The sequence below is a fragment of the Tympanuchus pallidicinctus genome, unplaced genomic scaffold (assembly GCF_026119805.1).
Source record: "Tympanuchus pallidicinctus isolate F22 unplaced genomic scaffold, pur_lepc_1.0 scaffold1, whole genome shotgun sequence".
Lineage (NCBI taxonomy): Eukaryota > Metazoa > Chordata > Aves > Galliformes > Phasianidae > Tympanuchus > Tympanuchus pallidicinctus.
The window spans coordinates 92282340-92404235 of NW_026294618.1; the positions used below are offsets into that span (position 1 = coordinate 92282340).

The following is a 121896-nucleotide window of genomic DNA, read 5'->3' on the forward strand; positions in this document are numbered from 1 at the left end:
TCCAAACCACATGGCTCCTTTCCTTCCTTTACCAAAAACTGAAAAATAAATGCAGGACTATGCCACTACTACAGATGCAAGTCAAAGAACAGAAGTTTTCAGGCAGCATAAATATGATCCACTGCTTCTGCAGATACCTAGTCTAACCACAGAGCTCTTCCTTCTTCATTTATTATCTTTAATTTGTGATTCTGAGTACCACAAATGTGGTAGGTGTGCTGAACTTCTGAATGAGCAATTGCAACACACTTACCATTGATCCGGTACTGCAGCTTCCTTCCATTTGAAAGAGGCAGGCCTTCCACCACCTAGGGAGGAGAAAGTACTACAGTTGCAATAAAATACAATCTAAGAGCACTGGAAGGGAAGAAAACTCTGGGATGTCTCCAGCACAAAGACATTCAACCAAGTTAACTAGATGGACACACTGACATCTGAAGACCATACTTGGTTCTCAAAAGCACATCTTGGATATCAAAAGGAAAAGGGTAACAGTTTAAAATAAAAAAACAATTTCTCCTAACCAGCATTAAGGAAACAGAAGCTTTGCTAATGTTAAAAGTGTAAGAATAGAACAGTTTGATTGGCTAAATTTATTATTCTTTCAGCACCTGGCAGTATCCTTCAAGTCACAAAAAGAGAATAATAGGCCATTTTTCCTGATCAGTACAGAGGGAATAAAGAGCAGCAACTCCCCAGAAATGAAAGTTGCATTGGAAAGCAAGGAATATTTTTTCTACTGTTATCAGTAGAACACTGGGTATCAAGGAGTCTTCAGGTTTAGAAGTCAGATATCTGAAATTCTTCTAGATTTCTATTAAGCAGATGCTATCCATACTTTGATTTGAACTCCTATACTCTGTTTTCTGCCTTTTCCACTGTAGGTCTATGAAATGCACTGCCATTAAATTCTTAACAAATTCTGTTATTTTAAGCTCACAACAATCAGCAATAACCAAAGGAATTAATCTACTTTCATCATCACGGCACTGAAAACATAGCCCACCTTTCAGTCTGACCCACAAATTAATGATCCACAAAGACCCAATTGCTACTAACCAGCTTACCTTTCCTATTGGCAGTAAGTAAAACAGAGCTTGAAAGAAAAACCACAGAAGAAAGACGCCAAACACTTTAGTTTCCCAAAGACTTTCGAGTGTTGGGAGAGGAGGAGGGAAGTTCATAAGGCTGGGGTCATCCTGTTTGCACATTAACAGTAAGTACAACACAGTAGCAGGCAGGAGAAATATCAGCATGAAGGTCCCTGTAAAAAGACATGACGCGATATTAGAAGACAAACATGGAAAATAAAACACTCATTTCATTACCAACAACAAATCTGGATCAGTAGGAAGTAAGAGATCATTATCTATCCCTGCAGCAAAACAGCAGCAGTCTCACAGTCACATCATAGGATACAGAGATGTCTCACTCCTACAGAGGGGAATGAAGCAAACTGAAGGACTGAATCAAACACATCCCTTTAAAACTGCCCAAAAAACTGTATAAAGAATACTTCAGTTCTGACTTGGAAGCACCTAGCTCTTGAAAACATAAGTTTTGCTAGTTATTTCCAATTAAAATTTACGCAACATTTAAATCCCACTGTGCAAGACCTCCACTGCATTTCAGAGGAGAACCATAGGCAATTTTTCTTTGACTTCTGCCAGCACCATCACAGGTTACTCTAAGTACCAACATGGTTCTGGAGTCTGCAAGTAGGATCCACAAACAGGAAGAATATTCACACATACCAAATCTTCCACCAAATTCAAGCTCTTTTGTTTTTGATGATGGTTTCTCCATAGTTTTTATTGTCTCAAAAATCTTCTTCTCTGCATAGATCTCTTCTTTTTTCTTTTCTTCTCTCCTTGAACGCAAGCTGTACTGATCGAGCACTCGCTCCATTTCCACATCTGGTTTCAATTTTTGCTGCTAAAAAAAAAAAAAAGCATTTAGAAAAAAAAAACAAAATCCTAGCAATTTTAATTTATTTTGGAATTATTCATATTCAAAAATAAAAATGAACAATAATATGTGTTCTACTTCTACACAGCTCTTAAACTTATACATTTCAATGAAGGCTCTCCAAATACCAGTAGAACACAAGTAACAAGTGGAGGTCTGATGAGAAAACAAGTGAGAAAAATCCACATCATGCAATTCTCATCAGTTCTCTACCTTCCAACAGCTTCCTCTCCCCTGAACTCAAGTCAGCTGAACAGTAAATGTTGCATTCTAATTTCTCCTTGATTACTGTGTTGCCTGTTCCTACTGATTTCTGAGAAAGCTAAGGTGGAACACAACACAAAACTAAGACATACAACAATATTTTCTGTTGTCATACCTCCAAGAGTTTGCTGGATGTGTCATTTCTTTCCGTACTGTCAGGTTCACCATTGTACCTTCTGGTGTTGTTCTCACTTGGTTTCTGGTTAAAAGAGACATAGTTTTATCTTTCTGAGAATACTATCTCCGTTCAGTGTGAGTATATAATGAATAACTAAAAACACTAATTGATCTATTCCTACTGCAGCTGTTCTGACCTTCTCTGCATGAAAACAAGTGCGTTCAAAACCCTAAGTATGTTTCTGCTCAAAAAGAAGAGTGGAAAACCTATTCAAAATGGGGAAAAAACCCTTTTTTTCTTAAATTTAACAGTGAAATTAAGAGGTAACATGGAAACTATTCTGTTTTTAACTCATCAGTAGGAAGTGCCAAGTACAAAGTACACACATATTTAGTAATTCTACTTGTGAAAGCAGAGGAAATTTCAGTGTTCTATATATGACACTCTCTGCAGGACTGTGAAAGTTTGGTTTTCTAAGAAATAAATTCTCTTCAAAAAAAACAATCAAAAAAACCCCACACCCAACAGATGGATCCCACTCCTCATCTAACAGCTAGGAGAACAGCATAAAAAATACGTTAACCTTTTTGTCCAAAGTTAAGTGCAACTGCTGGCTACAAACTACTTAAAATGAGCGTATGGTCCCCAGGCTATTGGTCATGCAGCTAAAAGCAGTTCACTGCAAAACAGAAACCACAGCACTTTCACAGTGCCAAAGGATGCTTTCAGTAGAAGTAATTTACTAAACTAAGCCCAAGTATTTAATCTGAGAACCTCACAGCATCGCCACATTCAAACAGAACACAAAATACATTTCAATAATCTCCTCTCAACCTGGCAAGCTACAAAGCCTATTTCCTAAGGAGTAAGGCATTTCTGTGATGCCTTTCTTGCAGCTAATTACGCTGCTCAGGGAATACGAAGTACACCTGGCTCTTCCAATAACAATCCCAGTATGCATTAAAAAAAAACAACAAAAAGATGCAACCAAGAACAAGCAAAGCAATACCGGTAGAGCTAAAGTGGTTTCCTGAATTATTTTCTTTTTGTCATCTTTATGCTCTCTGCTGTGGGAAGAAGAGCGACGTCTGCCTTTTGCTGGCCGACCAGGAGATCTGGATCGAGACCTGCTTCTACTTCTTCTGGAAGGAGAACTCGAAGAAGACTGGCTTTTCCTTTGCTTGAATGACGATTGTGACTAACAGACAGAGGAGAAAAACAACAATATCTTACCTTCAACATCCAAAACAGCTTTAGAAAATTTGTGGTTTCTTGGGACAATGTCTCCAGCACACTGTTTCACACAACTGCCTCCTATTTCTTTACTGATGCTGTACGAAATTGGTTAACAAACACCCAAATAATCCTGCCCCAAGTTCAACTGAAGACAATTCCTGCCAAAGCTACAGAAATCAGGAAGCTACTAATGTGAGCACCGAGCTCATAAGCCTAACATCCTCTTAAGCATAAGGCTTAAAAGAAAGCCTACCATTTCATTTAGTTGGCTTTATCTGTACATCTGGCATGTCAAGGTGCAATGAGGCAGCATATCTCATATCAACATTAAAATAAAAAAAAGAACTAAATTGTTAAATTAGATGGCATCACAAAACTTCCCTGGAAGCATACGCATTAATTTCTCTGTGCAGTCTGCAATCCTAACCTTCCCCTTCGAAATTTACACAACACGACTTTTATAAGCTGACCTGTGAGCACAAAGTAAACAAGGGAGACAGAAAGCAATGAAATGTCTGTAGTTCAAGGTAGAAACATTTTGTCCCAAAAGAAAAAGCCAGTCATGTACATCGCTGCCAAAAAGGTAAAACATAGTTCCTATTAATTAATACCAAGCCTCCAATTACCAGCTTTATACGCTACTCAAAACCAATTGTTTTTTACAAACAATCAGAGCTTCTGAAAGACAGCACTTCTTTTTCCCCTAATCATATCACTGCTTTTTCAACCTAAAGAACACAATGGGGCCTCTTCATAAATACAGTCAGCATGCTGAATGTCTTATGCGATGTCACACAGGAAAAAGCTTTATTTCATTTAGCACCAACCTTTGAAGACAGCTAATGATACCCATTTGTAAGATGCATTCTTACCCACATCAACAAATAAACATGATTTTCTGTTAGAAATACTGCTATTCACACCGAGGCATACTCACCCTTATATCACTTTCCTTCAAAGCAAGTTCGGTACCATCTTTGTACTTCACAGTATAAAGATGAGAAGCATCATCATAACTAGTCACTTGCACTTCATAGTACAGGACACTTCCTGGCCAACGACCCATCACCACCTCACCATCAGCATACTTCCGGCTTGGCATTTTCCAAAACAATACCTAGAAAATAAATTAAATATCACAGTTAAACATGATGCTTAGATCCTGGAATTTTACCCCAGTCAGCAACAGAAGATTTACTGGATATTTGTAGAATATGCTTTAAGTGACCACCACCCTTGACCCAGGACACTGAGGCACCGAGGAAGTCACAACTGCAACTTAATGTTATGCTTTTAAATGTAAAGCCCTGCACAGCACTTTGACAAGAGCCAGATATTAAGCCACTGCGATCTGAAAACAGGTAACCATAGAAAAAGATATTCACACCACCTCAAGTTTTGATTCAGATCTCAATATATACAGAGTGAGGGTATTTTAAAAGTCTGTGGTAAAATGCACATAAACTTACATGCACATACACTTGTATGATGAACATTGGAACTTGGAATAGGAAAAATCAGCAAGTTTTGTTTCAAAGCATTTTAACTTGTTTGCTGTAAATGTGAAGCCACACAAAAGGAGACTGAAACAAATATTTAACTAGCTATTTACATACTACACATTAACTAACCTGCAGCAAAAAATGAGGGTCTTTGGCAAAAAGAGAAAAACTACTGTTAATATGCATTCAGACCGCCTAGCACAGTAAGGGACAGAGCCAAACCAGGCTGCCCCATCAGCTTTAACTGGCATTTCCTAAGGCTGCTGCTGCTACACGTTACTTGTGTAGTTCTCCAAGACAGAAGGAAGAAAACAAAAACCTCAACAAGATTGCCCTGAGTAGATATTATTGCTAGTGTTACTTCCTGCTTCACAACAGAAGAACCTGGCCATCACCTTTGCTGTATAACATTTGAAGGAGTGAAAAGACTAAGCTTAATCGTTTAATTTCACTGACACTTGCTAATTAGGAAAATGACCACCTACACAATCTAAACAGTTCTCCACTATGCCTTTAGGCACACGCTCTTCCAGCTCATCCATCTTTTACCTACGTTTTCCTGTCCCAGTTTCTTGTTACTTTCTTATTCCTTATGAATTTCAACTCATTCAAGTCTTTGCCCTCCTAGTTTAACCCCCCTCAAATCCAAACTCCGTGTGTGATTTCATGAAACACCACATCCATATTTTCATCCTAAATTCTTCACTCTGTCCTTGCCCCCCTTTAATTCCCTAGGGGTATTCTACCTGTTCTGCCCTTCCTCACTGAACTACTTCCAGTTCCTCCCCACCACCTTTGGGCTCCAGGTCCGATCCCAGTGCCACATCATCTCCTTGTTTGGTTTGTTCACCTTGAAGTCAGCTCGATCAGAGATCCACGCCAACTGCTGCTTGTCCCCTAGACTCTCTCAGCTCCAGCTTCCTCCTCCTCTTCCAAACACAAAGCTCTAGACCTGTATACCAAGCCCAGCCACAGCTTTGACCAGATGTCCTAACCTGACCTATGCCTTCTTTGCTTCTGTAGCTCCTATTGTTTCTGTAGCAGCCTATTGTTTCTTCTTTCCATCATGAACACCTCAGGAATCATCTGTAAACTCAGGAGTCCGACCAGGACTCAGCTATACCAGATGCTAGAGCAAAGCTATAAAGAACGGAACCCTTGGTGTTTAACTCCTTTTTAAAAAAGACAAACACATTTTCACTGTGTTTTGACCAAGGACATGCAATTACTCTTCAACATAGGATGACCTTCACCTCCTCCAGCCTTGCTCTCCAATGGTGCAGAAGCTACAAAACGTGGCTGAAGGAGATGAAACTGACGAAGTGTTACGTTATTCAGCCTGAGGTAGATGTCAGTGATATGGTCTAATAGGCACATAAACATACTATTTTGTGATTTGAAAGCACTTAAGAGTATTAGTAATGGGAAGATCTTGTTTTTCCATTTTTCCTTTAATAATAAAACTTCACAACAAGTCTTAAACACTGAACAAAATGTGTTACAAGTTATCCTGACAAAAAACGACCACCTTCTTCTATGCTGGTGTACCACAGTGAGGGAGATTTGCAATCCTCATTCCATATATCCCACTTCAAAAAACCTACACATTTTAAAGGCAGCCTTCATCTGTTCAGGTAGCAGAAATCACTGGCAGCATAAAAAAAAAACACAACAGCATGACTTAAAAATAATACTACAAAATAAATAAATACATTCATAAAAATGAAAGTCAGGCATCTTAGAAGTTACATCTTTAATTATCATTCCTTCAAGCTCAACACACATTCCTGCTAATTTTCAGCGTGGGTATCAGTCTACCATTCATTGCAGTCCTGTGCAAACTGTTTAACTCAAAAAGGCTTCAAAATACATCTTCATTTTACCTCAAAGTGCAATTATTTCATACAAGGAACGCTGCACTGTACAGACACACAGGTGCAAGTATCCTCAGTTACTCTTGATATGAAATTTGTGGTATTCTGGAGTTATGTATTTCTTTAAGGAACTTGAGATTTAAGGAAATGTCTGAAAAGGATCCGGTCTCCTATGCCAAGCTGGAGACAGTTCACAAAGAACTCTCATGAATCTTCACAGAATCACAGAACGGCCAGGTTTGGAAGGGACTCATGGATCATGAATCTCCAACCCCCCTGCCACATGCAGGGCCACCAACCTCCCCATTTAATACTAGACCAGGCTGCCCAGGGCTCCATCCAACCTGGCCTTGAACACCTCCAGGGACGGGGCATCCACAGCCTCTCTGGGCAGCCTGTTCCATCACCTCACCACTCTCTCTGTAAAGAACTGAATCTTAAGGTTGTTGAGAGGAAAGCACTGACTCAACTGCAAACTAAGCAATCAGAAAAATGCTGCAGACAAAGCCATCACAGAAACACCTCACATCCCCTTTGGAACAGAGCCACAGGAGCCACTGAGTCCAACTCCGGGCTCCACACAGCACCACCCAAACCCTAAGTCTGAGAGTACTGCTCCTCGAACTCACTCCGGGACAGTGTCCACCGCCCAGGGCAGCCATACCATTTCTGCTCCTCCTTAGTGACGCTCTCACTAGCTATAAAGAAAGACATCGTACTCAAAAATAATAAACGAGAAAGTGCGTACTAAGTGCTAAGACAAAAGCAAAACCACAAAGGTAACGAATCGCTTCCCTTCAGGCAACGTTTCAGCGGAAAGAGCGAGACCTCACGGCGGGCTGTTGACAGGAAGGGAGGCGCTGGAGGGGCGGGCGGGCCGCACGCTCCGCCCTCCCACTCTCCGGGCCCGGGCCTGGCGCGGGGCCCCCGCCGCAGGAGAAGGGAGGGGCCGCGGCGGGCCCGGCGGAGGAGGGCCGCACCTCCAAGGCGGCTCAGTCCCGGGGAAGCCGGGCGTTCCGGCGGTCCGAACGAAGCGAGCAGCGCAGGCCTCGGGCCCAGATCGCGCGCGACCGCCCGCCCCCCCGCTGCCCTCCTTAGTAGGGCCTTCGCGAGGCCGCGGCCCGCCGGCGGCGATTGGCCGGAGCGCTCCTCGCCGGGCAGGCCGCGGAGGGGGTGTGTCCCGCTCGGCGCCGGCCCCGGGGCCGCCGATCCCTTACCTGGCGCCCGCCCCCACCGGGCCTGGCAGGAGACGCCTCCGCGGTGCGGCGGGTCCCGGCCCTCAGCTCGGTGCTCCTCAGCCGCGGGAACGACCGCCCTGAGCGACGGTTAGGGCCGCGCGACGGTCCGGCCTCCCGGGCCCGCCCCTTCCCGGCTCTGATTGGCCGAGAGGGGCCGTTTGAATCGCTGCCGGCCCCGAGCCATTGGCTGCCGGGCGATGGCGCGGTCCTCGCGCCCGGCGCCGTGCCGCTGACGGGAAGCCCGCCCCCTTACGGCGGCCGATAACGGGCAGGAAGAGCGGGGGATTCGGGGCCGCGGCCGCCATGGCTGCGCGGGGCGCGCCTCGGCCCGCCTCCTGCGCGCGGAGCCCGGGGCCGTCCGTAAACGAGGAGGACTTGTGCGGGGGGAGCGCCCCGCCGAGGCGGGGATAGTGGGAGTTTAGCTGTGAAACAGCAGCCCCGTAGCCAGCGCTGGGATCTCGGGAAAGTAGCCCGGCCTTAATGATGAACTGCCTGCGCGTTTATTTCCGTACCGACTTTAAGGCCCTCCATGGTGTCTGTGTTGTGACGCAGGCTGACAAGACCTGCAAAAAAAAAAAAAAAAAAGGCATCTAAACGAGGTTAAAGTCTCAGTAAAAGCAGAGCCGGGTAGAAGCACAGAGCGCAGTAAGTGCAGTCCAAATGAATTTGTCCTGCAGCTGTGCGAAGGCATCAGCTTCTATCAGGCAGATATTGAACAGTTTGCTACAGGACAGAACGTAACTGAAGCTTCAAGCTTCATTTCTGGCTGCAAATAATGAATGGTTTTGGCTCCAGCTAACTTTCTGTTGGTTTGTTATTGCACAGTTTACAATTAGAATGTTAAAAACTGTTTTCAGTACACATCTTAATTAGAGCAGCTAATACTTGAAACGAGTCTGCTTTATTCTGTTGGCAGAGACCTGCAATTAATATGCTTAAATATGAAGGTTTTCAGCAGAGATCTCATTTGGAGAATAACCATTCTCTCTGAGTAGTGGTCTTCTTTTGGAATTGTTTATTGAGCCTGGATGAGAGACCTCTTGGGCCGTTAAGAACTGTTTATTATCAACAGGTTTGCTGGCAGGGTTGAAATATGGATATATGGATTGAACCATCTCAGATCAGCTGTTAAATAGAACAAATATGAAACCAGTTGGACCATCATCATCAAAATACCATCTCTGCACTGCTCCAAGACAAGTTTTCCATGCCTCTACAAAGAACTCAGAAGCAGAGAAATTTGCCCATCTACACAAAGCGTCTTGATCTCACAACATAAAACAGACTAAAGGGTTCTCCAGCTTTTCATCTTAACAATAAACATGAAGCACTGCAGTATCACATCTACCTGAAAACACCAAGACAACTCAGTTCCCTTCAGATTTTATTCCCTCAAAATTCCAACTTTTTAATTTCACTAAGAGACATAGGAGAGATCCGAGAGGTTGTTGCTGGAGAATGTCCCATGGAGGGTATTTGCCACCTTATCTTCTCCTGAGTGTCATCCCTAAAACGCTCCACACCTGGAGGTGGGAAGAGGAATGAGGAGTCTGAGATTATTTGCAGGAGTGAAATCTAAATTAACTGTGACTATCAACTATGAGGTCCTCCATATTCTGTGCTTACTCACATGATTTTACTTATGTATGTAGTCCTGGGAAGTTGAGATACACCAGCTGGTTTTGGTCAAACAGGGGAGACCTCTGTCCAGATAATGATTCCAAGACTGGAATTTAGTGTCTCAGCTGTTGTATTTTCTTTAATTCAGTAAATTTAATCTATCAAAAGATTTAAGTCTGGAGATATTAACAGATGTTACAAGACTCACAACTCCAAATTGGTGACTGTTTGAATCCCCTGAATTACTAACCAGATTATTGCTGACTGTAATATTATTAATTATTGATATTACTGCATGTGTTGGTAATCAAGCTTAATACCTCTGGGCTCCTAAATGTATCTATTCTAAATGCTGTATGAAAACTCAGGTCCCACAATAGAGGCATCAAGTTAATCAAGTCTGTGGAACTAAATTCAGGTAGTATCCAAACCTGTCTGCTTTATTTAATGATCTGTAAACACTTCCTGGAACGAAGTTTTGCTACAAATCCTTTGACCTTTATTTTCCATTGCTACATAATAGTGTTTACATATGCAATTCCTATCTTTCTTTTTTTCATCTTGTACACACAAAAAAGTGTGTGGCTTACAAAATAAATGCTACTCCTGAGCATGCTTATCCAAATTCAAAGAGTGGAGAATTAACAAAACGTTTAAAATACAGGTTCTAAAATACAGACCTTCTATCTCGTTGCCAGCCAAAGCAGGCTGAGAAACGTTGCGATAAATGCCTTCAGCAGAGGCTTCAGAAGTGGGTGGGGTAATTTGCCTCTATTTCCTCTCTTGATTCGCTCTTTGCTTCTGTGGAGGAAAACACTCATAACGCTCGTTGTATTATTAAAAAACCCACCTTACTATAAAAACATGCATTTATAGAAAAATACGTATAGAAAAAACACTGTATACATAAGTGTTTATATTCATATATATACATACACACCATATATATATGTGCATATATTATACAGAGTATAGAAGTCATATTCTTGCTATGTTTTTTCTCTTTCTCTAGCAGTGTATATGACCAAAGCATCCCAGCTTGCTTTGTGAGAAGATTTCTGCTGTTTGCAGAAGAAGAAATGTCCCCGATGGCTGCTGCCTTCACAGCATGCATCTGAACATGTGCACCGCATGTTTTGGAAAAATAAAAATAAACAAAAAAGAAAGACTCTGTTCTGTGCATTGCCAAAAAAGTAAACATCTCTGCACCTCAAATTGCTGTTGAAAGACTATGGTTTATCCATCTTCTTAAAGCTTTTGTGAAAATTAAGGGGTTTGTTTTGATCAGCTTTTGTTGACTGTGGAAGAAGTTTCTCATTAAATATTACCTAATAGTACATCAAATTTGAACTTAAAGCCATGCAGAGGAAGTGCACACTAACAAACGGTACAGATGGAAATAAATTAAGCTGAGCATTTGCATTCTGGGAAGTTTTGCAAAACGTTTATCTTCAGAAACAGCTTTTAAAACATGTTCAAAACTATCTACAATGCTATGCTCAGCAGTGAGGAGAGGGATACAGATACATGCATGCCAACAGCAGTTCTCTAAAGAGAAGCAGAAAAAAAGCATATTGAAACTTTGATCTCACAAACTTCCTTTCTGTATTGTCAGTGAATTTATAAATAAGGTTCATTATTGAAGGGAAGTTGATGCAATTCTCAAAGCTGTGAGGTAAGAGTTTTGGCTACTGTGCCTTCTGATGGGCTGCTTACCTTCCCATTTTCACAGCATGACTGTTAAATTACTCCAGCAGTAAGCCCTTGAAACTGTCCATTTCTGAAGGACTGCAGAAAACACATACTACAGTATTTCCCAGTATTTGTAAGGCACGTCAGAGTTGAGTGCATTGAAGAGCTGTAAATGTTTAAGCAGAATGCGGTTTTAATTCTAGAATAAGGTAGAAAACTTAGTTACTTAAAAATATTCTTTAGTACACTCTTGGGTTCCAAGACTCGCAAGCAGAGTCACAGAAGGCTTCTGGCATTTTAATCCACACCCCCTAGTTTTCAGTAAGGCATCACAGAGCAGAAAGCAACTAGGACATGAGTTGATGGCCTCGAGCTGCACCAAGGCAGGTCCTGGTTGGATATTAGGGAACGTTTCTTCTCAGAAAGAGCGGTGACACAGTGGCACAGGATGCCCAGGGAGGTGGTGGAGGCACCGTCCATGGAGGTGCTCAGTAACTGCGGATGTGGCACTGAGAAACGTGGTTTTATGGGCATAGGTTGACAGTTGGACTCAGTGATCCTTAATTATTTTACGACTTCAGTAGATGCTGTAGCGACAGAAGTGACTTTCCTCTGGTTCTTGTGGGACAACCTGCATTGGAGGAAAGGAGAAATTTGGCCTTGGTCCCCAGTTATAGACCTTAACCATGTTACATCCCCAGAACATGAAGGCCGTGCTGGTACCAAGCTAACAAGTAGCGTGACGGTCTGCAAAGCTGCTTGTGCTGAGCTATGCAGGGCTTCACATCAAGTCAGGCCAGGCAACAGAGACACTACACCCAATTATGGTTTTCAAAGTAATGTAAAAAATAGGTTTTTATGTTTTTAACAGAATTTAAAGAGAGAAAGCATTCTACTTCTGAAGAGAAATACTGGAGCAGAATATCTGACCACAGCCACGAAACAACTGGTTCTGTTAAACATGGTGCTGATATTCAGTCTCTTTTCTGTGGTGCTCCTACTTTCTTCATGCCTCTCATCATCTTATTCTAGTAAAACAACCAAACAAAACCCAATCACTAACATGGAGGCCAAGCCAGAGACAATGAGCAAAGAAGTCAGCCTGGCGTATCTCATAGAAGGTGAGCTCACCCACCTTGGCTTTATGAGCTGTTATTGCTGCATATCTGTTCTCAATTAAATTGACTTCTTTGATTTAAACCTGTTCAACTAGTCCTGTGTGCTACTTCTTAAAATACAGTAATTTAATCTTAATTAACTTTAAACTTCAACAGCTATGTTTCTACTAACATGTTGGAATATATACATGTTCATAGGTTTTCTACTCTGTATTTAATCAAGATGAAGTGTTTAAAGAAAAATGCTGGCAAGAAGCAAACAGAAGAAAACGTGGGAGATTCATTCAAACGTGGCCACCCAAACTGTAAACCCCACATATGACATCTGGGCTCAGTTCACATTGTTCTAATGTCTGCCACTGAAACTGCCCTGACCAGCTGGACAAAAACTGTTTCTAAAAACCAAGCTAACATAGCACGCATAGCATCACGCAGCTGTAAGAAGTTATATTTAATAAATATTAGAGCAGAGCTCAATGCATGTAGGTCATCCTTCCCATACTCTTTTTAGTGCTTGACTTCTAAGATCGTTATAAAAATAACCACAGAAAGTTAGTTTCATTAGGAACAATTTCAGTAAATGAATCAGAACCCTTCAGGGCTTGCCTACCCCTCCCTTGTTCTCATAAATCTTTCTTACTTTCCTTCCTTACCCTTTAAAGACTATATCTGTTCTACTGCCATCACTTTCTGTGGGGACATTTATAACACAGAATTTGGATTTCTCAGTTCTGGCTAAACGAGTGTTGAGCAGATATCCCCTGGGACAGAAGTGATGAAATAACATGATAAATTTCAGTGAAACTTGGAAACAAGTAAGAGCTGACGATACTTGCAGATTCCACAGTCTTCTCTTTTTTCCTGTTTATTTTTCTCTCTCTCCCTCCCTATTCTTCCCCAGTTCTCCCAGTTGCAAGGCAAGCTGAGCCAAGCCCAAAACACGACTTACAGAGGCAGAGCTACCGCCACACTTCTCTTTTAAACAAAGAAGAAAGGGTAGTTAGGCTGCTCTCCAGCCCAAGCTATTCTAAACAGCGAATTCATAATTAGCTCTGCCATTTGGTAGACTGCTAAGTTTCAGACTTGTTCTTTATGCTAAACATTAAAAGCAGAACCATCCCTGACTGTTAGTGCCGCAGCCACTTGTACCCACCATGGATGGATATGTAATGTTCGTGTTCCCAAGAGCAGCCCCAGGCATTACCAAGCCCTCCAGTAGAAGATTTCTGTTACTATCCAAACCCACGCAATGCTTATTTGTTCTGGGCTGCTTAACCACATACACACAAAGGGAAACTACACTTTGTTCTCAAAGATAGCACTATGCAGACATCAGCACGCTGGCTCGGTGTCCTGGGGGTGGTTCTGCTCACTGATACTTCCCCCCAGCCCACACTGAACTGTGCAGTCTCAGGGAGCTCTGATGAGGAAACACAGAGGCAAAACCAAACAAATAAACAACAACAACTAACACTTTTTCTGTGTGAAATCCAGACTCTTCTCCAGCCTTAGTGGTGGAGCACAGGCAGGGGCGAGCCGGCATTTTGCTGGTCACAGAGAGTGCAAACCTGACCCGAAGGCATCCTCCTCTGCATGCACACAAAGCTGCTTCCTGCTCGGACATGCTTTGCGTTGTTGCCAGCAGTCAATATGACTCCATCTAGTTTTCTTTCCCTTCAGAATGGCTCTTGTAAGCTGACCTGAACAAACGCTGACCATCCAGCACCTGCCTGGACTGGAGGACCCACAGACCTCAGCAGGGCACCTGATTACCTTCATTCTATCCTCCTTTTCCATCAGCCATTTACAAAAGCATTACCTGAACACTTCTCCCCAAGTTATTTGGCCATCCTCCTCTTGGTGAAGATGCAAAATGGGAGCTTGGACTCTCCAACCTGCCAGATGGAATAGCAGGGCAGCTGCTTGTGGCCAAGAAAAGCCATATAACTGTCGGGCCAGGCTGAACAGACATGAAGAGAACATCACTGAATCCTTCAGCCTTGCTTCAGAGGTGAGGTTTTAAAGCATTTCCTCATTTGGAGTAGAAGTCTTTTTTTTTTTTTTTTTTTTTTTTTTTCTCTGTGCAAACTCAGTGCCCTGACTCAATAACACATCTTTAAACTAGATATTGTTGCTTCACAAACACCTGGGGTGGGGGGGTAGGGTGCAGGTGCAGAGACTTCCCCCTCAGGGCATCCAGAAACACAACATTCAGGGCACAGAAGCTGATATCAAACCACCCTCACTGCAGTCTCACCTTCCTTCCCCCCTCATCTCACAGACATGTATTTCTTGAATGCACGACACATGGAGAGGCTTCTTGTATCACTTCAAAAAGAAAACCTCCAGGAAATCTCTCTCTCAGTGCTTTCTTTTCTACATACCAACTTTTATATCAACAAACTGCATGGGTCATGAGCTGTAAGCTTGGCCAATCCACTGCTGATTTTGTTCCATTTGAAATCAAGTGTTGCTTTCAAGTTCAAGACGAGTTGATTTTCTCTTCCTGCACACAGCTGCCAGCAGCTTTGTGACCTTTCTCAAGTGCTGCAAGTTTCCTGTGAGAATTTCCTCTTCTTGAAGTACTGAGAGCCTCCCAGCACGTCTGTATTCTCATCCAGGTTTTCTATTTAAATTTTTACAAATTTAAGACAAAAAAAAAAAAAAAAAAAAAAAAAAAAAAAAAAAAAGCAAAATCGTCATTTGTTTGGCCTCATTGTATGATGAGGAACAGGGCTTCTGCTTTGGGTTTGCTTTTCTCCTCAGTTCCGGTGCTGAGATGAGAATAAGCAAAAGTGATTTCCAGCAACCTTCATTTGAGAGTCCTTTTTGTCTTTGTGGATTTCAGCATACTTGCCTCATTTCTTCTGTGTGTTTTTATTATTAGCACACATGCAAATGTCAGAGAGAACAGCAGTAGCAAGGTGCATGAAGGTAGACTAGGTAGCATAGCTCCCAAAGGTCCAGAGGAGCTGAGTTATAAACCATAGCAAAGTCCTGCCTGGCTTGATCGTTGGCAAATGGTGCCAAGCAAATTAGTGATTTTGGCAGTAATTATCTATAAACATCTTGAGTTTATAAACATGAGGGTGTTGTGTACACAAGTACCTGAGACATGTATGAATATAGATTTATATATGCCACATATTGCACATCTTTTGAATATATAGTTAGCATAGAATTGGTAATCACATACAGGTATGCACAATTATCATATATTTAATCTATATTTACTGCATTTGCAATACATAAATGCATTATATCTGTAATGTAACAAAACAAATTTTAGAGTTAAATGGTACCTGGTAAAACTAGCAGAGCTTTCACAGGACTTCCGGAAAGCAGCTTTTGCTTGCAGTCTTCACAACACCATTAACATCCATTGTACAGCTTCATCCCATTCAGCAAGTAAGACCTTTGCCTGTGAGAATTTCCAGAAGCAACATGTCCATGCCTTGTTATTTTGCTTCTCCAACAGGAAAACTCCTGTGCTGTGCATCCTCAGCAGCTGCCCCACCTCTGTAGTTCTGGCATACTTCCCTCAGGAGCTCTGCTTATTTCCTAAGCTGCTGCCAATAGAACTGAATTTTGTCCTCTGGGTGTAGGTGCTTGGCTGCACCATGCAGCAAGGGAAACCATGAGAGAATAGCAGCACTCTGCTGTCACCATAGCAGTGTGACAGCAGCAACACCACAAACATGTTTCCAGCCCAAAATATCAAGTGGATTAAACCTGGAATCATTCTCACAGTTCTACTACAGCATAAAGGGCCACATCTGGAAAAGTGGGAAGGAAGAAAGCCTGGGAGATGCCCAAGTTAGAACAGAAGAGATTTTTACTTCACTAAATCACGATCTGTTAGCTCTTAAAAACAAACAAACAAAACAAAACAAAAAAAACATTTTTAGATCCTGTTTCAAGAAAGCCTCCCACAACAACATTGTGCTCATCTGCCTTTGGCCATCACTTTGTTATCTCAGCCATTGGCTGGCTGCAAGGTAACTAGGAAAAAATTGGGAGGATGCAGATAGGAGAAGTTCTGCAGTGAATTATACATCTTTTACACAGCATTCAGCTTGCTTATTCTCAGATGCAGTATCTTTACAGTCTGGCCCACAGAACCAAACCTAGGATGACTTTGCTTTCTGGCATATACAAGGCAGAAGAATAAAAGTATTAGGGGCAAAATTAACAAACACATGGTAATTAAGGAGTAATTAACCAGTATGTGCTAACTAGAGCAAGATCTCCACCTGAACTGATGAAAGCTGGAGACCTCTCATGTGAGAAGAAACAATTTTTGTCCAGTGCTTAAGCAGAATTCCTTCTAAATTCTTATTGTCTGTTGAGATTGTAGCTGCAAATTCAGTCTGTTACAGCTTCAGTGGCACCTGAAGAGCTTTCATTGCTCTTTCATTGCAGGGCAGTGCCCTGGGTGGTTAGAAACACAGCCCAGTGACTGCAGTATTAACCTGTGAGCTGAACCAGAATAAGATGATTGCATGAGGCAATTGCTTTTGGAGCCCCGCATCCAGCACCTTCTCAATACATCTATTTGTTTTTTCTGATCTTTGAGGAAGCCATTTGAAAAGGATCTCAAGCACAACACGTATTTCACGTGGACGGACACACGAGAGGTGATATTTAGCAAATCTATACTTCCATGGTCGATGTGGAAATGAGGATTTGGCACACACATCTGAGATGATGCCTGCAGCACTGGCTTGACTTGAAAAGGCCACCCTGGGTCAGCGTTACTGTTGTATTATATCCTAAAGGGTATGTCCATGTTAAAGGAGCCACTCCGTGTTTAAGGAGCCACTCCATTTCTCCATGTTAAAGGAGTTCGGTCTTAAAAAACCCAAAGCACCACTCTTCCACAGCAACTCTGGACAACAGCAAAGAGAGCAGGCTCAAAACACAGGGGACTACTTACAGGTACCTCTTGTGCAAGCCAGAGCACGTGCTGTGAGCATTTGGCATTTCTTCTGGTTTGATGTGCTACAATTAGACCAGAAAAAAGCAAAGCAATCAATGCTGGGCTCTGGAGAACTGGGGTAAATTTACTCATCACAATCACACTGAAGGAGCAGCTCTCAATCTATATGCAATGCACAAACCAAAAGCTACTAAAAAGATGCTCTCTGTGGAAGCACAGGAGACTCAGATCCCTCACGGAGCACATTACTGGGAACGTGATGCAAAAACCCCTACTCCATCAGTGCCTCAACAGGGTGAATCCTGAGAATGCACTGACCCACATTGCTCTTTCCATAGAGGCACTACCTTTAATTACACTCCGTGGAAGTTAACACGCAGCCGTCGGCTCTCACAGCAGCAGCAGTTGATGCAGCATCATTAGCAGTTCTGGCAGCCCACCGAGAAATAATTACACACATAATAGAACCACAACAGCATTGACAGGCTCAGCACACAGCCACGTAATCAAGGGAACATATAGATAAGAACAATACCAGCATACAGTAACTCAGAAGGAAATAACAAGTGTATTACTGAAATAGGTTTAAAGGAGTAGGAAGAGAACTGGGATGGGAGGGAATCAAACTGGCATTTCTTTTGATTCAAGATCCACATCAGCTATAATCCATATGTTTAGGGTTGGGTCCAATTCAAATGCTGATGGATCTCCCACCCACATACATTTCATTTGCAGAATTGATTTAGTTCAGCTCAGAACTCAACTTCAGGAGAAATACTTTAAAATACAACTTCCATAACACTCAGAAAGTGTTCAAAAAGTGAATGCTTCTCGGGCCATTTTTGTGTTGCAAAGCAAAACATTTAAGAGTGGTTCTGCTTGAGGCTTAGCCTCAAGTGGCAGAATACTAATTTAATTCTTGATCCCTCTCCCACATCCCCAGTTGCCACGAGTCACTGAAACTATGAATTATGGAACACTGAAATTTATATTTTCTAAGAGATTTCAGAAGTAATGGCAGTTTTTGGAAAATGAATGTTTTGAACACTTGGAAGTTCTATATGAACGAACCAGTGTCATCTCTTTAATTTTTACACCTACGGCCTCGTTGGCTGTGCTTGGTAGCACAGGGGCAAGCTTTGGTTTCAGGGCGAGACAGCATTTCATGCTAAAACCTGACAGTTCTTGTTTCATCCCATTTACAGTGGAAACTTCTAGATAAACAGCAGAACAACATCAGCTTTTGCAGTATTTTCCTTCCTTAGAAAAAAGGAACAGAAAATAGTTCTGATTTTTTGGATCCAGGTACACCTGCAGCCCTCTGTAGAAAGCTTTTGGTTTACTGCTGTCTTTCCTAACCCTCTGCCCCTTCCTGCAAGAAAAGTAGCACGCACTTCAGATACACTTGTCATGTATCTGAATTTCTAAACATCTAACTTATGCAAAACAAATACTTCTGTCACTTTTGGAGGCAATTCTTGACAGAATTCTTCAGCTTCTTCATTATCCTCTGTTGCCATGCAGTGTTTCAGGAAAAGCATTACAGAGAAGCCAGTTAGGTTCAATTTGCCTCTAGGAACAGCAAGATTCCAGTTCAGCAAGTCAGGAGAATCCAGATCTCCCACTCTCAGCACGTCTGGAAGCAGGAAGGTGTGTGCAGGCACACCTATCTCTGCATGTGGGCTTCATCAGGTCAGACCTCTGCACAGAGCTCTGTCTGACAGAAGGATTTGTCTACTGATGCAAGCGGTGGACATGGTAACCAGGAGAATTATGGCTTGGGTTCAGTGAAAGTTCATATAAAACACAACTAAAATTTTCACGTGGAGCCAGACACGGTCCACAGTCAAGTCCTTCATAAGGAAATGAATTTGTTTGGGTTCCTGAAGCTGTGCCAAGCAGGCGCACATGCTTATGACACAGTGTGAAGGCTTGCAGCAGTACTTCCAACCCCATTCCGTTCTTGTTTGCCATCAGGACAAGCCAAATGCCTTCTGAAAGGTGGGGAGGAAGCAGCAGGCGGTTGTTCTGTTTTTCATCTTTTTTTTTTTCCACCGTGACAAATGAAAGCCTTCAGCAGCACACACAAATAACTGTCCCAGCAGTGTGGTTTCTGTGCTTCAGATCATTTCCTGCTCGCTGCCTTAGCCCGTTAACTTCTCTGTGCTGTTGCTGAAGTGCTCACAACAAAGTGAGGATTTGGTCAAAACCAAATGGAGCTCCAGTGAGCTGTCAGGAATCAAACACCCAGATAGCACAGCAAAACTTGCTTTCAAATAATATATTGGACTGTTTAGATCAGCGTTAAGTTAATTCAGGGCTTTGGCTGTACTGTTCAAAAACAGATACCATTGTAGTATCCCCAGAGTGGAACACACTGTATCAGAGCATCAGTCTTAGTTTTCCCCAAACCTCAAGCACCACTTAGGATCAAATTATGCTCACTTAAAATCATAGCAGTTTTTCTGGGTTTATGTTGTTGTAGCTCTGAAATGTAATACAGCCCTTCAGAAAGCAGCTTCATTTACATGGCACCAAGACTAAGCTCGAGCAGATCTTTGCTGTACCTAATTTATCCATTGTTTCCTACCATAGAGAATAAGTTGCTTGTACATGTGGTTCTTGCAAACCTACAGAAAAGAGTTAGACAGTATTTCTTTTTATACGCCTTTGATCTATACACCAACAACACGCTTTCTTGATGAGTTACCACATAGTACAGAAGGAGGCCCATGTAGCTTTTTGAGTCTCTCACCACTATACTTATCAGCAATATTTATAGGTTTATATATAATGCCATCATTTTTAAAAATATGTTTTAACTGAACACATCTTCTTGCATTACCTTCAGAAGGTTGAATCCCTTCTGTGCTTTAAAAAAAACAACAGCACTACATTGTGTCTTTTCAGAAGAGTGAAATTGAGGTCTTCTCTGGTGGAGAATGTGGGGAGGAAGAAATGAAAGAGGAAGAAGAAACAATTGCTTGTTTTGTTTGTCTCATTAAATGTTTGTCTAGAAAGTGAACTTTTTAGCACTAAAGTTAGCAAAGACCCAAGTAGAAATGCCTGAGATCCCTGCCCTGCTGAACTGAAAAATAGGCTTTGTATGAAATGTAACCCCCCAGCCTTGTGTGGTATTTGACAGGTCTTCACAGCAACATTAATTCAAGAGTATCTTGTACTGTGTCTGTTCTCTCCTCTACACATCTGTCTCCATGACATACAGTGACCGACAGGCTGCACACGTTGCACTGACAAGCCCAGGGAACTGCTTACAAACAGCCAGCGATGTGCTGTACCCTCCGTAGGCCTCAGGTCCTTTCACTCCTTCTCCTCACTTCCTGAGGCTCTTCCTCCTGCCTGCATTTCCCCTCTGAGGACAAACTGTGCTCTTTGAGAGCACTGCAGTGAAAGACACCAGTATTACCCAGCCTGAGTAGGAAATCACGTGCACACGGGGCATATTTTCCATCTGTGCTGGACTTTGAAAAAAGATGATTTCAAACAGGTCTGAGTAGTTCTACCTCTGACACTGTCTCAGGGAAAGCAAATCCCTCAAAATAAGTAAATAAAACATAGCAAGCATGTTGTATTGCATGATATTTAAAACAAAGGCTTGAACTTGTAAATGCATCACTGGGTTATTCCAGCTGAGCAGAGCTGGGCAGCTCAGCCTAAGCAGCAGCTGACAGCACTGTGAGCTATAAGGTCAGGCCAGGCCTGTTCACTCGGGGCTTTAGATGTCCTTGACACGGCATTTTAAATAGCTCAAGAAAACATTTCTGAATGCCTGTACTAACACATGGATATCCTGTTATCGCTGCAAACCCTGTAGTTGTAGGTCTTACCAGCAGATGCCACTGCAATCAAGTTGTTATAAAATACACAGCAGAGTCCTTAACGAAGACCTCTTATTAACCAGCACATCTTAGACATCTTAGATATAGTATCTACCCAGAAACTTTACAAAATTACCTAAATCACCATTTGGTCAGTAGAATAAAATCCCCCAAATCCTGCAGCATTACCATCCTTCTTGGGGACCAGGGTGTTCTCAAGTGTAGCACAGATCAAAACGACAGCACTGCAAAGAGCGAAGGTATCATCTGATGCCAGCAGAAAGGCTGTGTGTGGCAGATGCCAGGCACTTCCCCTAACCCACCCTGAAGGATGCTCAGTGCACAACACCAGACACTGTACAGCATTGGGAAGCAGGGACGCTGGTGGCATCCCGCTGTGAGGCAGCCTGCTGTGTCTCAGCATCTTTTCCTTTTGGGAAAGGGTGGAAGAACTGATCTTAATGCCTTAGCCTATACTAGAGACAGTTACTGAGCGATAGAGGAAGCTCTGCTGCCAGCTGTGCTCCTGAGGAGTCTGATAAGGCCCAAAACATCGTGCTGAGCCCTGGCAGCTGTGGGCTGTGACTTATCCTAGGAGCAGCTCACCACAGCAGTGAGCCAGGCTTCACCACACCCTGACTTCCTGCACCTCACTTTTGAAAAGAAAAACATTGTTTCAAAGGACGTGTAAAGACACCAGGAGAGATGAGCCGTGGACTCAGCGCTGTAACAAGACAAATTATATGGAATTGGACCTTCAAATCATAGAATTAACACACTGCCACTCTAAAGACAGTTTCGCAAACGTCAAGAGACATTTAAGGAGACTGCAGACCACATCTGTGCCAAAAAGGGTTGATGCTGATGCAACAGGTGCCCAGCACACCCTGCTGTTTAAGCAACTGGTGGATTAGGCCCAGCATTCAGCTGAACAAATAGCACTGCTCCTCTGAGCAACAACTAACTTTACTGACTCCTAAAGCTTTTTACCTTACCAGCATCCAACTAGACTTGAGCCAATATGGTAACACTTAGCATCTTGGCTCTAAATGCATCAATGAGATTAGATGCCCTACGAAATGCATTTTTCTGTGCACTTAGATTAAGTGTAGGTATACAGCAAAGGAACATGTTGCTTCATATCAGGAAATAATGCATACCGCAGAACCAAGATTTCCTTCTCTTTTTTTTTTTTTTTCTTTTTTTTTCTTGCAGTCTTAGTAGCAGTTTTTGGGGTCAGCTGTTAGAAATACAGTGGTGTCAGTCAAGGTCAGGTTTTCATTTTTCTAAATACAGCTTATTGCATCTCATTTCTTTCTCCTAGCACAAGATACTGCTACCACAAGTAAAGCCTGGATACTCAGTATGAACTTGCAAGTTTCCTTCAATATCACCTGTGTTGTTTGCTGGGATAATTTATCCTGAGTATGAAGAACTCCTTTCAAAAAGTCTAAGCCTGCAGACCACACACAGGTAAAGCTTTGGTTTGAGATGAGAACTGAGGGATTAGATCCTCTAATAAAAACCTCTATTGCCTACTTTGTGTTCCTGCATGGAATTTCTACAAGCAAAGTCTCTATAAATGTAACAGAAATGCGGGTATGCATTGGACCTACAGGCATCATCCAGTCAAACCCTACAATGAGGTACCATCATGTAACCGTCGGCCAATATCACTGATATCCTTAAACAAAAGTCTTCAGTGAAGAACACAAGAACGTTGTGAACTATTTCAGACTCATTAATGTGAAATCATCTTCACTGCATCCTGTGAACTAGTTTGAGCCATTACTGTAACAGCAGTGAGCTTGAAACATCATTTGCCATTCCTGTGTGGTCTTGTGGGATGCTCTCAGAGCATCATTAAGGCTGAGATACAATCTTGATGTCTTCATCCTTATCAACCAAGCAGATGACCTCATTCAGAGGAATTGGTTTGGACAGGTTTGCTCTCTTCAAGTGTGTGATAGCGATTTGTTTTAAGCCAAATTACCTACCTTACAGGTGCTTATAATCACATTTTAATAACGTCAGCATCTCCCAAGGATCACAGGTCACAGAACATCCTGAGCTGGAAAAGACCCGCAAGGCTCATTTGGCTCCTGGCTCCTTACAGCTCCACCTAAAAATCAGACCTGAGAATGTTGTCCAGACACTCCTTCTGCCTCAGGGAGTCTGTTCCAGTGCTAATATGTCCATAGATCCTCCAGTCTCCTTTTTCAAGCCTCTTCTTGGTGATGGAGACTGCATTACCAAAATCCAATGATACACACAGAGCACTGAACAATTGTCTGTGCACAAAATCACATATTTCTGAAGCCTACCAAACACGTAATGAGATAAAGAAGCAATGAAGCTACGATCACATTCATATTGTGAGTGTTGAGATGCCTTAGAAAAACTTCTTTAGGGAATGGGGGGAAACAAACGAACTCCAAGAATCTCCTCTAGCCTTAATCATGCTATGGTTCTGCACTTGTTGGCTTCATGGAATATCAGGCACTAAAATGATCCAATGCCAGTAGAGACTTTAGAACTGAAGTGTGGTTCTGTTGTTGCTTACATTGAAGCAGCAGCTAGAATTCTGAACACAGAAGCTAGCGCTCAAAAATCAGGAGCTGCTGTTAAGAAGTTACCTTTTTTAAGTAGAGGCATTAAATAGGTGATTACACACACAACTTATTCCAGAGCATCTGGACACAAGAAGTGGCACAGACCAACCAGGCCTGTGGCACAGCAGGGAGGAGCAGCCACCATCCTGGTAATGGTACACCAGCACAGGGGCAGAGCAGCCCTTTCCAATTCCTCTGGCCCATCCCCAGGTTGGTGCAGCCATTTCTTAACGTTGCTGTCACTGCTGCCTCATTACTGCTCCGCTCTGATTTCTCCTCCCTACAGCACCTTTTCCCTTTCTTGGTCCCGCTTTGCCAGTTACACTTCTATCTTCTATATCCCACAGATCAACATCTCATCAATTCCATTACTGTCCACTGGCAATGTCTTTTTTTTTTTTTTTTTTTTTTATTCTCTCCATTTTAAACAGATTTTTATATACTTAGGAATAGGCAATCATACACGTCTCCCCTAATTGCCTCATTGCAGTTAGCAGAGTGTAACCCCTCCATTGTAAGCAATACCTCTGTTCCCACAGACAGCATTTTTCCTCTTCGTTGACTCCAGCTATTTTACATGTTTCCCATGACACAGCACAATATTGGGCATTGTATTTGCAGTGGAACTGCCCCACGACTTGCTTGGGCAGCCGCCTTTTCTGGGTCATTTCACAGCAAATGGTTACTTGCTCATTAACACACAGCCACACGGCTGAGGCTACAGCCTGAACCAAGCATTCTGTGGAGCACTTCGTACATTTGTATTTTTAAATTCTATTCTACATACCGCAGTAAATGCTTGAGTATTTGTACCACTGCCTCTTGTGGTTTGGCAGGTAGGTATCTTTTACATGTTTAAAGCAAACACATTATGTCAAGCAGCACAAGTTACATCACCTCCCTTTCCCCACATTCTCTACAGCTGCAGACAGATCATTTTTCCTTTAATAATCACATCACTTTTGCAGTGGTTGTTAAGATATAACTGCAGGAATCTTGATATGGTGGAACTCTCAGCTGCAGGGAACCAATGCTACAGCAGCACACAATCACTATTTAACTCACAACAAACTGCAGTGAGGTACAGATCACCTGGAACCTGAACCCAATGAGTGCAACACAAGTCACCTTAGCAGAGATCTTCAAAATAGCTCCTGATTACAGACGTTTGGAGACATTCTTTGACTCAAATGAGGATTGCCAAAAATATATTCCAGACTCTGCCTTGAATAAAGCAGAACATCTCAGCTGCTGCAAGCTCACTAACACTGAAATTCTATTGTTTGGTCCAGAATGCAGCTTTTACATATATATTTATATATCTCTATATAGATTTATCTAAGAGACAGACTCTAGAGTTCATATCTACGATCTGAAGCATAGAAGTGCTACTAAGCACTGAGTCAAAATCCTTCTCTTTGTACAAAGCCACATGAATCTCTTTATCCCTGCAAACATGTAACTGTAACACACAACACACAAAGGAAATACCCTGCTATGGAAGAAGAGCAATTGAGGTGCCAGCAGAAAAGCATGAAACTCCACACTAAGTACAGAGGCACTTAATATAACTGGGAATTAGGTACGTAAAGCTATCTAAGCATCACTGTGAACCCAGGTGTAAGCTCATTTACTTTTTTCTTTTTTTAAAGCTCATAAGGCATCTTCAACATGCATGAAACTCATGACCACCAGCCATCAAAGAGAATCCCTATTATGGGCATAAGGGACAGGAATACTGCAGGCTCACTGCATGCTGCCCTGGGCTTGGATCACACACCAAATGAATGCAGAGCCTGTACTTGCCCTGCTCTCATTTCAAGCGAGAGTGTCTGAGAGACAGATCATAATTCGTAAGTAACAAAATTACTTGGAGATTATTTTTATTGCAAATATTTGATTTGCAGTATGAATCAGTACTTATTAATAACAGCACTGAAAAGAACTCAACAGTAGGGTTCTTTCATAGAAATTCTTGGAGAAAATTACCAGAATTCATATACTGAGCTTTGTCAATATAATAAGAAAAAGTTGCCCATCATTTTAATTTCTCAGGCTTCAGAATCTCTTTAGAAGAAAAATGAAGTATTTTGAGATCATTACTAAAAAGAATGTATTTCATCTATTTTATAACCATAAATTTGCAAACCGTGATTTGGAAAGCATGGATCTCCTGCAACTCTTCCACGATGCCATTCCAACAGGTTTCATAGATTACTTATCTTCGCGTTGATCATTTGGACTTGGTCCAGTTGTACTTCCTTTTGGCTCTCCTATATTTCACTTGTAGGGTTAGTGATATTCTATAGAGCATTTCAATCATTCTCTTAAAGCAATATTGAGGCCCAATCAGAAACAAAGCCAATAATTCCCTGAACCTTCCTCCTTGCACCTCTCACCCAAACAGAGTCCCACTGAAACGCTCCAGCATTCTTTAGAAGAGCAAAACTTCAAGCAGCAAATTCAGCCATCTAAAAATAACTTAAAAACCTTAAAAAGGTCAGTGACATCTTTAAATCCCTTCCTTAGTTTTGTACAGCTGATTCTTAAGGCAGCAGGTACAAGAACTCACGACAGCTGCAACAAAGCAGGCTGGCAAGCGGAGGAGCTGCCTGCTGCACATGGATTATCCAGCGTGCTCCCCAGACAGCAACTGGGGAACGCTTACCTGGCAGGAAGGGAAAATCAAGAAAGATTTGTCCTGCTGGGGCAAGAGCTGAGAGATGCACATTTCACATCACTGTACTCGAGTTGAGAACCACTGAAGTACACAAATACAAATTAATTCAAATTGCCATCAAATGGCATCGCAATAAAACTAAAAAAAGAGAATGGCTGAACAGCCATCCTCTGCCTTTTTTCTGAAGCTACTCAAGACTACAAACATCCTCCAGGGAACAGGTCCGTGCCACTGAAGTGCCATGTGGAATACCCCTCATCTGAATCAGGGACGGCTTTAAGACAAACCTCTTGGCTTCCCTTCCTGCTCTACATGATGAGCATCTAAAGACTTTTTGTGAAAGCAACCCATCACACAGGAGACGTTCTCCTGGTGCCTGCCCTGCCAGCCACAGGGTGTGTGTGTGATGTGGAATGGCCTCTCAATGGCGTGCACACACAAAACCAGCACCCAGTGACAAGAAAAAAAAAATACACATCCTCAGATTCATCTCTCATTATCAGTGTTTATTTTAAAAAGTGATACTGAACTGTATACCGAACCTTTTATAAGCAGGAAAGCATGGGTGTGAAGAGGGAAAAAAGCTAATTAGTTATCACTGAGTCTTAATAGGAGCTTCTGTCTCCAAATGAATGTTTTCAAGAGAACGTGAAATCTACTCCCAGCTCCTAACAACTACATGCACCACGTGGCTGTCTCGTGCATCTCAGCACAGCTCCAATCCGTCCCTGAAGCACTGCACCAAGTTCTCCTCTGTGAGCACCAGCTTGGGCGATGGTAGCACATCAGAAAAGACGGCTGACAGAACTCCGCCCTTGGAGCATTCTCACTCTTACTCACTCTAAAGCAAACACTGAGTCCTTTCTGAATTACTACTGAGGAACTTCTCCACACAAAGCCTTATCTTCCTTACCTCCATCAAACTCTGTATGACTAAAATCAGTAGCAGACAGAGCCCAAAGACTCCCATACACTCCCTGATGTGTCATCTCTCCTTGTCCTGTAACTCCTGCTCCAAGCTGCACCAGTCGTACAGGCTACCAAGCTCCTTATTCAAAAAGGATCTATCACTGGTGAGAAATTGCTACTTATTTATTCAGTATCTGTGTTTGAGTTAATTAGCAAATCAATTTTGGTTGAAGAAATGCTGTCAAATATCTTTTATTGGTTATTCACAGCATACTACAGGTGCTACGTTGCAGTCATGTTAATAGCATTTGAAGATACTGGAATATCCATCACATGCAACACTGTACAGATGAGACATGCAAGTCCAGAGCATAGAGATTTTAAGTATGCAGTTGAAAATAGCATGAGCTGTTCTGTTGCCCACTGTGGGTATGAGCAGCAGCATTCCTAGCCTCCAGTTTAAAGAAAAACAGCCACCTCCTGCAATTCATATTGTGTTTTATTGCTTGCAATTCTTTTTTTATAGATGCATAAAAAAGATGGACAGCATTTACTAGGCTGTAAAAATACAGGACCACTAATATTCAAAGACAGAATTACATCTGATGTCTGGAAACATGGAGACTTAAAACCAAACTGTGTAACACAATGTATATCTACTTCAGAGAAGCTAAGACTCAGGGCTTGAACACGCACAGTATTTTATCATAGCTGAGAGCATACACAGAAATTTCTGCAATTTGGGTCCATTGAAAGCATGAAATTACTGCACTTATGACAACATAGAGGATAAATACGTGATGATCCTTTTACTCTAGAAGTTGCAGACTGATGTCACTTCTTTCCCTCCAGAGGACCAATGACTTCACGGCAAATGAAGCTGACCTTCAGCTCACACAAAACATAGTCAACAAATCTCTTACACGCTGCAAAACCCAGACCTTCACTGCAGGAGCAGGCCCTGATTGTGGTCAGGTATGCACAGATGAACTGTTTGGAGTCTGTCTGCCCGATGTTCAGCTGTAATGCTGAAAGGCTCTGCACCTTGGCTTCACAACTGAACTCCTTCCCCATTACATTAGTCAAATACTGGAAACACATGATTCAAATTACGTTTCACCTTATATTTCTATGGTAATGAAAAGTAAAAGCATAAGTGCAAAGTAATACAGCAAGAAACGGAGTGTCTTATGAGGTATTCATTCCTTGCTTGAGAAGGCCTAGAAAGTCTTAACAGGGAATTAGCCCTACCACAGGCAATACTCCACTTCTGACTTTCCCTCCTTTTTCATTTCTCCTCCTCTCCTCTGTATGCTAAGCATCATCCTTCTCTGCTTTCCTTAACAATGCATGGTTACTCACCAAACCCAGACACTCCACTCCACAATCATTATTTTGAACATACTAAGCACACCGCCATGTTCACAGCCTTCTGAAGTTCTCTTCCTTTTCAAAACACCACATTTTTGACTGACAGAAACTTGAAGTCCTCAAGTTTTTCTACCACTTCTCTGTGCTTCTGATTTACTCTTCAGATCTCCTTTCCCTGAAGGCACACCACTCAATGCCATCCCTCACTCACATGCACAGATCTGCACCTTCAGGTTACTTGCAGAGGCACTTGGTTATGACAACTGTGATGCAGTGGCACAGGCTGCCCACGGAAGTGGTGGAGTCACTGTCCCTGGAGGTGTTTAAGAACCATGGAGACGAGGCACTGAGGGATGTGGTCAGTGGGCACAGTGGGATGGGTTGGGGCTGGACATGATGATCTTAAAGGTCTTTTCCAACATGAATGATTCTATGACCAAGCAGCTCCTGTATTTTTCTTCCCAGGAAGCCTGCAGAGCTAACTGCAGACGCTTAGCAAACCCAGTTGTTTCACTCAACCTGAGGACAACCATTTGTCCTTGAATGCAAGCACAGAGCATCTTCCTGATTCTACTACAATTACAATTAGTAACTCATGAACATTTACACAAGTGAAACAACAGCTGAAAATACATTGGAAAACTAATGTAGACTAACAGACTATGTAAAAACAAAGTGAACACCTGTATCTCAGGGGCTGGGGTTCTATCAGAAAATAATGCAGCAGCACTGTCAAGATACAACAGAAGTTAGAGTCTGGATGTTTTCCACCTGCAAATTATTTTGTACAAAAGTCTTGTCTGAAGAATGCTTTATTATTACACAAAGAGAACCTGAAAGTTGTCAGTCACTGGTATGCAATCTGTACGTTCACCCCTTGTGCAGTTTGAGATCTGTGTAGGAATGTGATCTTGCGAAGATGTGACACTGTCACACCACAGTGTGGACAAGAAGGAACACAACCAAAGTAGATTAAAAATAAAGATTAAAAAAAGGAAAAAGGCAATGAGTATTTCTTTGTACTGCTGGAATAAGAACATCTGATAATCAGACAATGGCCGTGCACCCTATGCTAACTCCAATCCCCTTCCAGCTACACAGTCTTCATCAGGCACTGCACTTCTCCCGCCATTTAATTCCTTGTGTCTGTCAGGACTGTCCTCCCCCCAGCTGCTTCTGGGTGCTGTGATCATCCCTTTGTATACACTCAAGTCGTTCAACAGCATTAACTTCCACTTTGTGACTAATTCCTATTTTAAAAAAGATAGTTTCAAGAGGAGGAACTTGTGAAATGGCATCTGCTTCACCTTCTGTAACTGAGACAGACACTTCCATGCAACTAATGGTAAACAGCATAACAAAAAGACAGTTTCATCTCAGATGATCCAAAATTTAAAAATTAATAATAATAATAAAGAAGATGTTTAAGCCTTCTTGAAAACAAACCTATGCAGTCCTTTTCCCCCTCCCCACAACCAGCTCAAACACAAACTGTAGGAGCCTGACTTCACACATATAGCTTCAGACTCACAGAGCAGGTCCATCGTTAAAGAACTGAATGCACGGTGATGGTTTGCACGTAGCCTGAAAGCCTTAGCAAGCAAATATTCCATTACCAAAGGGCAGAATGAACTGGAAGATGTCCTTCTCTCATTTGTCACTTTCAATTCTTGAAGACCTCCTGATAAAGTCAGTGTAGGTGACAACAGCCCTTTAAGACTGCCAATGACTTTCCAGCACTGCAATTAGTGAGGACTCTTCTTCTGTCACCTGTCACCATACGAAGGGAAAGATTTTTCACTTACCCTGCGAAATCCCATGATGGAGCAACTCTATTGAGACTGGAATCCTCATGAGCCCCTCTCCATTTCTGACCCTTTAGCATGTTATCAGCCTGCAGGACTGAAAGCAGTGGAGAGCTTTTTCCATTAGAAACACAAAGATTATTCAGTAGAGACTGTAAGGCACATTATTGGCCATATTTTTTCCTCAGATATGAGCACCATACCCTGGCAGAGACAAAGTTCTCAAGTTTCTCATCTGCTGCAGCCTCAAAGCTTTGTGGCAGTGACAAACTGCCATAGACCATCCACAGACCCATAGTCCTAGCAAAGTGAGGGAAGCAGTCTCCTCCCAAAAAGGTCTTCCCAAAAGAAGGCCCTCAATCATCCATTAACAATACGACTCAATCCTTTAAAAAGGTGATGTAAATCTTCCTACCTTTGAGACAGAGGTTTGGAATACTTATCCCTAACTGAGGGTAAGAGGCTCAGTCATATATATGTAAGTCATCTGCTCTCCTTCTTTTCCTGGTGAGTCACCTCAGCTTGTGGTATAACTGGCAACAATAACTTTACTGCCGAGTTGAAAGCTGTCCAGAGTCAGGACTCAAGTGGCTCCAGCAGGCACACGATACTGATAAAAGAAATACACTTAAGAATCTAAGCATGGGATGATCATGGGAGAGCACTTCCAACTCTACTGTGCTTAAGCAAATGCAGAACAGAAATGCTGTCACAATGGTAAGTGAAAATGTCTGACCAGGAACAGCTCTAATACAGCTGGGAAGGGAGGAGATGGTCCCTGTAGCTGAACAATTACTGTAGTAATCACTCGTCATCTTTCCTACTTCAGAGTTTACCAAGGTAGGACAGAAGGTAAAAAAAATACTCACTGAGTAAAATCTGGGACACCAAAGCTTCTAAAAGTTAGAAAAGGCATTTATGTAACACCTGGGATCCACTTACAAAATGGAGGCAATTCCACAAAGCTCCTTGATTTCTGACATCGCTGTGCCGACCTACTACCTGAAGGTGCTGATTACCAGCTAACAAGCAGGCACTACTCCTGGGCCTAAGCTTTTGCTGAGCTTTCAAAGAATTTAGGAACTAAGCCCTATTTCCCTATCTCAGACAATTACAACAAGCTATACTAACTTTTTTTTTTTAATTAAGATTATAAATCAACTTTAACATATTGCCAGTCATATACCAATTTCAACATTCTTAGGTGACCATCCCCCAAAACTGAAGTAAATAGTTACGTTGAAATCAGCCCATATGAATGTCTGACAAAAGAAACACTCTTTCAAATGTGTAAAAGCAGTAATATATGCAATAGTCAGACTTCCCCCCCCCTCCATTAAGACCTTCTTAAATAGCATGTGATTTAGGTCATTTAATCCTCAGTGTCTCCATATTCCAAACACAGTTCTTAAACAATTTCAGTGAATGTTTGAAGTAATATGCTCTGGCCCCACTTCCACTGAAATAACTTCTCTTTTTCATCTGCTCTTTACCAAAAACCCAACAGTAAGAACTTATGAGGTCAGGAAAATATAGAACTGTTAAGCCTGTGTACAGGCTACAGGGATAGCTTTGGAAGCTTTTTCCTTGCTCCCAACAGCTTAGTTATGTCCACCTACTAGAAAAAGAGGGCATCTTCTCATTCTGCAAGCTTTATATGATTGTTATTGAGATATCCTGGCAAGAATTCTAAAAATGCTATAGTGTCACGACCAGCAGTATAAAATGTCATAATCATCAGTTTGATTCAGACCACTTTCTCTATTTCTACAGTATGCAACATTAAAGAACAAACATCATACATCTCTAGACATTGACGGACGGATTTCACAATAGCATTCAGAAATTTAAATGAGGAATTGTATGAGTGTTGCCAAAAGGCCACCGTGGTTCTATCAGACTGCTTTATCATCCAGTGACAATTTTACTAAAACAAAGAAAAAACCACAAACAAAAAACAGCTCAACCCTTTAACAGCTGTTACAGTTGGTGTCAAATATGGCACTGGTGTCAACGTTTGCCAAAGTTGAATTACCCCATTTATTTATAAAATATCTTGTACCTTGCTGCAGCCAAAACCACTTTACGGGACTTGTTTTACCAGTACTGCACTGAAACTGCATTTTGACTTCAAATCCTGGTGAACGAGGATGACCTAAAACCAAGCTGAAGGACTGAATAATGAATATAACCACCAAAACAAATGTGTTAACACTCCAGAAATTATCATCAGCCTTCCCTTTCTCTTCCCTCCAAATTCTCTGCGGATACGGAGACCAAACTGTACCATGTTAGAACAAAAATAAAATCCCATGGAAAATGAATTGGAATTTATGTACATTATCATTCATGAACGTTACAGTCCCTGCAGTTACACACTCCATGTAAGGCATTTCATTTTCTTTACCAAATCGTCCAAAGGAAAGGCAAAAATGAGTGGTGAAACCAAGGATTACGGAATTAGCAGTCAGTAAAGTGTTTGAGAATTTTAGTATTGAACATAGGAGATTCTTCCATGAAGTTCCATAAAGAAATGTGGCAACGTGTATATATTGCAATTTTATTTCATTCGCTCAAACAAAACGTTAGCATGTAAGAAATTTAAAATGACACAATATGGTAAAAATAGCAGAGAATGAACTGAGAAACTAAAAAGAAGGTAAACCTAAATGCATGAAAATTCAACATTCATTAGTGATCGTCTTCAGTTTTCGATTGACACTTGATGCTTGATAACTTTTTAAAACAATGAACTGGAAATTATGACTGTCTGAAGAGATTTCAGCACCAGCACTAAGATTTTTACATTCAGTTTGTTTGTGGTTGACTTGTTAGCCACTTGTATATAGTACAGGTTTATCACAGATTAGATCACAGTGTTGAGGAAAGCAACGCTTTCCTGGAATCAGAAAGGATCCCCTAAACTGTCCTCAGTTTAAGACATCCATTATACAAAAGCACAGAACCACCACAATATGGTTATCAAAGAACTTAGTTACCAGTAGGCAAAATAACCTTAGCTTCTGTAGCTCATTTTCAATACTGAAATCTCTGGAAATGGTGCAACTGTCAGTATGACAGGAAATGTTTACAGTAATCTTCAATTCAATCAGATTTTTTGGAAAGAACCAATTCAGCAACTTGGGATCATAGAAAGTATGTATGTAGAAGCAGCACGAAAGAAGACATCTGTTCCTTTTCTTTTGAACAGAAATCATGTTAATTTTAGACCAAGGCACAAAACGTTTAGTGCATAAGCCAGTTCCTTGCACAACCTAGTCGCTTCTCGTTTAATTTTGGACCACTTATATCCATTCACACTATCCCACTAAGCTACTCCTCAACTCTCCTAAAAACAAACCCAACATGATTTCTGACAAGGGTAAACTTCCCTAATGCTGAAAATGTCCGTGTAAAACAAAGTTACAATAACAAAGATGAAAATGCCTCCTCTTATTTTGAGAAAAACAGTACTTTACAAGGTTACTACGGGTTTGCTTTTTTTTTTTTTAACGCCTCCAAGAAATGCATGCAGAAAAACAGTTTTTTCTTCTTTTAAAAAATGGTTTCATGAATTGAATTAGGCAATATTTCCACTGTAGTCTTCTCTCAGGATTTGAAAAAAAGAAATGTTTGGAGAAAAAAAAAAATCCAACTTAAGCTTTTCTAAACCAGTAAGCGCTGTTTTGCTTTGGTGTTCAGCACTTAAGACAGTATGTCATCAAAAGCATTTGCCCATGGGATGGAGCTGCGCATACTTTTATGCTGAAACATTATTCTCTCCAAAAGTCACAAGTAAACTTTTGTTTCAGATTAGCACAGATCACAAAGCAAACATGGCACTGTTATGGCTCAGAAAAACTGACAGTGCAAAGGAAAGGGGAAGATTTCGATCCGCATTACTCTTCCAAAACACTACAGGTCCAAGTCACAGGAATTCTATGCCACCAAAGTGCACAGAGTAAAAAAAAAACAACCTGAAAACCTGGGGAAACAGAAGGGTGGCATCCTCCCTGGAAATGATTCTCAAACTACTGACTGAAACCAATGGTACAGCACTGCTGTTTTTCAGTTTGGATTGTGTGGAGCAGCTGTTTTTGTTGGTGGTGGTTTTGGTAGGGTTTTTCTTTTCCCTTCTTTTTTTCTTTTGGAAGGAAGGTGGCAGATAAATTAGAAGGGGAGATCTACTGTGATCTGATGCTCCATATTTCTAATGTAACTAACTGCTGTCTTGTTTCATTAACCAATCAGAAAAGGAGTCTCAGAAAACAGTGAAGCAGAGAGTCATGGTAAAAAGGTAAAGAATCACGCACTTGTACAGGTGCATCCTCAGTAATTTAGATGTCTAAATGTTTGTTCTCTCATAAAAAAATGAGTTACATTCTCATGGGAGTTTCAGAACCATTATGGAAGTGTTACTGAATTTCAAATACAAAACTGGAAAAAAAAAAAGATAGAAAAAAGGACTAAGTACCTGGTTCCATTAACATGGTTACTGATAAAGTCACATTTTCCTCATTATTACACATGCATGTAAGATGAAGAAAAAGTGTAGAAAGTAATAAAAAATGTGTCACCTTCCCCCTCCCTCATCCCACATTTTTCTGGGCATAAATTAAGCCTTAAAAATGAAAAGGCTACTTAATATCTGTGACATGCAATTTTTTTTTTTTTAATTAAAAAGCTGTGTTGTGTTACATTACAAAAATGTCCACATGCATAAATCTAAAAAAAGCCCAAAAATCTACTGTAAATCTACAACATACTAATGATTTACATTTGACTGCTGATTTGCTTTATGTAGAAGTCTTAGATTTGGTAAAGCATTGTAACAATGTAGGAAGGCATCTACATCTTTAAACTCTGGACTGCAATTGCTTTTTCTTTTTTTCCTATAAAATTGCATGAAGGCTAACTAGAGAGGCTTCCTATCATAAAATTCCAAAATCTTCACAAGTGAACACTGTCTAGGTCATTCACTTACAAATATTGCCCTTTAAAAGTACATATTTCTAATTGTTCCATATTTGTGAACTGAACTTACACACATCTGATCTTTTTAATTATTCATGAAAACATCAGATATGATAGGAAGACAAACCTGAGATACATTTGAAGTACAACAGTATAACTTGCTAAATCCTTCATTAATAAAGAAAACCTCTCTGAAAAGCCTTCCCCAGCTTTTCCCTGTTTTTTTTTTTTTTCTTTAACAACAAATTCTGAAACATGTGCAATTTTATTTTGACATGAGTATACTTCAAAGCACTGTGATCTTGTCTGAAAGGTGTAGGAATTTCTGCACAATCATTACAGTAACCTTAAGACTCTTTTCCACCCTGCTGTAAAGGTCAGAAAAAAGCTGCAAACCAGGAGGGAAATAGCATATCACCAGAGTGATGCGTCTGAAGCTTTTCAGAATATGATGTTTCTCCCTCCTTCCAAGTGTCTGTTTCCATTTTCTTCTAACAGCTCACAAACGTAGTCAGTTTTATACCAAGTTAAAGAGTCACATCGGCTTAGTACTAGTCTTTCTATGCAGTATTCGACTTGCTCAGTTCCTGCCTGATCGCTACAGAGAAAGAGAAATGAACAAATCATACATTTTAAAACAAGGAAGAAAGTCAGCATACATAACTAGCTTCTTAAAGAAGGCTCAGCCTTCTAAAACAGTCACAGAAAGTGAATAATCATATGTAATGGAGCTTCACATGATGTGAACTCTCAGCTAGGGCAGTGCCCTTCTCCCCTCTGCAGTCTTCATTAACACTGTATTTTTCCATCCCGTGTCTCAATGGTAGACTTGCTGGAGATATCAAGAAGCACGAGTGTGGGCTTATTTGGTTTTAGTTTAATGAGAGCCTCTCTCATACTCAGGTTTCGTGCATTCCACAAGGAAAAAGAAATCTACACTAATGTGTTAAAAAGCACCGCTACAACTGACGTAGTTTTATTTACTACTCAACTCATGGATATATGGAATATTCTTTCTGAATGATTTCCCATGACTACAGAAGACCACTTAGTATCTTCTTCTAAAAATTAAAAATCGTGAACATTCTTTTGTCTGAATCTTACGTTGAAGACTAAGCATGACAAGTGTAGAAGGTGGAAACACAGCCATTGTCTGCACGTTATCAGTTTTGAAATACACATTCCAGCAGCTGTGAAGTATTTTGATGATAGAAATAGCCAATCTACAATCACACGATACTAATGATAACTGCAAAGTATTCAAATACAGCACATACACAGAACACTTGGTGCCAATGCATTCTGCTTTTGCACAGCCTTTGCCTTTTTTCCCCTTCTTTTAGTAAACTGTCTTGTCTAGAACTGTGAGCCCTTTTTTCCTCCCATATTTCCTCTCCCTGTTCCTTTGAGATGGTGGAGTGAGAGTGGTGCTGTGGAGTTCAACTAACTTCCACAGTGAAACCACCACAGGCACAATTGAAAGAATATCAACAGATAGCAAACTTACATTTACCAATACTTAATTCTCAGAACAGAAACCAGAAACAAATTAAGACTGCATTTTTATTTGCTCTGAGACTCAATGATAACAAACTGATACTTACCATCAATGAGTTCTTCCTTTAATTTTGTTAACTCCTTCCTCATTTCATCTAAAATATCCTGTGGCAGAAGAGTAAGAGGTTAGCTTTCTAACCTTTAGTTTTCTACTAAGAGAAATCCAAAATAATTTCAGCCTTCTATAAGCCTTTAACCATTCTGAAATTTATATTCCACAATCTTACAAGTTCATCTCCCAAACCTGAAACATGCCTTCTTACTGCAGGTAAATTGAAAAGTAGATATATGTGTAGAAGTCCTACACATTGATTCCAGTAGTGCTCACCAAGAAAGAGAAGTAGTTAAGATAGAATATTGTACTAGCATAATTGCTAAATAGAATTTTAAAAAAACACGCAGAAGCAAAATGTTCAAAGAAGAACAGGCATCAAGTTAGCCCCAGCCACAAACTGGAATTTGACATAATGAAATTGATTGCCAAACGCTATCATACCTGCTTCAATCTGTCATAATCTAGACCTTCTGACTGTACTCCATTGGCACTGGGTTGCCCCGCTGTTGTAGATTTTGGTCTGCAGTACAAAAATAAATCAGTGAATTACTGGTCATTTATTACTGAGGCATATATAATTCTTCATCAAGCTTACTAATATTCATCCATCAAAGCAATATTAAATAATCAGAATGGAAAAAAAAAAAGTGGAAAAAAAAAATCAGTTAGACCCAAAATACCACACAGAATGGGAATCAACAACTAAGAACATCTTCCACACACTGTAAATATTGATTACCGTAGGAATAGATTATTAGTTGAAAACAACAGCAGACATATTTCACTATCAGTGGTTTCTGATTTCTTATCACGTATGTGAAAAACCGATCCCCTTATCAAATACTTGTATCTTTCCCCTTTTAAACTACTTAGTTATTTCAAAGAAGCATTTCCTCTAACCACTACACACCAATCTGCGAACTAGAAGCATGCTAAGGCATCACCTGCAAGAACAAGACTGAATAACCTCATCTAATTCCTTTTCTGAGCAGGTGCCTGGCTTCCAAATCTTCCTTTCAACCTATATTAGTTCATGAATCATTTTGTAAAGATTCTGAGAACACATATTTTAACAGCAGCGGGTTTAATAATGTAATATTTGAGATGATGTTCTCATTTTTTAGTCTATGGAATGTTTAGGTTATGTAATACTCTGAGACTTTTAAAATTTGCTTACAGAGATCATTTTGCATTGTTAAAACACAGAATTCCAAAATAAAGGAATTCTTATCACGTCATTTCTGTTTTCCTGATCTCTTCCATTTGCCCAACATGCAAATCCCAAATTCATGTACTTACTATGTTTTCAAAGGGCCTTGCATATGCAGCAACTAGGAGCAGAGATGGAAGCTAGGGGCTAACAGCAGGAATACAGAAAGGGCTGTCTAAAGCAGGGTTGATGATGGTGTGGGACAAGAGAAGGAAAAATGTTCTGCTATCCTGAATTACTTTTTACATCCTGCCTAACAGTCTTTGTTAGTCTACAAAACGTTAAAAGAAAAAACATTTAGAAGAACTGCTGTCTGTTAATTTCAAGATGCTTCCCCAACATTAGAATTACCTTAGTATGTTATGTTTAAGGAAGGGTAAGTTGTTAGTAGAATAAACTGGGACCTATTCCACTGTCCATATATGTAGCACCACTGAACAATAAAATCCTGGTCTAAGCCCAGTTTCTCATTCAGAAACTTCAGGAGGAAACAGGAGGAAATCAAACACTGCCTTTTTCAAGACTTGTTGCTTGTGCAACCTTATTTATTCAGGTAGAAGTTGATCAGGCACAGCAAAAAGATAAACCAGCAGGAAAGGTACGGTTCTGCAGCTTATTTTCTTTCACACACTTTTTTCCAGAATACAGCAAAACATGATGAACACAAGCAGCATATCCACTGCTTCAAAAATACCTAATTAGCAAATAATTTAGCTAGCAGACAAGCCGTGCTCTCACTCAAGAAAAACAAGTGAACCTCTATATTTTTAAAACAAAATCAATACCTTCAAGGTGTCACTTGCTACAATACAGTGGCTTATCCCTCATGAAATAGCCTAATTATACTATTTTTTCTAACACTAACAGAACATCTTGATGAATTAAAATCTAACAGATTTTCTTATTTGCTAGCCAAAAGAACAATTCAAGCACGACTTGCAACCACCACACTAAATAACACTAAATTGTCATTTTGATACTATAAAAACTTCCCCAGGTTTGCATTCTCCTACTTTTACCTCTTATTGATTCTCTGTGTTAAAAAAAAAAAAAAAAAAAAAAAAAAGAAACAACATGGAACACAAAAGTTGCAAGAGCTAGCACTATTCTAATACAAATTCATAGCTATCAACTAGTACTGGTGGCATGACATTTCACATTTCTACACCTGAATCCATTCACGCTGTTAAACAGAAGTAAGTAAGAACACCAGTGCAGCCAGGTCAGTGGTAGACATCTCTCAGCAGTTTTGTTTATTTCATGCTTATTTCTGTGCCCTGAGAAGTTACTTATGTGCAGTTCAGAGGCACCAACTCTGGAGAAAACTGCCAACAGTTAATCGAACAAAACAGAGTCAGCACAAGCAGCGTTTAACTGCTCCTCCACTGCTGGACTTTGCAGTAAGGCAGACAGATGCAGGAACATCTCATGTTGTTATACCAGCTCTATTCCTCAGGTGGGATCAAATCAGAATAAACCTAAGTTGTAAAATGGACACTGCTAACATTACTCGACTTGAAACACACTGAAATGAAATATATGATCCAGTGATTAAGATAGAAATTGAAAGACAACGTAACTTTACAGTAGAAACAACTGGAAACGAGATTTCACCCTGTAGCCACCAGAAGATGTACAGTGTGTGCTAATGCTATGAAAACAAACCACAGTTCGAAATCTTTTACAAAAATCTCCAGGTGCTGACAGTGCTAAGTTTCTTATGAAAGAGCTCCTTGCTAAAAAAACCACAAAAATATTTATCTCTCAAGATGGGAACTTTGTCAGTTGATGCTTCATCACATATCTGACTTTCAGAATACTACTTCTGCGGTTAATATCTGACAGCTCAAAGACTGTCTGACTCCAGATAGAACTGCATGAGCTTTTCAGATTCTTGGTATATTGTTGCTGATGATTAGCTGTCATTTTGTTCCCATATACAACAATATTATACCATTTACTGAACTAGACTGAAAAACCCACCACAATAAAAAATCCCCAACAATCCATTTCCTCCCAAATGCAATCAAACAACAAGGATCTACTACTCTTCTGCTCCAGATCTCCACAATAACAAGATAGATCTGCCAATTGTATGCTATCTTCTCCTACAAGCATCTGTAAGAGGCTTAGTAGGTGAACACCTTTATAAACTGTCACTCAGTTGTAGGAACATATTCAACTTTCTCTGAGAAGTCTTGCAAGACTTCATTAACCAAACACGGAAGACCATAATTTGTAAACTAGTAATTACTTGTCAGTCAAATCTGCCTTCCCCCTGCCCAAATTATCCTTCTCTTCCTTCTGTTTGCTCAGAGGAGAGATGAATGATGAATGTAGCTGCCATTAAGACAGATGTTAGCTATGAATATTAGCAAATAGAACATCTCAACCATTAGCCCTAAGATGGCTACAGAGCTCTCCCATGTGGTTTTTCATAGCATCGCCTAGCAGGACAGTGAAGCAATCTTCATAGTCCCCAAAGCATCTTAAACCAAACATGCAAGATAAAGATGACATTCCGTGCCAACATGCAGAATACACCACCCAAGAGAAGTAGCTAGAAGTCGAACTTTTTATACAAAAGACGTAGTATTCACCACACTGAGTGCTTTGATGAAAAACAAAGCTGGAATATGACTGAATAATTTAAAGGGACTCTTATAAGAAGTTTAACTGTGGAAAGCTTTTAAAACCCAAAGGCTTTCAACGTCAGTTTTTTATGATTACTGTCACAGAAACTGAAATTTACAGCTTAGAAATATACAATGATATTTTAAAATGTGTGAATGGTTCCCTGAAAGAAACATTTTATATTTAATGAGTCTTTTATTCTTTCATATGCTTAGGTCAGGTAAAAATCTATTTGCTACCTTTACTTAATCTGTGGCAAGCAGAAATAAAAAGTCACCTGGAAAACTGAATGCTATTCCCATATATCTAAACTAACATTTCTGAAAAAATATTCTCAAAAAATTCTTAATTAATTCTTCATAAATATTCTGAAAAAATTCTTCTCAAAATATTGCAGGTTGCCCCAATCACGGCACACCCAACAGAAATTTATAACTTCATAGGTGAATACCAGAAATCCAGTATTTACTATGAATTCTAAACTGGTTCTTCAATTTGCCTGTGAAACCGCCTCTTTTAATCATTGCAAAAGAGTTCAACCGGATAGTCAAAATGTGAAGAGGGACCTAATAATGTGGTGATTACCAGTCGATGTACAAAAAGTCCAACCCTGAATTGGGGTAAATAACAGTTATTACAAAGTCTCAAGTCCCAACAGGATGATACCTGTTTAATGAATCATAGAACCTGTTTTCAGAAACGAGGTTTTTCCATGGAGATTCCCGTCTACGAGGGGGGGAGAAACACTACCTTAACAAGCTATAATAGAACTTCTTTACGTTCAGTTTTAAAACCTTGAATACAATGGAGTCTCATTAATTATGTTCCAAGAGTTTTATATTGCATGTACCAAGAAATGTGAAAAACACATAGCTCAAGTCTTAAAAATCTGTGCTAGAAAAAAAAAAAGCCCTACTTTTCAGTAGGATAGTATCTATTTCAAAATATTTAGGACACTCATTCCGAATCACAAATCCTTTATTGTCTATTTGTTTGGAAGCTCTCAAAAGAAAACTCTGATTACTTGCCAGTAACCGCTGGCAAAGACCACACTCTCTTTGTTTAGTTCAGAAACAGGTTTTCTAGGCGAGCAGGTGAAAGATATTCCCTTTGTGGCAAGTTCTAAGTAGCACTATCCTTTCACTAATTAACTCCAGAATTTTTAACAACCTATTTCTCAAGTTCAGCATGTAAACCGTAGAAAATTTTGAGAATAATGCGAAGATAATTCAGAGAGACTTCTATTAATACCTTTTTCTTTCCTCAGTTCCATGAAAGAGTCGTCAGCCTGGCACAGTAAACTAAGCACTGCCTAGAAGACTTTACCAGCAATTCTAAAATGTATGTTATGGCACCTACTGGTATGTTGTGACAGTGCTGGAAAGCAATAACAATATTTGATCAACCAGGAGTTGTTCATTTTAAGTGCTTATGGAGAATACATTAACCAAGGTTCTGATCAGTCTGCATTCTATCAACATTTTCCATTGGGTGATGAAGACAAAAGCTAGGAGAGATTTTCTTAATGTATCTGAAGTAGTCTTGAAATATCTGTAATTTCTTCTAGGTCAGAAAACCTTTTAAAACAGACTAAGTAACCTCTCCATTTAACCAACTGAAAAAAACATCAGAGAAATAGGCTGTATGCAATAGTTTAATAGGAACTAAAGCTGTAAGGACAGGCCAAATGAAGATACAAAGATATTCTGACCTCCCAAAGCAATCTGATAAGGAAAATTGCCCTATTTATTAACTGCACTGCTTTCCCTTCAATTGTATATACACAGAACCTACGTCCAAAGACTGAAATCAGCAATGTCTCAAAAAATATGAAATCTAAAATACTCTCTCTAGGATTCCTTTCACAAGTTCTTTTTTTTTCTGTAGTAAGTTTCTCCTCCACACAATGCTTTCATACCTTTATGTGTTTGAAAATAAAAGAGCTCTGTTAAAGCATGCAGGATGTACCAGCTTGAGGAATAGCTGGAAGAAATCAAGTCAAGGCTTGTAAAGAAATATAGCAGAGCGGACGTCACTAAGATCTTCAAGCTCTGTAAGTTACCGTAAGTTACTGGACTATAATACACACAGAAACAGGAAGGAGAAAAGCTATTCAGTAGCTCTACTACTGAACATACAAATGATAGCACTGAACTTGGTTTCCATTGCGGGAAATTTCAGACTTAATGTAAGGAAATAGAAATAATTAAAACATTTGTGTAGACAAAGATAGCACAGCAATTGTTAAGTAATCTTTTGGCTTTTCACTTTTACTACCAAAATTTCACTTGTCAGCATTCCTTAAAAGCAATACTTCATACTTAGTTAACACTGCCAAAAGCAGTTTCACAGTAGCATTCTTCAACCCATAAATCTTGCTTTAATACTAGCAAGATGATTCTTTTCTTGTTACTTCAGCAAAAGCTCTTTAGCAGCATGAGCAAGAACAGCAAACATATGTTTTTAGATAACTGCTGGTATGAAAAGGAGTACCTGGATATAACAGGCGACTTGCTTCCATTTACTGTATTTGTTCTTTCCCAAGGCTTTCTTGTTAGTTCTGTCAAAAAAAAGAAGATTAAACATTGCTGTCTTCTATTTATTGTATAAATATGTGAGAAAAGTAGCTGGCAAAGTCAATCTTCTGTTTGTTTAAAATTACACTGCTTTAGTTCCTTTACACTAAGCTATCTCATCTTACTTTAATCCTACAGCCATTTATGTTGTAGTAGCACCTTTATTTCTCACTTCAGCTCTAACCATTGTAAATGCCTGTTGAGTCTTAAACCAGCTGGAAGATAGTCTGCCTTACTTCATGTATTTTATTGCCTTAGATGTGAAACACTGAATTTTGGAACCATAACCAGTCAGCTCCAGATACTGACTGAGTATGTTTTTAAACTAAGAATTTTCCTAGCATGTTAACAAATTATGTAACAATAATTCAGTGTCAGTTTCAATAAAGCAACACAACTTCACAGAAACTAGAATATCTTTTGGCAGCAAGATATTTATTTACCAAAGTCTGTTCCTAAAAAAGATGAGTCTTGAGTTCCAATGCATAATTTCCTCTTTCAAAACAAGACTCAAAATTAGCTCAATTTTAACTCAAAAAAAGTGCATTTTATACATGGATCCAGAAAGCTATTAGCTTACCTACCACAACGTGATACTGGACAAAGTTCTACTGAGCACCTCTACTACTGCATGGGCAGCTTATTCAATGAAGGTCAAGTAAGCTGTTACACACTGCGAGACAGGACTTTTGGGCCTAGTCTACAGATGGAGTAATCTGTACTCAAGTTTAAAACAATCCTTCCATCTTTATACAAACTAATGCTTCACTTTCCATTACAAAGCCTGTTTTTAGTTTTTTTCAGCATCCTCTCCAAGAAACCTTGACCCAATCGCTGCATCTATTACAGCAACATGAAGCAATATGTGAAAGCAAGCTTAACTCAACAGTTTTGTTTCTCAACTCTGGACAGAAATAACAGCAAAACAGGGCAAACAGTTCAATTAAATACTGCTTATTGTGCATTACCGCATGGTGAATGAGATTTTTGCCCTTCCACATGACATAGCCACAAACCACAAAGGTTTCATTTCTTATGGGTCAGGTTTTATTCCTTGTATTCTTCAACCCTGCTTAAGCTGAGCAAGTTGAGAGGTGTAAATATCCGATCTGTGTCTCACATAAACCAGGAAGTTCTCTTGAATTCCACAAAAACAATAAGAGCAGCATTTAAACTACAGAATTCTACTTGAATAGTCTGTGGCCAGCCAACTACATGCTATAAGTGCTACTAATAGGTCTCAGGCTTTATTGATTTGCTGTTCTGCACTTCAGGACTTATCCTGCCTTGGAGCTGTTTTTGCTGTATCTGCAAGATTATTTGAGGAAACTTTCACCATGGCCACAACCTGCCCAACAATGGGAATTATTACCCAGCTGGAATAGCAAAAGTATTCAAGTTTCACATGTCTGTAGCCTCCTGTATAATTCTGAGCTTGTTTTGTTTCCATTACTTAACATGTTTTAACTTAGACAGTTGCATAAAGCTAAATAAAATGTGTTTATTCTCCCGCAAGGAATATAAAACTTGCAGAGATGGACTAACAAGTCTAATCAAGCCACAACTCTCCCTGTAAGCAACAGAAAAGAGTGCAACTCCTTACAAGAGCTAAGACATAAAAATACAGCCAAAGAGATCCAAGCTCAAAACAGCAGAAATTTCTCCCCTTTCAACATCATACTCCATGTGACAATGAATTTACAACACTGGTAGCTCACAGCACAAGACATAGGAAAGGCAAGCTCAGCACCTAAGAGTAAATATAAGTTTGTACATAACAATTTCAATCATACTGTTAATGGCAATTAGACAATTACACAACTAGACCAAGCACTCATATGCTGCAGCTGAACAAACAGTAATTGTTTAATGTTTTAGCAGCCTGCTCAAATTAACACTAGAAGCACTGTCGTGACAGATCTACTGTTCAGACTGCTCAGCATATAGTTGATACAATGACTAGGTGGTTATCAATAAAGAAAGACTACATAGAGCATCTAAAATCACCACAGTTCATAACATTCCTCACTCAAAGATACAAAATTCAAAAATGACCACCGCTCTGTAACTACAACAAAAAGGGCAGAGAAAGGATTCATCTTCATGGTGGTATTTCTATGTCAGTTTCACTCAATTCCTCCACTTGGCAGCCCTGATATTTCTATCTGTCCTCAAGTTTCTGGAAGTCAAACAAGCAAGGAAAACACCCTTCTTCCTTACATAAAAAAGCTCTTAAATACGTTTCTACCTTGTGGCAACAATGTGACTAGGTTTTTCCACTCCTACACTTCAGACAACAGGCTCCTCTGAAAGGTCAACTTTAACCATCATGCTTAGCCACTACCACATTCTTACTCCCTCACCAATCCCCACTTCTACACAAAACCCTTTCACCAAAGGCTCCTCTTCCAAGAGTAGACTACTTTGGTACCATGACAAATTCTGTGATGTAAGGGAATGGTGACAGACATGGCAATATCCTTGCATTTAAATTCATGATAGTAGCAATGAACCTATTGTTCTAAAAGGCAGATCTACTTCTTCCTAAAAATTTAGGATACTCATTTCTAAACATCTCACTGGAAGTTTCTGCATTTCATTCTTGTTATTAACAAAACTTTCTTCAAACATGGTTTGTACTATCTTGCCCCATAGCACATTGTTGCAATTATGTTTTTGAATTTTTGATCCTCTTAAACATGTTCAATGATGATGCATGCCATTGCCAGAATATTTTATATCATCAAGAAATGAAGTAGAATCTGTCCTGTGTGATGAAACAGCCAAAGGTCTGGATGCATTTGATATTTCCAAAAAGTTTGGAGGGGCAAACAATGAATGCCCTGCTGGTCAGGAGGCAACAATCAAAGAAGCCACTTCCACTGTTCCTGATTTGGTCGCTTTTTGGTCTGTATTATTAGAAACAGTATTCGAAAATCAGTCAATTTTCCCAAGGTTAACATCTCTGCCTCAATAGAGCAAATTCCAAAGATAAGAAAGAAATCAAGTTTTCCATCTTTTCTTTTTAAAGTCATTTATTGCCTCACAACCTCACTTCTTTAGGAGACCTTCTGTATCACAATAGTAACAGTTTTCTCATTATTTCCATTAAAGCATACTTAGCTCCTGTTTCTTCCTTTTATCTCAAAGACAGTGATTACCTGGAACTTGTTCACCCTACAGCAGTGATTTTCAACATTAAGGCTTGCAAAACTCTGAGTGGCTTAATTATCTACTGAAGGAACATTACACATGGGCAAGCAATCAACAAAAAGTTGAAGCATACTGAATGTTGGTGTATGGCACATTCCTCCTCCTTTGTATGCACAGTGGTTGGTGGCCAGGGAAGTGAATGTTTAAGAAGGTACTACTGAAGGACTGGAAAAAAAACACTGCATTATGAAGACCTGAGTGACATCCAAGTATTTACAGTATTCATTCTGATAATACATATTGACTGACTACAAAACACTTGACATACAAGTTTTCCTTAAAGACTGCTGCAGAACCGTGAACTACACATTTCCTAACTCTGCCACAGTCATGTATCAGCAGAAGAACTGTGCTTAAAGAATTTCTACACCAGGCTTCTAAATCTAGAATAGACTTACAGGACTGAACCTTCACTGAACTACCTGTAATCGGTAACTGTTACATATGATTGTAAAAGTTCTCATTCAAGTGAGACATAGAAACAAAATAGCAACCCACTGTGTTTTTACATGACTGAAAAGAGCTTGCTTTCACATTCACTGCTGTTTCCACTTACCAGCCTCACAGGTTAGACACAGGAGGCTGCTATATTAAACACAGTGCTTTCAGTAGATATCATTCTACAGTAAAATGCCAGTTAGTGGCCGTGAGGAAAGTACCACACTCCAAAAGTGCAACGCAGTTGATTGAGATTTATCTTTAAGTTAGTATTAAGAGTCTCAGAGTTCACAAATCTAAGCTACTTACCAGGTGTACTTGTTGAAGAAGCCTTAGAGGTTGAAGATTCTGATTCTTCCTGATCAAATAGAAAGAGAGAAGGATGAATAAGGGAAGCAGGAATGAGTGGCAGAGAGAAAAAAAATACTTTTGACTCTTGTGAATTCAGCAAATAAATCTCAACTGTCCAATATTTATAACAATTTTCATAGAGATTTAATGGTGCTGCTCAGTAATGTTACATACAAGCACACAATTCACAAAACAGACAATGTATATTAATATGGTAAAATATGGATCATCTTATGTGCATTAGGATCTTTTTCAAATATCAAGTAACGTGAAGTAGATACAATTTCTCAACTCACAGTTTTATCTTCTTTCTGCTCTGGCTCTGTTGATCCCTTTTCAGCAATTCTTCTCCTATAAGCAGAGAAAAAAGTTACCAAGGTCATCATGGCTTTAAGATGAAAGGGTGTTGTTCACTGTAATTAAAGATATCTAGATAACAAGCTGTTTATAATTTAATGTTAATGTTAAACAACTTTCAAAATGTTCTCAGGGACAAAGCCCTCTTGCCAAAGTGATTTTGCAATTCCTTATCCTTTTGAAGTGTGTAGCCCATACTACTGCACAAAGACTTACAGAGAAGAAAAGTACTCACTTGCACTTGAGTAAAAACAGCTATTGACAAAATGTTCTCAACTTCACAAAACAACCACATGAGAATGCAGATGCCTGTTTGATCTTTACGCTGGCTGAAAACAGACACCAAAATCCTACCTCTAAGATGAGTACACAGCTCTAGCACAGAAACTGTTACTTGCCTCCTGGCCAGCAGGGCACTCATTTCTTCCATTAAGCCACTGCCTCCCAAGGGAAGTGGCCCATTTCCACGGCCACTGTCTGTTTTAGATGAAGCAGAGCCTCCTCCTCCACTTGAACTGGAGGAGTCTTCACCCTTTGCAAAACACAAAATATGTGCAAATGAAGTTGTAGCTGACAATGATATAAGCTGAAATAAGCAAAGCATATTAGAAAGAATTCCTTGCAAAAGGAATATGAAGTAGTACATCCTGTAATGCTTTTTAATAACGAATTAAGCCTATCTATTTTACACTACTATTCGTCTGAAACAAAAACTACAGCCAGTTCAGGAACAGTTCAGGAACTTACAAACACAAGTTAGAAAAGAAACAAAATAACTGCTTTTACCCGTGATACTTTCCTAAGCTTGGCTCCAGCAAGTGCAGCTGCTAGTCCAGTCAGAGGGCGATTTTCTTCAGACACAAATCCAGCTGAAAACCCCGAAGCAGGAAGAGGGGGAGCAGGAGGAGGGAGGGGAACTGTGGGAGCTTGGCTGGGAAGCGGAGGAGGTGGTGGTGGTGGTGGAGGCCCTGATGAAGGGAGAGGTGGCGGTGGTGGCGGTGGGCCAGGAGGTGGTGGGGCTGCTACTGAGGCCTGGGCTGGGCCTGGGGGCAACGGGGGTGGGGGAGGAGGTGCAGGTGGTCCTTGGACAACACCTAGTGCCAAAGAGAAAAAAAACACAACAGCCTACAGTGAGGATATTGAAGATAATTCATTTGCCATACAGGTTCTTTGTCTACGAGAGGTTAATACCAGTATCTTTCTTTTTAATAGGCTAGAAAACACTGCAAGTTTCAGCAGGGGAGACCATTCTTACTAATGCACTGGAATTATTACACAGCACGCTGTAAGAGACAAGACAATTTCAGAGCCATTTAAAAACAATAACCTTCCAGACAGGTTTTGTGCTGCAACCAAGAACCTTCTGAAGGGAAACAGGCAAAGCTTTTATGGTCAAGTGAAGTAAGAATACAATACCGCAGAAGAAACGCATTGTTTCTCAAAACAGGGCTGAACAGAAAATGACTTCTCATTTTATCAACATCATTTAACACACCAAGCATTGGAACCCTGGAAAAGTGCAAGTTCCAAGACCAGTTTCTAAACCTGCACAAAAGTCTTTCCTCTAAAAAATACCTCAAAAAATCAACTTCAATAATTAAACACACACACTAATTAGTGAGTTAGAAGACTGACATTTTAAGCTGACGAGGACAAGCTCCTCCATTTTTTATTTATGAGTCCTTTAATCTTTTAAATTCACAGTGATATGCAATACAAAATATGCTTTGAATAAAGAATATTCTGATTACTGTTGAACTATTTATATTATAGGAACACTTCCAGAACCAATGATTAAGAAAACAGCCCCACACATTCTTTCTGCTCCCTCACTCAACTACAGAACTGCAGTCTCAAATCAGGAATTGCACATGCAAGACTCCCTGGCTTCCTAATATGCTAACAACTCTTGTGTACATTCAAACACACTTTAAATTCTTTAGCAGTCACTCACCATCCAAGTACCTGCTTTCATTCCATAATAAAACTAAGGCCAGTCACCCTACTGCCAACTCAATCACAGAGCAGCTCACAACTTAATGCAAGACAGTGCATCAACAGGATCAATTCTGCATGGTCTGTGTGTGATGAAGCTATTTATTCCCCTGGATTCCCTCTATCCAAACCCTCAGCCGATCTGCAGATTTATGTATGTAAGACCTAAATCTGCTAAATTAGTATAAAACAGGATTTAGGTTAACACAGACATTTACTTGATGTAAATCACATGTATTGGTAGAATGTCTTTTAAGACTGTCATCTGCTAAGCTGTTAGAACACCATAAGAAGACCTTAAGTGTGCACACAGCACATACATCAAAATAGAAGAAAAAGAGAACTGCAGTTGTTACACACTACTTTCTAAAATTTAAGCTACATTACAAGTACCAAAGTGGTTTAAATTATTTCCCACTTAAGGTCATTCACATGTCCAAAAATCACATACACATTCTGCTTCAACTGTCATTAGGAAACTAATGATGCTGCCTATTAATACAACGATCTCAATAACCTAAAAGTGAAAGATTTACCAATTAAGATTTCAACAAGCTCTGTTCTCAACCAATGAGAGCTGAAGAAACCCAAATCTTACTTGTGACAGATCACAGTTTGCCGGCTCTTCTCCCTTACCAGTTTCCAAATGGTATTTCATTGTGGTATTAAGATCACTGCAACTTTTGAAGCATTTCATTAATTCTTCAGAGCAGTTAAGGGCTTTGATACAAATTGGTTTGGACTGCAATCCTCATTAGTGAATTAGTAGCAATAACAGAAAGCCTTACCCTGCTGGGTCGTAGGTTCAATCGGCTGAGAGGCTGCCTGCAAGACTGGCTCAGAAGCAGAGGAGTCTCCCAGCACAGAGTTTAGAGAGTTCTCAACAGAGGCAGGGGTAGCTGCAGAGGGAGAAGGGAGAACACTAGGCTTGGATGAGGGAGTCGAGGCATTAGGGGAGTTTGGAGAAGGAGAAGCTTGAGGTCCAGAGAGTGACAGAGGCGGAAAGGAAGGCAGTGGTGGGGGAGGAGGCGGCGGAGGTGGAGTTGGACCTGAGGTAGAAGGTGAAGGAATCGCATAAGTCACATTCTCAGAAAGCCCATTAGGAGCTGTGGGAGATGCGGGCATCTGAGCCACTGGATTAGAAGCCGACACTGGGAGGACTGGTCTCGGACCGGTGGCTTTGCCTGGCGGACTGCTTATCATTACTGGAGGTGATGGGGGAAGCGGGGCAAAACTGGGCGCAGACCAGGCAACTGGCTTTGGGTTTGGAGGTAACGTCGCCGGGGCATTCACTGGAGAAGGGGGCCGAGAACTTTTGTTCAGTGGACGAGGAACCGTAGCGTAATGGGGAAGAACTGGGTGGAAAGCTGAGCCTAAAGATGTAGCAAAACGTGATGCAGAGTGCCTTAGAGGCGGTGTAGGGGGAGTGGAAGTCGGTGGTGCAGAAGTCACTACAGCATACTCCGGTGTGGCCTCTGACATTGGTGCTGAGACTGCTTTTGCATATGATGGAGGAGGTGCTGAAGGAGGCTGGCAACTGGAGTATTCAGGAAGTGGAGTGCTATACGGGGAGTTGTCGAAAGATGGAGCTGGACAGAAGATGGAAAGCAGCAGCAAAGGCAGGATAAAAAAAGGAGAAAGAGAAAAAGGGAGCTAATGAAGCAACAAAACCAGCATTCAAACAAAATGTATAAATGTAGACTACAGTTAGTACCAGAGGATTAGGCACAAGTGAAAATACTGTTAGGAAAGTTTTATATCTCATAAACAGCTTCCTTTAAATTTTACCAACTATTTTTGTGCCAACATTGAATTTACAAGCGTGTTCTAGGATAAGTTTTCTCAAATCCCACCTGTGAGATGGATTAGACACAGGGTTGATTAATCAAGTCTTATAAGCTTTCATCTTCTTGTTTTGTTGCAAATTGCAAGCAAGTGTAGTGATCTTAACTTTTTTCTTTTTTAAACAATTCCGCTAGTACAAACTCATACCATAGGCAGCATGTAAATATTACCTTTCTCTTCCCTACAGAACACTCCATCAAAAACATCAAAGTAGTTGGAATAAAGCTACCAATAAAATCCCTTTTCTAAAACGGCTAGCTTTTTACATAACATTGAATTTTACCTTGACCTGATCACTTATGTAAAATTGAGTTAGCTACAGAACAACCCAGAAGTGCTTCACTAACGTTCCATTGTATTACCAATGTAAGAAAGCTTCCAACTGTGGCTTGATGCATTTCCGCAGGCAGTACATTATCTACAAATACATCTCACTGAAATTTACTACAATCATAATGAAGCAAGAATTCATACTTGAAGGCATTTCTCACATTATTAATTCACCTTATGTAGGTACATACCCTTACATGAACACACTCAACCTAATCTTTTCTCGTCATATTATGTGATGAGAACACACCTTGTTTAATAGAGCAAACAACAACAAAATACTTAGAAATCTTAACTCATCATACTTTAACCAATGCTGGAGATGCCCAGTATGATTCAAGTTCTTCAAGCAACCAAGAATTAAAGCAATGGAGTGAACAAACAATCTAAACATTTTATTTCAGGGTTAATGGACAACTATGGCAGGCAAGTCAAAGATCTCGGACTTCTTCCCATAAGAAATGAAGCAATTTCAGCAACTGCAAGTCAAGCACTCACTACTCTTGAACAGCTATACTCACTGCCCTTTGTTGTCTCTCACTCCATCACCCAAACACATAAGGAATACGGTACTCAAACACGCTCAGTTTTGAATTTCTTACCAGCATTTGAAATTCTTCTCTCTCTTTCCCACTCCAATTGTTCCCTTTCCAACTGTTCTTGTCGTTCTCTTTCTTGCCTTTCCCGTTCAAGTCGTTCAAGTCTTTCTCGGTCCTGCCTCTCCTTTTCCTGTCTCTCCCTTTCTAGGCGCTCTTGTCGTTCCCTTTCTTGTCGTTCTCTCTCCAGTTGTTCCTGCTCTAGGCGCTCTCTTTCAAGTCTTTCCCTTTCTAGCCTCTCTCTCTCCAGCCTCTCCCGTTCCATTCGTTCACGATCCAGCCTCTCCCGTTCCAGCTCCTTCTGCCTTTGTTGCTCTTGCAACTGTCTACAATCATGAAAAAAAGGAAAAAGACTGAGCTGCAAAGTGAAAACCAGAAATATCAAATAACTGTTAGAGGGGAAAAAAAAAAAAAAAAAAAAAAAAGAGATTAAATAAGTCTTTGCAACAGTGAGAATAAAACTGCAATATCTGCACCTCCATAGAATTCTGAACTCTGCATGCTATTTTTCAAAGCTAGGTAAAAGGTATGTTCATTGTAAAAAAAAACAAAACAAAACAAAAAAAAAACCCATATAGCCAATTTCTTGCTAACCAATTTAGCATTCTGAGAGACAGCTTTCAAAAGCTAAGAATAGAAAGCTACTGATGATAATTTACTCGCTGATACAATCTTATGAGCTGAGGATATGGAGTTACATTTGCTCTTTGCATACGGTACTTCATATCTGATGTAGTGAATAAAAGAATAGTGAAATAGCAATTACACAAATCCCCATAAAAAAATAAAAAACAAACTTTCATATAAGCTAGGCAACCAGTACTTATCCAAATTTTACAGATGTGTCAAAGTGCACACTGTGTATCCTTTTCCACTACACATATTTACATTTGAACTATCATCCAGATAAGAACACCTTTCAGGGGGAAATCGGGCAGTGATAAGAAATGCTGGGAGTGGGCACCAGGGAAGCAGTGCAGGGGGTTGGCATGGATTCCAGCTCCTGAAAGTCCTAGCAAAGGAAAGCACAAGGGTGCAAGATGCAGAGAGGAAGAACAGAAGCAGATACACAGGCAGAGGAAACAGAAATAATTTCCTAAGAGTAGGAAGTTCACAGGCTGTACGAATCTGCATTTTTTTTTTATTATTATTTTTTTAAATATTCATATAATGTTTTTTTTTTGCTGTTGCTTTTTTAAGCATGACATGCATGTTTCTAGTCAACTAAAACAAGGGAGCTCAATATTACAAGAAGAACTAGGCATGCCCTTTTCCTCAAAGATGCAACCATTATGTTTCTGTCAGCATATCACTGAAAAACACAGTTATGACACACTACTTTAATTCTCAATTTAAAAAACACCCAAATATCACATTTATAAAGAAAAAATTAAGCACACAGACATTGTCTGCTCTGCTTAAGATGCAAACTGAAGATTTTTCAACAAATATAAAGCACAGCCAGTTTTTTTTTTAACTATGCAGCAAAAAAAAAAAAAAAAAGACCTAAATTTAGACACCTTAATCTATGGCATATGGTATCTACAGACTGCTACTGGCCAATTCTATTTAGGAAGGTCATTGGTCATTCTACATCACAGGCTTACAGCTTTGTAAAACTAGCATGAAAATGAATGGAACTTTAGCTATTTCACTTCTATTCATGCTTGGAATATACTTGCAGAAATGGAAAGCCCAGCCCACATGCTGCTACTATTCAGGTCCATCTTATCTCAGAAGAATGATCCTCCTTAAAAATAATAATATATAAAAAAGCCACTAACACGTTGACAGCTTGTTACAACAAGCAATTAAGTCCCAGTTATGTACAGGAAAAAATTACTCTTTTTTTACTGACCTTATTACTCAACACCCTGAGAAGCTGCAAAATAGTTCTGCTCCTGCACTCCCATGCAACAAAATTGTAATGGCAGTTAGAAAGAAATTAATGCTGCAAGTCACCTTGTTAAATGCTTGATTTTTAACCTCTCACTTCTACCAAAAACTACATTAATTGACTAATGCATTTTTTTGTACCAGTAGAGGGTTGCCTCTGATCAAACATCAAGAGAATACAATGCAGACCACAGAAACGTTCAAATACTATGAAAATATTTTTGGCATTACATTCCTACCTTCCTACCTGCTGTGTTTTGTACAAAACTAGTTCTCCTCCGTACTCTCCTTTCCTCAGATAAATATCATCAGAGAAAAATGGGGTTTTCATCTTGGCTACCTTCAGCTGAGCCATCTTAGGCTCTAATTTCATAGATGACAAGTGGACACATTTTCCTATCTAAAAAAAGCTATTCAGAACAGGAATCAGCATTTACGCGTTCTAAAGCAGCTTCACTCACTTTGTTAACTCATTCATTTTAAATTAGCACAGTCTATCTAGGAAGCAACACAAACACTGTCAATCCCAAAACGAGAACGCAGATAAGGTACTGTTAGACTTGTCATATTATGCAGCTAGAAGGTATCCACAATTGATCACACTTAGAAACATATCAAGCAATTGCTTAAGATACTTTAAATTTTCTTTTTTATTTTTTTAACAGAAAAATAACCTTGACACAACCTCACATAAGAGCAAAGTGATAAGCCATACCAAGAGCTGCATCATTTTGTATTTCCGTAATCAGGAAAAGAAACAGTGAGGCACCCCAGTCTAAGCTCCTTAATATTAGGGTTCTTAGGATAGCAAGGATGATTGACTGTGAAGAATTACAGATGTATCTTTTAATTCCAAGTGATCAGGAAATAAAACTAGTAAACAGAATAACTGTGATGTAGCTGACACAATGCAGGGGAGAAATCTGCTAAATTCACATAAAATGCTCGACTATGATTAAAGAGTGAGAATTGTGAAAGAAAGTTCCATGCACACATCCATTTCAGTGTTCTGTTCAGAAACATTAACTATATGCATTCAGTAAAGACTATGCAACAGTACAGAAAATAATTTTGTCTTCATAAATCCATGGTTAATCCATGTCTGTGCTCCTAATTCAGAATGTGGGAAAACCAGCAGAACTACAAAGGTTCAGAGATGCAACACGATCATCAAATGTACCAGACAGCTTCCACACAACAAGTAACTAAACAAGTAGAACTCCACATGTTGGAAAAGACAACTGTAGGTATACAAAACCTTGAGTAACGAGGACACCCTAATACAACACCTAGGAAGAAAGATTCAACAACTAATAATAGCAAAGCTTAACAAGGAAAAAAAAGAGCACCTTTGCACATCAGGCAGATGAGACATGGAACTCCCTATCAGAGCAATTCAAGAAAGAATCCTTAGAATAAAAAAAATATATATATCCCACATATATATATGTGGAAAGGCACTTCAAAATTGAGACAAAGTACAAGAAGTTGTAGAACCAAAAATGCCCAGAGAATGATAGAGCAGCAGGGGAAAGTATTCTGGACATTTGGCCTGTATGAGTCTTTAAGTTAAATGGACACTTGCTCTGACCCAGTAAGGTGGACTTTGTTACCTTTATTTAAAGTTTTTCTGACTGCTTGAGAGGGGTGTGTGCATATATGTAAGTATGCACACATACACGTACAGAAAGAGACCAACTGTACAAACTGTGCATAAAGTACACCACCTCTATACTTCGTGTATTTGTATGCAATTTTAGCTTAAGTGTAAGATACACTTCAAAATTAAATTGTGTTGAGACTGACTTGTTCTCCTAATACATGTGAACACATTCATAAGGCTTACCTGGGCTTTTGTCCTCTTCAGAGAGCTATAAATACACACAGTGTTCACATGTCAAAACAAAATGTACTTAAGCCTTTGAATGCTTTAACTTTTATCTGATGCAAAAAAAATACTTAAGTCAGCAAAGGACACATACCAAACCATACTGGCTGCCTACCAAGATCCAGATAAAAGACAGAAAAGGCCTACAAGATAACCATTTTTATCTACCTCCAACCTGAATAAAAGAATTATCATAATTAAACAGCAAGTGAGTCAGCATTTAACATTTTTGCATGAGAGTTTTCATTTTCCATTTACTCAGCAAATCCAGAAAAATTCTGATTTAATTTCTAACTACGCAAATACAAGCCATGAACAAGTCACAAAATTTGCTTACAATTTAGATCTTCTACTCAGAGAGGGCAGCAAAATACCTTGCAAACATTTCCTACGTTATCCAAAATTCTTATTCAGAAATATATGAAACCAACCCCAACAATAATTTAAACTTATTCTCACTATTTATCTATGAAACCTCCCTTCCTTTCAACAGGGTGGAAGGAAGAAAAAAAACAAAACAAAAAACCCACGACTGGATTCCTACAGTGAACCTTCCAGGATCTGGTCAAAAGTGGCATAGGTCAAAAGAAAAGCAAGCAATAATGCAATTCTATTGCTTCAACACAATTAACGACCAAGGATGAGTTTGGTAAACTAAAAAAGAACAGCAACATAACAAGTAGAACAATTTTAAAAGATTAAAAACTAATTTTGCTTATTAAAACTAGGATAAACGATATGTTTGTTTCTGCACGTTTTTGTTATCACTTGATAATGTAATTTTAAAATTCTCTAAAGCGTTTCTGAGATGTCAAGAATCGGGTAGATCTAGAACACATGTACTTCCTACGTGACTGAAGAATTGTCAACTATGATCATGAACATTCACTATCTACCAACCAGGACACCTTTTAATGGAGCTCAAGAGGCACTGCGAATGTCCCAGCATGCTATTTCCCTGACAGCGAAATGCTAAAGCAAACTAATTATTTTAAAAATGTGAATTAATGTAATCTAACAGCTGGCGTACATTGAACAATTGACACAGTGCTATAAAATTGGAGAGCACATCACTTACATGCAATGTAGGTACTGTTTTACTGGTTTAGACATGTAGTCAACAAGTAAGAGGTAGTGCTAATAAGATCAGCTTCTGATGTTAGACAAAATGAGTCAATACCTCCGTACAGAGCGGCCGCTTTCTAAGCGTATTTTACCAAGTAACAGTACTATATGTAACAGATCATCACACAATGCAACTAGAAAGCTATTCCAAATGAATCTCATATAGTACCTCAAGGAAAAAAAAGCCAACTCGGTTGTGTTAGCTCTTGTAGATGAATGAGTGAGATCCCCAAGTCCCTTTGTTAAAGGTTTCAATACAATCAAAAGAATTGAAGTCTCAGTCACTTCCTTCAGAGGTGACCATTACCACATGGGTTGAAGGAAAAACAACAGCTATATTAAGAAACTTTACCTTTGCTAGTGGAACAATATTCTATATCAAAACAAATCTAATGTACAGGGACAGCCAATTCTTTCATGAAACTTCTCACTTCTTTACTGTCTAAACATTAAATCTCATCCTGTCCAAAAATAAAACAAGAACAGAACGCCACAAAGAAAACCCTACAGATTACACTCATCACAAAGCAGCTGGCAAAAGAAAACAGATGTCTGCCCTGGCAGGCCACCTTATTTCCTCATGTGGAGGTTTTCCCTGTACATTCACATAAATCTGATAGGGAATAGGGATGAACCACTTTAAGAGGAGTGCACTGAACAGTCACCAGAAACATCACTTGATCTACTAAAACTTCAAATTAAACTTCATGGCCATTAAGTTGGAGCACATTTACCAATTTAGGAAGTTGTATTGTTACGATTAGCACTGTGAGAAAAGGTCAGTAGCACTCCAGTCAGGTAGTCTGGGCATGCCCATGTTTTCAGGGCTCTGAGCTCTTGTACTAACTTCTCTAACCTGTCTCAGTATATGGAGCAATACACACAAGATAGCAACATCTGGAGTTTTATTGTAAAATGCTGAAAGCCCAACCATTATCTAAATCCAGCAGTCACTGCCTGCCTACCAGAATGCATCACATATGATCCTCAACCTCCTCCCACCACTGAGTCACTGCAACAAACAGAGCAGCTGGCTGCAAGCAGGCAACATGAGGCTTAGCTCCAGATGCAGGAGTGACCTCAGCTTTTCAACGATGCCTTTTGGATTTACCAGAGAGTGGCAACCCAGTGTCTGGACATCAGTTTAACTACATACAGTCAATCCAATTTGATCACTGTTGAACGTCTAGAGAAATAAACTGAAACGTGTTTTAATAAGTTGATTATTCAGAAGATTGCTAATTTAATACTCTAATCTTCTTTTGCTTAGGTTTAGAAAGGGATAAGGTGTGTCTTCCACAGCCCTTAAAATTTGCACAAACTTTCCTGAGTAATAAATCTGAATATCAACATGAAGATTGCTCTTTCATCTTCCATACTGAATACTTATCCATCATTCCATAATTTAACATTTGCCAGAGCTCACTCTCTCATATGAAGATAAAATGAGCTGGAAACACACAGTGGAGATCTGCAATGTTTGCCTGTTCAACAAAGGTAGAGATTTATCAAGTGAATTTAAATACATGCTCTTCCTTTCCAGTTTCAACACGGGTGAACCACCAGATCTCTAAACAGGTGACTATTCAATGATATTTTTTTTCTGAAGTTTGTAAAGAACACCTGACATTTTAACATCATTTAATACAAAATTATACAGGAATTTTAACTGCATACCTGTGTCATGATTTTGAAACAGTAATCTACTTTATTTGTCACAGCTATTTCCACTATTTAAGCAGCTTTCCCTTGAAATTGATTGCCAGTGAATGCCACAATTCCACTGTCAAATCTGATTTTCCTTTAGACTAACATTAAGATATCCCAAACTAATATTTCATGTACAGGAGGTTTTCCCCTCCCTCTAAAAGTGTCCAAGAACAGGGCATCAGCTACCCTTTATCTCTCATTCCATTTTCATCAAGATCTGCAGTATAATCCATTTCCTGCTTCTCTCCTTTGTACTCATGTACCTCAACTCCCATCAGCAGCAGGATTGGTTTCTTTAGGAAAACTAAATAAAACATGACTGGTCTCAATCCAATGCAGGAGGAACTGCTGCTTCTCACACTTCCTTAGCAGTCCTGCCGTCCACATTAACTAGGAACTTCCCTTTTGGTATCTGTCAAATGTTTTACACTAAAGAACACTGCATCAATTGCCTGCTGTCTTTCACAAAAGAAAACACAATTTGGCCATAGTTTACTCAGCTGTTTTATCTGGTTAATTATTCTTTCCTTAGATGCAGCTTTAAGGCTTTTCACATTACCAAAGTCAAACTAATCGGCTTTCATTTCCTTGATCAAAAGAGATTTAAGGTCTAACAACAAGCTTTTATGTAATAAGCTTTTCAAAACATATCAGATGGAAAACAAAGTTTTTCATCAGTCAAAAACTGGTAACTAGCCACCACAATGAAGAAGTGAAGGCAACTACAAACCAAAGATTATTACATACAGAATCTCCAGTAGAGAAAGGGGTCTGTTAATGAACTTTCATGGGGCCTCATAGTTCTCTTTAACTTGGTCTTTTAAACCTATTACGTAGACAAACAGAACACTTGAACATACCTGGCAGAAACCAGATTGAAAGAAGTATTCTATGCACAACAGATTTTAATAGAATAAGAATCTCAAACAGCAGAAAAGCCTACTTTCATTGGCAAATGCCTCAGTGGTATTTCCATGAGTATGACTGGAACAGAACTAGTTTCATAAAATGGAATCACAGAAATGAAAGTTTTGGAAAAGATGCGGATTTTCTTACTCTGATTTCGTAATTTGCATTAAACAGAGAAATAAAACCCATAGAACTGAAGATTTTGTGGAAATATTAAGATTTCAAAGAGACATTTTTCAAGAATCATAACTAACATACTTGCAGAACCATCCTTCAAGTAACATACATATTCAATTGCAGCAATTAAGGCAGTAATTTTGCCAATGTAGTTATAAGATTGCTTAATAGAAGAGAGCTTTCCTTAGTCTACTGAATATGTTAGTGTTGTCTGACATCCATAGCTATTCACAGCTGTAACCAGCCTGCACCCCGCTACCTCTACATAAAATCAGTTATGTCTCTTTAAGCAGACTTGACAGACTTAGAAAATTTTACTGTGAATGGAAAGAAACTGTGAATGGAAACAAAACGAGGCAAAAAAAAATAAAAATAAAAAAGTGTCATTACCATACCAGAACTCTTTGTTTTCCATAAAATTTGAGGGCAAAAAAAATTAAGTCTTTAGGATGTGATAAACAATGCTGATGGGCATTCGTTTTTGACTCATTTTCCTCTCTTCCCACTGTGCAACAGTGAAGTTATTACGGTCCAAATTACCTCAGGATGACCCAGGAAACTACCTCAACAAGCTCAACCTGAGAACTAAGCTATATTGCTACAATTTCATCTCCCTGGAACCCTTAGCATATGCACTGAAAAAAGAAAAAAAACACAAAAATACAAAAAACCCACACATCTTTTGACTCCATCTAAATTATGACTTTGCAATGTAAACTTCATGTGGACTTCGTAAGACACATAGCAGTATTCCACTGAACATTTATAAACCTAAACCAGGAAGATAACTATTACATTTAATCCACACACCTACCTCTACTGTAACTGTTTGCTCAGTTAAATCTAATCAGTTCTTAAGCCTTTAAAGAAATTTTACTTTCCCAAAATAAGTTGTCAGATAAATAAACTTCAAAGGCAAAAGAGAACTGGAAACCATACATGCAGCTACTGACTAGGGAAAGGTCACAGATTAGGTAAAAAAAAAACAAAAAAACAAAAAACCCAACAGTAGAAATCAGGCTATAAGCACAGAAAGCGATGAGCAAACTTTCCTTTCTTTACATTTTAACTACTAGATTTCTACTTGATTGCAGGATATGAGTGCTTCTTTTCCTTCAGCATTTCTGTACCTGCTTTTAAAATAGTTGAGGAATTATATTCAAAATCATGAATTTACCAAAAAAATGTAGACCCTTATGAGGTGGTCATAAATTAAGATCAAAGCTTGAGGAAAAAATATATTTAATCTGTAAATTACAATCCATTCATTTAAGCCTTTTGAAAAATGATAAGAACTGCTACCTCTGTCAGCCTCTGAACTTGGCCACTGATGGCCAAGAAGCCTCCCAAAAGATGTTACGAATACTGCACCATATCAATACTACTTTCTAGCAGTCACACAACCAAGTTCTCTTTAACAGCATCAAGGCAAACCCAGATAAAATTAAAGCTGTAAGCAAACTTTAAATATTGAACACCTATGAAAAAAAACCCCTACTACTATTCTGCTGTTGAGTTTTGAGAACTTCTAATAGTTTTGATTACTTACGACAAAAGTCGGTCAACTTTTGGTCCATTACGTCCCTGAAAGATAACAGGTGGCTTGTATACCTTCATTATTCCTTACAACCTATACACTTCCTCTGTTTCTGATGCTCTTGGTCTCTTTATGAAGCAGTGGTGATTTGAAGTTATTTATAAACATTAACTCAATAAATTCCTCAGTGTCGTGCCAGATACCAACTCAGTGAATCATATTCCTGACAATATATTTATCATGGCTAGAAGAGAACGTAAATTTATACTCAGGGGTGGCACACAGAGGCATGTCATGAACTCATCTTGTATTTTAAAACGTTAAGTAACTCTGAAGTTATGAGCAAATACCTATGTCGACTGAGATTGCTCATTACCAAATAACCAGTGAAATTTGCATATACTGCCTAGCACTCTGACAAAATGAAAAATAACTCTTAGGACAAAAGAAAGCCTTCACTTCTGAGGATCAAACAGAATCTTAAGTGTTTTAAAGCTTATCATTGTTATATTTAAATCACTGCAAGTTACAGAAGGTTAAAAGTTATCCTCAAATACTCCCTGTTTTTTTTTTAATATGGAAAGCACGTACCTAAGGTTTCTTTTAAGAAAATGACAATTAAAAAACGTACCAGGTGAAATTATTTAATTGACCACTCAACCTATAATATTGTTTTACAAAAACCTCAGTGTTTTACACTGCATATGTGGTCCTAGTGGCTTTATAGACTGTTGTTCAATGCATATGAACTGATGCAAGCATTTATTTAATACGCTCTGAAAAGAAAAATTACTATTTTAGTACTTTTATTCAAAACATAAGACATCTAAAGGATTTCTAAAACAACAATCTTTGAAAAATACAGGACACTTCTGTTGACAAAGTTTTAATTAAATTCTTCAGCTAACAGATTCAGTAAGATTGCTATGAAAGCAAAGTATAACATCAACGAGTTGAAGATCTCCCTTTAATATGCCATTCTTCACCAGCCACTCCTGTGGCAAAGTATTTGTGAGGCAATACTTGTGTCTATTTGTGCCTAGGGAAGCCCTGAAGTTACAAGTCACTGAAATTAGCCCTGTTTCAAAAGCAGGAGGTTAGACCAGATGATCTTTACAGGGTCCTTTTCCAACTTCACTTATTACGAAAGCAGATCTTTTATTCAGACCTAGAATTAATCACCCAAAATGTATTCTCCTAAACGTTCTTAATGTGGAAGTTGGTCAAACACTACTGGATTGAGGGATTTTTAATGGAAGGGATATGAGACCAGCACTTAAAAGAGAATTATTATCGAGTCACACCTTAAACAGAAACCCTTCGTCCCAAGAGACACATTTCAGTAGCAATATATCCTGCAAAACTTGCATTTCTATCGATGCATCTCAACTCCATATTCCTTCCCATACAGTAACATTCATTCCCTTCTCCTGTGCTCTCATGTCTTTCTGCTCCCCACAGCACTCAATTCTGCCCACTCTGCCACTGAGACTAGAAATGTCACTCAGACCTGTCAGAAGTAATACATACATAAGTGCTTTTTTCCCCAACTATTTACTATTCTCTTATCATAGGAAGGCTGTTGTTATTACAGACTGTAAGTTGAAAGTGCATTAGATGTAGCTCAGAGTTAATTGAACTGTATTACAATCATATGCTTACGAAGACAAAAAAACAGAGACAGCAGAATATTCGTGATACGTTCTGATAAAATTGTGTTTCTCTTAGGCTTGTTGACACAAAAGCAGTATTTTCCCACAAACAATCTGGCTATCAACATGAGTAAGCACTCATTCTAGTTCCCCAACTTTTTTCATGGGCAGAAAAAAAAAAAGCAAAGACAAATCAAAAACAGGACCAGATTTCAAAGAGGACGTTATATTAGATGAAAAGAAGCAGAGCACACAGATCAAATGAGAAGAGAAGCCATAAGAACACCACCTAATATGGCCTTTATGCATAAGAAGTTTCAAGAGACTTTCAGAGCTCTTCATACGGGGCAGCACTTCTTTCTGGTGACATCCATTTACAATGCCTCTCTGCTAAGTTTTTCAGCACTAGAAATTTCAATTAATAAAGCCTTCTGAAGGAACAGAAAGGGAAATAACATTAAAAAAACATTACAGTGGAACAAAAAAGATCAAAAGAAAACAGCTGTTTAAAAAAATCTGTCAAAAGGAAAGAAACATAAAAAGAGACCTTTATCATGACAGCATATTTTCATGTAAACACCTTAAACAGACAGATTTGTAATGAGCTTCTTGATGTTCGTTTTTAAACAAGGGAACTGTCAGATAAAGCAATTCCTCCTCAGATTTAAAAAGTGTCACATACTGCTGGAAAGACACAGGCAAGTATGACCAATGTTGATGTCAGTACTTTTCTCCACAAGTGTAGAGAATTCATGTAATATATTATATGAATTGTTTGTAAATTGGCCATCTGTTTTCACACACCTCTACGTAAACTAAGCAAAAAGTGTAAAAATAGAAAAATCTTCAGTACTATTGCCAGTGAGACCCAGCACATTAACACTGTTCCTGTTAGCACTGAAAACTATTATGTGCATTTCACCGTCAATCTGGACCACTTAGTTTTCATTCCAGGACCCCATTTCTTACATCTGTACTCTGTGTAACCCAAATCACTCCTAGCACCCCGTGTGGAAGGGAACAGTTAATCTCTGGGAGCGGTTTGATGGTAAGACAATCCAGGGCTGCTTCACAGGCAGTGAAGACAGTCCAAGACCTTTGTTTTTTTACTTTCAACTCTGATACCACTACCCCAAAAGACCTTGCCATTTCATATACCACTATCCCAGAAACTCTCCAAACAGCACCAATCTGTACTGACAGGCAATAAAAGAAGGACTATGACAGTTTGGAAGTCCTCATCATTTAATTTCTCATTATCAGTGAAGGGCAACTACACTCTTCAATTGAACAGCTTGCTCACTTACAGTACCATACCTTCTCTGGATGTCCAATTCTTCTTGTGATGGGCCATTTTGTACTTGAGAGGGAAGCTGTGAATTCTGTCGAGGCAACGTAGGACCTAAAAGTGAAGACAGATCACAAATCAATGGTCTGGACTTCTACTCCGTGAGGGGGGGGGGGGGGGGGGGGGGGGGGGGGGGGGAGGAGAGAGTGCAAGAATCTAGGCACATGAACAGCCACTGCATGACATAGAAGCTATCTATTCCTGCTTTGTAAGCCAAACAAGCTCAACAACATAATACAGCAAATAAAAGCTGCAACAAACATTACCTGATCTGCAAAATGGATTTATTTCACATGGATGAAACTTTTACAGAAATGCAAAACAAGTTTTTATAGATGATGGGACTTAACAAAAGCTTTGAAAAGCACCCATGTCTTTTCTTCTCTTAAAACAGTGAGCAAATGTTCTTGGAGGAATAGAAAAGGCTCAAAAACTATAGCACTCACCTAAATAGAACACTGGAAGTTAAAAAAAAAAAAAAAGAAAAAAAGAAAAAAAAAGGAAGAACAGGAGAAAAAAACATCAGAAGCTTATCACCATACTGAAAGAAGGAAAACAAAGTATGTTTCTACAAATCACACCAAAATTCATTCAGATTTTAGCCTCTCAACTTGGATCAGAGAAAATCCCTTTTGGGGTAGGCAAATATTGTATCAAAAGGAAAAGGCACATAACTATTGCAAAAACTGCACGCTTTACTAAACACAAGAGATGTAAACGAGAAGGACATCACTTATCGGTGACTTTTTACTGGTGGGCAATTCTAAAAGCAGAGAGGCTTTCCTACTTTGCTTGCAAATACCTGTATAGTACAAAATTATTTAAGAATTAACAAAATTGAAGGACAGAAAATTGGAATTGCATACAGCACATAGTAAATGCTTTTTTTTTTTTTTTAAAGCTAAAATGGTCGGTAAAACAAAATCAATTAGATGGCAGCTACATCTAAGATTACAGAACTTAGAATCAAAGAGAAGCAGGACTAATAAAAATTGATCCATTTCCAAGGAGGTCCCAAAGCAAAACAGGAATTTCTTGCCAAGATTCCACAAAAGTAGTTAAGAGTGGGGGGGTTGCAATGAGATCTCATCCATCTCAAATGTCAAAATGTAGATGCCGTTTGCCATCTGAACTTGGGAAAGTCATCCAAAACATAAAGAGATCATATGCAACACATTGAGACATAAAGGACAGTTAATCTGCCTCAGATTCAGCAAACAAGTGCCCGGTTCAAAGGCAACACAACAACAACAAGATTACTCAAAAAAAAAAACAGCACTGTATTGTTTCCACTGTCATCATACATTCAGTGGATCCTGAATACGCTAAAACTTTCTGTATCCTACAGCTGAAGTGTAATGCATAAACCTACTTATAAAATACAGAAGTGGAAAGTGTATTACAGAGGTTATCTTATTTTTTTCAGCGAGCATCAGGTCCTTATGTCTAAGTACACAAAAAAAAAGTGCCTTGGATGCACTACTTTTGCTTGGAGCATCATTAAGAGCTATCAACAAACATGAATCTTTATTACTTTTGATGCAGAAGACCTACCTATAATGATAATTAATAATAAAATTGTCAGTAAACGGAAATATACTGGTCATCTGGAAAGTTTTTCTGCTTTAAAACTTCTGAAATTAGATTTCTCTGCTCATCTCCCCTGCATGACAGCTGCCAGGCTTTTATGCCCATTAAGCTGTGACTGAAGCTCTCAGGCAGCCCAGGAAGCAGCCTGGCTGTCTGCACCATGCTCCAGCCTTTCATGGCCTTTTAGAATTAGACACTATCCAGAAGCAGCTGTATGGCTGCACAAAGGTACTGGACGCCACTAAGTGCTGGCTACGTCTCACATATTCCTTTCAATCAGACCTGTCATTTATCAGAACAAACCACATAGGTCTAAGCATTAGAAAACAAAGAACAGAAATTAAAAAAAATAAGAACAACTTTTGATGATGGCTTTGCTCATTCACTAACTGGAACTATAATACAGTAGAAACAACTTGATCAAACCTACACCCACATGAAGTGTTCACTGAAGACAGAAGGGAAAGGAGGGAAATGAAGTAACACAGATTGGTTGTTGTATCTTGCTTTTGTTATTCTACAAATAGAATTTGTACTTAAAATGATTATGTTCTACCATGGATCACAGCTTTGTGTCTCATTGCCTCAAACTCCTTTGCAGAATACATGGTGCCAAAACACGCAAGCCAAGCTTGCAGAATCTAATCAACCCATTCTAGCAAGTTCTGGTACTTCCTTTGCATCTGTACATGCAAGAAACCCAAACACCTGCTAAAAATTAACACAGTTAGGCTTAATACCTCATATTTTTGCCATAAGAAAATGCAACCTGAGCATAACAAAGGCTTTTAGAAAAGAAATGGTGAGCTGCAGAGCCATCTGGCCTGTTCACCAACAAGTTTCTCTCTGCAAACACACAAAAACCCTACCATGCTGATGGATGTAGGCAAGTTAGAAGGTACATATCAAGTGGCAAAGCATATGTCTGATGCTATAAATTCATTTGTTACAAGAGCCAAGACCACCATTTCCTTGCTAAACTGCAACCCTTCAGAAGAGGGGCAAGATGCTATAAAAACTTAAAGCAGAAGCAAGCAGGAGCTGAGTAATAAAAAGCTTTCTCAGAGGCTTCAGGATACTTCAACATAGTAACATCAGGCTCACAGAGAAGCACTCACAGACCCTGCCTAGAAGAAGCCTGAAGCAGCAGGATTACTATCTTGAAAGATCAGTAGAAACCAAGTACAACGTGAGGCTGAATGGTCTGTGCATTTTGAGTTTCAAGGAAAATCTAACATCTTTCCTTCTCTCAAGCATGTACAGACAGTGCACTCTGGCATATTTTAACAGAGGATATGATTTCATACTTCATCCATCTCCTTTAAAGGCTTTCCGTTTTTCAGCCTGTTCTCACCTTTGCATCCCCCTTTCTCTGCAACAGTTTGGACAACTGGCTAATGAGAGATGGACTGGAAATCCAATGCATCAGGAATCTCCCCAGGGGAAAAGCCTGCCAAAGCTGCCTCGCCCAGCAGGTCAGGGTCTGTCCTGGTTCTTCCCACAGATGACTCCTGGCACCGCTCAAAGCAGGACATCAGGCTGCAGGCAGCTGCATGGGCCAAATTAAGCATCTGCAGTATCACCTTTCTAAAACTGACTTAACTCCACATGACTGTTCAAGAGCTGAATTTATTAATTCCAGTTGCATAATGCTATGAAGGTGCAGCTAGCAAGTTGGCAGCAGAAACGCATGATTTTCTCAATGCCTTTCAGCCTGCTTTCCCCCCACCCCTCAGTATCTGCAATTATGTTGTCCTGCTTTGGAGCTTTACTTCAAACTCTTCACCTCGCCTTTTATAACATCCCTTGTCTTACCTTAGTAGCATTGCCAAAGCACCTGAAGACAGTACATTCCTGCAAGGCAGTAACCACAAAAAAAAAACAGGGTATCTACTATTCGATATAGGAACAATCCATGAACTACAGGATATCCAAGGACCTGTACAAGGTCTATACAAGGCTACAGAAGTGCATCTCTTCATTTAGTAGGACAGGCTTGCTTCAGAGCTGGTCATACAGGGGAAGGTCAAGCCAACAAACGTATAAAAATACAACTCCAATACAACTGCACTGTTCAGAATACAGCAGTAAAATGCAAGCTTTTAAAAATCAAGTGTCTTTAGAAAAACTTGAGCAACTGTATCACAGGAAATTTATTTGGGGGTGAAGATATACAGAGAAGCAGTTATAAAAACAACCCAGTAATTATGAATTCCCATTGCTTAATTCCTCAGCGTATCAGCGCCAAAACTACATAACATATCCATTATGTAGCCTGATATTCCAATCTAAGTAGGAATGACTTTTCAAGGACAAATGCAGTGAAAGCAGACAGCAAGTTAATTTGTATAGGCAAACACTATAAAGGTAAGTGCATTAAGAATAGTAATGAAAGCCTTTTCCAAAAGGTTATAAAGGACAACTTGAGCAGATCTACCAAGCAAAGAACACACTCCAGACGAGAGTTCAAAACTAGAACAAAAAGATACAATTCTGCTGTGGAATGTAAGAACTTTTATAATGCAATAATAAAATTGTGTATTTTAAAATAAATCTTCATCTTTTTAAACAAATGGAAAGCAGACTTTATTTATTTCCCACTACCAATCCCTAAAATAGGAAAAGTAGCAATGGCAAAGTAAGCTCTTATTTGTCTCTACTTCTGCTCAGAGCCTGTCCTACTGCTGTGCATCACGGAATAAAACCTTGGCAGTGCTGCTATCTACTCCTCAGCAAAAGCAAAGTGGCACCACTCACCTAGACCTAGATTTGGATTAGGGATTCATAAATAAAACTACAGCAGTCAAAAACCAGGGCATTAACAAGTAAAAAAAAAACACTACTCAAGTACTTTGCATAAGCTAATCATTTTCCATTTAAGACTTCCCAATCCTTCCAATATCTACATCCTCATATATGGCTCTCTTTTTATAACTGCCTTCAATTGAATTAATAGACTCGTTTTGATTTATTTTAGCAGAAGGATAAGTAGGTTACTTTTTTCATTCTTTTTATATAGAAAGTCAATACTTTTCACTTCACAGACACTTTTAGTTGATCAAGGTAATAAAAGGGGCCAAGAATAAAGAAGACCTTCAAAAACACATAAAAATACATTTGAATTTGAGTAGAGATAAGCCTTCTATCAAAGCCAGCAGAGCCTCCTTATCAGCAGCAGCAGAGCCCTGAAAATAAAACTGCTGGGTGTTACACTTGGCTTGGGAACAAGCTTGTTTGGCGACCTTACGCTTGTGGCTTCCCTCCCTACCACCATTCTACATAGGAGGAAACAGAGACAAAAGCTTCTAGAATATAGTACTAAGGTCACTTAACAAAATCACACAGTATGTCTTTAAAAAGAAGTCAAAAGTTAAATATATCAATCTACTGCAAGCTATTACATTTTTTCCCTGATTCTGTAAAAATGCATTTAAATAGCTATCTTACAAGCAGTAACTGCTTTTGTATAATGCTAAAGAAATGAACGTTTATAACAAAGTGATACTTTCTCAATTACATTCTTGACTGTTTGACAAAGCTGCTTGAAAAAGGCTTCAGATTTAGTCTAGCTACAAATTCTACTGGGAATATTTAAGACAAATATAACTCTCAGGAGAAAAACATATCATTATCCAATGCCTATTAAACAGAACTTTATCCATAAAATTAATATACTTTTACCTATGATTGCTATTCAGTTAAGACCAACTATCAGTTTTTCATGAATTCTCTGGATTGCCAGTCCAAACCTCAACACTTCCATGTGATATAACAGTTATCCTCAATAACCATACAAATCAGAAATACCACAAAGGTAAAACTTAGAGGTGAGCATATCACTGAAAACTGAGCAACTCCCCCTGCCCTTCTCAATACCACAAAGAAGTTGATGATCGTTTCGATAATCTTACACGCAACTCAACTGGAAATATTTTGTCTAAGCAGCAGCTCAATTTATTTCATATCAGGATTTTGGCATGTAAATCAGGATTAGTTATTATAGAAGCTAACAGTTAAAAAAAACCTCTCTTTAATCAATCCAATATACAAAAACAAGAGGAAAAGCTTACTACCAAAAACAGAGATATTAGCTTGCTCTTGACAACACAGGTAATACCACATCACATTCCTATATTCTGACAGGGAGTGCTGACAGCCTGCTCCAGAGTCACCGAGAGGACAGGTACTGAATAATTACACCATTGCAGCAGAATCATTTTTCTCTTGATACAAGTTTTAGCATGATGAGAAACACAAGAGTGCAAGGAGAAGCTCTCCTTCCCCCTACTTCCTGTGTACTTCTCATTTCAGCCTCCTATAATCTCTATACGTAATATCATGAGGCAACTCCAGTTTCCACCCCCAGTTTGTATTTCCCAAAGACACTAAATTATTCAGTCTATGATATGAATAAGTCCATTCAAAGATTTAATTAACTATCTTGCCAAAAGAGAAAGGACCATATGTAGCTGTAATTCCAAAGCTGTGAATAAAGCATGCATTTCTTCCTCTGTAAAGGTTTGATTCTTTAATAACTAAACAACCTAACTCCCAGGGTTACTAATCATTTTAAAGAAATATGACTTCCAGTTCCCTTTTTACTGTTGGATCAGCAAAATAAAGACATCTTGGGAAGGAAAAGGTTCTTCTCTTCTTCCTGATTTTCATATGAATTAACACATCATGTAAACAAAAAAAAAAACCCAAAAAATTGAATCCTACATGCGCATGATTATATTAAAAAGAATTAGTATAGGCTTACTGACAGTTGTACAACACCTTTCAGTTTTCCCTCACCAGCTTTCACTGCAAACAACTTTAAGATGCAAACTGCAAATATACCTGTTTTCTTCTGTTAGCAAAGCCTTCCTGGGACTAAAGACAAAGGTGCTACAAAATAATACTACTTCCAAAAACATATTCTGCAGTAAAACTGAATGATATCTGTTTCTTCTTCCTACCTCCCAACCTACAACTCCCTTTTCTACTCATCTGTTTGCCTTCATTGCCACACTTCTCTTGTTCCAGAGTCACTTTGTACTTACAATGCAACACAAAACCTACACAGCAAGCAGTCATCTTTACTCAAGACAATTAAGACCAATTACCAAACACCTGGAACACACAGCATGCAACCTTTAAGCCAGAAATCTTCTTCAATGACCTCTTAAACTGATGACATATTTGTCATTTGGATAAGGTGTAGTACCTCTTGACTGCCTGCAACAATTACTTTAATGAAATGAAACCTTCCCAAAGTGAGTGCCAGAAACAAAGTTTGGTTTCTTTTAATACATCTCCTGAGCAGGAGTCCATAGCCTCAGTAGGCTGCCTTCAAGTCTCAGCAGAAGGATTCCACTCTGCATGCTGTCCTTTTGATATGGTGCGCAGGGGGCCCAGCTGGTCTGCTGCTCTGCTCAGCAGAAGCACAGGGATTGCTTGCACAGCTACTGCAGCCACACAAAATTGAGTGAGAACACATTCAGTTCTGTATTATTCCAATAACCAACATTCAAATGTAAGAGAAATTGCAATAATCACATAATCAGCACTCCAGATCAAGGAGAGAAAAAAACTAGACATGCAGCACATTTCAAACAGTTTCACTGCCAAGCCAGCTTTGAGAAAAACACTTTTAATTTTTTTAAATCAGGAAATTGCTGTTTACAGTAATGTTTTTCTTCTGCTCCAACTTCCAACGCTTTCACTCTGCCTTCTAAGTTCGTTCGAATGACAAAAAGCCTGTTGTGCTCAGTACTGCACGCACCCTGTCTGCCCCTGCAAGTCCACTAGAGGGAGAGAGATACTAAACTAAGCTTGCAATGAGGCCACTACGAGTAGAAGACCAAAGACATTTTTCCAATACATGCAGGAGAAGGAGATGAAGACTACATAATTTAAAAAAAAGAGTAAGCTCTAACAGCTCCCTGGCAAACCAAAAGCACATCAACAAAATAATCTTTAATATTCCCCAGAAGTCATTTAGATTTCTGTGAACCTTAGCATAAAGCCATAGCTTTATGAATTTCTTAACAGTACACTCAGCTAGCATTAAAACTGGATTTCCTTCTACGAATAAAAATAACCAAACTGCTGAAAGGAATTACCAAAATGAAAAACACAGCGGGAAATAAGGATACTGCAAGAATCAAACTTCCACTGTAAGCAATTTTGTAGAAGTGAGGTTTATCTACGCTGGATTTTATTACTTAGATTTTAAATGTTCTTTTAGATACACCAAGAAACACGGCAGTTTCTTTTGTTTTATTTTAGAGGAAAGACAAGCTCTCCTCTTTAGGTACACATTTTTGAAGCAGTATCACAACAACAGCTAAGATACACATCATACAAATTTTTACAAGTCTAGCAGGTAAATCAGAAGAAACAAAACCTACCGATATATAGCATGTTGCCTTTCATGTACTAAAACGAACTGTATGTATGCATGTGAATGCTTTTACAACCAGCACTGCAAAGCGAGACGGTTTGATAATAAACACCTGCAGCACATGAAACATTTACAGTCAAATAGTCCTTAGGAAAAGAGAACTCTATGAGAAAACATCCAGGCAGAACAGGATACACAATTGGATTACTTCAGGTGGCAAAAGACATCTTAATTCTAGCTACCCTTTATTCTTTGGCCTCATATACAAGCACTGCAGAATGCATCATCCCTCTTAGTGCAGACAACTTAGAATCTAAAGGCAAGTTCTTGAAACAACTATCACAATGAAAAGAAACCTAAAAGTCACCTTTCTTTTTTTTTTTTTTGCTGCAGTTAGGACAGCTGTAGTAAGGTTACCCACAGCATCTCTTATACAAGAGAAAAAAACCTGGCACAGAAGAACTCTCTCTTGTTACAAGGGCAAACTTTAAAATTTAATGAGGACAAAAGAATTCTATTTGATTACATGAACACAAAAGTCTCTAGAAAGTCTTGTAAAATAAAATCTCCTTCTGCGGGTGTCCCAGCGTTATACTGATCATTTTGCAGTAATATCTATCTAGAATAGATCACAGATACCACATGAAAACCTAAAGCCACTGAATTCACCATTAAGAATTAAATCTTCAATATCACCTATTCTCCCACTGAAAGAGAACAAATGAAATAATAGATTTGTTGTCTAAATTGTATGTGCTCATCTCAATGTTACTCCTAGGATCTAAAGTCTTGACGCAAGAGAACTGTATGGTAAGAACATTATTCTACTATCAAGAGGACAACACCAATTCCTAAGTTCAGAAGTAAAAAAAAAGTCTAAAATGTTCATAATAAACAGTTACTCCTCAAGAAGGAAAAAATATTGATACATATTAAAAACATTGAATAGTTTTAGAAATCCTGAAAAATATCCTGATTAAGAGTTACGCATTTCTTGATCAGGCATTTTTTTGGTTTCCCAAAAAAAGTCGAGTCAGTAAGTTTCTACATATAAGTGATGCCATGAAAATAGATTGTTTTTAGAACTGCATCCTCACGGACAGCATCAGGTTAAGAAGCACTATTAATCAGTAGCAGTTCAGTACACAAAACACCCAAATAATTAAATGGACTAGAGGCTTAATCATGACTAGAAGACCTACTGACTTTTCTGCATAAACATTTGAATGTTTTCATCCCTATTTGATCTACCTCCAAAAAAAAAAAAAAAAGTTTTAAAAGACTTACCAGCTTCCTGGGAATTTAATACTTCTAAGGCATGCATCATGGCACTTGCAAAGACATTGGCATCTTCTTTGCTGCCAAAATTCAGACCATACACTTGTCTAGCATCACGCCACTGATGGAAGGTCTGTGTAGCCTGATTGTACTTGAGCCCTTTTGGAATGGCACAGTTTATTACCACCTACAACAGTTAACAAATGGAATAAATAAAATTGCTGTTTCATTGCAAGTTTCATTTCAATTTTATGGAGCAATATAAACAGTTTTGATTTTTAGTAACAGAGTAGCTGTGCAAATGCATCCAGATTTCAGAGACTGCCTTGGTCTTCCATTAACCTCAGAGTACTTGTTGAAAATATACATATATTCTAACGAACTTATCACCTTCCTCCTGTGGATGCTGCATCCCTTAGCTTGCAGCACTTTCAGCAGCAGCTTACATGGACTTCTACTATGTATCATAAGGCATCATCCTGCAAGATTGTTACAGCTCACACAAATGGTGATAAATTCTAACCAGTACAACCATTTATTACCAGCCATCCAAAAGATCTCATTGCATTTGGTAACTATATCCTCTCAGCTTTTTCCATTGACTATCAAAAAGAAAATTGTCCTCAGATGAATATACAGGCACTATTTATTACTTGCAACAAGTTTTTAGTGACAAATCACACAAGGTATTTTCAGTCTATGCCCCAGGTACATGTTAGAAGATAAACAGAAGAGATTCATTTCATGAAAAGCTGGAAAAGGGGTTATATAAAGAAATTCTCCTCAAACAAAAAAAGACTACAACTCCACCCCAAGTTATCACAAAGCGCAGCAAATTTTACAAGAGTGCCAGTCTGTTATTTAATCAAGATCTATTAAATTCTTCATTGAGGAATTACAATATTATCATTTCTGCTCCCTTCTCAAGCTCTCAGAGTAGTAGATTTTTTTTTTAATAAATTGCTCTGAGGAAATGAGTAACTACTTAGCTAACTGCAGAGAATAGGGAAGAACAGAAGTCCTTAGACTCAAACTCTGACTTACAAAGAGAATCGCATCATTTACATCTACATTACCTACCACTCTTCCTTCCCGGAAAGGAAAGGTGAACACTGTACAAGGAGAATAATTTTAAATGCATACAAAGTGCTTAGTTTTATGGGGAAAAGGTCATAATAAAGTTTCCTTATTTGAATTCAAAATGAAAGTATATTTACTATTTGAAGTTCCCACATTACCAAAGATGCATTTCTTAGTGTTAAAAAGAAGCAAAAAATTAACGTTCGTATTCAAAATTTTTAGAGATTCACCTACCTGATGATCTTGAATCTTCCTGCCCACAACTCTGAATGTGTTGTTGCCTGTGTGATGATATATGTGAACTCTGCTGAATCCAGTTGATCCACCAGCTGGTACCCATTTCTTATTGGCATCATCGTAGACCATTACAGCAGCTCGTGCTTGGCAGATACTCTGTTCGCTGTTAACATACAAGCATTTCAGATCAGAACACTAAAAATTACTTCAGGCAAATTCTTTTCACTCAGAAAGTTGAAGTAGCACTCCTTGCAGCTTTCTTACTTTCCGTTAATTCAAAATTGCTATCACTTTGACATTTTGCTAACAGGCAATCATTCTGAACATGCACAGTCAAGACAAATGCAGTATAACTACTGATGAAAAAAGCATTTCCTTTTTTTTTTCTGCACCTTTTCTTAGCAGTTTTCTTTATGTGTTTTCTTTTGTCCTCTCCATCAACTATGAGCTTTCTAATTAAACACTAAAGCTACATGCAACATTTTGGACTACTAGTAAAGAGCAAATAATCTGGAGCTGTACTAGCTTCATACAATTTGCATTTTCCAAGGGGCAACTAATTCTACAAGAAGTTAAGACTGGAATGTCCAGGCTCCTGTTAATATGCATGCATACGTAGATGCTAGGATGATGTTCAGCACACACAAGTTAATCTACCCATAAATGAAATGCTTTTTGGTTTTGATATATTTTACATCAGTTCACACCTAGAATTTACATTTCCTTCCTAAGTAAGTGTTCTGTTAATTACTGAAAACTGCAATTTCAACTTTATTGACATTCACAGCTAATCCTGATTACAGCAGTCATCCAGAAGCTAAGGTACAGCCTAAAGTTAAAGGGAGAAAATCACAAATGGCATCATAATAGAAATGACACTAAGGAAAGCAGAATGTACTGTAAACATGATTTATTGCAGGGGTGTGGAGGGGACAACACAAATTGTCTTTGCGGGAAAAGTCCAGATGCAGACAGGACATAAAAATAGAAAGGAATGATTTCTTATCAGTACGCCAAATTCTCTGAACATTGCACTTCAGCAGACCCAGCATTACAGAAAACACATGAGATGCCTGGCTTGCAAGGAATGCAGTGCACCATTTGGAGAACAGAGAAAACTGAGGAGACATGCTTCTTTTTTTTCTTTTTAATAAAAAACAAAAGGACAGTAATGAAATATTTGTGCATAACATATAAAGGTGGAGAAGACAACTCCCCCCACATTCCTACTAAAAAAAGAAAAGGATCAAGAGATTTTCCAATATCTCATCTGCATCTCCTGACACAAGAAAATACAGAAACGCATCCAGCTGTTTTGCTAGCTTTCAGTAACAATGGTTTTGACAAAACACTGCACCAATTTCCATCACATTTCCCCCATGGCTCTCTAGCTAACGGAGTAAATGCTCAACACCAGAATGGTAGAAAGAATACAGAGATCATGCTTCTTACAGCAGCGACAGATTCAAGATCAGGTGAAGAAATACACTCTCCATTCTAGAATGACACGTATTCTAATCTCACTATCTAAGCTCATAACAGGAGAACAATCTCTCAGTGGGCCACCTTTTTTGCAGACAGAAATTAGGTAAACACAAGTAGAGTAAGAGTGTAACGTATGAACTATACTGGGAAAAGAAGCACGGTATACATATTTTAAAATCTATCGCTTAGACCTGAAGGACCACATCTGGTCCAAAGAGAAATGCAAAGACTCCTGTAATCCTATAAATAAAATAAGCTGCAAATCTCAGATGCTTCACAAGTCGTATTAAAAAGCACAGCACAGGTAGATGGTGTTCCTTCATCTGAGAGGAACACAATTCAAAAACATATTAGACTTCCCTATTTAGAGTCTTCTGGCAACAATCTTGGCAATGTTCAGATCCAGAAGTGCTCTGCACTTATCACAAAGTACAAAATAAACAGCAGTGGTTTTCTACATTACATTGTAGTTTTTCTGAACCTACAACAGTTTTGCTACATCTGAATCTGGGTTCACCTTAAGCATGATAAACCAAACGTGACAGGACCGAGATACTGATTTGGAAACAGAGCCACGTGGTTTGCAGAGTTCCCATCAAAAAATAAATTCATCTCAGACTCACAATCATGTGGCAGACAAAAAAAAAATCATTCAGATCCTATTAAAAATTGAGACAATAAGCTAATACATTCCAATTACAGCACGGTAGTACCAGAAAATGATTAAGGAATGGTACAGTGATCAGAAGACTTAATTAGTAGTACAGACCATCAAACTCAGACGCTCTTTTTCAGTGCCTTCTTATTCTCTGCCCTACCACAGTCCTTCCATGTGGCTAAGTTCTGGAGAAGCTCTGTTTTTACATGATTATTTTTTTTTCCAACATAAGAAAAAAACTACTTATTTTACAACTATTCAGAATGTAAGTGGCACAATTTAAAGCACAAACAAAGTGGCCTTGAGTTCTACTTCCAGCTTTTCTTTAACAACTGTTCTAATTATTTTTAGTTCCACTTTTCAGGCTATGCCTTACAACTGAAAATACTATACAAAAGTCTCAATCACTAATATTTCATGCTCCATTTGAAATAAAATAATTTTCTTAATAGCAGTGGGTAATTTTTACCCATACAAAGATACAGGATGATTCACATCGTTTAAAAAAGGCAAATACCAACAGTTTCCAGTTGACCTACTTGAATATTACAAAATAAGCACTCTACCTTCATTTCACACAAATCCTAAAACTAAAATTTTCACATTCCATGCCTATAATTTTCCTATCCAGGTACCAATTTGAAGGCAGCAAACTCCCCTCCTGCTAACAGCTCCCACCATCCATCACTTTGTTTACCAGCCTGCAGCATTTAAGATAGACAAATGAAACCACTGCTATCAGAAACAAATTAAACCATCACAGCGTGCTAGTCTTTTCCCAGCGTTCAATAATTGTACTTTACTACACAGAGGGAAATGAATTCAATTTCTTTCTCTTAGGAAAAGTTCTGCACTCTAAAATGACTGCTACTTATTGTGAAGAATAGTAGGAAGCCATGATCTCTAGCAAAAATGGATTCTCAGGCCTTCTCTTTGACGTTTATTTGAGTACAACAGCCAACACTACAAACTAAATACGCTAGGCTCCCTCCCAAAATTCTCCTTTTTTAAAACAAGAGTCATACCTGAGCTCCTGACCTCACAAGGCTACACCAAACCAAACAGCCATGACTGTACCTCAACACCACGTCACTGGCAGGTCTAATAAAAAACAAGGCTTTATTTTCTTTCCTTGATCCACCTTCTCCAAGGAAAGCACCAAGTTTTATGCAACGACTGTTAACCAGCACCTCACCCATCCCATACTCTTCATATTTCTCCACTATACACAAACTTCAGTTCAAAAGGGATAGGAGCCAAATGAAACAGAAGAGAGCTTTTTATCATATTCTTTGTTCTTCACGTTTATTGCACTTCCCTGCTGTATTTCCAACAGGAAGAAGGTCTTCACTGATCTCAGTATTTATACGTGACCTCTTTACAGCCCACAGAGGCTATAATGCCTGTGTTTCTTTGACTGCAGGACTCGACTGTCAGATGGAAGGAGACAACTTCCTTCATCACCTAAAAGCCACTGTGGTATTATTACAGCACACATTTTCAGACAGATTGGGAATGAGCAAGTTCTCTACAGTGATGCAGAGGAACAAATGGAAAAGGGTCATCACCTCCTTGCCGTGCCACTAGGCCTTCTAAAGCACCCTTCATTGACTCGCATCTCTACATTTTTTCCTTCTTCTGGTGTACTTCCCAGTGTAACAGTCCCAGGAGCCGTTACATTCTGACTAGCCAACAGAAGCTCTTGCTGGGGTATGTGGGAGAACAAGCAAGACATCTCCCTCCAGCTTCAAAGGCTGCTGCCAAAACACGCAGCTGTTTCCAGGGGCTGACTGCCAGCTCACTGGGCCAGTGGGCTGCAGAACTGAAGTGACAATCTAAATCTTCACTCCATTAAATGAAGTGATTATCTATTTCCAAGTAAACTTGCTGAAATAAGCATGTGAAATGATATCCACAGAAAGGAAGATTTGTGCCTAAACAGCGCTTACCAAACCTTAGGAAACAAAGCATACAAGCCCTCTCCCCAAAATTCAAAGCTTAACAAATATCTGGATAAATATACGTTAGCAACAGTTCTATAGACATAAAGCTCTGACTGTTGAAGCCAACTATTATTCTGAATAAATCCACCTACAGCAATATTATATAAAGCTGAAGACAGGGGGGCTGGTTTTTGTTGGGGGTGGGGGGAAGTAAGGGGAGGTCTGGCACTCAAAAAGCTCACACAGAAAAATATAGTAGTAATGAATCATAAGATTGTTCTTAAGGGAGAATATACTTTCCTCCTCCAGCGATGAGATCATATGGAAAGTTCAAAAACCACAGCAAACTGACCCCTAACAGACATGATTCCTTTGCCCAAATGGAATGTGCTCCCTCTTTCACATTCCAAGTTCTTAAGCTCAGTGCACAGTGACACCAGCAGTCGCTGAGCTAAGCCTCCCCCAGCAAAGGGGCTGCTTGTTTTCCCTCCATTAAGGGATAAAAAAGGATGAAGGTTGTTGATGATCAAATGCATACAGAGAAGTGCAGGACTGCAGCCATAGAAAAGATAATTCAATATACCAACAAAAGCAAGGAGAAGGTTCAGAACCTGAGCAGTCTCAGCATTTAGTATGTTACTGATATAACAACTAGAGTCGTGTTTGTTAAGTCATATCCACTACCACTGAATCGCCAAAAGAAGTGGTTTTTTTGGCTGGTATTTTCCCAATTCACGGAAACAACATTCCCAAATGAGCAGTCTTTGTAGGTCAGAAAGGAATGGAAAGATGCTGATTCACCAAATGCCTACTTAAGATTTTCAAACTGCAACACATAGCTAGAAAACCACAAACAATCCTAATACTGATGGCTTAAAATAGAATTTTACAAGCTGCACAATGTAGGTCAAAATATCCAGCTCTGTACCTAGGTGGAGTTTTGAAAGATGATTCTCTCTGGTTGTTCCTGAACCCCTACTGACATGATACGAGAATGTGCGTTCTCCACTCTGTTATTAAAAGAAAATATACCTGGTACTGAAGCACTGCTTTCTATCAACTGAAACAGATACTCCACAAAGTTGGCATGTATTCTAAGCTGCTCATTTGGCTTAATTCAGTAGTTATTTGCTAGTGTATTAACGTTAATAAGATGTTTCTAATGCCCTTAAGTTACTTTTCTCTCTAACTTACTAACTGAGCAGAAAGAACCCCCATTTTTTTCCTGCACTGCAAAAACCTAGCTGAATATGTTGCTCCACAGAAGTACCAGGTGCCTGGTACAGCAGAATGAGCCATGTCACCTTGCTGCATCCAACCTCATATAACATGGCTTGGCCACTCCAGGACTTCCGATTGTACAGCATTTAACTCACTTTCTAAGCTTTGGAATAAGAGCAATATGAGAGCAGCTGACATACTTAACGCCTGCTTCTCATGCAGAATCTTTTTCTGACATTAGGATCACCCTGAGGACAAGACTGGCTGTTGATTTCTTAGAACAGGTCAAACTCATCCACGAGTTACCGTTCAACTTGGAGGTGAAAGCAGAGGAAGCAGCTCCAGATTGCTTCACTAACAGCTCCCTTGTAATGTGTTAATTCTTGCCTTTGCTCAGAAAAACCTCTTTTTGACTGATAACTGAGAGATTCATTCATCTCTCCCACTTTTTCCTTCTCATGAATTACTCAGAACAGACTAGCTGGAGTATCAGAAACCAGACAAATCTGCATGGGAAACTCTCTACTAGACATAAAACCTACTACCACTGAGGCATAAAGGAAGCTGAACCTAAATGCTGGGACTGAAAGCTTGCAAAGGAACAAAGCTTTACTTTTGGCACAGTGTTTTGCAATGATTTATTCTGAAATTTTATTGTTGTACAGCTTTTTTTCTCTCAGTAAATGCCTTCAATAATGAAAACTGCTTCTCAATTTCTGCATAAAATCATTTAACATTATTTAAGAGCAGCCTGTTTTTATAGTAACTAACTTACAGAATACAATTCTTATTTTGCTGAAGATCTGTTCTTTTAGTTTCACAGTTTTATCAACAGACCTGGCAGCAGGTGGCTATTGGAGAGGTTAAGGAAATCACTGCAGGAAGAAAGTATCATTGAAAACAACAGCTGAATCTCAAATGGAAGTATTTTTCATATGATTTCTAAGCCTATGAATTCTATGTTTTTAAATATTGTTGCACACTACCACATTTACCATGAAAGTATTCCGTAGAATGGCCATGCAGTCACTGAGTTGGCAATTGATTACCATCTCTAGGTTTGTCATATGCTGAATCACGTAAAAATACAGCAATTATTCTCATTAGAAGCTGCTACTTAAGTTTGAAAACACATTGGCTTGAGTCAGACAAACGCTCACAGTTCAGAATATTATTTCAGAAATATCAGACATGCAAATTTCTGTACAAATTGTTGTTTGTTTTAATTGATAATAAAGTACATGCAAAAATAGTCTGAGAAATTGTAACAATGAAGATGTTCTGAATGCAGACAGTACAAGGACTGAGAAACATCACAGAAACCACACGAAAAAGTAACAAATTGTAACTACTCTGTACCCAAAAGAAGCCTCTTGTCACTTTTTTAAGCTGGCAAACTGTTACAGCAGACAAAAGAAATGACAACTTGATGTCTTGTTTTTTAAAAAGAAGGAAAAAGTCCTTAATTTCAATCATCCATAGTACACACTGCATTCCATAAAACTGGAGATATTCAGAAGTATCAGCTAAAAAACAGGGTCCAAGCCAATACACCATCCACACCGTTTCACCCTCCGCAGGTTAACTGCTTCCCTTCATTTTTTCCCTTATTTGTGTTAAAATACTATCTGCACATTTATCTGCTTTGGAGCTGCAAAGGAGGAGCAGTTTTGTCATAAATTGCCATTCAGATTCAAAGGCTTCCTTACAAATAATTTAGTGTGGAAAAAAATGCAGCACTAGAATGCTATGCCTTCAGAATGCACGCACCATCTCCATACAGGCAATACTTTTTAGAGACAAGGTTCCCAATGAACAACTTACTTTGCACAATCAAACACTGTACATCTGTCCAAGCTCCAAGACCAAAAGAAACAGCAGGTTTACTTGAAATTGCAAGTTGTGAGGAGAAGAAATAAGAGTTTGGATAAACTGGAATTTTATACACAAGATTTGGTCTTCACCTTCTATACAAACTTAGCGATAAACTATTTCCTTCAAGTTATTAATAGCTTTCATTAATTAACTTCGAGATAATGTTTTTTCAGTGAAGTAACCTCTAAGCAGCAAAAGCAATCTTTTTTCCCCCTAATTTTCTACATTCTTCATCCTATCAAGAATCATCAAAATGTTTTCCAACAGAAATTTTGAAAAATAATCTGAACTATGTGCTGGCTGGCTGTTTCATTACAACCAATTTGTAGGAGGAATAAGATTTCTGTAGACACCCTTCTCATGCTGCTAAAATCAAATCTTATGTTTGGACTCCAGAGACCCACAATGGGACAGTTCAGTTTACACTTCTGCCACGAACTCACCCATACCATTGCTTTCTTTTACCCTCTTAAACAAGGTGCTCTCTGAAGTATGCCATTCCTGGTAATTTATCCAGATTTTTTTTTCCCCTGAATATATTCCACTCTTAAAAGCAAATCTATTTTTCCCCACAGTTTCTTCACACATTTCAGGAGTTTACTGACACTAAAAGATTATGCAGAATCTAAGTGGTAATTTAAGTAGATTAAGATTCCTCCGTGTAGATTCAATGATTCAACGCAGTGGCATTGCAAGCCAAAAGTTCTGCTACAGTCTGGCAAGCACTGTTTGGATGGCGATCTTACTTCATGGTAGAACAGGTTGCTACCAATGATCTTTTGTACAAGTTGAGAGTTTTTTAGATCAAAAATATCCATTATGCCATAACACTCTGAAAAATCAGATTTTCAGCTTGCACACCTCTTTTGACAAAGCAAACAGATAACAAGCTCCATGACACAATCTAGGACGAACCAATTTGCAAGCATCAGACTGCTGTGACTGAGCAAAGCTAGCAGTTGTAAAATCAATACATTTACTGAAAAGGAACTATCATAGCTTTAGAAGTTGAAGTCTATTAACTTTAGACCAGTGCCAAAAGCTGGCCAGATGCATTCCTTCCTTCCTATAAACTATCTTTTTTTATGGTTTGTCATTTTCAGTGCTCCAGTTCCATAAATCTGAGCCCAGTTGTACCATGGGAAGCTTTCAAGTGGGCACGAAGAACAACACCATCTTTAGCAACTAGATTGACAGTTGCTCACAATTTCCTGTGAAAAAAAAAACAAAACACTTAACACCCATTTCCCATCTTCTATACATCTTTTAACAGAAATGACCTTATGTGATTTCGTAAAACTTTCAACACACGGCACAGATCACAGCTTCCAGAGTCCAGGCTGCCAGTGCAATCAGAGCTCTTGAATGCACTCTGCAACACAATCCGTCATTACACTACCGCTGCTGTGGATCACGTAACTCACTTTACTTGCAGATAAAGGATACCCTGTTCCTCCTGGAGTAGTACAACAGTAGCATTTTTACATTACTTATTTAATATAATGGATGCTTCCCATGCAGAGAGCTGCGTAAAGGGGATGTGGCTGATCTCTGATTGAGTCATTGCAGCCCCAGCATTAATACACAGATACGCAATTCACTACTCATTACAATGATTCTTGTAGGAAGTGTCTTTTTAAAACTTGCTTCTACCTAAAAATACAGAAGTGAACAGCATACTTCACACTCTTGCTTCTGAATACTGCATTGATATTAATAAGAATTAGAGAAAACAGGGCTCCGCTGCAGAAACAAGGAGTATCTAGCAGCAGAGAACACAGAAAAAGATAGAGATTGTCAGCCCCACTCTCTATCAGTAAGTCACCTTCCTGGGTCCACAAGCTTCATGGCAGTCTGGAGGAATGGAGTACTTAATGCTTGTGCAAATTAATATTAAGTAGGGGCTTCATTTCAGCATACTGGATACAGAATTACATAGAGCTTAACAGCATGCACTCAGTGAGAGTGGAGATTCTGAAGTGTGAGGTCACGAGGTCATAAACATCTTTAAAAGGTGAACAAGAGAACAAGAGAACTTCTGGACAGCTGGAAATAAGCACATGTTGTGACCTTCACAAACAAGTGGAAGCACTAAGACCCGGGGAGCCACAGATCAGCCTGGAAAGGGCCGTTCCAAAAAGCTGTGGGTGAACCACCCCTGGAGGCACTCAAGGCCAGGCTGGATGGGGCCCTGGACAGCTGAGCTGGCAGGGGCAGCCCTGCCCATGGCTGAGGCTTGGGGCTGGGTGGGCTTCAATGTTTCTTCCAACCCAAACCACTTTATGACTCTATGATAGGGCAAATACTCTTAGAGGTCTTGGTACAAATGTCTGGAAGTGAAGAAGGCAGCTGGTCACAGACAGCAAGGATACTCAAGGACAAATTATACCTGATCAAGCCAATTGTCTTCTGTTGCAAGTTGACAACAAATGTCATGCAACTTGACTTCAGCAAGGCCTTTGGCACAGTGTTCCACAGTAGCTGAAGTCAAACTAAATAGATAGGGTCTGAATGCATGGGCTACAAAGCAGATGGAGAAAAGTTATCTAGATGTTTAGGCTCAAAGGGTTACAGTGAGCGGTTTGAAATCTCACTGGTAAGCTGTTACTGACAAATGACTCAGGTCAAACGCTGATACTATTCAATGTCTTCATTAATGATCAGGAAACAGCCTTAGCAAGTCTGTGGATGGCTGTCTCAAACAGGGAGAGCAGATATGCAGCACAGCAAAGCTATGCTAAAGCAGTCTGCAGGCTGGATGAACCAGCTGAGAGAAACCTCAGGGGCAAAAAACTACACCTGAGATAAAGTAACGACCTGTCTGTAAAGAAAGTGATTATTCCCCTCTATGCAACACTTGAGATCATATCTGGGGCATCATGTCAGGTTTTGAGCTCCCCGAGTACAAGGAAGACTGACAAACTGGAGCAAGTCAGAAAACCATTAAGGGGATTAGAGAAAAGATGCACAAGGAGCAGCAGAGACAGCTGGGTGCGTTTAGTCTTAGAAGAAGCTAAAAAGCATGCACGAAATTGCCATTCTCAACTACTCCACAGCTCATTATAGAGAATACAGCCAGCTTCTTCTCAGAAGTGCACAGGGATGAGAGGTAACAGCCAAAGGTTATAGAAAAGGAACTTGCAACCAGGTTAAGAAAAAGTTACACCAGAGAGCAGTTAATGGCTGGAACAAGCTGCCAGAAAAGCTAGCTGTGGAAGCCCCCCGCAAAGACTTCAGAATTCAGCTGGACAAGGCCAAGAGCAACCCAACCCAACTTCAAGGACAGCCTGTATTGAGCCCAGGACTGCAATTCCCAGGACTCCCATAGTGACTAAATTCAAGAAGGAAAAAAGATCCTTTGAGGAGGTCCCACTGATTTGCAGACATATCATCAAAAGTACCTTATTTATGACAATTACTGCCTTAACACCTCATTTTACTGGAATGTTCTTCCCAAAAATAACATTGTGCATTTCACACTTGCAGTTTCAGCCAGCCTCTCCCATAGCATACAAAGAAAGACCTTAAAACACTAGTAGTCCTGCTGCTCAGTGTCTAAAGCTAGGGGGTTTAAATGAACTGTGCGTTTGTATTACTGACCTGTTCTACAAAATAGATGTCTGTATATTTAAAAGAGCATCTGACTGAGCTATTTTAGAATGTTATGATTAGCAGAGTAACTCAGTGAGCCTGAAAGGAAAACGGCATACTACAGTTCTCAACTATAGATGAAACAAGCGAGAGAACTTCAAAAAAACATGGAACTGAAGGACTTGGGAAGATCCAAGGGTAAGTAAACATCTGAATGCTTTTCCTTTTTAGATCAAACAAAGTTTTTGGTCTTCACCAATTAATAGGTCTGCCTGAACTTCTTGTAATTCTATTATTAAATATATATCAACTATTAAAGGTATAATGAAATGGGACTGAAATATAGACACACTGTTTCAAATGAAACACTGCTAATCGGGAATAAAGTGGAAGGACAAACACCCAAACATCTTATACGCAATATTCACATTCCAAAATGCTTCCACTCTTCCCCTTTCGTTTTCTTCTTGTTCTAAAAGTAGCCAGCAAACACACATGGAATTTGGTACTCCTACTTAAATAAGGAAGGAAAAATGAAATGTGGTTTTTAAAAGTCAGGTGAGTCATTGTTCTGCAAGTTCAGAAAAAGGAAGGAGGAAAAAATAGTTTTAGGAAGTTATAAGAAAAGTTCAGTCAAGAAGAAATTAGTAACAACTGCTGTTATGCATCAGGACAGTTAACAAAGGAGTTGGTAGAACTCCCTTTCACATGAGATTCTTTTTCAAAAAGAGATTAGAAAAATACCTGTCAAGGCTGATCACAGCATCTTCAACTCATTGCTCCAAGGAAAGTGATTACAGTAGTCATACCTTGCTGTACGCCAAAGCTCTTCACAACTATTTTCTCTTCCTCTTGTCCTCATCCAAAGTTTCCCTATTTCATTTCTACTGTGCTACACTTGCTGTAACCATCCCACTCTTGTACCTCTCTATCCTGTTCCTCTCTCTTTAAATTACATTTCCTTGCTCCTTCAATTGCTCATACATCACTCCCTCCACAAACATTACTTAACAGAAGGGGGAACAACTGTTTATAAGGGTGGATAGTGATAAGACAAAGGGAACGGTCTTAAACTGAGACAGGAGATATTCAGGTTAGATATTAGGAGGAAGTTTTTCCCCACAGAGGATGATGACACACTGGAACAGCTTGCCCAAGGAGGTTGTGGAAGCCCCATTTCAAAATATGCTCTTCCTTTCCCATATGCTTCAAGCACACACCTGCCGCATGCCCTGCCAGACAAAAAAAATTACATCTGGTAATGAAGAGTATTCATTTTCATATGGATGTAGCTCATAGGGCACAGAATTTATCTCCTAGTTCACAATAAATTCACGGAAGAATTCAGACCAGGAAATACCCACAGCACCTTCACGAGTGGCAGTTTTGATGATGGCGCAATCGGTATTTATTGAACACTGCAGAATACGTGCCAGGATCTACGATACTGAAAAGTGACCACAGATCTCTTTTGAACAAAAAATGTGGTTTCCTGTTACTAAGTTTACTTACATTTTTATAAGTAAACTGCAAAAGTAGGTGAGTGCATCCATCATGTTAGTAATCCTAATGTTCTGAAAATGTATACCCCATATACACAGTGGTATAGCATAACAGTAACAAAGCAGCAGCAAAGACAAAGCAACACAGCGATTTTCTGAAGTCACTCTTCAAATACTTTCCCTTCCCTAAAATACAGGAACTGCAAGGAACTTAGTCCATGCTTTATTTAATCTGATTTTTCTTCTCTAGAAAGCAAAAGTATATGCTGAAGTGCACATAATGGATAACAATCTTCTCTACTTCAGAAAAGTAACAGCAAGAACTTCTCTAATCTATGGTTAACTGCTATCGCACTCAGGCCAGTTCATTCTTCCCCTGCCCCTCACACACACACTTCTCAATACACCCTCCTTTGATTGAAATTACTTTTTGGCAAGTGTAATTCAACCTTCCTTTGAGCAACTCCTATTTCTTTCCCACACCTTTTAGTCTCTCAGCATCACTTTTTAAACAGTTGATTATTTCTCTCTCTTATAAGCTATACATTACTGATGTCCTCCTTGAAAGGGTCAACTCACGGCCATTTTAGAAGCCCTTCAAAACAGCCAAGATTTCAGCCCTTATTTTGTAAGTCCTGCTTCAACTCCTTCCCAATTCCTCACTTCTTCCAACAAATTTTACGAATATACTTCAGTCAAAGTATGAAATTTTGTCTTTTTGAAATCCAATCTCTTAGATATAAACCCATTTTTATACTCTAATGATAGCCAACTTTAATTAATCTATAAATTGGCCAGACCTGTGATCATTTTTCCTCTGAATATCCTAGCGCTAGTTAACAAACAGCAAAAATTTCAGCATCTCCTAAAATCTGACATTTGGCTTCAACAGGCAATGATTTCAAAGATAAGGTAGAAAAGGTGACTTCATTTAAAAATTCTGCCATTCTTTTATGGTATTGGTGCTTGACTTACAGAGAAAATCCATTGTCAGGAGCTGTTGGAGGGAGATCTCTCTCCTGCAAAATAACCGCTACTGTAACTCTATCAGAATAAGACAGGTTACTTCCAAGAGGCTCTATGCAAAATGTCCTTTACTTCTCCAAACAGGCAAAAAACAGCATGAGCAGAAATACAGAAATCAATGCTAGAACTCACTGTAAAAGTATTTTGAGTCTCTGTGACCCACTTTTAGCTTTGAACACCAAGAGACTATTGCAGTAACTAACTCAATTTAGTTAATAATTAACATTAACATTTGTGCATCCAGTGCATGTAATGCTGTCCCAGAAATAGGTTTGAGCTAGATGCACCACAAGCCATTAAATAGAAGCTGTTTGATTTTCTCAATGTCAGCTATTCCACGTGTCTCTTGGAAGAAAGATGAAGCAGCTAGAAGGAAGCAGCAGCAGCTCTGCAGCCCCCTTAACTAAAGCATACCAGTGTTCTAAACACCTGCTTGAAGGTTTTTTTTTTATCTACACTGAGAACCTAGTATAAACTGACATTGGAATTATCATCTCTGAGTAAGACAGACTATTTTTCAACGTGTCTTGCCTCAAATAGGTCTATTATCAAAACTCAACAAAAGATGATTACCCTGCCGAAAAGCGAACAACCTTACTCAGAGCACAAAGCACACACATGGAGCAGCTGAGACATGACGCATGCTCACTCCAGTTAAAAATCAATCAACAGAATTTCTAAAACTCATCAACACCTTCGTGACATCACCCACAGCTTTTCCACAGAAAGCAGCTCTTGTACTATTTCAAACCACTTGACAACGTGATTACTTCCTAAGACTGCAATGCTTCATTTGAGGAGGCTGGTTGTTGGCTCCTAGCAGGTCTCTTAGATCTGCCATCAGACCTGAATGAGAGCTATCGAGTTCAGCAATGGGGAACTGTTTGCCATGAACTCCTGCTCCCAGCTCATAGGCGTTCAACTGCCATCACAGTTGTCCCCTCTGCTTTTCAAATGTTCACGCTTTGAGACAGAATCTGAGTGTTAAGAAAGTTGTATCCATTTCATGATGACATTAACCTTACACATTTGTATCTGTTAAGCAGCAGGATCTCCAGCAATACAGAGGCATACTCTTGTTCACTTGAACTTCTCTTCCATTACAATACTCACCTCTACACTCAAATTTTAAAAGCAACTGCAACATGTCTACTGGTGATGCAGTAGCAGCAAGAGGACAATATATTTCCTGGCAGCCCTTTCAATTCAGAACTTTCAGTCAGGACAATCCATATCTCTGTTGAGTACATCTACAAGCACAGATAATTGTTGAGCAAATCCATTTCTCTGCATGTAAATTTCCAAGTGTATCTGGGCTCGAGATTGAGCTCAAGAATGGGTTATGCACACAGACAATATTACTCAAAGGACTAATCACTTTTATATTTTATGTGCATAGCATAAAACAATCTATTATACACAATGGTATTACTCACACTGCTCAGGAAGTTCCCTAAAGTTCTAACAAAAGTATTTTTCTCTGTTAGGGCATGGAGAAAAGTAGTTGCCAGCTTCCTTCAGTCAAAAAACAGGAAAGTAAAGTTTTCAAAACAGCAGTAAGATCAAAAACAGGCCCAGAAAGAGGGTACTTACATTACGTTATGTCAGAAGTGTTCAGACATTTTTTCCAATATTAAAGTTATAAAAGCCAGCTATTCTATCCCCTCATATTTAGGGAGTGGAATTCACCGTACCTTGAATTGCACTGAGAGCACCATGTAAACCCAAAGCACTCCACAGGCTAATAGTACTTTGCACTTTATTTTTTCCTGCTAATCTTTTTTTACCCAAGTGAATTATTATAAATACTTTTCATTGCAGTAATGTATAAATTCAACCCAGAAAACATCACACAAGTAGGCCAGCTAATAGACAGTTAAGGCTTTTATTCTAAGGTTGCAATACTCAAAGTATTAAGAATAGAGAAGTATAAAAGCTGCACACCTGTGCCATTCACTATTCTCCAATAACAAAATAAAACAGAACCCATTCATCAACTTCAACTGCAGAAAGCATTTGTAAAGCCATAGTTATGTATTCACTGATTATTTGCTCTAATAAGGTATTCAGTGTTGTAACTACAACGCAAAGGTGAGCTGAGGAATGATTTTGCCAGAAAATTAAGGCTCCTTGTCAGCACCCTCATTGTTGAGGCTCATGTTAATTAAAGGGCCAAAAAGCTTTATCTGCACAGAGAATTTCACTGGTTCAGCTCATACAGCAGTAATTATTGGAAAGCGCTGTTTTGCAGTATAAAAGGAGCACAACCCAGCAGGCATCCCACATGCCTTTTTCATCATACAAGATAGCTGTTACAGAGCAAGAAATTTCATGTGGTTTCCCTAATTGTAGATCAGACCAGCCACTGTATTACCTTTCCTCTGCAGCTCTAACCTCATTTTAGAAACCACCTTTTCCAGGCAGTCTCGCATTACTTCAGTTTAAAATGTTGCTCTCTGTAGCCATTTAAGTGCTAAGTTATTTTGGATGCCATGCCACGGGACAAAGTTCCGCTCTTTACAGCTGTTATTACTGGGCTGGGTTTCTCCAATGATACCCTTCTAACTGACTGCTGTCAGAAGTTTAATCTTTAAACCGCACAGGGAGCGTCTTGTATCTTCCCTCCTTAAAAACCTTTGGGACTCCTACCCTCCCCACAAGGGTGGTTCCAGAAGAGTAGCTGTGGTTCTCACTGGCAATACCACTGGCACTGGCAAGTTCTACTCGCCTATTAAGTGTTGGGGGGTTTAGGGATTTTTTGCTTGTTTACTTTTTATTTTTTTAAAACTCAGGCTATAGTTACACACTGCTATGCTTGCCCAGAGAGGTGGTGGATGCCTCATCTGAAGACTTCAAGGCTAGGCTGGACAGGGCTCTGAGCATCTGATCTGCTGCAGGTGTCCCTGTTCACTGCAGAGAAGACTAAATGATCTTTAAAGGTTCCCTCAAACTCTAAGGATTCTGTGATTCTATGAGACACATACATCAGTTTGACAGCAACAGCTACAGGCTTAATAAGGTCTGGTTGTTACCTGCCCCATAAAAACGCTCTTTCAAGTAAGCAACACACAAGACAAGGGGCTTCACTAGATACTGCATTTTCACAGAATCACAGAACTGTGGGGGTTGGAAGGGACCTCTGGAGATCATGTAGTCCAACTTCTTGCTAGAGTGGGTTCACTACAGTAGGTCGCATGGGACAACATCCAGGTGGGCTTTGGAAATCTCCAGGGGAGACGCCACAACCTCTCTGGCCTGTTCCAGGGCTCCATCACTTCAACAGTATACAAGTTCTTCCTTGTGTTAGTACTGAACTTCCTGTGTTTCAGTTTGCACCTGTTGCCCCTCATTCTACTGCTGCACATGACCACCTCCATCAACTCCCAGGCTGGAGGTATTAAGTATTTATGTTCTGCTAAAGTAGAGTATCCCATCATGAGATGGAAGAGACCCACCAGGATTAAGGAGTCCAACTGCTGGCTCCACACAGGACAAGTCACCAAAAACCAGACTGCTACCCTGAGGAGCCTGCTCCATGCCCACCACTCTCTGCTGAAGAAACTTCTTGATATACTACATGATGGTCCCCAGCCACAGCTTCATGCTAATCCCTTCAGTTCTACCACTGGTAACCAGATTATGTTGCATATTATTTCATCAACTGCTACTCTTAAGGTAAGCAAACAAAAACAGGTGGACTCTCCTTTAAACAGGTAGACTCTCCTCTACCAACCATGTGCACAGGTACAGATATAACAGAAAAAGAATTCTATCAGTTTTGTGCCATGTATAAGCATACATTACAGTGCATTCTGCTGGTCCCCAATAGATTATAATCCATCTTCCACTTATGTGTAAACCATCGTCCAAGCACTTTTATGAAAATCATGTGATGAAATGTAACAGTGAGATCTGGTTAATGTAACATGAACCAAAGTTAACAGAATGGAGTTACAGCGCATAAAGTGAAACAGTAATGTTCATAAAACCCTAGAAAAATTCATTACGTATTTTTGCAAATCATTTCCTTTAAACATTTTTTCCCCCAACCAGCATATCAGTCTTTTTGTTTGGTTTTCTCTTTGTTACAGTTATCAGCATCTTCAGAAGCAAAAAGGTAAACTGATGGCTCTCCCTCCACCTATGCACAAAGGAAAGCACTCCATGCCTTTGTGAAGAGTCATTTGTTTTGGAAAAAAAAAAAGCTCCTAAAGAGCATCATGCATACCCGTGTGAGAAAGGCTTTCAAGACTTGCATCAGGACTTCTTACATGCTACACATACAGTAAGTAGAGGCTAATCACATATGTCAGACTGCACGCTCATGAATTCAGCCACCAGCAGGCCAGTGAGGATACCAGAACCCAGGCTCTGAGCAGCACATGCTACACCAAAACAGCTCTTTAGCTTCTCCTTTTCACACACAGGTGCTTCATAAGTGCTACGCAGCTTTCAACAAGAACTGAAATTCAGATCCATCCATAGCAGGAACAAATGAGCTGGGAGAACTGAAGGTTCTTTTTACCAGAAGGGAATCCACAAAGCAAAGACATACAGGAAGGCTGTTTCACAGAGCAGAAAGAAGCTCAAGCTAACTGGCTAGCCATGCTGTCAGCAGAATCCACTGAATAATCCAGAGGAAAACTTCTGGTTTGGTTTAGGAACCGGTTACTTCAGTTTTCATTCCTGTCATCAAAGGCTGCCAGTGACCTAAGCAAACTAATCCAATCCAGGCCTCGTTAAAAACAGTAGCTTAAATGTCAGTAGCTGCTCTCCTTATAGCAGGCCCAGCAGCATCTGCACTCAGAGCAGGGAGTTGTGCGTGTTGAAATCTAGATGTGGCAATGCAGCTCCATCTGCAAGCAGAGACATCAGACAGCGTTCTTTAACTAACATCTGTTAAATTAAGTAGCGTGGCACACAGACATCAGCAAGTTTCAATAATAAGAGCTCCCTTTAGTCAGGGCTGATTCCACTCAAGATTTTTCTCATGAGCGACACACACAGAGACAGTAATGAAACTTTCCTGTGCATCTCCACTCCAACTGAACTTCAGTAGTTATCTTCAAGAAAATACCAAAATGAAAGCCCACTGCAGTGAACCTGCTTCAGCGGGGGGGGGGCTTGAATTGAATGATCTCCAGAGAGGTCCCTGCCAAGCCCTACAGTTATGTGTTTCTACGTGAAAAAAATACAACAAGCAGCAGCAGCATTGGAATCCTAACTCTCCTACCTAAAAAGGGTCAGAAAGTTATTAGGTATACTTCATGTAAGTGTGCATTTGAAGCAACTGGAGAAGTCTGGGCATGAACCAAATGCTGCTGACAAGACACAGCATACCATGGTACGTAGTATGCACATCAGTGCTTCCTTTAACACAACAGGTAAAGAACAGTCAAAGAAGCCTTCCTAGAGGTAAAGAAGTAGCTTGACCTACACAGAAGAACTGGTGCACTGGGTAAAGGTGTTAAGTAAATGCAGCAGGCAGGTGAAAACAAAATACAGCAACACAAACCAACTGGGAATACTGTCCTAAAAAATAAAAAAAATTAAATAGTACTTAAAATAATAATCATAAAAAAAAAATACATGAAAGGAGTTTCTTCAACTCCAAAGATGTTAACAGGGGCCTAGCCAAACCCAGTCAAATAGTATCATTACAACCAGCTGACCAAGTGTTTATTCATTATTTAAGGGCAAACCAAACCCAAAGTATGAAAGACACGCTTGAAAAAACCTAGATTCCCAGTTACTTCTGGATCATAAGATTCAGCACTTCCCATTTTCTGTGACAAGCCAACTGATGAGTAGCTCATCATGAAGAGTTCACAGCACTGGTGGTCATGTGGGAACTGTAACAGTCTGGCACATCGGAGAACGTACACAAGTATATACACAAGTACCTCGCTATCAGGATAGACAAGAGACCACACAGAATAGATAAGGACCATCTTGCATCATCACCCAACTCACAAAAGAAAAAAAAATAAACTGTGTGTTTGCTGTATCCAAAACAGTATCATGCAAGTAAATAGTAAAAGGGAGGTAGATAAAGGAAAAGGAAGCACTGCCATTAGTCTTCTAGAGAGTAGATCATAGTACCCTCTAGACAGAGGAATGATCTGCTGACAAAAGCTGGGAAAACAGCAGTGCATCAAGAAGGGCATACAGTAACAAAAGAAAGAAGCAAACCATGCAATGCAGAGGAAAAACATACCGTCATCCACAAACAAAAATGAGGAATAGGAAAATTCCCCTTCCAGTAACAGCAATGAAACACCAGAAAACACTATTCAGGAACATTGTGAAATCTTCTCACAGAAGATCCTGAGAAAGTTAGGCACGTCAAGATAAATCTGACTGCTGCTCCTCAACTCTGTAGTTCAGGAGCGTCTCTGCACGTAGGCAGCCCTGGAGCAAACATCAGAGAGTATTTTTGGTCAGGAGCTGCACGTACCTCTTCTTTATCACATCTGCAGCCCTTTCGTACGGAACATCATCCCTCCAGTCATTGATGCAAGTTAGCAACTTGCATCATTTATATAAAACAATTTCAGTTATGTCATATCCAGACAACTATTTCAAACATAAATACAATAGCTGCATTGGGGGTCGGGGGGTGAAGGAAGTCAGGTGGGAATAAGAGAAAGGTTCTTCACCAGTGGGCATGGAACAGGCTGCTCAGAGCTGTGGGCATGGTCCAAATGCCAGAGCTCAGGGAGCATGTGGACAGCACTCTGAGACATCAGGTTCAGATTTTGGGTAGTGCTGTGTGGAGCCAGTAGCTGGACTCAGTGATCTATATGCGTCTTTTCTAACCCTGTGACTCTATATAGTTTCCTGATCAGGTTACCATTTAGGAAAACATGGAGCAAGAACCAACCAAATGTATTTTATGTTTCAAATGAGTTTCATGCACTTGGCTCAGGTATTCTCAGGCCACAGCTCCACTCTGATGTCTGAGGAATGCCAAGGCTGGTGACCCCAAGCAGTGCACTGTGCCAGATGAGTCTCCAAACCACATCCTTTGCCACAGCACCCCAATATCTGCAGCAGTTTAAAAAAAAATAAAATCCCACCACACTTCCATGACCAGAATATCCCAACTTCCTTTAAGCAGCTGAGACACAGAAGTAAAATGTAAGAAATCAACTGAGACAAGACCTAAACACTCACGGTAAATGCTTAGGAAATGGAAAAAGAGTGTTTGCAAAAAAATCCACATTGAATTCAGAATATCTTGTCAACACAAGACAGCTTCATAACCTTAGAAGACTGTTTCTGTCACACTTCTCCAACTGATTTGATATTTAGTATACTTGCCCAGAATAAACAGTCCCTCAAACTCAATCATGCCTAGAAACGTATCCGGTAAATTACAAGTTGGCAACTGATTAATGCTGAGTCCCAGGATAATAAGTTATAGAATGAGCTCTTTATAGTTAAGAAAGCAGAATGTGCTGCCTCCTTAGATATGCCTGCCAGAAAATACACTGAATACTTTCAAGCACGCTGGCAAATCAAGAAAAAAAAAAAAAAAAAAAACAGGGGTGGGGGGGGGAGGGGAGAGAGGGTATTATTTACAACGTAATGCTCCAGAGTATTTCCCATATGCTGACAAAGAGACTAGAACGTGTATTTTCAAGGTCAAAAAAGCAGCATATTAGCTTTTTTTTAGCCCACAAGATTTCAAACAAGCTATCAGAGATAATTATTCTCATCCCAAGTTTCAAATATTACATGGTATAATGCATGTAGAGGGGAGCTCTTCTGGAGAAAAAGCAAACAAATCCTTTACCTTCATAGGAGGCACCTGCACGGCTAAGAACCACAAGATGCTCCGCACCTCACTATATCCTTATAGATGGTCCTCACAAACGAGGAAAGACTGGGAAAGGAGAAGAGCGACAAGGAATCACCAGCATTGAGCCTTTATTTCTGGAACCCACCAGCATTCAAACAGAACTTTCCTTAAAATGAAACAATCAATCCCTGAATGGTCTAAGAACGGGTGCTTTGTTGCAGTTCCCAACATTTTTCAATATAGTAAAACCGGTAAGTTTTACTTTCAGTATGACACTATTTAAGTTTCAGTTGCTTCAGATTACAAAGTCCTCCAGTGAAACTCGTTCCTCTGTGGTTACTCAAATGATATTTGATTCAGCTGATAAGGAAAATCAGGTTTAGCCTCAAAACAGTCTGGATCTTTATCTGCTTCTTTTAAAGCTTTGGAGTAGCAATAGCTCCAAACTACTGAGCACACACAGCTTCTCTTCACATGGAGTGCACTGGCAATGTGGCAACTAAAATCCTCACAACACGCTGCTGTATTTGAGTTGTCATTCGAAACCAAGGACCTCAGCCAGAATCAATATCCACAGGTGCATGGCAACTGGGGCAATTCGGTATCTGCTCACCTCACCAGCACAGCTGAAGCACACATCAGCTTCGCAGATACTGCAGTTCTCACTGAAGTTGTACTCGGAGTTATCGCTAACTTCTGCCGATCATCCTCGAGCTGGTCCTATTGCCACAGCTATTTCAAGCAACAACAAATGCTTAAGCAATCAATGCGACCATTGTCTGCAGAAACCGGACATCAGTTCCCCAGTGAAATGCCGCAGTATCTGGATAAATCATGAACATCTTGTGACAACCCCAATAGTGAGATTCAAGCAACACATCGCTGAAGGCCGAGTAACTATTAACTTGTTCTTTCCAGAAAAAAAACACAGGTTGTGGCAGGTTGCATTTGTGGGCTTTGGAGTTGATTCTGAAATCTGCTTTCTGCTCTCAAGAGGTTCCAGCCTCCATGAATGACATGTGTTAGGAACACATATAAAAGATGAAAAGAGAATGCAGAATCTCCTTTTGTAACAGTTGGTCCAACCGCACAGGAAAGTGAATTGGGAAGCTCTTTGTCTCAGAATCTAGCAAGCACTAACCATGCTCCTCTTCATGTTTTTGGAAATACTATCTGATCTAAATTTAGACAAATTTGTAACTTGCATACATATCAGCAATGTTTCCTGACAGCAAGATACGTGAGGAAAAGTTAAGGCTTTGAAAGTTTTGATTACAGCATACACAAAGGGGTAACGTTTTCAACAAATGCCATTTCTAAAAACCATCAGAAGGCACATGGAGCCTGGCTGCCCACACAGTGCCTGCTCAAGTTCCTGCCCCTTGCAAGCCATCTCACTCAAGGAACAACCTGAAAGGCACCAGGTCCTTGCTGTTAGCATACTGACTTCTACTTACCATCTGTGAGTACGTGGCCCGAGTTTGCATAACCATAGCTGCCAACAGAACTTTTAGAAGTACTTCAAATACTTTTTGGTACTGTGACTTTGCTTGTTATACTGAAGCAGCCTCCTGCATTAAAAACTGTAAGAGTCTGGCAGATGAAAGCCACACCGCAAAACCCATGAGGTGTTGATATTTAGAATAACTTTGCATAGAATTACACTTTGATAACTTCACCTCCTGCACCTTAAAGAGTTGCGCTCAGTTCCTGATGTCTCTGAATCATCTTCTGCATTTAGAACTCAGTGTAAGCCCGGACTTCTACCTTTTTACAATGCTTTCTACAGAGCTACTAAGTCTTATTTAAATGGTGAGTTACTAAGGAACCCGCTGAAACAGTTCCCAGCAGCGTGGCTGAGCAGCCAGGGTGTGGCAGGGCTGAAAGCTCCCTCCAGAGCCATTCTCCGGCTGATAACATGTCTGCTAACAGCAAAGAACTCATACAAGGAAGAATTTCAATGCATCAGCACTTTCTCTGAAAAGAAAGCCATAGCATGAAGTTACTATGCAATGAATAGTACTGTAGTCTAGACTTAGTTTACCCAAAGTCTCTAAGCTTACATCCATCGTACAATCCCACCAGTCTGATTTTCACTGGAAAAATACCTCCTCTTGGTTTTTAACAGTTTGGGTTCAGTGTGTTTCCTCTACCAACATACAATCGCAACAGCCAAGAACAGAGCTCTCTGTGAGATTTATGAGGCACTGACAGCCACATCCACATCCACCCTCACCAATACCCAAACTGGGACACTCCAGCGATGACACACAAACCAAATGATTCAATTACAATAACAGAATTTCATTTCTCGTTTATAGTCATCACCATGTTAGGAGGACTTCTGATTTATGGCAATATTTTTATATTTTAATCTAGATGATGGCATTATGTATGCTGATGAAAACAATTTACAGCCCATTCACATCTTATAAAAAAAAAAAAACAAAACCAATACAAAGTTGGATTCCCCAGGGCAAAAAACAAAAGAATGTATAAATTAAATTCATAACCCCAAGTATAGTCTAATTTTTGCAGCCAGCTGATTGCAAAGAACAGCAGAGGAAAATAATAGCTAAATGTAAGCACATTAAATGGATCAGAGTTAATGAATTACCTCTATTACTTGCAACATGTTCTAAAATGAAAGAAAAGGTAGATTTTTTTAATTAAGAAACTCATCCTCCTTAAAATGGAGCTCTATTGAAGTTTCTTATAAAGACAACCCATGGTGGTGAGCATATATTCCCACTACGTGCTACTTCCTAATTCCAACATAGAAGACAAGCAAAGCCTTTTCTGCATCATTTGCTGCTCCACATCATCTAAAAGAACAGTGTTTGGCCTAAATTTAAATTACACAACTTCCGCTTCTTTCTACAGGAGCCTTACAAATGTAAATAAAGACAGGTTTTGGTCCTGACATGGAAACCTAATTTAATTTTGAATGAACTAGAAAACAGCTACGTTTTCTTACACACAGCTACATTCATTTTTTACAGCTACCAACTGCCAGACAGAAATGAGAAGCATGCTGCAAGTACGTACACCTTCTGCATGCCCACAAGACATGAACATCTTAAAGCAGCATTTATGATTCCCCAGAACAAAGCAGGAAGGATTATTCATCACTCTCTTGCCTTCCGTGTTAGGCCGTTAACCTCTGTAATACTCACAATCCTGCCTTCTACCACTGTACTACTAATGCAAGTACTACCTGCATTCATGGCAAAGGAGGACACAGGAGATAAATTAATGGAGCTTTCAGGCTTAGTGTCTAATTAAGACTTAAAATATACAGAAATTGATGTTAAAATTCCCAAAGTAATTCTTACATTAATGATACACAAACTATGCCAGCCCACCAATACTGCAGTAAAGAAACAAGTAACAGCCACCAAACAACTTGCAAGAGGGGTGATTTTCAAGCATTTCACTAGGTTTTGACTATGATACTATAAACCACGTTTTTATGCGTTTCCCTGTCCCCTCCAGGCAATAACACTTGCACTGAAAACCTCAAATAAAACAATTATTCTATCAAAATCACAACATCTTTAGTGCTGCCACCGTAACCATTTTCAGAGGTCAGTGCTTTTTCCTCCAGGTTGCTTTTATAACCCTCATAAGAAGAGAGAAAGGCAAGACACAAGAGTTAACTGATGCTACTACACCATAAAAACCTGTTTTTTTACTGACAGGCAAGGAATCAGAATTTAAAGTTTACAGAAGACTTTGTAAAGTCTTTTCTGGTACAGGTACTAACCTTGCAAATCCAGCATTCCTCTATATCATAGGATTTCTACTTAGGTTTTGTGTGTTTTGTTCTAAACACAGCTACCTAGTTATAGTTTAAAAAGGGGAAGAAAACAGCAAGTGTTGACCTAAGAACGAGTAAGGAATGTAACGTGGTACAGCAGCAGAACAGGGACCTGGAGAGGAGCTGTACAAACTTGAATGCTCAGGCTTTCCCTCCAGCCATACAAATTATGCAATACATACTGCCTCTCTGCTGCATACACAGACATGCATATGTCTATATAAATGGTTTCAAGAAAATACTGCAAACTACTGAAGCAATCACCTGTCAAAAAAATGTCAAAATGTTTAGAAAGATCTTTACTTCCTACCACCGACCTGCATTTGCTCCAAGGAATAAAGGGGAAGGTGCCATTTGGATAGGATAGTCTCAACTGCTTAATCTGCATATCCACTTAATCTATGCTGAGGGAAGTTAATGCTCTTTTGGCCTTGAGGTATGACGAGCAACGGGATTCCTCTCCCTTTTCATTTCCCTAGCAAAGAAACAGCTGTGCGATTTTGTGCCACATACCATGAAAAAGAATAAGAATGCACGAGGGGAAAAACAGAAGCTAGTTACCAATTGTGAACTTCTGACTCAATTCAACATCAGTTCCTATTGCCCTGAAGGTTAAAGAGAGCTACTTACTGAATGGATTTGTAGCACTTGATGGTACAGAAAGTTTTGCAGACAGATAGTATCAGCCTGAAAAAGAGATCCTACAGAGGACATGTAATCACAAAGGGCTGAAGCCTTTCCATCACCTGGCCTTTTATGCTCACAGGACAGGGCATAGGGCCTGTTTCCTTTGTGATGTTACTGCGCTGCTGCAATCTCCGCTGCTTCACACAGAACCAAGCTCTGTCCACGAACAGGGAATCCTAGAGCACTGACATTTGCATTGTTTGCACTACACATCCTGCTTGCTTTGCTTTGTTATCAAGTGAGCTGCATCTAAGATAGGAAGCAAAGTCTTTCAGATTAACAGTTGTTTTCTATTGCTTAAAATAGTCAGAAGGAAGTCACAGTTTAAATAAACAGTCACACTGTATGGAGGTCAACACTGCAAATCTTAACAAGCTTTTTTTTTCTCCTTTCTGTTATTAATTTTAGATGTAACAGTTTTCAAGCCTATATGCATGATTTTAAATGTAATACAGTGCTACACTGCTTCTGATGTACCATTATCTAACATTTCACACCAAACCAAGCCTCTGAAAGCACCAGTGTCCCTGCCAGGCAACATGAAGCCACTGCTTCATGCCCCTCTAATAGCACATTAACTGATAGAAGAAATTCAAAAAATGACACAGAATGAGACTGTATTTTAGACAGCTACCAGACCTGTGCACTCCACGATGAAATTCTGAGCTCAGTATTTCAACTGCAAAGTCAGAAAAAAGAGATGACAATTTTTTCCTGTTACAAGCAACAGCAATGCAGCATTAATATCTGGCTTAGCAATTGCTGTATTGACAGGCTGGATGGCACCAATCTTGCCCTCAATCCTATGGCAGACATGCATACGGCGAGTGCTTAATCTCAGCAGTGGGAATTAGCCAGGAGGAGCACTCAGACTTCCAAGAGACACTACACTGAGAAGGAGAGCTGAACACAGTCAACTTTACAGGCTTCGAACAAGGCACAGCCTGCAGTCCTCTTAAGAATTTAAAAGCCAAAACCAAGCCTGTAAGTTCCGGTCTCCCACATCCCAGCTGCCCCACAGCCACTGCAGCTGGGGCAGCTCCCCAGTGCCAGCACCTTCACCTATTCCAGCACTGCACAGCAGCACAGCAGGCCTGTTAGCTGACATCGAAAGAGAAAAACAATCCTGCTCTCGCTTCAGCTGGAGAGCTAACAATAGATGCGGTGCATTCCACATCTCAAATAGAGCTGCAAATAATCCTAGCATTTTTTCACCACAGTCACATGCAGTGCACAGGCCACATCACAAGTCTTCCCCACACTGCAGAAATGCTCATCCAGGGGCTTCCTGAAGCCACTTCTTACAACCTCTGAAGCACACAGATTCTAAGGTGGTTCAAGCTGACAGATTCTTACTGCAGATATAAAGCTAGAAAACTGAAGTTCCCATTTTAGGAGCTATTCTGCAAACAAGACCTATCAAGAAATCTCAAAATGCCAACTAAATTTAGGATTGATAATTTGGCTGGCAATTATCCAGTTAATCATCCCAAAAATCTTTACAAGAACAGAACAGCATCTTTATAGTTCTAACCATATTCCAAAAAATAATATTCAGTTCTTTGAAAATGACATTCAATTAACTCCACAATTTAAGATGATAACAATAGAAAAATCAGATTTGCAGCTTTAGACAAAAACACTGATTCTTCTTCTAATTTCTGAAAAGACTGCAATAAGTACAGCTTTAGCAAGTGTTAGACATCACTTGTCATTATTTTCTGAAATTTACACAGCACACATCTGATAATAAACTCCATAAACAACATTTCTTTTGACGTTTCCAAACCCTAAAAGCTAAAACACAGAAAACAAGGAGAATGGTTGCGTGCACCAGCAGATGTTTAGAAACCAGTATAACAGTCAAGCTGTCTTGATTCCATTACATTCTTTGGTAGCACCATCATGATGTCTGGGCTACAAACCCTACCTACAGAGATTGCCTTGGCACGGTCTTGAGACCATCTACCATGAGAGGGAATGCCCTTACGTTGTTCCAGGGGAGGTTCAGGTTGAATATTAGGAATCATCTCAGAGCGGTGATGCAGTGGCACAGGCTGCTTGGGGAGGTGGTGGAGTCACTGTCCCTGGAGGGGTTCAAGAAGCACGGAGATGGCACTGAGGGATGTGGTGAGAACAGGTTGACTGTTGGACTAGATTATCTTAGTGGTCTTTTCCAGTCTTAATGATTCTGTAATCTATAGGCATTTCCAATCCCAGAACAATTACCAGGAGAGTGCACTCAGCAGGTTGAGTTGAGAAAGACATTTTCCACAAAGCAAAAACAAAGCATTTATTTTGTCAATAACTCCACTGACAGAGCTTTAAAAAAAAATAAATAAATAAATCACAGAATCACCAAGGTTGGAAAGGACCTTCAAGATCATCCAGTCCAACCATCCCCCTATCACCAATAGTACTCACTAAACCATGTCCCCCAACACAAAATCCAAGCGTTCCTTGAACACCTCCAGGGTCGGAACTTCACCACCTCCCTGGGCAGTCCATTCCAGCACCTGATCACTCCTTCAGACTAGTAGTATTTCCTAACATCCAGCCTGAATCTCCCCCAGTGCAGCTTGAAGCCATTCCCTCCAGTCCTATCACCAGTTACATGAGAGAAGAGGCCGACCCCCAGCTCACTACAACCTCCCTTCAGGTAGTTATAGAGAGCAATGAGGTCTCCCCTGAGCCTCCTGTTCTCCAGGCTGAACATTCCCAGCTCCCTCAGCCGCCCCTCATAAGCCCTGTGCTCCAGACCCCTCACCAGCTTTGTCGCCCTTCTGTGAACCCACTCCAGGGCCTCAATGTCTTTCTTGCAACAGGAGGCCAAAACTGGACACAATACTCAAGGCGCGGCCTCACCAGAGCTGAATCTAAGTATGCCTTCCATATTTTCATGTGTCTCCCTTTGCTGGCTTACACAGGTGACAGCATAAAAACAGCACACATCCAAATGGAAAGCCATGCTGTTGGAAAAAACACAGCACCGCCTCCATCACTTAGCTCACACCTCTCAATTTTACTCAGTGCTGTGAGGCAAATCCTGTACAGCATTTACTACAGCTTGATGAAAAAAAAAAGAAAAAGGACATTCCACCCCACTCCCATTCCCTTTGTGATATTTCTTTGTTATCTGAAGTTTTAAATTTAACATCTGATAGAAAGATAAGCAGCATTAAGTTCCTCAAAGAGAGAGGTACTCAGCAGCGTACGGCAGATTAAAGGAACTCCAACAAGAAAAAAAATGTCGTAATATTATCTCAAGGCAACACAAAATATAAGCAAAACTAAAAGGCTTTCACGTTTTTGGACCATTCTGCAGCAAGCAGTTGCTACGCTGACAATATTTAGTGAGAATTCAGCAAGTTTGGAGAAGCAGGTAATCCATGATGATCAGTTTCAGCTTTATCCACCAAGTCTAATGTTCTGCAAAGCTAGTTGGTAAAGTTTGCTAACATAGTATCAGTACTTCCAACACTTTCAGCCCGCTATGAAATGCAAATAAGCCAGGTACAAAGAAGACAAGCTGCTCCTATCATTTCAGGCAGTATTTCTACCAGACACAGAAGCCATGACTACTGCTAATTACATCTCAGTGAAATTAATTCTCGTGGTACAAAACAAAAGAGCTTCAATCAGAAAATTATTTTCAAGTAAAATATTTTGCTCTAAGAACAATTAGCTCAAATTGCATGAGAAGAATATACTGACTGCAAGTCATACAATACTCTTCAATACGCTAGGCTTCCTGGAAGGTTTTTAAACCGCACAGATTGTTACAGCAATACACCTCCTTCTAACAAAAACCTGAAGTTTCTGATGAAGTGATGTACTAGTGACAGATCGCAGCTTTATATGCTTCACATCTGAATATATATGATTTGCTCCCCAATGAGAAAACCCCAAACATGCTAGCTATGAGCAGAAGACTGTATGCATTCAGTTCATGCTGAACAGACTCTATTCAAACCTGAGCATAGACTCAGCAAAGCTACAGCCAAGATCACTACCACTGTGTTTTCAGCTGGTGTTCAGAATCTCATTCCTCCATGGTCTGAGCGTCAGTAAGACTTGCAGATGTGTGAGATCCACCAGTGGTTGCCTCTCTGAGGCCAGCGTGGATGTGAAGCATTGAATGGGGAAGTGGATTCAGCTGTTAGGTTTGGAAGGTTCCTGAATTTAACCAGAATCCCTCCAAAAAAGAAAAGCATAAACTACTGGTAAAAACCTGCTAACATAACGAATAAACCTTCAAAGTTACTTAAAAACTAATAACATCAAAGAAGTAATTTCCTATTCTGGAGTCCTACACCAATTACTGTAGAGAAGTAGCAGATGCCATAGTATGGCTTGGTTCTGAAAAGAATTTACATCTGTATTTTATTTCTCATGAAAATGCCCAGCAATGCAGAAATAACTGTAAGGAAAGCAGTTTTAGAAAATAAATTCAGATAGAAGTTATTGGCACAATATTCAGAAAAAATATTTCAAGTCTACATTTTATGAAGTCTGTGCTGCATCAGAAGCACAAGGAAATGGAATAATACACCTTCCTACCTCCAAAGAGAGAAGTTGAGAAAAATGCCTGAACTTAAAGGAGGATGGAGTAAGAACTCTGAATGACATCAAGTCACTGAAAAATAACTTGGGGAAAAAAGTTCAGTTCTGCACTTACATATACCCCAGGGTACAGATGCAAGGTAGCAACAGGACAGACCAGGTGACAGACTTAGCTTCAGAGGAGATGCAGGCCCAGATGAGAGTAGCAGAAGCAGCAGGAGGTCTTGGGAAAAAGCAGCCCACAGGGAAACATAAATGAGACCAGCTGTCTTAATCCTGAAAAGACTTAAGGGAAAACAATCCCTCATATACACAAGAGGTAGCTTAAAAGAGAATAAGCTGTTGTCTATGTCTACAGTTAGCAAGTATAGAAGGCCTAATTTACAGAAAGTGATTCAAGCCACACAGCAAGAGAAAAACTCCTGATAAAGGCAATACTGCATATTTAACTAAGGTGCCCAAACTACAGCCTACATGCCAGACTGGTTTTTCTTGCAGACTGTCTGCCCAAACCTGGCATCATTTTCCCCCAATCTCCCAAAATAAGGCCAGTGTTATTTTGAAAACCCGTTCCTTCTCGCACGGAGAGCACCACAACACCTCCCTCCCTTAATAACCATGTTTGCACCTGTCAGATAGCCAAAACATGCAAAGCGACCCAATCCATCATTAATTATACAGCAGTTGCATCTCTAATTATCTAGGAGTTGGAGAGGACTGTTCCATTATATAAGACACATGAACGTTACATCTGTCTTTCAGTTACATGGCAAAGGAGAGATCAAGATAGACTTAATTCAAAGCATCACCAGACAAACCCACATGGCCTGAGCCACACAAACACTGGGAATGAGCGCCAAGGTTCTTCCCAGCCCTCTCATAAACACTGACAAGTAAACATTGATGTGTTTTAGTTTGGTTCAAGTCAGTGGCTCTGATTACGCACCGCATGAGCAGAACACAGATTCCTTGTGTTTCAGTACTCCTCTGTGCTGTGCACACACTGCTGCAAATCACAGTTTTCAACTTCCTGTAAGTGCATCGTCTGCAAACTGATCAAGGACTACTGAGAGTTACACTGATTTCAGGAAGCATGCAGGGGCGTACATAAAGAAATTCCAAATCTGTTGGCAACCTGCATGCTGTGTTTGGCTTATCAGTCCTATTTTTCAAGAGCTCGAGAAATCACACTAATATAGTTTTTTGAAAAGTCACTTCCAAAGTTACAAAAGTACAAGAAACAAGTACTGAAATTCAGGCTGCCTATATGTAAGAGGAAAGAGCGATTTACAGCTGTAAAATCAAATACAGTCTTAGTTACATACTTACTCCTCTCGCCCTTCCCACCTCTTTTCACAGACTACCTCTCACTAAGGAGAAATGGACTGACAGTGAGTGAACAGCTACAGTTCTTCTCTTCACTGTTTCGATGTGTAGTGACTTTTTCCACATACTCAAACCTCATTCTGAATACCAAATTCAACATTTATTTGTGGCTTACTTGCAGCAGTATCAAATGTTGCATTTGTGAAAGTTCTAACTTGAACCCAGGTATTTTTAAAACACTAGCAAAGGTTGAGAAAGTTGTTTCCGGCACTGAGGAGCCAAAGGATGCTAACTGCACCAATCTTCCGATCTCAATCGATCGAGGATGCTCTTGGGCTCTTTCCCTTCAGCGGCTGTATAATGCTTTCTGTGCTATATCACGTTTTCTGTGCTTTGAAGGACTACGGAATGTACTAAATTATTTAACGTTTTGAAAGATTAAGCCCCACAGCCTCAACTTAGTCGGTAAGTAAAGAAGTCAGGACAGAACTAATGAGCATCCTGACAACTCTGAACAACTCATCCAACACCAAAGGACAGAATTTCTTTAATGCAGAAGCACCAGTTGGTTCTTCCAGAAAACACTGAGCAGAGACCATGAAATCATCTTCTCTTCCAGCAGTCCCCTTTCATTACAGACTTTCCAACCTCTGCAACATAAAATCTTAAAAAAAAAAAAAAAAAAAAAAAAAAAAAGGCAAAAAAGGAGCCTTCAAACCACAGCCTTTCTTTCTTTCTGCAAGCCAGAAACCAGTCTCTGTTGGGGGTGGGGCTGAGGGGGGGGGCATTCATGTGTTTCAGCACTGTTTCTACACTGTTTTGTATATGCATACCAGTAGTAGTGAACAAGAGCTGGTAGGCTAACGTGACAGACCACAAATACGCAAAGAAATTATCTTTTTTCAACAGCTGAACAGAACTTCAGACTACTTGCATCAAGTCTACCAACCTGTCTCAACGTAATTTCACTTTTCAGAGAGAAGACAGATTCAAAAGCTGACTGTTTTGTAAGAGCCCCACTTAGAGCAGCACAGCACCTGAGCTGCAAGAAAATGCCAAAATAGTGTGCACCACCCATCTCTGTTTTCATCTGGCAACCGTCAATACACAAATAAATGGCTGAGTTGCTTTACTGCTGCATCTTGTTCCTTCTGGATTGCTACTCCCTTATACAATGAGGCATGATACAATAAACCTCTCAATGTAGAGAACAAAGGAGAAAAACATTGGAGGGAACAACAGGAAAAAAAAATGATTTTAAACAACATTTGTTCCTAGTTGTTAATTTTTGTTCTCAATTGTTTGTTTCCCTTTCCCAAAGTTACCCCTGGAAAATTCCTGTGGAATTTTTCTTTAGTCCCTGCGTCAGCAAAATCACAGCTGTTACCAGACTTAGAGGAAAAAGGAGAGGGGTGGGCTACACAGTAATAGCAGTTAAAAGATTATTCCAATAATATTATAGGCAAATTCAAGGTCAAACACTAGAAAGGTACTTCAGACACCTCAAGATAAAAACCAGTGGTTTAAAACATGAATTCACTGAACTTCAAGTGCTGGCAATCGCACACCCAGAGCTGCTTTAGAAGACCCATTTCCCACCTGGAGTTCCTCTAAGCTACCTAAATAACCTACCTTGTAAGTCCCATTTCCCAATCTCCTGCACTTACTTGAGACCTTCTCCATCCTACACATTAAGATGAGGTAATTTCATTAAAGCTACGGATCAAGTACATCACAACTAAACTGCTTCCCCCACACAATAACACACATTGCATCCTCAAGAAGAAGAGGCAGTTTTCACAAGTTCCTACAGTTTCTCATGCCAAATGACACCACTAAAAAAAGCCATTATGATGTTAAAAACCACAGGTAGCAATCATTGTGTCAGATAGTTCTGGAACAGAAAAAAGGTTTAATCTTCCTAAACAAGGCCAACAAAAGTAAAAAACAAAAACAAAAAAGAAAGAAAAGGAAGCATCTCCCCTCAGGTTGTTGTATCATTTCCCTATGAAGGAGCTCCATTTTAGCCTCACCAAATATAGACTGCCATGAGAGTGTTTTAGGTTGCATCATATTCTCTTTTGTGCACACTAAGAAACAGTTTGGCCTGGGATCACACCTGCAATGCTCAAGCACCAAGTCCTGAATTAAGCAGCCGTCTACAAGGAACAAAAAGGCACAATTAGAGGCCGCCCGCTCCATTAGAGGCACCTCCTTGGCAAAACAAGACAGCAAACAGCAATGCAATGTATTCCTGATCTTTCCTAACCTCATTTTGACTCTTGCACTTATCAAGAAGCCCCATACAAAGTCTGTAATAAAAAACATTGAAAAACATGCACCAACAAACCTGCTTCAGACTGTCAGTTTGAAGAGATTTAGGTAGTGGCATATTTCAATGCTAAGAGCAGAAAGGACACTATTTGACGTGCTTATTTTAATACCTAACTTAATTTCAGGCTCAGATTTTATAAGCTGGCTTTCAAAATCTACAACAAGATTCACAGAACTTAAAAGCAGAGGTAAAATTAACATCTTTCTAGTTCTCAAATACTATTTCTGACTTCTTTTCCACTATGAAAGTCTAACTTCATTATGATTCAGTGACTTACCAGTTGTTGTCATTTGTCCATTACTTAATTACTGCTTTCAGTCACAGAACATAATTTTGCCAAGCACATCTTAAACATTTATTCCAGAATCCATCTAAAGGCAAAGAGGCCGGATGCTGGGACCGATTGGCCTCAGTGCTGCAGATAGAACAGGGAGGGGAGAACATGAATGCAGCAGAGAAGGGAGGTGTCAACATATTTAAATATCAAAGTTAATTCTAAGGAACAAAACCAGTTAATTTTTAATGAAGAGCCATGTAGTGCCACCTGCATTAACTTTCTCTGTATCACGTTTAAAGGTTTTTAGAATTCATAGCCTGAGGTTTTTCCATAGCAGAAATTTCTCCCTTTTGAAGCCTGAGCATGTTGCTTGGCAATATCATCCCACCCCCGGGAACATAACCATCACCCTTTTTGTCTGACTGCGTTGCACAGGTGCCCCTGCATCTAAAAACAAAGGCAGGCTATGCAAGCACGCTGACGTATCCACAGTTACAGCAAGCACCAGAATAGAAGCTCAAATATATGCTTCATACTACAGTCCTACAGGAAGTCAGAAACGTACCCTCCTGTTAAAGTACAAAAATGAGCGTTCGGAGATATGTGCAGGGAATACAAATTTAATATAGCCTGCACTAAGTGACATTCTGTTTGTTGCATAGCAACAGGAATCCACTGCAGAAAAACAATATGGAACTTTTTTTTTTTCCGCTTGCCAAGCTACAATTAACCCCAGTCATTCTGAGAAACAGAACATCCACAGCATAAACATGGCCCTCACCATCAACTTAACCAAGGAGATGAGGCTCAGCACAGGGTCTCTTTTACATCTAAACAACTCTGCGTATTCAAATGCTTGCAATATATAGTGCTGCTGAGAGAAAATAGAGTGTATGAGGCAAAGCAGTATTTTAATTCCATAGTCATGTCCATGCAAAAGTTCTTTAGTTGCAGAAAATCTTTGTTCTCCAGCATGGAACACTTCGAGCATTTTACGTCAGATTTTTGCCCTCCTATATACAACAACAAAAGCTCTCAAGTTCTAGAAGAGAAGCCTACAGCTTTATTTCCAAATAGTTTTGCTTCATTTTGCTCATGGGGTTTTTGTTTGTTGCGGGACTGGTTTTAAGAAGAAAATGAACTCAGACTAAGGCCTGCTATGAATTTTGAAGCAAAACTTGTGTGCAACATCTCTAAATTGTGCTCCTCCTCGATGTTTTGGATAAGATGATATGAATTGCATAAAATCTTTTCCCCCTAAAAGTGGGAAAATTGAGATCACTGATCTGGCTGGGGAACAGACACCTCACAAGGAATATTAAAACATGGAATAACAATTTCCTCTGGTATTTTGGTGGTGGCGGTAGGTTTTGCTTCCTTGAAAAAACCTTCCTCATTCCCAGAAAGGCCCCGGTGTTCCCCTGAGTTACAAACCGAACTGCAGACATAGGTGGAACTCAGCTCAACGCTGAAGAGACAAATGCAAGAGTTCAAATACATGGATGCAGACAGGACACAAATAAATCATCCAAACTGAAAGGATTCCTAGAAGTTACACTAACAGTGCAGTCTTCATCCTAACATCACTTACAAAGTACGTGCAATTTACCTAGAAGTTCAGGAGAAATAAGGCCTCCAGGCCTAAACAGCATAAAACATGCCATTAACAAACAAGCTTATACACCCTCCACAGTTCATAACAGCTAAGGACTTCTCATACAATGCCACCAACAGGGCAAAAATAAAATCCTACTATTAATCATTATTAACCATGAAGTAAGTCCTAAGATCCAGTCCTTGCAACACAATCTACTTCTTTTTACCTGTAACCCACAGATTTACCTGCATGCCGTCACACTGGTGACCACAGCTGCAATGCCATCTTTACTTCCTTTATGCAGACATAGTGCTTGCACAGATATTGGAAACCCAAATGACAATTAAATAGGGTCCTACAGATGCTTACTTGCTTTTCACATTTTTAGCTAAGAACTTTACTAGATACTGCTATGAAGTTTCACATCATAATCATGAGCTACCCATAAAAAACAACAAAGAGCACAGTGCTATCTACCTGTATTTACAACCTTCCTGCAAGAACCCCTGCAGTACAAGATCTCTACATGCTGTCTCCAAAGACCTGAGCAAGTTTCCCAAGAACTGAGCACTTGAATGTCTGGGTCCCACTGCTCATCAACCTAGCAGTCGACCTATTAAAAGATACTGCTCTCCTCATAAAACCTTTTGTCTTGTTTATACACTCAGAGCAACACAGCTACAGCAACAGTACTCAACCTGCAAAACAACCTCTGTGTTTATCTTACTGCCATCTGTTTGCAGATGATCTATTGCTGGAAACAGCAGCAGCACTGTTTTATCACTGAAGAACTGTAGAGCAAGTACAAAATGTAAATGCTGGTTACTCCTTTTCAAAGCTGCCTTTAGAGTATACCAACCAAGAAGGCCAAGACACTGTTTTCTTCCAAACTCTATAAAAGGACTAGTCTAAGATATTGGCAAAATACACAGTGAAATCCCAGAAAACAAGAGTAGAAACTCCCTCAACTTATAGCATAGGTCTAAGGTCAGATGTAAGGTCCAGCAGCAACAGCTCTTGGAGTAATTCATATATGAAGCAGTTAACTGAGTTGGTCACTAAAGGCTACTGGATTCACCATGCTGTACTGTGGAAAGCAGAAGGAGCAATGGCACTGCCTCACAACATACCACAGAATCTTGAAATTGCAAAACATATTTTTTATGTACCACATGTTTTTTCTTCTTCCTAAATCTTAGCTCAAAATATCAAAATTTTCATTTAAAACCCACTACTGCATTTCCAGTCAGTAGCTAAAAATCTAACCAGGCCACTGAAGGTGCCCAAAGTGCTAGATACATCTTCTGCTGTATTTTATTAGCAGTAACTTATTGTGCTCCAGTCATTCATCTGTTCTTCCTTCTACTCCTGCTTAGACATAGATTCACAGCTATCTTTTCAAGGTTAACCTCCTAATGTCCTTCTTCAGCCTTCCACTAGCCAGAAGAGCAGTGAACTGGACAGGCCTTTCATGTCCTCAGAGGTCCCTCAGCCAGGCTGCAATCAAGAGAAGAGCAGTGACTGCCAAGCAGCGCCTACTGCATTCATTCCTTCTTCATTTCAGACCACATGGTTTGTATTTGAGTAGTAAGGCAGGTCTGTCTTTACAGCACATTTCTTGCACAAACACCAAATGGAAATCCAAAGTATCATTTGCTTCCTGCACCATTCTCACATTCAGCTCATTTCAATGATTTGACCAAGTGCATCGGTGTGCAACGCTAAGCTAAAATTGGATATGATAATTGTTTCTTAAGTTCCCAATGTTAGTTCAAATTTTCTGGGAATATTTGGGAATATCTGGGAATATTCGCAGGAATATTGCGAGAGAAAAGAAAACCTCCAAACTTAATTGCCAATAACTGATCAGTATTTTCACTAGAGAAGTAGACAACCATGACCAAACTATTCATGCCCCAATCTAAGTAAGTTTACTGATTGGACTTAAGCATGCAAAAGCTGCAGGGGTCAGCAGCAATCACCTTCCTATCAGTGCTGTCATTCACTACTTTATTATCTCTGCCATAACAAGGTTCATATGGACTAGCTTTCACTGCTCTGTAAGCCCAGCCAGACCATTTATTTCAGACAATGGATAACAGTGTTCATTTTGAAACTATAACGTTCATTTTTACTTAATCTACAGTACCTAACTGCAGTTTTCTAAAAAGAAAATATGCTTCACAAATGCATTTAACTGCAAGTCTTCTAGTAAAGTTTCACTGTGTTCCATTTTAAGTTCAAATTCAAGAAGTTTAAAAGAAAAAACAAAACACTGCTCCACTAACTTCAACTGAGTATTTTTATAGAAGAGTCAGCATTGTTTAATGGACTCTAGTTTGCTGAAGGATTGTATACTCTCCTGCAGATATTTCAGGTCTTCAACACAGAAGAGAAAACAAAAATGTACACGTCACTATGCATTGTTTATAAAAGACTCAGCTTTTAAGAGAAAGCAAGAAGGAGAAAGGCTTTTGTTAAATAAGAAAGCAGACCATGAAAAAAAGTTTTCAGAACAAGTAAAGGTGTATATTCTGCATCGTAAGCATCACTGACATGAACATCACCAGCAGCTAGAATAGAAATCCTAGTCTAGAGTTGGAAGCTCAGTACCTTAAAAAGGCCTGTTCTTTCAAAACAGTCAAGAGCAAGCAATTTAAAGAAGCAACACTACTAGGTTAAAGGCTCCAAATGACTCCAAGCATACAATAAGTCAGATTTGCAAAGAGTCACTCAGAAATGTGAATGTAACCTAAAAACACCAAGCATCTCTTCCACCAATGCCAGTAATTAATACCACTAACAAGCAGTATTGGAAGTTCAGTTGGAAATGCACAAAACACAACAGAATCTTAATCATCGTCCCATGTAGTATTTGCGTTTTTGATGCCACACAATAAGAACCACAAAACTTAAATGGAAGTCTCCACAAATACACAATACGAGTAGATTGCACCAGTGTGTAGAAACACTGGTCTACAGAACTGAAATACAAAAGCATTTACCAGTAGCTCAAGTGTGATGACACCAAGATAAAACACTCCTGTAACTACATGACCTCCAAAGCATTTCAGTTACAAACCTGTTGTTTACGTACAGTAACCTGCAATCAAGTGAGGGACGACAGCAGTACATGGCCTAAAGAAATCTAAGTATTAAACTGTACTTCAGGATACTGCTTAAAGAACACAGACTGAAATTGATTTTTAGAAAGAAAACTTTGTTAGCTGCTATAAAACTGCAATTAAGGTATAACAAAGGCGTCAGCAATAACAATTACTCTTGTAATTATACTACTCTGTTGAATCCAGCTTTTAAACTACTACTTTCTTAAAGTAGGTGGCTAGTACACTGAGAACATAAAGCCAGCAAAGCTCACCTTCTTTATGTAATTGGCAATAAGCACAGATCACTTTGCAGTCTGAAACCAAAAAGAGGTTCCTATTTGTGAACAACAGAAGAACCAGAGAATGTTTGAAACAAAATCCTCCAATTTTGTTTGTGCTGCAAACAGGGAGCTGGGAGTTATTTCTGGCAGTACGTCAGCCCAACAAAATAACATTTTTGTATCACTCTCCAGAGGGCAGTTTCCACTTCCCTCCCCCATACTCCACCGGGTATCAGCCCCTTTACCATCATTTGAAAAGCAAAAATGTGAACAAACCAAGTAAGAAAACAAAAGCCACAGCACCAGTCCACAAACTTCACAGAGAAGCATCCTGGTTTGGGACTGGACTGCAGCAATAAGCAAACTTTGCCTGGAGGATGCTCAATACACGACACTAAGAGCAGATTTTTTTGGCCTGAATATTGATCATGCAGTTTGTTCGTTGTTGCTGTTGGGTTATTTCATTTGTTTGTCTCCATAAAGTTAACCCTGTCTATAGATTACTCATGGAGGGCAATGGGACCTTACATCAGCTCCTTGCACTGACTCATGCACTGATTCCCAAGACGTACTTAAAACTAGCAGTTCCACAGGAAAATCCCAAGCAAAGCAAGCTGACAAGCAATCTAATGTCCACAGAATGGTAAGGTTCAGAGCAGTGGGTGCACGACGCTGTCAGAAGGCAACACGCAGGATTTTCACTTCTCTTGAGGAACTCTGGTTCATTGAGAAACAGCTAGAGGAAAGGAAAGCTTGTAACCACTGACACTGGGCAGGGGAGTTACCAATTATCAGAATGATTAATTAGAACTATCTGAAATAAAACTGAGCATTTTCATCTATAGCATGCGTTGGCATAATGCATTTTAAAACAAAGCAAAACTGAGTTCATTACTGAGATACACATTTTTATTCTTTAAGTTAGAAAATGTGACAGTAAAAATAAAGCGTTGCAGTCCTTTCTATCAGGGGAAAAAAAAGATTCTGTATGCCACTGAACAAAAATAGAGCTACACAAAACTAGCTGTTCTCCAGATTTGAGAGCATGCAGGAAACAAAGGCAAGGAGGAACACTGGGGACCCACCAGTGGATCTCATCTCAACAGTGCCAGACAGCAGCGAGGCTGCGGCCCCATGTTAGTCCCAGGGCAGATGCCAGCAGCCCAAGAATACAACAGTGCTGTACAATTCACAAGGATTGGCAGGGAAAGGAAGGGTTGAGTGTTTAAGTGAGGTAGGCATCAGCAAAAATTACTCAAATATATTGAGGGTCCTCAAGGCTTGTAAGATTTCTGTCTCTGCTACATTCACTTTTAACTACCATGGAAAAAACAAACTTTTTTCCCCTTCAACATAAAAAGATTGTATCTTTTGCATTCTCTTGGTACTAAAGCACTCTTAAAACCGAAACCTGTCTGGCTGCTCAGAGAGCTGGCACACATATTTCTACCCGCTGAGTGGAAGCAGGCATGAACTGTCAAGAGCAATTCCTGAAGAAAGGTCACAGTAAAGAAGAGAATAATATCAGTTTCAGAAAATACATTTGCTCTCTAATAATGAAAGCAAATGACTCTACCTAGCAGCTCAATAACCTGCTCCTACAATAGTTCTGCGTGAACTCTGCTGGCACGGCAAGAAGCTCTCCTCATTACTAAGTACTTCCAACCCTATGTTTAACTCAGGGCAGAGATACGTCACTTTGGGTTTAAGTGTGTTAGGAAGGCATTCACTGAAACAGGTGCTGAAACGGTAATAATTCCTTGTATGGAAGCATAGAAGAAAGGCTTCCATGCAGCAGCAGCCTGAAGTAGGAACCAAGCAACCTGGTCTCCTCTAAGAACCAAGACGAAGCCCTGAATGAGAGTCAAGACAAGACTTGTGTCTATTTCCTTCTAGAGAGCATTCCCGAGTTCTACATACTGCCAAGACCACTCCTACTTTTCACAGGCTGACAACATAATTGGTAAGATGGTCATAAATAGCTTTTTCAAGGACAAAAATTGTATTCTGATCCTGACGCATCTTCCATTCACACACAGTAATCTTTTAAAGACTTTTACTATCAAACTAATTCACTGAACTCGATCCATAGACCTTGAGGGCAAAAACAATTGTCATCTTCCGTACCAGGTAGGCAGAAACAACCAGTCCAAAAATGACTTTCTATTGTCACCAATAAAGTGCTAGCTAACGTCTGCACGTCTATCAGACAGATGACTCACTCCATCTGGTAGTTTACTTGAGAACAAGGAAAGAAACCTGAATTCTCTGACCCACCTGAAACAAACTGCCTACACCTCCAATTTTGTTCTTGAGACACGAGCAATTTTAGGATCTGTACTGGTTGCAGTTGTGTGTGCCCAACCTCAATTAACTGCATGCTTATGCTTCCAACTTTCTGTCACGTATTTCTGAAGTAAACTAAGCCTTCTACTTCAAATACACTATTTGTGCAAGCACCAAAGCTACAGCAAAGGCAACATTCCAAAGTATGACCCCACGTTGAGATGTGGAGCATTCAAATTGATGGCTTCTGGTATTTTACCTTAAGTCACAGCAGTTGCTGTGAGAGACTGAACGACATACTACCGTCACCACCAATACTGTGCTGCTGCATGCTTGCTTTTCAAAAGCCCCATGAAATGTACATGGGATTCTTGAAGAATTCCCAGCTCTAATGGAGGAACATGTTCTGTGACTTCTGCCATGCGCTCTCGCTCATATATTAATGATACTGAGTACGGTATCAGACATCTTAGCACAACACTTAAAGCATAATGAAGGCTTACTAACCCAGGCACTAAATAGGCTGACTTTTAAATAACATTAATTATATCCTAGAGCAACATACTTCAGCAGAAAAGCTACTCGATGCGAGGAGAAATTTTAATATGAAAGCCCACAAATTTAACTTCTTATTTTGAAAACACAAGTGAGGATACGACATGATTTTCTAGAAAGAAAAAAAATCTGCAGTAATTTAGCTGCTTGCCCTATCTAAATATAGAGTGAACATTCACACTCACAATACGCATAATAGCCCATCGTAAACACAAATGAACATACAGAGCTCTGGAAATACTCAAATTTAAAGTTCCAAACAAAAAATGCTGTTTCTTTCCCAGTTCCTGAAACTTGGGTAATGAAACCAGATTAAACAGTCTGCTTTCTGACTAGCACACTAATGAAAAACAATTCTTTCCCACACAAAGAAATGGATGTGGAAACCCCAAGAGAAAGCTGTACAGTTTGATTAAAAAAAAAGTCAGCATCTTGGAAAGCTCATTTATTTTTATTGGAGTTAGCATACAAAATGAGCGAGATGCCAAACAACGCGAGAGCATTTTTAAAAGCATTCAGTTAGCCTCCACAGTAGAATCCCAATTCTACACCATTTTGTTCATCAGCTTCCGTAATACAGACTTCCACACATCTTTCAATGTCATCTTGTTTACAGATGAGCTTCTTGTATAAATATGATGGGAAGCTGCGTTATTATTAGAACCAGGGCACAAAATTCTGCTGTTGCTTATATTTTAACTACTTTTTCCCCCATCACTGCAACCCAGCTGGCTCAAAAGTGAAACCTCACCAAACATAACTATTCCTGGATACCTATTATAAGTGCATTCAGGAAACTACTTTTAGGGCAGTACTCAGTCAGCTAACTACAATACATTAAGAGGAACATTTTTGTATTGATTTTTGTAGTAACAAAAACCAACTGTTTACTCAAAGCCAGGGGGGGCTGCTAGTCAAGTTATGTCCCAAAGCAAGTAACTTCGTATCCAGTTCTTCATCTCTTAACTGGAATACTAATATTAAAAGTCTGTCAGCAACCAAAAGCTCCAACAGATACTGCCCAAAGAGCATTTAATTTTAAATCAGATATAAAACAGGCTACCACAGGAATTCCTCTGGTCAACTTGTGCTGATGCATGTTTGCGTCCTACTGAATTGCTGGTTATTTTATACAACGAAGATGCTTCCACAACCACATTTAGTTTGATCTAACACAAGGAAAACTAGTTTGCTCTTTGGTAACTGATCACCTGAGCAACCCAGACAAGATGCGAAATCCCAACATGAAGTCATCGTAATTATTTCAGGCTTGAGATGACTTGAAGATTAGGCCCTCACTCATGTAAGTGCCAAAGAACATAACAGAAACAGAAGTTACGGGGTGAGGCAGGGAGGGCTGCAGCTCACCTCAGGATTACTTCTGGTACTTATTTCTGTGTTAACTGTAGCACCAAATGCATACTTACCTACAGAACAGCAAAAGCAGAACGCAGTTTATGCAATTCAGGAAACCATCAACATCATGTAAAAATCTACTTTCAGCAATACCTACAAATATAGAAACTATATCTGAAGCACTGGTTGCTTTTCCTATTCACTCTCTCACTCCTTCCCATCAGGACTTACCTTGACCAGCAAATACCCATTAAAACACGTTGCCCAAGCGTAGCAGGGTGTGCACCTTTTGGTTTGAACATGTTTCAGAAATACAGCGTCAATCCTAGTCTAAACAAGTCCAAAGGGAGAGTGTGCACTGAAAGCCTGCCATCGTACTGGAGTTGGAGCAATTAAACAAAACCAAGACAATTTAATAGTGCCTCTATAGAGAGAAAACATTGCTTTAACCACACCATTTTCTCAGCTTGTGCAGTTTAATTGGTACGGCTTGCTTTTTTTTTTTTTTTTTTTTTTTTTTTAAAAAAAAGCAGCCCTGCAATCAAGCCTTTGAAGTCAGATTTTTCCAAAACACCCAATGACAGCTCAGCGTGTCCATTCAACACCTAACCTTGTTTCCGTCTCACCAGCTTCACCTTCTGCACTCAGGAGCAGGTAGAAAGGCACAACAGGTTCATATATGAACATTAACTAACAGCTTGAAGTCAACCACTCCAACACCTAAATAAGCAACCTAAGGGTAGGTTCAACCTCGGCACTTCCCGGTTGCACCGGTTAAGAGAAATATTTGCGCTGCCTCTGAGCTGGCAGAGGTCCTGAGGCAGACGCTTCAGAACACTGTGCACAGTGCTGCACATTCAGCGCACCGTGCTGGGACAGCTTCCCTTGCTCCATACCAACCATGCTTTGCCATCATTGAAGCCGGGTTTACATGAGGCCCTCTCCAAAGGTTTATGGCAACCTTGGTGTAAGCCTGCACTAAGGGCTGCCCAAGGAAGTCAGGAGCACCCCCTGTTTGAAGGGTCTGGTCGTGAGCTGTGAGCTCAAGTTGTAACTTCGTGCTTGCGGGGCATCCCACTTTTACAGAGTGACGCAGACGGGTGAAAATAAATCAGCACAACGTGAAACGAGAGTGAAAGGAGCATGCAAATGCTTACGGCTAACAAAGAGAGCTAGAGGGAAATACAGGAATGCATTTTCCAACAGAACAGCAGGGACAAACCGCGTCCTGAACTGCTTTCAGCTGCAGGGCTACCGCTTGCATAGAAGGCACACGGGGGAAAGGAAAAAAAAAACAAACCTTGAAGTTCAGAACCGTAATTGGGATTTCGCGCGAACGGGCGCGGAGCCGCAGCAGAGGCATCGGCCCGTTCTCACCCTGCGGACCTCTCCGCACTCGGAGGGGCCTCCGGCCTCCGCAGCACAAAGCGGGTGGAAGCCCCAGGGGGCCGCAGGGCAGCCGGGGCCGGGGCCCGCGCCGCACGCCGGCTGCTCCTCACCGGTGCCGCCCCGATCCGACGAAAGGACGACGAAAACGGTAGGAGGAACGGGGCGGGAGCGCCGCGGGGACAAATGAATGGGGCGCACGGAGCCGGGTCCCGTGTGGGAGCGGGCAGCCCCCGCCCGGCGCTGTTTACATCGCGGATCCCCCGAGGGGGGATTCCCCCTCCCCGCCGCCCGCTTCGTATCGATCTCACAGGGAGCAGCCCAGCTGCTGCAATGCAACACACGCCGGGAAGGGGCAGAGAAAGGAGGGGGGGAAAGAAGAAAAAAAAAAAAAAAAAAAAAAAAAAAAACGAAGAAGAAGAATGGAGAAAGAAAGGCGCTGGGCCGCCGTGCGGGCACACCTCCGCCGCGGGAAGGGGCTCCCCGGCCGCACTCCGCCCGGCCCCGCCGCCGCCCCCAGGCCCCTCAACTTCGCCGCCGCGGGGGCCGGGGCCGCCCCTCCCCCTCCGCCGCCGCTAACAATGGGCCCCTCCCCCGCGGGGCTCCCCTCGGCCCGCCGCCCTCCCCCCGCCCCAGCCCCCCTCCCCAGCACCGCGCCGGCCGCCGCGCAGGGGGCCCCGCCGCCCCCCGCCCTGCCCCGGCCCCTCACCTCATGGTGCCGCCCGGCGCCGGGAGCCGCTCCCGCTGCCTCGTTCAGCTCCGCGCTCTCCCCCGCCCTGCCGCGCTCTCTCCTCTCCTCTCCGCTCCGCTCGCCGCCGCTCCGCGGGGCCCGGCGCCTCAACGGACAGCGAGAGCTCCGGCAGCCGGCACCTTCCGCCCTCCCGCCTGTCTCCGCCGCTCCCTCCGCCGCCGGGCCGGGCCAGACCACCGCGGGGCGCCGGGGGTGGGAGGGGACGGAGAGGTGGGGGAAAGGGGCGGAGAGGAGCGAACCAACGCGCGGGAAGGGCGGGGGGAGGTGGGGAGGAGGGCGGGAGCGCAGGGGAGGCCGGAGACACCGGCGGGGCCGCGGGAGGGCGGGGCGAGGGCGGGCACGCCCACCCCGTGAGGGGCGCCGGTACCGGGGGTGCGCGCCTCGTATCGCCGGGGGTCGCGGGGAGTGCGCCCAGGTGAGGGGCTGGGGGCCTTGTCCGGAGGCTGGCCCTGCGCCGCCTGTGGTCTGCGCCCACGGCACCAAAGGTGCCCCGGGCCCAGCACTGCCGCCAGGAGAGGGGAGGGCTTGTCCCGCTCCTCTCCGCGCTGAGGTGCCTCACCTCCTGCACTGGGTGCAGGCTGCGTGCCGCAACATCAAACATAGTTGTGTTACAGGGCATCCAGAAGAGGGCAACAAAGATGGGGAAGGGTCTGAAGGCGACGTGTGTGAGGCCCCTGGGTTTGCTCGGCCCAGAGCAGAGGAGCTGAGGGGAGGCCTCATGGCGGCTGCAGCT

At 40.1% G+C, this 121896-nt stretch overlaps 2 protein-coding genes across 13 annotated transcripts in view; both read right to left on the reverse strand.

Annotated features, from left to right (window-relative positions):
* Positions 1 to 8320, reverse strand: part of LBR (lamin B receptor) — a 16106-nt gene extending 7786 nt beyond the window's left edge. Inside the window, exons 1-7 of one of the 7 annotated variants that reach the window (XM_052678409.1) lie at positions 8180 to 8320; positions 4524 to 4703; positions 3360 to 3548; positions 2348 to 2431; positions 1755 to 1935; positions 1068 to 1264; positions 254 to 308 (exon numbers count right to left, since the gene is read on the reverse strand). In XM_052678409.1, the coding sequence (XP_052534369.1) occupies positions 254 to 308; positions 1068 to 1264; positions 1755 to 1935; positions 2348 to 2431; positions 3360 to 3548; positions 4524 to 4688 (871 nt within the window). In that variant the 5' untranslated portion in view covers positions 4689 to 4703; positions 8180 to 8320. The other 6 variants (XM_052678390.1, XM_052678379.1, XM_052678369.1 and 3 more) reach the window with 6 other exon arrangements.
* Positions 8321 to 33331: 25011 nt separating this feature from the next.
* On the reverse strand, positions 33332 to 121368 carry ENAH (ENAH actin regulator). Of its 6 annotated transcripts, none has more exons than XM_052695897.1 (15): positions 121122 to 121368; positions 75729 to 75894; positions 74424 to 74601; positions 65128 to 65212; positions 52923 to 53242; positions 50934 to 51734; positions 48937 to 49244; positions 48549 to 48682; positions 48090 to 48144; positions 47752 to 47800; positions 43709 to 43775; positions 41882 to 41941; positions 37813 to 37891; positions 37364 to 37421; positions 33332 to 36357 (listed from the first exon to the last, which is right to left on the reverse strand). In XM_052695897.1, the coding sequence occupies exons 1-15, from the start codon at positions 121124 to 121126 to the stop codon at positions 36320 to 36322; spliced, it is 2403 nt and encodes an 800-aa protein (XP_052551857.1). In that variant the 5' UTR covers positions 121127 to 121368; the 3' UTR covers positions 33332 to 36319. The 6 variants fall into 6 exon arrangements, with proteins under 6 accessions (XP_052551857.1, XP_052551875.1, XP_052551865.1 ...); XM_052695915.1 differs by having other exon boundaries at positions 50934 to 51044; positions 121122 to 121358; XM_052695905.1 differs by lacking the exon at positions 41882 to 41941 and having other exon boundaries at positions 121122 to 121366.
* Between the last annotated feature and the right edge of the window lie 528 nt (positions 121369 to 121896).

What these genes read in the sequence shown, in the direction of transcription:
- ENAH (XM_052695897.1), bottom strand. An exon ending in GAATTGGACATCCAGAGAAG is followed by an intron (nt 53,243 to 65,127) that starts GTATGGTACTGT and finishes TCATGATTGTAG; the next exon opens with ACAGTTGCAAGAGCAACAAA. An exon ending in TTCTATGATTCATTAAACAG is followed by an intron (nt 37,892 to 41,881) that starts GTATCATCCTGT and finishes TTTGTACTGCAG; the next exon opens with ACCAAAATCTACAACAGCGG.